Source organism: Mercurialis annua, linkage group LG3 (assembly GCF_937616625.2).
Source record: "Mercurialis annua linkage group LG3, ddMerAnnu1.2, whole genome shotgun sequence".
Classification (NCBI taxonomy): Eukaryota; Viridiplantae; Streptophyta; class Magnoliopsida; order Malpighiales; family Euphorbiaceae; genus Mercurialis; species Mercurialis annua.
Window position 1 is genome coordinate 64,817,734 of NC_065572.1, and position 136,842 is coordinate 64,954,575.

The 136,842-nt window shown below is 31.4% G+C and overlaps 11 protein-coding genes and 3 long non-coding RNA genes across 18 annotated transcripts; 7 read left to right on the forward strand and 7 right to left on the reverse strand.

Annotated features, from left to right (window-relative positions):
• The first annotated feature begins 221 nt into the window (after positions 1–221).
• LOC126672013 (squamosa promoter-binding-like protein 6) lies at positions 222–4,596 on the forward strand. 2 transcript variants are annotated; one of them, XM_050365894.2, is made up of 5 exons: positions 222–635; positions 736–1,286; positions 1,846–1,982; positions 3,029–3,914; positions 4,208–4,596. In XM_050365894.2, exons 2-4 carry the CDS (start codon positions 781–783, stop codon positions 3,895–3,897), a joined length of 1,512 nt encoding a protein of 503 aa, XP_050221851.1. In that variant the 5' UTR covers positions 222–635; positions 736–780; the 3' UTR covers positions 3,898–3,914; positions 4,208–4,596. The 2 variants fall into 2 exon arrangements, with proteins under 2 accessions (XP_050221851.1, XP_050221850.1); XM_050365893.2 differs by having other exon boundaries at positions 222–1,286.
• Positions 4,597–22,175: 17,579 nt separating this feature from the next.
• Positions 22,176–24,500, reverse strand: LOC126674124 (probable UDP-arabinopyranose mutase 1). Its single transcript, XM_050368505.2, has 4 exons — positions 24,049–24,500; positions 23,116–23,366; positions 22,851–23,019; positions 22,176–22,728 (listed from the first exon to the last, which is right to left on the reverse strand). The coding sequence occupies exons 1-4, from the start codon at positions 24,379–24,381 to the stop codon at positions 22,390–22,392; spliced, it is 1,092 nt and encodes a 363-aa protein (XP_050224462.1). The 5' UTR covers positions 24,382–24,500; the 3' UTR covers positions 22,176–22,389.
• Positions 24,501–32,217: 7,717 nt separating this feature from the next.
• Positions 32,218–32,747, reverse strand: LOC126673239 (histone H4). Its single transcript, XM_050367313.2, has one exon. It carries the CDS (start codon positions 32,666–32,668, stop codon positions 32,357–32,359), a length of 312 nt encoding a protein of 103 aa, XP_050223270.1. The 5' UTR covers positions 32,669–32,747; the 3' UTR covers positions 32,218–32,356.
• Positions 32,748–40,780: 8,033 nt separating this feature from the next.
• LOC126673238 (uncharacterized) lies at positions 40,781–45,148 on the reverse strand. Its single transcript, XM_056104980.1, has 2 exons — positions 41,678–45,148; positions 40,781–41,599 (listed from the first exon to the last, which is right to left on the reverse strand). The coding sequence occupies exons 1-2, from the start codon at positions 42,557–42,559 to the stop codon at positions 40,934–40,936; spliced, it is 1,548 nt and encodes a 515-aa protein (XP_055960955.1). The 5' UTR covers positions 42,560–45,148; the 3' UTR covers positions 40,781–40,933.
• Positions 45,149–46,774: 1,626 nt separating this feature from the next.
• LOC126675317 (COBRA-like protein 4) lies at positions 46,775–48,974 on the forward strand. Of its 2 annotated transcripts, none has more exons than XM_050369939.2 (4): positions 46,775–46,853; positions 47,047–47,126; positions 47,308–47,764; positions 48,306–48,974. In XM_050369939.2, exons 1-4 carry the CDS (start codon positions 46,802–46,804, stop codon positions 48,335–48,337), a joined length of 621 nt encoding a protein of 206 aa, XP_050225896.1. In that variant the 5' UTR covers positions 46,775–46,801; the 3' UTR covers positions 48,338–48,974. The 2 variants fall into 2 exon arrangements, with proteins under 2 accessions (XP_050225896.1, XP_050225895.1); XM_050369938.2 differs by lacking the exon at positions 46,775–46,853 and adding an exon at positions 46,866–46,960.
• Positions 48,975–50,064: 1,090 nt separating this feature from the next.
• On the forward strand, positions 50,065–52,386 carry LOC126675315 (COBRA-like protein 4). The gene is made up of 6 exons (XM_050369937.1): positions 50,065–50,137; positions 50,439–50,518; positions 50,600–51,056; positions 51,307–51,454; positions 51,673–51,950; positions 52,077–52,386. Exons 1-6 carry the CDS (start codon positions 50,080–50,082, stop codon positions 52,358–52,360), a joined length of 1,305 nt encoding a protein of 434 aa, XP_050225894.1. The 5' UTR covers positions 50,065–50,079; the 3' UTR covers positions 52,361–52,386.
• LOC126675318 (uncharacterized) lies at positions 51,337–56,344 on the reverse strand. Its single transcript, XR_007639730.2, has 3 exons — positions 56,132–56,344; positions 55,565–55,834; positions 51,337–51,427 (listed from the first exon to the last, which is right to left on the reverse strand). It is a non-coding gene; the product is annotated as an uncharacterized LOC126675318 (long non-coding RNA).
• On the forward strand, positions 54,707–57,574 carry LOC126675313 (COBRA-like protein 4). The gene is made up of 6 exons (XM_050369935.2): positions 54,707–54,991; positions 55,094–55,173; positions 55,408–55,864; positions 56,340–56,487; positions 56,569–56,846; positions 57,188–57,574. Exons 1-6 carry the CDS (start codon positions 54,841–54,843, stop codon positions 57,472–57,474), a joined length of 1,401 nt encoding a protein of 466 aa, XP_050225892.1. The 5' UTR covers positions 54,707–54,840; the 3' UTR covers positions 57,475–57,574.
• A 25-nt stretch (positions 57,575–57,599) lies between these two features.
• LOC126675314 (protein COBRA-like) lies at positions 57,600–60,766 on the reverse strand. Its single transcript, XM_050369936.2, has 6 exons — positions 60,582–60,766; positions 60,173–60,252; positions 59,393–59,849; positions 58,851–59,010; positions 58,445–58,719; positions 57,600–58,334 (listed from the first exon to the last, which is right to left on the reverse strand). The coding sequence occupies exons 1-6, from the start codon at positions 60,664–60,666 to the stop codon at positions 58,042–58,044; spliced, it is 1,350 nt and encodes a 449-aa protein (XP_050225893.1). The 5' UTR covers positions 60,667–60,766; the 3' UTR covers positions 57,600–58,041.
• A 5,467-nt stretch (positions 60,767–66,233) lies between these two features.
• Positions 66,234–70,809, forward strand: LOC126673780 (cleavage stimulation factor subunit 50). 3 transcript variants are annotated; one of them, XM_050368041.1, is made up of 14 exons: positions 66,234–66,375; positions 66,611–66,694; positions 66,804–66,931; positions 67,117–67,189; positions 67,309–67,392; positions 67,482–67,568; positions 67,935–68,005; positions 68,245–68,296; positions 68,415–68,472; positions 68,922–69,022; positions 69,113–69,267; positions 69,844–69,952; positions 70,205–70,261; positions 70,341–70,809. In XM_050368041.1, the coding sequence occupies exons 1-14, from the start codon at positions 66,268–66,270 to the stop codon at positions 70,494–70,496; spliced, it is 1,323 nt and encodes a 440-aa protein (XP_050223998.1). In that variant the 5' UTR covers positions 66,234–66,267; the 3' UTR covers positions 70,497–70,809. The 3 variants fall into 3 exon arrangements, with proteins under 3 accessions (XP_050223998.1, XP_050224000.1, XP_050224001.1); XM_050368043.2 differs by having other exon boundaries at positions 66,360–66,375; positions 66,817–66,931; XM_050368044.1 differs by lacking the exon at positions 66,234–66,375 and having other exon boundaries at positions 66,605–66,694; positions 66,794–66,931.
• Positions 70,810–82,950: 12,141 nt separating this feature from the next.
• Positions 82,951–84,851, reverse strand: LOC126672860 (pentatricopeptide repeat-containing protein PNM1, mitochondrial; the record flags this gene model as incomplete). The annotated part of the gene is made up of 1 exon (XM_050366812.2): positions 82,951–84,851. A coding segment is annotated over one exon (1,551 nt), but the record flags the coding sequence as incomplete, so codon positions are not given.
• Positions 84,852–90,704: 5,853 nt separating this feature from the next.
• On the forward strand, positions 90,705–92,232 carry LOC126671599 (uncharacterized). Its single transcript, XR_007639058.2, has 2 exons — positions 90,705–91,089; positions 91,800–92,232. It is a non-coding gene; the product is annotated as an uncharacterized LOC126671599 (long non-coding RNA).
• Positions 92,233–97,614: 5,382 nt separating this feature from the next.
• Positions 97,615–99,142, forward strand: LOC126671600 (uncharacterized). Its single transcript, XR_007639059.2, has 2 exons — positions 97,615–97,999; positions 98,710–99,142. It is a non-coding gene; the product is annotated as an uncharacterized LOC126671600 (long non-coding RNA).
• Positions 99,143–112,845: 13,703 nt separating this feature from the next.
• Positions 112,846–115,560, reverse strand: LOC126674328 (cytochrome P450 78A5). The gene is made up of 2 exons (XM_050368767.2): positions 114,307–115,560; positions 112,846–113,769 (listed from the first exon to the last, which is right to left on the reverse strand). The coding sequence occupies exons 1-2, from the start codon at positions 115,318–115,320 to the stop codon at positions 113,161–113,163; spliced, it is 1,623 nt and encodes a 540-aa protein (XP_050224724.1). The 5' UTR covers positions 115,321–115,560; the 3' UTR covers positions 112,846–113,160.
• Between the last annotated feature and the right edge of the window lie 21,282 nt (positions 115,561–136,842).

A 136,842-nucleotide genomic window follows, 5' to 3' on the forward strand; every position in this document is an offset into this window, starting at 1 on the left:
TGGCATGTGACAATCTTCTGATTTAAATAAGATTACAGGTTCAAACCGTCATTATAATTTATACAACTCATTAGAATTTGAGTTTAAAATTAACCTTCCGCAAAAGATTTTTAGTGTTTGTGCTGAGACTAATTTGAATATAAAAAAATTTAAAAGTGACGTTTTATAGTTGCATTCTATCGTCACACCAAATTATTTATCTTCCATGACGTATTTTTGGACACCTAAATCACTTTCAGTGAGTTGGTTCTGTCTCATTTTTCATTACTACAACTCCACTATACACTCCATATCAAACCCAAAAGAAAAAAAAAACTTAAAACATTCCTATTTTTTTTCTATGCAATTAAACATTGCTATTAAATATATGAATATCATTGAGGAAACTTTTAGCTTTCTTTTTCCAGGAATTGCACTGTCCATATCCTTTTCCTGTTCATCTTTCTTGCACTGAGCCTTCTTGATTACATACATACACGTGTACCCTTTCTCTTTCATTTTGTATGATCATTTCAGTGCTTAAATCTTCTAAAGTTTTGAGCTTTCTTTAATGGGTGCTCTTGTTTTGCTTCATTTAGTATCTTCTTGAATTTAATGGTGTGGATTACTTTTTTGTGGGTTTAGTTGGGGAAAAAGTAAGAAAGATCAGTTCTTTTTTGTTTTTTAGTTGTATTCATAAGTTGGTTAATTTGCATTTAATATCTTGAAGTTTGACTCTATAGTATTGCAATGCAGTCTTGGAATGAAAAAAACTTATCCTGCAGTTTTGGTAACAATGATATGGCTGTTGAGAATCAGTACTTTGGAGATTTGAATTATCAAGAATTAATGGTGAAGCAATTGCCTGATAATTCAGCAAGAATTAATGCATTAAGTAGTGGAATTGATGGTGGAAAAATTATGAATCCATTTATGGTTAACAACATGAATGGTTTTTCTTTAGAAGATGAGTCCACATCAAAACTTTCTAGCTCAATTGTGGAGTCAAATAGTAGGGATTCTTCACTTATTGATTTGAAACTTGGAAGATTTGCTGATCCTATTACAGAGGTTCAGAATTCAAGAATTAATTGTATGTCTTCATGTGAATCATGCACTCCTCCTAAGAGAGTGAGAATTGGAGTGAAATCTCAGAGTTCAGCTTATTGCCAAGTTTATGGATGTAATAAAGATTTGAGTGACTCAAAAGAATATCATAAGAGACATAAAGTTTGTGAAGCTCACTCCAAGACTTCTAAAGTTATAGTCAATGGAAATGAGCAGAGGTTTTGCCAGCAATGCAGCAGGTATATATGGTACTTGCTTATGAAGAATTCACTTTGAAATCACTGATATGTAGAGTTTTTAGTTCATTTTTTTTGTCTATTATCAAGATTAGGTAGTTGAAGTGATTGAAGTCTTCCTTGTGTTCTCCTATGTTGTATGGAAACGAAAATGCTGAAAAGTGAAATGGCGAAACCTTACCTTTACAAAAATATTGTTAAAAATATAAAGTTTTGGAGTTTCAGAAGCCTTTTCGCCTTTCGGTAATGGAAATGAAATGCCAAAAGGTTGGAATCAATAAGTTTTTGTGCAACATAGGCGTCCTGTTGTTTAGAATGTCCAATGGATAAATGAGATTTGCTTTTTTTTTAGATAGCCATTTTAAGTTTTGTTGATTCAAAACTGCAAATTTGCTTGATGTATGTTTCTTTAATAGGCTTGTTGGGTCTTTCGTTTTGATTCGGGAAACTAGATAAGTGTTATGTTAAAATTTTGATTCAATTAGGTTTTGTAATGAATTAGATACTCGACCCAAGAGTTCTATTCCTGCTATAATGTGCACTAGTTATTTGGACTGTACAGGTTTCATTTGCTGGCTGAATTTGATGATGGTAAGCGCAGCTGTCGTAAACGCCTTGCAGGACACAATGAACGTCGGAGAAAGCCGCAAGTTGGTATGCATTCTGGAAGGACTGGAAGGCTACTTCAGCCATACAATGGTACACATCTACACTACTGAAAGTTGTTTGATAGGACAAACAATTTAAACCCTTTATCTTTTGCAGCTATCTAAGATGCCTACAACTTTCGATTATGCTCTTTTAAGCTTATAAGCTGATAGAAAAATAATTATAAGTTCTTCAGTTTACTTTCAAATGAAACATAAAAATCTTGGAAGCTAGAAAGTAATCCTTGTTTCTGATACCGGAGAGGCTATATATGCTATTTATGTGCACCGTGTTGTGCAGATAATTCTTGTTTCCCGCAATGTGCCTAAAAGTTGTAGGATTGGAGTTTGGTTACTTGTTTTGGATTCAATGAGTTTGGTTACTTGTTTTTAAGTGATTTTTCTAGTAAAAATTCATGCTCAAAGCAAAATACGTAAATTAGTTAAAATGCAGCTCCTTGTGTCTAACTTGGCTAATTTAAGTAACTACGATAGAATCGTGCTCTAGATAATGCAGGATGATCAATAGACTAAGTTCTGATGCTTACTTTCAACATTACCCCAATGTTGAATCTCATGGTGAATGCTAATCTATTCTTTGAGTAAGCATCCGTTTTCCGGCTCTCACAAGCGTTTTTGAAAGTCCTTCCCTCCCCACTATTGTAGATAGGCAAAACATAAGTTCTTTTATAGTCATAGTAGTCTGAGACTCTCTCCTACACAATTGTAGTATAGCACTTTGTATCCTTGAGTCCAACATAATTATTCAAATTGTTTCTCATTTACATTATGTTTTCCTGAGAAATGGGCAGGATATCATTTTAGCTGTTTTGAAGGATCTAAAAGCTGTAACTTGAAGCAGGAACGGCAAGAAAGTTGCATTCCTAATTTACTATAATAAGTTTAGGAAATTGTCACAAGAATATCTTTGACATGATTGACCAGAATTTAGGACTTCGATTGGTGCTAACTAATTTTTGTATATTTGAAACTTGCACCGAGTAAATCTTGTTTTTTCATTGTAGATTGTCACATATTCTGTTTGCTTTTACAGCTTTATTGAAGTTTATGATATATTTCGTTTTCTAATTTGCACAGGCTATGCAACCAACAGATTTCAAGGGACTGCTTTAACATCTTTTATCTGTCAAGACATACTTCCTGCTGAACCGTTACATCCTGAGAAATATGGAACCAGTAATTGGTGCAGGACGATAAAAGCCGAAGATGGGTCGAATTTTACTCCACTATCGTCTATTCCATTGACAAGTGGGCATCCACATTCAAAATCCCTTTTCTCTTCAAACAACTTGGATAAAGTTTTTCTTACATTTCAAGGCATTGAAGGTACTAATGCAACAGCGAGCACCTTTAGCGAGAGCAATATCCGGTATCAACATGATCTAGGAGGCTCTAATTCCGGTTCACGTTCATTGATCCAGGACGCCTCATTAGGAAATGAAGACTTTGCTGCTTTTGATGCAGCATCAAATATTCAAGAACTATCAGGGATCACAAATGCTGGTTGTGCTCTCTCTCTTCTGTCATCTCAATCAAATAACTTCCCAAACCATTCATCGGGAGGTTCCGTGGCTTGCTCATCAGTTATTCCTGGAAGAAATACTCATTACAGTGTGAGCCAAGTCTCTGAAAAGCTGGTTCGAGTCGGTTCACAGGCTTCTGCTGGCAGGGTTCCTAACAAATTTGGTTCACCAGGAACTAGTTCGGCAGAAGGAAGCCGGTTGGGTTCAATACTGTTATCCGATGATGCCATCAATTTCGATATCACTGATGGGATATATCAAGGATCAAATTTTTTGAATTCCAAAGATAGCATGTCTGATGAAGATGGTACTACCATTGACTTGCTGCAACTGTCATCACAGCTTGAGCGAGTGGAACAACAGAGGCAATCCATGCATGTGAAGCAGGAAAATGATGTTTTCTGCTGGCCTCACATCACTTAAAATTCTCAATGAACAAGGTACTTGCATAGATCATTGAATACTATCAATTTTATCTTCTAATATGAGGTCATGTTGCACGAAAATGAAAATGCTGAAACAGAAAATACTGAAATAGAAACAATGAAAAACAGATTTTAGAAAAACAAGTTATAAATATAAAGTTTCAGAGTTCCGGAAGAGTTTTCAGAAACAAAAATGAAATATCCAAATATAGAACTCGACAAATTTCCATGCAACATAGGAGATCATGATTCATAATAATTCTTTGTGTAGAGATAAAGATGAAGATTTTCATTTTAAATTGGCACAGGGAGCAGGTCGAAGCTTCGAAAAGTTATATGCAGCTTCAGAAAGTTATATGCAAGATCTTCTAATGCAGCATGCATGGAAAAAAAAGTTGGAATGCAAAATATAAGCGTCTAATCTGTCCCTTCTCATCCGGTGATACTATCAGAAGATCAAAAGAGATAATTCATTTTCTAAGAACAAATATTCAATGTGCAATTCGCACTTGCGCAATCGGTGATTCCTAATTCCGCTCCTCTAAACGAAAAATCCATCAGCAAAAACAACTCCTATTGCTGCTTGACATTATTTAATATGATGATGCAGTTTATGAATTGTAGATTAAATGAATTTAATCTTCATTTACAAGCAAAAGCATGCTTGAATTATAATAAAAGCATAATTTCCTTTTAATTGCTGAAAATGTGTAATGTTTTGCAAGCTACAAAGCTGTTCAGGTTACATAGGATAATGCAGATTTTGATAATAAACATAAAATCAGAAGAGCATTTGCAGATTTACAATGGACAAGTACATAAACAGGGTTATTAGCTAAAATGGTACCAAAACTTTGTACCATGTATCAAAATGGTATCTTTTCTTTAATTTGTATCTTTTTGGTACCATTGTTTCATATCAGTTTTTTTTACAAATTCCGTCCATTTTTAATGACGTGGTAACCGGAGCAAGAATGTTGTTTTAATTTCTTCTGCATTTTTAACGACATGGCAACCGGAGCAATTTCATTTTTTGAAACGACATTATATGATGTGTCGATCTGATGTGGAAGAAATTAAAACAACATTCTTACTTTGGTTGCCACGTAATTAAAAATGGCCTGAATTTGTAAAAAAAGAAACTAATATGAAAAAAAGATGAAACCAACATTAAAACTTTCCTACTGATCATTTGAACTTGCAAACAAATGTTAAATATTAGGCCTAATTACTTAAAAAAACCCCACCTTATAATATTTTTTCGTTTATACCCCGACCTAGGAAAAAATTCATTTGTACCCTTTTTTTGATTTTTCGTTTTCAACTGTACCCCAAAATTTTATTTTTTGACAATTTATTTAATTTAAGGATGCAAACATTAAAAATAATTAAATAGAAGGATTATATCATCTTTTTTCTGTTTGAAAAAATACAAATAAGTCCTTCAACTTTAAAAATGTTTAAATAAATCCAACAAATCAATTATATTTAAATTTTTATTAAAAAACTAAATAAATTAAAAAACGTTTCCGACAAATCACCGTACTCTTTCAATTTATACACCGCTACGGATTTTTTTTTTAAATTATTTTTTTTTATTTTTTTCCGGGTCGCTCGAAAGGAGGAACGACCCGCTCTTCCTCCATGGAGGAGGAGCACAGATCTGCTCCTCCTTCATGGAAGGAGAAGCAGATCGCTCCTCCTTCCATGTCAGGGAGGAGGAGCGGGTCGCTCCTCCTTGGCAGGGAAGGAGGAGCGATCTGTCAAGGAGGAGCAGCTCTTCCTCCATGGAGGAGCCGCGGGCTCTTCCATGGAGGAGGAGCCGCGGGCTCCTCCTCCTCCGGACGGAAATTCGATTTTTTTTTAAAGAATTATATAATTTTACGGTTTTGTGTTTAAAAATTATTTATAGATAATACAAATTCAATAATTATTATAATTTTAATTTTATAAAGAAGAAGGTATTTTTGTATTAATAATAACATTAAAGTCTAACTAGAATATAGGTTAAAAAATGAAGGACTATTTTAAATTTTTTTTTAAAGAAAAAAAGTTCAATTTAGTACTTTAGGGTAGAGTTGAAAACGAAAAATTAAAAAAAGGATACAAATGAATTTTTTCTTAGGTCGGGGTATAAACGAAAAAATGTTATAAGGTGGTTTTTTAAACAATTAGGCCTAAATATTAAAAGAACACCCTTAAATTCAGAAGAGCATTTGCAGTCAGTTGTTGTATTACAATGGACAAGTACATAAACCATCTACACAAGTGCTCTTCTCCCACATACATTTGTTCTTGCAATCCTCATCAGTTTTGCATTGAATTGGTAAAAATCCTCTCTTTTTCTCACCAAATTCAATTGCGCTCGAAGACGGTAAACCTGTCGAAAGAAGTTCCGTTAATTTCCTTCAAAAAGATATTATATGTGTTAATAATTAATTCCCGTCGACACCGCAAACAATTAGAGTAGGTCTATTTTTGATAAAAAAAAATGTATTTTCTCTGGACCAATTAGGTTAATTTAGGCTGAGATAATTTGACTAAATGTAAATACTAATATTTTTTAAAATTAGTTAGGAAAAAGAGGATAAAATTATTGTATGAATTTCTAAGTATAAGAAAAAATAAGAAAAAAATTATTATAAACCCTTTCTCGTTTGAAAAAAGTAAAGTATGAAGTTACAAAATTATTTGAAAACAAATTTTTATTTTTCCAAATTTTTTTCAATACTCCAATTTGATGGGTTGAAATATGAGGATTTTAAATGATTTTCTATCCTTTGAAACTTATACGTAGACCTGTTTATGGGCTTGGGTATCCATCCAATCCCGGTCATTACGGCCGGATTTGGACAGTAATTTTCTGTCTCAAGTCCGGCCCGAACTCGAAAAAAGCCCAGTGTTTTATTGGCGGGCTCGGGTTTTTTTTTTTTATAGATTTTGCATGTAAGCCTATCCAAGTTCGGTCCTGCAAAAATATAGTGTTAGGGACGGGTTTGGGTAGAAATACAAAGCCTAAGCCATGCTCGGACCGGGCTTAGACTTATATAAAAAAATTAAAAAAGTCTGACAGGCCCGACCCAAGCCCGGCCCATGAACAGGCCTCATATGTTAAGTTTCATGTATAATTGATTAGCCGATCAAATCAAATTAAATATTTTTGGTTTGATTTTTAGTTAATTTATTTGGATGATAATTGGATTTGTTTTTTGAAATCTTGATTAATTTTGTTCGTTAATTTATTTGGATAATCATTGGATTCTTTTTTTGAAAATCTAGATTAACTTGGTTGACTCGATTCGAGGTATGAAATTTTGAATTGATCAAACTAATTGGATTATAAATATATAATGTAAAACTGTCTTTTTTTCTTTCTAAAAATCATACAAAAAATATTACGGTTTTCGACCGAACCAAAATATTACGGTTTGGTTAATTCGGTTTTGGCATAATTTTGATTAATAAGGTTCGATGACCGAAATTTTTGAAAAACCGAACAGTTTTAAAGTTTTAGGCGGTTCGATGACCGAACCGACCGTTGCTCACCCCTAATTTGTAGTACTCTTCCGTCCCAAAACTATAGAAAATATTTCTAATTTTAACTGTCTCAAAATATGAAATATTTCTATTTTTTTATGTTTTAAATGTACTTTTTTTATTTTGTTGTAAAAACTTCCTTAGTTATTATTATGGGTATTTTCAATTGAAACTTACTCATATAAACCATACATTTAATATCATAAGAGTTTCAATAAAAATGTAATTTTAATACACTAAAATGGTTTAGCATGTTTAGATTAATGTAATTGTATTATTGGAATAATAAATGAGATTAATCCAATTTTTCATAAAAAAATATTTTAGGGACTTTTATAAATGTTTTGATTTTTTTTTTATAATTTTGAGATAGAGGGAATATATAATTAAATATATTTCTTAATTCATATGTAAGTTAAAATAAACTTAAATTTTTCTATATTTTTAGGACGGAAAGAGTAATTTTCTATAATATTTTTTATTATTAGTTTTCTATAGGATTTAATATCAATTTTCCCCTAAATTTATATTTAATGAAGAATTAACATCAAAATTATTTTTTTATTTATTAATAATTAAATAAATTTTGGATATTCAGTTAATCTAGATAACTGAATGTACAAAACAGCCATTTTAGTATAGTTTGGTTTGTACATATTTTGGTTAAAGTTCAGTCAATTTGTTTTAAAAAATATCAACTTAAATTAATTTGTTTAGATGTATGAATCGACTGTTGCTTTTTTTTCAAAATTAAACGTTTTTTCCCATAAATGGGCTGAACAAATTATCAATCTCTTCCAACTCCCAATCTAAGGCCTCGCTTAGTTCGTTTTATAGCAATCCCCGGAAAGTTAACTTCCCGGGAAGTATAGTTCCTGGGAAGTTAACTTCTCAGCAAGTTAATAAATATTGCTTGTTTTGATTTTTACTTCCCGGAAAGTATGAAACTAATTTTTAATTAAAACACAAAAATGTCCTATGATAATTTTTATATAAATTTAAAAAAAAAAAAAAGTTAAGGTTAAATTAGAAAAATACAATAAAAATGCTAGGGAAGTTCTACTTCCTTGGGTTTTGATAGGGAAGTTACTTCCCTAGTCAAAGGGAAGTCAAACATCCAACTTCCCGAAAAGTAGAATGTATAAATTGAACCAAGTAAAAAATATTTGCTACTTTCCGGAAAGTACAACTTCCCTAACCTATTTACCCCCAACCAAGCGAGGCCTAAACAAACTGGCCGGTTCAAATTCATAATTTTTTTTTGAGAGAAAATAGATTTCAATAAATCAATCGCAAGCAGATACATTAGTGAGAAACTCAAAGAAGTGACAAAACCACTCCTGATGACCTGAAATGGATAATAATAAATTTTGAAAAAAAATAAACATTATCTTTTTCGATATTAGGTTAAAATTACTGTTTTTCTATATTTAATTTTTTTTAATATTTTAATTTCACATGAGATTTCAATTATCTGATATTTAAATAACAGTAATTATTTAAGAAAACATAAAGATAATTTTAATTTTACTCTAGCTGGAGTTGATAAGAATAATTATTTAAAAGTTATAATAATTTTCGTGTCATGAGAAAAACAAAAGTAATCACAAACCTGATGCAGTGACTAGTAGAAGTATGACCAGAAAGGCCAGCTTGAATGAAACATTCTCCATATTATGTGAAAACTCACCGTAGTTTTTGTTATAATAAGATGCTTTTATTTATTTATTATGTGAAAACTCACCGTAGCAAAGATTTATATATGGGAGATGAAGAAGATTTAGTAATTAATGAAGATTTTACTAAATTCATAATTTATTTTCAAATAAGGTTAGTAAATCTCATTCTGAGCTAGATTGCCCATATTTATACGTGAAAATTGGCAAGTAAATCCAAGAAAATACCTTAGTTCTTTTTTTAGGAAAAGAAATACCTTAGTTAATAAGAAAGACTCAATACTAGGGTAGCGGTCCATGTAGGTAATTTGTACACCGTTCATAGTAGTACGGTTTTTAAAATTAAAAATATAAACCTAAAATTTCAAACGGTTAACCATTTAAAATAGTTTGGTTTTTCGGTTTTGTGGTTTTTAACCATGTAACCATTAGAAAAATTAGAGACGAAAAAGTTGAAATTTATAGATAAAATTTTAAATATAGTCTAATAATTAAACTTTAATTTTCATTCTAGGTAAATATTTTATTAAAGAAAATAAATTTTTTTCAAAATATTATATATATATATATATATATATATTCTCCTAAAATAAAAATATATATCTACATAAAATATTTATGAATATGTTTCTGTGTTTAGATTTTATGTGTGTAGATTATAAAATGTATTTTATTTTAATTATTAAAAATGTATATGTATATACATAAAAAAAATTATAAAATTGTATATTATTTATGAACCTGTTAACCGGCTAACCGCGGTTTTTAAATCTCTAAAGCCTAAACCTAAACCACTAACTATAAAAATTAAAAATCAAAACCTAAACCTAAATTTTTGGACCGGTTAACCACATTTTCCGGTTCGATTTTACGGTTTCGGTTCGGTTAATCGGTTTGACATGTTTTTTTGCCCACCCCTACTCAATACGAGTGTTTTCTGACTGTATAGTGTAATAAAATCTAGAGGTGGGCATGGACCGGTTAACCGGTCCATAAAGATAATTTGTAAATCGGTTCATATAAAAATCTAAATCTAAAATTTTAAACAGTTAACCATTAAATCGGTTAACCATTTAAAACGGTTTGCTTTTTTAGTTTTGCAGGTTTGAACCATGTAACCATTAAAAAAATTAGATATAAAAAAATTAAAATTTATAGACAAAATTTTAAATAGAGTCTAATAATTAAATTTTAATTTTCGTTCTAGCTATTTAATTATAAATATATACATTTTATATATTTCTAATTCAACTAGAAAAATATTTTATTAAGCAAAATGAAGTCCTTTCAAATTTATATATATTTTTGTGTTTAGAATTTATTGAATATATTTTCGTATTTAGAATTTTTATATGTGTAGATTATAAAATGTATTTGAATCACTAAAAACATACATAAGTACATATATATAATATATGTATATATATATATATATATATATATATATATATATATATATATATATATATATATATATATATATATATTGTGTGTGTGTGTGTGTGTGTGTGTGTCTAAACTGGTTAATCGCGATTTTTAAAACTCTAAAATTTAAACCATTAACCATAAAAATTAAAAACCTAAATCTAAATTTTTATCCAAGTTAACCACATTTTTCAGTTTAGTTTTACGGTTTTAATTCGATTAATCAATTTGATCGGGGTTTTTTGCCCACCCCTACAAAGCTGTTCAGATTACATAGGATAATACAGATTTTAATAATAAACTTTAAATCGGAAGAACATTCGCAGGTTGTTGTATTACAGTGGACAAGTACATAAACATGGCTATTAGTTAAAATGGTACCAAAGCTTTGTACCATGTATCAAAATTGTACCTTTTCTTTGATTTTTATCTTTTTAGTACTATTATTTCACTCAGTTTTGTTATTTTTAATGATGTGGCAACCGGAGCAAGAATGTTGTTTAAATTTCTTCCGCATTTTCAACGACATGGCAACTGGAGCAATTGCATTTTTTGAAATGATATTATATGATGTGTCGATCTGATGTGGAAGAAATTAAAATAGAATAAGAATTCCCTCAAGTTCAAATGAACTTGAGGGGGTCATGTTAACAATTTACAATGAACGGTGAAGATTAATTTGATTAAACTTGTATTTTTTTAATATATGCCGTTCATTTTTTAATATTAGTGATTTTAATATTTTTATTTTTAATTATTTTTATATAATATAATATAGAATATACGAGGGAATCAATACCCGCCCGTACCCAATCCCTGGACTAGACATGTTCATGGACTGGATTGAGTTTGGCGGTCTTTACTAATGTTTATATAAATCAAGACTTAGCCCAAGCTCGGTTCAGGCTTTATATTCTATTCAAATCTTGCCATTATACTCTATAAATGCAGGCTCGGGCTGAGTTTTACAGGCTTACATGAGAAATTTCAAAACAAAAAAGCCTGAGCCCGACCATAAACTTGCTAGCTTTTTTCAGACTCGGGCTTAAATTTAAAACACAAAATAAGTGTCCGACAGACCGGATAATCAGACCCATGAACATGTCTACCTTGAACCAGTGATTTATTTGTTCTCTTTCTCAAAAAATTACTTAATTTAAGCTTGCACATTAATCCTTTTGGACTAACTAATACATTTATTTAATGTTAAGACTGAACCCAATTTGCATATATTATGCATTTGTTTACAAATAAAATGTCATTTTCTTCAATCGATCATGTAAGTAAATTTTTTATAATTTTTTTTATTTACATCAAATTTAATTTTTAACTTTTTTAAATAGTATAAAATTTATATATTAGTTTTAAATATGTTTTTAGAATTTAAATAATTCATATATAATATTTATTATATTTAATGTTAAAATAATAAATAAAATGTATTGTTGTGTCACAATACGAGTCACGTTTGAAGTACGTAAAGCGATACTAACTATATTAAAAAGAGAGCAAACACCATTAAAAAATAAAGTCAACATTGTATTAAATAAGGGCAAATGTGTAATGTTTTTATAAAATTACTCATTTTACATAAATTTACTAAATTTCTTAATATTTGTCTTTGTCCTAAACTGTTTGTGTCATATTTTATTTTATTTTTTGAGATTCAAGTATAAAAAGGAAAGAGTTTGAGAAAGAGTCTACAAATGGCTTTATGGATTCATATTTTCATCTTACTTCTAATTTGTCCAGTTAAATAATTTTTTACGAATTCATTATAATTTTAATATATAGAAAAATTAAAGCTAAAATAAAAAATATTACTTATAACAAATATAGTAGTACTTTTTATTTATGAAAAAAATCTAATGATATTAAAAAAAATTTAAAATTTCTATATCCATTTGTTGTGTGTAGAATATATTTATTTTCATTTTCATTATTTCTATACCCAACTAATATATTATCTATAATAATAAATTTTAATAGTATAGTGTTAGTGACTTGAAATGTTAGTGATTTTAATATTTCTAATTTTCATTATTTTTATATAATATAATATAGATTGTAGAAGGGAATCATATCCGGCCCAAAACGGGTACCCAGACCTTGGACTAGACATGTTCATGGGCTGAGTCGGGCTCAGAGGCCTTTACTAATATTAATATAAATAAAGATTCGGCCCAAATTCGGTTTGAGCTTTATATTTTCTATTCAAATTCGCCCATACACTCTACAAATACGGCCTCGGGCTGATTTTTACGGGCTTACGTGAGAAATTTCAAAACAAAAAAGCCTAAACATGTCCATAAACTAGGTGACTTTTTTTAGGCTCGGGCTCGGGTTTGAGACACAAAATTATAGTACAATTCCAGCCCTAGAGGGACGGGCCTGGGTGGGCAGGTTAGGTACTCAGGCCCATGAATATGTCCACCTTGGACCACAGATTTCTTTAGCCGCTCTACATAAAAACTAGCATAAGAGACATAACTTAAAAATTTATATTATAAATAAACATAATTAGTTATTTTTATTACATGATAAAATTTATTTGTATTAAAATTATATTTATACAAACTCTAATTCTTAATAAAATTATCATAAAGTTAGTTTCAGAATAAAGAAAAGGAAAAATTTTATATTTTAAATGTTGTTTTTTGCAGTTACATCCTTTGAAGTTGAAGATAACCAATGTGAAAAAGATTTCTATCAAGTAGGATGAACCTCTAAATAATTGCTGAAAGAAATGCTCTAAAATATTGTATACAATTAACTTATGTTTCTAAAATCATATTACTCTAAATATATACAGGTCCTCTCATATATATTGAAAATAGAATAAGAATCATTAAACTATGTTGGCACTAAAATAAATGACTAATATTAAGATACTTTTATATAATAAATTTTGTGAAAATAAACAATGTTACATGCTAATACTATCATAAGCACATCTCATTGTCACGTTTATATGAGTTTAAGTGAGATTTTTTAGTATTTGTTTGTGTAACATTTTGCTTTTTTAGATTCAAATCTAAAAAGAAAAGAGTTTGAGAAAGAGTATAGAAATGGCTTCATGTATCCACATTTTCATCTTAATTCTCATTTGTTCAGTTAAATAATTTTCTACGAATTCATTATAATTTTAATATATAGAAAAATTAAAAGTAAAATAAAAAATATAGTACCTTTTTATTTATAAAAAAATCTAATAATGTTATAATTTTTTTTTTAAATTTCCATATCCATTTGTTGTGTGTGAAATATATTTATTTTTATTTCATACTTTCTATACCCAACTAATATATTATTTACAACAATAAATCTTAATATTATAGTGTTGGTGATTAAAAATGTTAGTGATTTTAATATTTTTAATTTTAATTATTATTATATAATATAATATAGAACGTAAAAGGGAATCATACCCGGCCCAAAATGGGTACCCAGCTCTTGGACTAGACATGTTTATGGGCTGGGCCGGGCTTGAAGGTCTTTACTAATATTAATATAAATAAAGACCAGGCCCAAATTCGGTTTGGGCTTTATATTTTCTAATCAAATTCGCCATACACTTTACAAATACGGCCTCGGGCTGACTTTTACGGGCTTACATGAGAAATTTCAAAACAAAAAAAGCATGAACACGCTCATAAATTAAGTGGCATTTTTTAGGCTCGGGCTCGGGTTTGAGACACAAAATTAGAGTACAATCCCAACCTTAGAGGGACGGACCTGGGTGGGCAGGTTAGGTACCCAGGCCCATGAATATGTCAACCTTGGACCACAAATTTTTTTAGCCGCTTTATATAAAAACTAACATAAGAGACATAACTTAAAAATTTATATTATAAATAAACGTAATTGGTTATTTTTATTACATGATAAAATTTATTTGTATTAAAATTGTATTTATACAAACTCTAGTTGTTAATAAAATGATCATAAAATTAGTTTAAGAATAAAAAAAGGAAATTTTTTATATTTTGAATGTTGTTTTTTGCAGTTACATCATTAGAGGTTGAAGATAACCAATGTGAAAAAGATTTCTATCAAGTAGGATGAACCTCTAAATAACTGCTGGAAGAAGTGCTCTAAAGTATTGTATACGACTAACTAATGTTTCTAAAATCATATTACTCTAAATATATACAGTTCCTCTCATATATATTGAAAATTGAACAAGAATCATTAAAATACGTTGGCATTAAAATAAATGACTAATATATTATTAACATACTTTTATATAATAAATCTTGTGAAAATAAACAATGTTACATGCTAACACTATTATAAGCACATCTCAATGTCACATTTACATAAGTTTAAGTGATACTCTTTAGTATTTGTTTGTGTGATATTTTGCTTTTTCAGATTCAAGTCAAAAACAAAAGAGTTTGAGAAAGTGTCTATAAAAAGCTTCATGAATCCACATTTTCATCTTAATTTTCATTTGTTCAGTTAAATAATTTCTACGGATTCATTAAAATTTTAATATATAGAAAAACTAAAACTAAAATAAAAAATATAGTACCTTTTTATTTATAAAAAAAATCTAATAATGTTATAAATTTCTTTTAAAATTTCCATATCCATTTATTGTGTGTAGAATTTATGTATTTCATTTTCATACTTTCTGTACCCAACTAATATATTATCTACAACAATAAATCTTAATATTATAGTGTTGGTGACTTAAAATGTTAGTGATTTTAATATTTTTAATTTTAATTATTTTTATATAATATAATATAGAACGTAGAAGGGAACCATACCCGGCCCAACACGGGTACCCAACCTTTTGACTAGAAATATTCATGGGCTGGGCCGGGCTTGGAGGTCTTTACTAATATTAATATAAATAAAGGCCCGGCCAAGCTCGGTTTGGAATTTATATGTTCTATTCAAATTCGCCCCTACACTCTACAAATACGGTCTCGTGCTGACTTTTACGGGCTTACATGAGAAATTTCAAAATAAAAAAGCCTGAACACGCCCATAAACTAGGTGGCTTTTTTTAGGTTCGGGCTCAGGCTCGGGTTTGAGACACAAAATTAGTGTACAATCCCAGCCCTAGAGGGACGGGTCTCGGTGGGCAGGTTGGGTATCCAGGCCCATGAATATGTCCACCTTGGACCAAAGATTTTTTTAGCCGCTCTATATAAAAACTAGCATAAGAGATATAACTTAGAAATTTATATTATAAATAGACGTAATTTGTTATTTTTATTACATGATAAAATTTATTTGTATTAAAATTATATTTATATAAACTCTAATTTTTAATAAAATGATCATAAAGTTAGTTTAAGAATAAAGAAAAATAAACTTTTTATATTTTGAATGTTATTTTTTGCAGTTACGTCATTAGAAGTTGAAGATAACCAATGTGAAAAAGAATTGTATCAAGTAGGATAAACCTCTAAATAAATGCTGGAAGAAGTGTTCTAAATTATTGTATAAAACTAACTAATGTTTCTAAAATCATATCACTCTAAATATATACAAGTCCTCTCATATATATTGAAAATAAAATAAGAATCATTAAAATACGTTGGCACCAAAATAAATAATTAATATATTAATAAGATACTTTTGTATAATAAATCTTGTAAAAATAAATAAAGTTACATGCTAACACTATTATAAGCACATCTCAATGTCACTTTTACATAGTTTAAGTGAGACTCTTTAGTATTTGTGTAATATTTTGCTTTTTTAGATTCAAGTCTAAAAAAGAAAAGAGTTTGAGAAAGAGTCTAGAGATGGCTTTATGGTTCTACATTTTCATTTAAATTCTCATTTGTTCAGCTAAATAATTTTCTACAGATTCATTATAATTTTAATATATAGAAAAACTAAAAGTAAAATAAAAATATATAGTACCTTTTTATTTATGAAAAAATCTAATGATATTATAAATTTGTTTTAAAAAAATTCATATCCATTCATTGTGTGTAGAATTTATTTATTTTCATTTTCATCATTTCTATACCAAACTAAAATATTATCTACAATAATAAATCTTAATATTATAATATTTGTGACTTAAAATACTAGTGATTTTAATTATTTTGATTTTAATTATTTTAATATAATATAATATAGAATATACGAGGAAATCATACCTGGCCCGAAGCGGTTACCTAACCCCTGGACTAGACATGCTCTGGGGATGGGTCGGGCTTGGCGGCTTTACTAATTATTATATTAATCAAGGTTCGGCCCTAATTCGGTTCGGACTTTATATTTTCTATCCAAATCTGGACCTTACAGTTTATAAATGCGAGCTCAGGCTAGCTTTTTCGAGTTTATATGAGAAATTTCAAAACATAAAATCTGAAGTCGTCCATTAAATAGCGGGTTTTTTTGGGATCATGCTCGGATAAAATTATTGCTAACCCAAGCCCTAGAGAGACAGGTCTGGGTAGGCAGGCTAGGTAGACAAGCCAATGAAAACATGTCTACCTTATACCAAAGTTTTTTTAGCCGCTCTATATAAAAACTAGCATAAAAAATATGGCTTAGAGATTTATATTAATAGAATAGACGTAATTGGTTATTTTATTATATTATAAAATTTATTTGTATTAAATTTATATGTATATAAATTCTAATTCTTAATAAAAGGATCTTAAAGTTAGTTTAGGAATAAAGGAAAGAATTTTATATTTTGAATATTGTGTTTTGCAATTACATCATTAGAAGTTGAAGGTAATTAATGGGAGAGAGAATTGTATAAAGTAGGATTAACCTCCAAATGATTGTTATAAATGCTCTAAAATATTGTATAGAACTAATTAATGTTTCTAGAATTGTATTACTCTAAATAATACTGGTCACTTTCCTATATATTGAAAATAGAACAGAACAAGAATCATTAAAATACGTCGACACCAAAATAAATGACTTCTATATTATTAAGATATTTGTATATATTAAATCTTGTAAAAACAAACAATCTTACATGCTAACATTGTATAAGCACATCTTGTCACATTTATATAAGTTTAAGTGAGATTTTTTAGTATTTGTTTATGTAATATTTTTTTTAAGATACAAATCTAAAAAGAAAAGATACTACGAAAAATCGGTGATTTAGCGACGGATTCAATTTCCGTCGCTAAATCACTTTTTACCGAAGGATTTAGCGACGGATTTAAAATTTGTCGCTAAATCGTCAGTAAATTGGCGGGAGCACTCCCGCCAATTATTTTGACAGATGTAGCGACGGATTTTAAATCCATCGTTAAATCCATCTTCAAATAGTGACAGATCAAAATCCGTCGCCAATGTCTGTCTTTAGCGACGGAATTTAGTGATGGATTTAAATCTGCCGCTAAATCTTTGGCGGCAAATTTTAAATTCGTCGCCAAAGGCAACTTCTAGCGACGAATTTTTAATCTGTCGCTAAAATCCGTCTTTGGCGACGGATTTTAGCAACGGATTCAAAATCCGTCGCTAAAAGCCGGTTGAGTAAAAAATTAAAAAAATATTTTATAAAAAAAATATAATTTTTAAGAAAAAAATTATTTTTTTTAATTAAATATAATTTTATTTAAATATAATATTATTTGAATATAATATAATTATTTATAAAATTTAAAATCATTGTTATTTATTTGTTTATAAAATAATTATTTAAAATAACTATTAATTATAAAAAAATAATTATCTTAAAATGTGAGAACAAGTATTTGTTATTCTTAATTACATTTAAATATAATATACATAGATATATAACAAGAATCTGAGTAGATACATCATACATGTGGAGTTACGCGCAGGAGATTATATGTTATGAAGAGTATCATATATAGGTTTTAATATATATGCCGTATTTATGAAAAAAGGAAAATAGAAAAGGATTATTTTCCAAATACTTGTTTTTGGCAAAGTATTTACAGTATTTTGGCCCATCTTTCTACGCTACCTATTTTTCTAACTTATTTACAAAAGTACCCATTATATATAGAAGATTTATCTCATTTTTTGTTAAAATTTTACGTAGCCACTCTCTCTTCTCTCTCTTTTCTCTCTTATTTCTCAAATTTCTATCTTATTTTCTTCTTCTTTTTGGTTTGATTTTCAGTTTGTCTACTTCGATTACTTTTCCGTTCGTCTAATTTTCCATTCGCATTTCCGTTCGTCTACTTGCGATGGATTTCTCGTCGTTTCCAGTCGTTTTTCCGTTCGTGTTTTCCGTTCGCGCTAGTCCGTTCGTCTCTTCCGTTCGCACTATGGATTTCTCGACTCATTTTTAGATTTGTGTAATTTTTTAGATTTTTGTAATGATTTAAACATTTTGTAAATAAATTATTATAGATCTATAATTTTTTGTTTATAAAATTGTTCTATTATTCATATAATTATTATTTTTTCCTTCTCTTATCATAGATTTGTTTATTGATATTGATTTTGTAAAAAAACAAATTGATTTATGGTGCATTTGTAGTAATTTTATAATATATTTATATTTTAGTGTATTTTTGGTGTCTTTATAGTGTATTTCTGGTGTTTTTCGGGATATCTATGTTTTTTTGTGTATTTCTGCCGTTTTTTAGTATATCTATGGTGCATTTATAAAATTTATGGTGTATTTGCAGTGTTTAATGGTATAGACCATAAAAACACTACAAAATGTCATAAATACACTATATATCTATATTATATATAAAAGTACGGATGGGGGGGGAGACAGACAAATTTACTGAATAATCCTTTTCAGTTTACTATTAAATAAAGGTTTAATAGTCATTAACTAATTAGTTATTTAATTAATCATTATTATAATTAAAGTCCTAATTAAAATAGGTAGCTAAATTATCTCCAATTTAATTTTTAGTATGTAAAAAATAGCTAAACTGTCTCCAAATTAGTAGGAATACCTATCTTTTAGTTTTATTGAACTACAAAATTAAAATACTGTATTTGGTCAATATATTATTATTTAAATTTTCATCTTATTTATTCTTACAAATATTATTAATAAAATTAAGTTAATTATTTGATTATAGTTATTATAAAACCAAAAAAAAGAAACTTTAATAATCGAATATATTATATTTACTTTTACAAAAATTCTTAACTAATTTAATATTAATTATAAATAAAAAATTGATATAATTATAATAAATTTACTAATATATTCATTGAGAAGTTACATTACGAGCTACGTGCATAGCACGTAATGCGAAACTAGTACACTATAAAAATACCATAAAAACACTATATATACACTATTGTTATACTATAAAAAAATTCCAGATACAAAAAATCCAGAAGAAAAATCTATATAAAAAAAGAATAAATTATTAAAAACTGAAAAATAGGGCTGTGCAATCGGTCGGTTCGGTCGACCGAAAAAATTGAAAATCGAAAAAGGTATTTGTGAAATTAAAAAAAAATTCATAAATAAAAAAGTCAGAAAAAAAGTCAAAACTTGATAGGTAAAAATGTAAATAAGTTACCGAAACATGTATTTCAGAAAATTACCACAATAAAAAATGAAGAGAAAAAAGATCCAACCGTAATTTTGTAAACTTTTTTTTTTTTCCAAAGATAGAATTCATTGATGAAGAGTAAATTACATTGGAAAGTCATATAACAAAGTTAATATATGATCTTTCAATTTTGATCTAAAATACTAACAAACAACCCAAGATACAAGCAAAAAATAAATCGAAATTAAGCAAATCTAAACATCGATTCCGCATAAAAGGACCGAACAAGAACTTAAGAGTGAAGTTCCGTTGGAGCGGGTCTTCGATTTGTCCTTCCGATTTGACCGGCAAACCGCTTGATCCGTTGAAGCTAAGTATTTCCGATCCTCATCTTCAATGAAGTTCTAAAAAGTTAGAATAATACCCATCCAAAAATTTTAGATCTACAAAAAATTGACTATGAAGCTTGAACAATCACTTGAGATTCTTGATAGATCTAAAAACACACACCATAAAAATATAAAAACATAAACTTTCAAGCAAAAAAACACTAAAATCCATACCGAAAAAGCTATTAAACGGATAAATTTATTGAAATAAGGCTTAAGTTTATAAAAGATTAAACTTTTATGGGCGGAGAGGAGGCGATTTCCGATTGAGATCGGAAAATCACCTCCTCCCACCCTTTAAGAGATGAAGTAGAGAGGAAGTTGTTTAGAGAGAAGGGAGAGAAAATTTTTTTTAGAGAGAGAGTGAAAGTTAAATGGTTAATTTTTTTTTCCTTCTTTGTAAACTGAAACTATACACCATATTATTGAAAATAATTTCCTCTTTTAGCTTGTATTTTATAATTAAGTCAAGGTTTGATGGGAACGGTAGGAAGATTTGATGAAGAAATAAAATGTTGTACTAAGGAAACATGGGTTTGGTGGAGTTGGGTGTGTCCTGTGTGTAGCTCATTGCTGGATTACAGGAATCAGAATGAGGACATTCACATGGAAACACAGCAATTACAGCTACATGACTTTATATTCAATCTTTTAAAATGTGAACAACAAACGGCTATGTTTCTTATTCTGTTTGGTTTCTTTTGTAGTATTTGTTTTCATTTGAATAAAATTGATGAAAAAATCAATATGACGGACAGCAAGCATTGTATACTCAAAATAAAAAAACAATTACACACGAAAATAGAAATATTTAAGTGATAAATATTAAAAATAAAAAGATAAAACAATGCTTGAGCAATGTTTAATCAGATCTCCAAATTTATAATCTGGGGTTCAAGTAACTCCCTCTCAATCATTTAAGATCAATTAAGTACGATATTTTCTATTTTAAAGTCAATTAAGGATAAAATTTGATCATCTCGGTCCTTAAATTTGAGGCTTCATCACTCAAAAACCCTCCACCTTTAAACTTTTTTTCAATTGCACTCTGACATTGGAAATTCTCTCAAAACCCTCCCACCTTTAAATTCCATTCTAATTGCACCCTGACGTAGAAAAATCCCCCCACCTTTATTTTTTTTTCAATTGCACCCTAAATTGAAAATTTTTATGGTTTTAATTTTAAAAAGTTATTGGATATAATTTTAGGAAGAATAATTTTTTACATTATTAATAATATTAGTGTTTAATTAGAATATAGATTAAAAATGAAAGATTATTTTAAAAAAAATTCATGTGAAAAAAGGTCAATTTAATATTTTGGGGTACAATTGAAAAAGAATCTAAAGGTGGGGGAGTTCTGAGAGAATTTTCCTATGTCAGGGTGTAATTGAAAAAAAAAATTAAAGGTGGGGGGGTTTTGAGTGATTAAGCCTAAATTTGATCATATTATATCATTTTGTCCTTAATTGACCTAAATATAAAGAGTATTATCTTTAATTGATTAAAATAGCTAAAAGTAAATTATTGATCCCGAGTCACTAGTTCACAGATCGGATTGACCTTTTTTTCAATAATATTTCTAAAGAAACATATAATTATAAATATCAAATTTTAGAAATATTTTTGAAAATGAAAATAAAATGCCATAAGTTTTTTCCAGCTTGCATCATTACAAAAGCCATCACCAATCAATCAATAAAATCTTTTTAATTCTTTAAAGGGAAAATGACTACTTGGTCAAATTTATTAGATTCGAGTCCCTTTCAATTCTCAAATCATTCACCAAAATAATTTGACTAACGATCACAAGAAGGATAATATAATTAATTTAAAAAATAACAATCAAAACTAGTTGAATAATATAGAATCCATCACTTGTTATTGTTCTAAACTCAAAAAATAATAATAATACAAATAAAAAGTTGCTCCTCCACCTGCAAAATAATTAACCCAAGCTTCAAAGCAAACATCTTGGGTAAATGGGATAAATGTTACAGCCTCTCTGCAATCAAGAAATCTATTTCGTAGCACCGTTAGCCAGTTCGCCGGAGTTTCCAGATGGGTTCAGCTCATCCCACGCTTCGATCCATGTGACCATGGCGTCTGCTAGCTTGATAAAGTATTCATCTACTTTACCGAGTTTCGCCTTAACTTGCTTGGAGAGTTCAATGTAGCATTTCTGAACGGTGGTGCATTCCTTCGGAAGGACTGCGGATTGGAAAAATGGAATCAGCTCTTCTTGCCAGTAGATTCCTTTGTATTCCTTCTTGAGGTTCACGAATGGATTGCTTGCTTTGCTGTGGTAGATGTAAGGCAATCCAGTCTTGACTCCGTAACCCAAGTGGTCGCATATAACCTAGACGAAATCATGAAATAATTAGCTTCAGTTCCGTAGACACAAAAAATGCTTATAAGCAGCTTAAGGCTTCAGAAGCAAACGGAATTATATCATGTGAAAGAAACCAGATAGGTACGAACCTTGGTGCACCAGCCAGCCCACATATCGTCGTAGCGTCCAATTGGTTGACCATCTCCCATGAGACCAAAGTACATTGCTGGGCCAATCAATTCACGGTTGAATCCCAGATTCATACCACACATGGGGTACAAGGTTCCCTTTGGTATGCTCATTACAGCATCAACATACCTGATAAAAGATTTATAAAAAAGAGTTAGAATCTTCCACTTAATTATGCATCACGTATATGACCTGGAGCTGACAGTGAGTCGAGGATCTTCCTACCTAGTGTTCCTCTCGAGTGGCTTGACAAGCTGGGTGGGGGCATCGTAATCAGGAATGTTGAGCCAGAGACCATGCGAAATAGCTGTAGGGACACCCTCACGGAGGCTAAATGGATACCCACGAACAAAATCAGCGCCAGTGCGGTACGGGTCGTACAAGGTGTTGAAGAAAAACGGAGTCGATGGACTCAGAAGATTCTTAATGTGCTGCTCAAGTGCGTTAATATCTTTGCCAGTAGGATCTTTGGCAACCTGCAATTACACAAAGGGTGCTTTACATTAGCCTAGACTCCCAGATCGAGTATGCTTAAATCTAATGCATATCCAACAAGTTTTTTTTCAGAATCAATCACGCAAATGTGAACGCGCATTCACAGAATGCTTATCCTACTGCATGACTCAAGAAATTAGCAGCACATTTTAATGCTATGCAAATAACAAACAAGAGACACTGAGAGTCTTAGATAGATAACTTGACATCTACATAGCACGGAAACAGAACGCTAAAACAAAAAATGGCAAAACTATATGTTGTATAAGAATAAGTTGTAAATATCAAGTTTTAGAGTTTCCGAAGCATAATTGGAATGTAAAACTCGATAAATTTCCGTAATTTCGTGCAATATAGTTTGATGTCAAAGGAAAGTGATAAAATACATCAATAAAAACTTGATCTTTGATTATTCCCAACTAAATCAGACCCACGTAACAACAAATCAAACAAATTAACCACCGCAACTAAATCAGATCCAAGCAACAATTACAAGATAACCAAATCAACATTCCCACTAAAAACAACAGATCATAAACCCTAAACAAAAACAGATCTTCAAACCCCACAAGCTAAAAAACAACAAAGATTCAAACTTTCACCCAAAAACACAAAACCCAAATCAAAAAAACAACAATAATTCAATAAAAAAAGCCAACTTACAAAGCAGTCATCATCAATGGTATAAATATATTTCTTCTTAGAAACCATATAACCAAAGCATCTACAAGCAGAGTCCTTGAAGGAAATACAAGAAGCTTTAGGACCCAAAATCCTATTAATATCATTCCTATTATAGAGCTCATAATCAAACCCTTCAGGAACTTTAATGGTCTTTGAAGGGTCACCATCTTGGACAATGATGAGATGATAATTCTGAAAAAAGGGCCTCCACATCTCTAGGAAATCTAAGTTTCTAATGGTGGGGATCACTATGTCTAGCTCATCTTTGAGAATTGGTGTTGGGGAGGCTGAGATTGCTGATAAATCTGCCATTTTGGGGGGTGTTTGATGGGAGATTTGGAGGGTTTAATTGGGTTTGAGAGTGTTTTGTTTTGTTGAAGGTATGTGAGTTTGGTATTTGTAGACAAGGGAGACTGTTTTTTGTTTAGGACTGAGTTAGCAAAGGAAGCCGCGTAGATCTAACAAGTGGGGACATGGGTTCGTTTCATTTTTTTAAGTCAATTTTGTTTTTATTTAGCCTTTTATTTCACTTATTTTTTTTAAAAAAATCAAAAAAAAATATTTTTTTTAATATAACTATGAGGTGTCCTGAACGGGTTCCAACTATAAAACGGCGTTTTTAAATCTCTCGCATTCAGACTAATCTCTACTCGAGCTGCGTAGATTTTTTGTGGGAGGTAAAGCTCTAGTGCAAAAATTTAAACGGTTATTTATCTGAGTACGATTCGAAACCACAAGCTCACTTAAGTCAGGAGAATTTCACGTATTTTTCAATTTTGAATTACAGTATAGATTAAAGTTTTGGGTTATTTGCATATTTAAACGTTGTTCTTAACGATCTATATATTCTCATATACTATAACGTTCCATTGCACATTTTCAATTTTTAGTATCGTGTAACATATTTTCATTTTACAACGTTGTATATACAAAACGATGATGTTTTGTACACATTTCTTAGCTGTATTTTTAATGAAAAAAGACCATAGACTCAATAACGTAGCCGGGAAATTAAAATAAAAAGACAAAATGTAACATTTTTCATATAATATATAAAATTAAATGGAGCAAAGTGTGATAATTATAGATTTTCTAAAATCTAAAAAAAATTCTGATAATTGAATTTTTTTTTATTAACTTTCTCTTGTGGTATATATGGCTCCACCGCAGTTCAGTACGAAAACGCAAAAAATTAAACTGTGCAGTGCGATGTTAGATCGCTGAAAAGGTGAAATGTTAGGAGTCAATATGCAAATGACCCTAAATTTTTTAATATGTTTGATTAATTTAATTAAGGTTAATTTTCAAAATCAATTGTAGGTGTAACACATCTAATTAGTATAGATGATACTTAAAAAATATTTAGTCTTGACTTAATTGATAATATAACTATTAGAGGATATTTTAGTTCATTAAGAATTGAGATTAGCAACCAATTAAAAAAAAAAGAGTTCATTTTGTAAGTCATGAAAAGTATGTGTTCATAATGTTCCTCTCTTTGAAAATAAATTTCTCTTTTCCTCAGCTTTTCATAAAAATAAACGCTAGTTTGGAGAGGGGTGATTTTTGACCTATTGATAAAAAAATATCTCGTATACTCCATATATAAAGTGGACTACTATTCGCCGTCCCAAATTACCACCCACCGCCCAACTTTTGACTGAAATGCCCCTAACATAATTTCAATTCAAAAACAAAAAAACAAAAATTCTTTGACTCAAAAATCTCTCAAACTCAACCTAAAATTCCGACAATAACTGGAGCCGATTTATATCGCAATCGACGAGAGATAAAAAACGGAAATCTCCAGTAATTAATTTTGTTTTATTTTTAATTGTTTTAATAAAAAATATTTTTTTTTCAAGGGCCATCGCCGGGCGATGGCGATGGCCCTGTGCACCACCGCCTGGCGATGACGATGGTGCAGAGGAACAATCGTCCCCGAGAACGATTGTACCAGTAGTCCATCGCCATCGAGGGACGATTGTCCCAGTGGTCCATCGCCAAACTATGGAGATGGCGCCTATGGGCCATCGTCATCGTCTGGCGATGGCCCATAGGCGCCATCGCCATAGTTTGGCGATGGACCACTGGGACAATCGTCCCCGAGGGACGATTGTCCCTCTGCACCATCGCCATTGCCGGGCGATGGCCCTTAAAAAAAGTAAAAAAAAAAATTCTTTTTTATTAAAACAATTAAAAACGAAATAAAATTAATTATCGGAGGTCTCCGTTTTTTATCTTTCGTCGATTCTGACTCTGGTTATCATCAGAATTTTAGGTTGACTTTGAGAGATTTTTGAGTTGAGAGGATTTTTGTTTTTTTGTTTTTGAATTAAAATTATGTTAGGGGCATTTCAGTCAAAAGTTGGACGGTGGGTAGTAATTTGGGGCGGCGAATAGTAAACCCCTATATAAATTTAAGGCTTAATCACCAAAAAATGTCAAACCTATACATTTTGTGTCAATTATAGCCAAACCTTTAAAAATCACCAGATTTAGCCAAACCTTATATGTTCTGTTTCTTTTTTAGCCATTTTTGAATCGAACCGGTTTTTCTGACACCGTGTCGTCCACGTCACCGCCAACTAAGCAATTGGCTGGCATGTCATCTGAAATATTTAAATAAGGTTATTTAAATATACAAACCTTATTTAAATATTTCAGCTGTCATGCCAGCCAATTGCTTAGTTGGCGGTGACGTGGACTACACGGTGTCAAAAGATTCAAAAATGGCTAAAAAAAAAAATAGAACATATAAGGTTTGGCTAAATTTGGTGATTTTTAAAAGTTTGGTTATAATTGACACAAAACATATAGGTTTGGCATTTTTTGGTGATTAAACCTAAATTTAATTGTTAATAAAAAAAACTTTAATTAATTGACTAGTTTTCCCCTTTTTATTCATTCATTTTGTACATATTAAAGAATTTAGCTTGATTAAGATTTTTTTTATTCTATATGTAAAGGGTTTCTACTTTTTAGTTTGGTAAAAAAAAAAGTTTTTCAAAATTATTTTTTTTATTGTTAATTTGAAAAAGTTCCTAAAGTAAATTGAACAATAAAAATTATTGGATAATTAAATATGTATTTGATTGTTATTTTGTCCATAGAAATTTACGAGATTTTCGAACCAATTCATCTCATATTGATGATTTGTTTTTTGTATTTTTTACAGTTTTATAAATTAAAGTTGAATTAAAATTTGAAAATTAATATTCTAAAATTAATAATAAAATTTTCATGTTTATATATTTTCATCCTTAATGAATTTTATTTAATTCATCTTCAATTGTAATTTTATTAATTAAATTAAACAGGTTGAATTAATTAAATTAGTTTAACAAATTAACGGAAAACTAACATTTTAATCGGATTTTCGATCTACCGTACACGTAATGGAAGAATTTTCTTTAAAAAAGTTTAGGAAAAAAGTGTTGCCAGGTGCCAGGTGGGAGAACCTAATTGCACGTAAGAAAGTATGGAACCGGCGTGGCCGGCAGAAGCCACGTGGCCAAATGAAAAGTATCTTAGCCGGGCGACGCTTTCAAAGTCACCTCTGGCTTTGATTATTTGGATCATATATACTTGGCACGTTAAACTTTAAAGGATAATCAACATTTTATTGAATTTTATAAATTAATCTATTTTTTTAAAAACAATATCTATTTACTTCGAACATATCATATTTAACTGTAAAAAAATAATTGTAGTAATTATAAAAAAAAATCTAATAAATCTAATACTTATTTTTCAACGTTAAAATTTTAAAATATTTTTTATAGGTTCAATAAATAATTATTTGAGCAATGAAAATGAAAATTGCCAATTAAAAGTTTGGCTTTTCTTCACTTACTTTTATATGAAATGTCAAGCAAAGTTGGTCTTCAAAGTTCAAAGTGTTGAACAACGTATCCGCGATGTGTTAGTTTCTCTAAAGGGTCTTAAGGGTGTTTTGATAATTTCAATTTGTGCTATTTAAATTAATATTATGTTCGATCATCATTCATGATTGTTTAATATTTATTTAAATTTTTATTTTTTTGACAAATCAACCAACAAATTATAGTTTATATTATATAAGTATTAAACAGTAAACTGTTAAAGTAGTGGCTTCAATATTTCTCATAAACGCTCTTTCTTTCCCAGTTAAAAAAATATCACAAATCAAAATTATGGTCTAATTATTAAAGTATATTTAGAATAGGTTAAAGATTGAATTAATGAGAGTGTAAATGGTGCACATAAATTCTTAACACTTTAATTTTTTTTATATTCCACCTTAAAATTTCATTTTTTTTACTTCTATTTTCTAATTCATTCCGATTTAAGTTGATCAGCTGTTTGAGTTTATTTTAATTTTATTTATTCGATATTATATAATAGTTAATTTACGATATACTTCGATGTTTATTTTAATATAATTTTTTTTAATTAATTGCGTTAGACAAGTTTGTTCACATGCGTGTACCTAGCCTAGTCAGTTCAATTTAGTATTTCGAACATTTATTTTTATCACCAAAATCATAATATGTTCCAATTAGTTTTACTTATATTCAAAATTTAATAGACATAAATTTTTAAAATTTGGAAGTTTACATAATATTGTTAGACCCATATTTAAATTTTTGACAAATCCTACAAATATAGGTTCACCTCCACACAAGGCCAATTTAGTGGTTCTTGAAGCCAATAGTCCAGTCTAAACCTATTACCGCAACTATGAACAAGAACATGGAAAATACATGTGCAACGTGCATCAAAGTTTAAAAGACGCAGAAATAGAGAAGAAAAGAAAAATTATATACTTCAAGAGGTTAAGAGGCAATAGACAACTTTTATCCATGCCAATTTAGGACTCACTCGCCCAAAACATACCCCGCTCTCGACGAGCAGGCTGTGATTTGCAATCCTTGTTGTTTGCACTCGTCGAGCATATCATGAAATATTTTCGTGCTTGGCGAGTATGAAATAAGCAAATAATCGACATTTTCCCCCTTTGGAACAATGAATGTTCGCTCGAATTATTTTATCTTAGGTCCTTATGATTTTATATAAGTCTTTAGTCTTGTATCCATGAAAGTATACGAGCGGTCGAAAAATGTACAAGAGGTTGAAGCTAAAAAAAACCATAAAACATACCTAACATATAGCATATAACTTAAAATATATGAAATGCAACTTCTTGAGATTGGAAAATGATATAGACATAGGAGAAGCTTCCATAACATGCATGGAAAGTTATGGTGCGGGTTATTGAATTCATGCAACATGGCTTACGGTTTCTCTAGAAGTTGAAGCATAAATGACAAGCAGTAGACGTGAAAAGTTAGAAATCTAATTGTAGAAGGCCATTTCTTGAGGTTAGAGAGGTAACCGGTAGAGGTTTTAACCGCCAACATAGCTGTTATAAATAGCAGTGTTTTGACTGGCCAGTCGAATCGGGATAGCTGTTATAAATAGCTGTTAAATTCCACTCTTTGAAATAAAATAAATGTGATTCGAATTTAAAACTTTTGAAGTATGTAGCATAGTGAAATGGAATGATAATTTATGAAATTGCACAAGATGAATGTGATGCTTCACAATCTCATAGAGTTTTTTGACATCATCACATGTTTATGAATTAGGAATTTTTGGTGGTCACCGACACAGCAGCATCCACACAATTGGAACTTCGTAGCTGCAATTTACTACTCATTGCTGTACAAAAGGTCGGCGGTGATTAATTTAATAATTTTACAAAACCATATTACAAAAACAGTGAAATGAGCCTTGTGAGTTAATATTTTCTATTTATCAATTTTAATTAAATATTAACATTTTTATTTAACGACTATGCACAAATACAAAAATATTTAACGAATATGTACAAATACAAACTATAAATATTTAACGAATATATACAAGCACAAACTATCAACTTAAAAATTAATTACATATCAACTATAAATTAATAACATATAAACAAAATATAAATTGGTTGAACCGGTTCTCCAGTTCTAAGGTAGAATTTAACCAAAAATTGGATTTTGAATGTTTTTTTCCTGGTCCGAAGAGTTTGAACCAAAAACTCAAATTTTAGGGTAGAAAGGAATCAGATTGGTCTACGGTTCACATGCGAACCAATTGAACCGACCAATCCACCCCAACTTTAAAACCATGATATTTAATTATTTATACAAATAATCCTATATTTTGTGAAGTCCTAACTCTTCCTCAGGTAAGATAATTTATTCAAGTTTTAGAGGATTAACAATTGACCTTTTAAAGTCATCAAAAAATATTAATTATGAGATACAGTTAAGGGTGTAAATGAACCGAGCCGAATCGAATATTGTAATGTTCATGTTCGGCTCGTTTAGCGAAAAAGGTGTTCATATTTGGTTCATGTTCAGTCGAACTTTAAACGAAGTGCTCATGTTCGGGTCGTTTAGATTTTATAGTGTCAGCTCGTGTTCGTTCGTTTAGCCGCTAAACGAACAAGATCGCGAAGGAGCTCGATAAGTACTAAACGAGACCGTTCATTTAGCGGCTAAACGAACAAACACGTACTAAACGCGACTGAACATGAACACAATAAAATCTAAACGAACGAACATGAATACGAGCTGAATAAACTATAAAAAATAATACCTAGAAATTTAGTATATCATTTTTCATTAGATTTAAAGTTACTGGTTTTACTTGTACACTTATATATTTTAGTATATCATTTTTACTTTTAAGGTTATAAATTTTTTTATATAAAAACTATGTATTTTTATAGAATATAACAAATATATGTAGTTTTGTTTACTCTATATAATTTTTGAATTATTTAAGCTAATTATATAAATTAATTTAAATATAAGTTAGTTCACGTACAACTAATTGAATATCTAAACGAGCTTGTTCGCGAATTGTATACGAGCTCGTTCACGAACTACTAATCGAGCTGTTCGTGAACGTAAACGAGCCGAACACTACTATGTTCATGTTCAGCTTGTTTATATTAACAAACAGAAAATCAAGTTTGAACTCGGTTCGTTTAGAATAGGAACAAACACGAACCAAGCTCTTATCGAGCCGCGAGCAGCTCGGTTCATTTACAGCCTTAGCTACAGTACCAAAATTATCTACAGTACCAAAAATATACTCCTCTAGTCTGAAAAAATAGGTCAAATTGAATTTGTACGGAAATTAAGAAATATAGTTAAATTAATTAGTTTTAATTAAATTTTTATTATATCCTTAATATAATTATTTAGATATTTTAAATAGTTTTAATTATATATTTTAAAAACACCAATTGTTTTTTGAGATTACAAAATTGAAAATTAAATTTATTATTAATTTTTATATTAAATTAAATGATTATTAACAATGACTAAAAAAATACACCTCCTCTGTTCCAAATTGATAGGCACTACATTTTAATTTTATTTGTCTCTAATTATATGCACTAGATATTTATCTCACTAAGTAATTATCAAACATACCCTCGTTAATTATAGATTTATCTTGAAAAAATAACAAAAATTATTAAGAGACAAAAGTTGTCACTATGTATATTAAATGAGGGTAGGTATAGTATTTTTTTTTTATGTATTAACTCATTTTATCTAAAGAACCTATATTTTGTAATGTTCGTATTTATTTTAAACTGTAATTTGGCAAGGGGGTAATAATATGAGCGGCTGAATTGGAGAAAGTCAAAGTTGAAATCTCAACTTACCTAACAAAACTATGAAAAAAAATTGATCTATATTTTACAACATACAAAACTGAAACTTGCTTATTTTTTTGTAAGACATAATATATCTTGTGAGAAAAATTATTATCATATAATGTTTAGACCAGACTCAAGCTGGGCCAAGCTACAAAAGGCTTTCAAAAGCCAAACAGGGTCTACCTGAAAACCCCAGAACCCGAAAGTCCAATAGGATAATTAAGCATAACAGTGTGATACAAATTCACAAAATTTCAGCCTATCTAAGCCTTTCACACTTGTCGTTCAGCTTTACTACAATGTCGTTTGCATTTCCAAACCAAAACAACACAATATTAGAGTCAAAATTACTGTCATCGTTATTGCATCCGATGAAAAGTTCCGGTCAATCTCAATCAGAATTTACCAAACCATTTTCTCACCATCCAAACAATTAATTAACAAAAGTAGAGTTTAATTTGATAAAACTTGTTCATTCATTAACACAACAATGTAAAAAACATTCTAAACATTACATAAACAAAAGCAACCTAATCATAATTCCCAATTCTACAATCACAAACCCTAACCCTAATTTTAACCGCCGAATCCATAAAGAGTCCGACCCTGCCTCTTCAAAGCATAAACAACATCCATAGCAGTAACAGTCTTCCTCCTAGCATGCTCCGTGTAAGTCACGGCGTCACGAATCACATTCTCGAGAAATATCTTCAGAACACCGCGAGTCTCCTCGTAGATCAAGCCGCTGATACGCTTAACGCCGCCACGTCTAGCCAGACGGCGGATTGCAGGCTTGGTGATGCCTTGGATGTTATCTCTGAGCACCTTACGGTGACGTTTTGCTCCTCCCTTTCCTAATCCCTTGCCTCCCTTTCCTCTTCCTGACATTTTTGCCCTTCTGATTTGCTAAGTTTTGATTATTTTTTTTCTTTGTTTGTTGCTGTTTGAATGTGTGATGATGACGATGTGGATTATCCTGTGGTGCTTTTATAAACGGAGAGGTGGATGTATTAGACGTTGGATTATGCGGTGATCCGTGTGAGGTGATTGTATGCCGTTGGATTGGAATTTATTGGATTTGATTGGTGGACTGTTTGTAAAACTGGATTGCGGGTTGATAACGTAGCACATCTTGTAGGGGCGAAGCAACCTCACCAGGAACGAACATCGCTAAGTCAAGCAGTTCACCGACCTGGTAACAATTTCCGACCTTCTTGAAACCATAGAACGCATGACCTGGGGGGTCACCGGATCGATGGGAATTCAAACATCATCCGAGACAATCATGCCTGATAAGGTCGGACCAAGAATCTTACCCGAGCTCTGAAGTGTGTTCGACTTAGACCTAAGCCGAGCTCCGAGCTCCTGAGCCCGAAACACTGGACCACCTAGTCCGAGATCTGAGCTACTCCCAGCTACGGGAACCATGATAACTTGACCCCCAAGTTATCCGGGCTCCGAGGTCCCGTACAAAGAACGCTCACTCGTGTACCAGATCCTGGGACCACAGAAGATCTTCTGACAGGTACGTGAGGAATGTTCCCTCTGACACACCTAACAACCCGTGCCTCCCGCAGGGATATTCTACCACGTCAGCATAACTGATTTCTGGGACCACTGGGCTCACAGCCTGCCAGCAAGGCAGGTTTGTCCTTAAACCCTAACTATAAATAGAGGGTTTAAGGACAAACCCTAGGTAATTTTCTTTCTCTCTACTCTAAGCACTCTCTTTTCTCTTCTTCTTCTTCCTTTACCTCAAATCTTACTTGAGCGTCGGAGTGAACGTCCGGTGACCCCCACCGGAGTTCTTTCTGACCTCTGTCTGTTTGTGGTGTGCAGGTCGTTATAGCTCGGATCCTGTTTGGTGATTTATCACTTGGCGCCGTCTGTGGGAATCCGTTTTGTATTCCCCTGTTCTACTCTGGTTCTCTTGACGTTGCTGATCAGATCTTGACAAGAAACAATGGCTGATGATCCTGTTTTGGACAGGGTAGATCCTCTGGGAACTACGGTTACCGATGCTAACTTGGTTGGTGGAGTCTCTGCTAGTGGTCGGACCTCTGTGATCACTGGCTTAACTCCTCCGGCGAATGCTCAGGTGGGAGGATCCAGGGCTTCCGGCAGTGGAGCTGGATTTGTGCCTTTATATGGGTTGGAAAACTACCCAAGGGCGAACCCTTTTGCTTCAGATGCAAGTCACACCCACTTATCAACCCCAGGAACCACCGTGCCTCAAAGTTTCCTCCACAATACCTTGTCTCCCACTCAACTCAACTTCCCGGTAGACGCTACACTGGTGGCTACAGGAACAGGAACAACTTCTGGGCAAGATATACCTCCGGCGGTCTTACAAGCTCAAGAATATTTAGAATACATGGCTCGCCAGCTGCACCAGGCCCAGCAGATGCACTTTGCAGTCATGTCCCAGTATTACCCAAGTTACAATCCCTCGGCCACCCCTGGGGTCCCTCCATCCCAAGCTGCTGAGTTTCAGGATGGTCGTCCTCCGAGAGAAGAAGGTCGGAGCGACCACCCACGACCCAGACCTAGGGGTCCCACAGAGCATCAAGCACCAAGAGGCGAGGATCATCGTGACACTAATTTGCCGAGAGACGAAGGTCGGCATGATCGCCCTCTGCCGAGAGACGAAGGTCGGCATGATCGCCCTCTGCCGAGAGACGAAGGTCGGCATGATCGCCCTTTTCCGAGAGACGAAGGTCGGAATGATCCTCCTCCTCCTCGAAGGGAGGGGGTGCAAGACGAGAATCTACCACCGGGGACACAGCGCGGAGACGCTGGCTTGGGGAGGGGAGACCCAGACCCGGAGGCAGATCCTCTGCGGACCGCGAGAGCAGGAGCTCCACCGGTCAGGAGAAACGGGGCAGAAAGTGTTCATAGCTCGGGTGCAGCGTCACAGCATCAGAAAACTTTGCATGACGAGGTTACTCGTCTGGTCCAGGCCGAGCTAGATAGGCACAAAGGGCACAAGGCAGAGTCTCGACCTTTTACTACCTGTGGCATTGCTAGCCCTTTGTCAAAGGCTATATGGGATGACCCATTTCCAGATAAGTTTAAATATCCGCCCATTGACAGATATAACGGTAAATCCGACCCGATGACTCATTTAAGTTGCTTTCAGGTTGCCATGGGAGTTCAAAGTGTCTCGGACGCCACAGTGTGCAAAGTGTTCCCCTCGACGTTGAGTGATGCGGCGCAAAAGTGGTACCAGAACCTCAAGGAGGGCTCTATTACTAGTTTCAGGGAGCTTGCTATGGCTTTCAAAACTCATTTTGCCCCGAGCATCGAACGAAAGAAAAGATCCAGTGATTTGAAGAAGTGCTTTCAAAAACCGGGAGAAAGTTTAAAAGCTTACATTGCTCGGTTCAATGCCGAGGCGATCATGATAGAAGATTTGAATGATGATACCGCCATCGATGCTATGAAAGATAACACCAGCATGCAAGTCTTCCGAGACAGCCTGATCACCAACCCGGTTGACACTTACACCGAGTTGATGGACAGGGCTTGGAATTATATCAATCTTGACGAGGAAAGGCAGAGGAAGTCTTATGGGACGGCTAGCCCGGTTCCCAGTAAAACACAGAACACTCAGGGATCTAACCGTAACCAAGATCGGTACCGACCTCTGAACGAGACTTCGGGGTACAGAGGTAACAAGCCATTCAATGCTCAGACCAGTCCGTCAAGCACGGGGCCTGGACCTAAGCCAAGTTTCAGTATTGGAGGAGGAACGGAAGGATATGTGGATCGAGCAGGAGTACCGAGACAATACGTGCCACTTAACACGCCAAGGGAGCAGATTCTATCCTGGATCAAGCACAACAACGAAGAGATTCGTTATCCACCAAGGCTAGTGAAAGATGGAGACCGATCCAAGTTCTGTGATTTTCATGATGGTTATGGCCATGAAACGGAGGAATGTGGACGTTTGCGAAGCGAGATAGACAAATTAGTCTGCCAGGGGCGATTACAACATTTTGTTGTGGCCAAGGAGGGCCAAAGCCGAGGAAATACGAGGGTCAACTCGGTCAGGTCGGAGCCCGGGGGGAGTAGGGAAGCCCAATCCCCATCAAAGAAAACACAAGTCACGGGGGTAATTAACACAATCTCGGGAGGAACCTCAGAATCCGAATATGGTCGCAAGCGCAGAAAGAAAAAGCAAAAGATGGTCATGTCGGTATCTACTGGGACGCCATGGCCTAACATTGTTTTCGGGCCAGAGGATGCGAAAGGAGTAGATTTTCCTCATGAAGACGCCTTGATCGTATCCGCCATCATTGGATCGAAATGGGTAAAACGATTGCTGGTAGACGATGGAAGCTCGGTTAACTTGTTGACTCTGTCAGTCTTTTTGACAATGGGAGGATCCAAGACTGACCTCAGGCCTGTGAGTATTCCTCTCCTGGGGCTGGGGGGAGCTCCAGTTACCCCAGAGGGCATGGTCGAGCTGGATCTGGAGCTCGGCATCGAAATACCCCAGGAGGACGGAACAGAGGGAATCCTGGCGGAACCAACACGGAAGGTACGTTCACTGTTCATGATAGTTGACATGCCTCTTGCTTATAATGGTATTCTTGGTAGACCTATGCTGTATAGCACAGGTGCAGTGACTAGTATTCGTTACTTGATGATGAAAATCCCAGTGGAAAACGAGGTCATAACTATCAGGGGAAACCAAACCCTATCTAGGCAATGTTACATGGCCACTATGGGCAGCACGGTGGAAACGATGAACATCGATACACCCGAGCTGCTCATCAGAGAGAAAAAAGCTCAGAAACCCCGAGAAAACTTAGAAACGATTGAACTTACAGAGGGATCCGAGATGTATGTAAAGCTGGGGGTAGATTGGCCAGACGAGCACCGGGAGGCTATCATAGCTCGGATAAAACAGTACGTGGAGGAGTTCACCAACAAGCCAGAGGATATTGGGGGGGTAGACCCTAAGATCATCTCGCACAAGTTAAATGTGGATGCGAAATGCAAACCTGTCAAGCAAAAGAAAAGAACTTTCTCTCTAGAGAAACAGATTGCCATCCGAGATGAAGTGGAGAAGCTCTTGAAAGCCGGGTTCATCAGGAAAGTAGACTACCCTGAATGGCTGGCTAACGTAGTCTTGATCAAAAAGTCCAACGGTAGATGGAGGCTTTGTATAGATTTCACTGACCTAAACAACGCCTGCCCAAAGGACAGTTTTCCTCTGCCAAACATTGACCAACTGGTGGACGCAACGTGCGGATTTGCGGTCTATGCATTTTTAGATGCTTCTCAGGGATATCACCAGATCCCGATGAGTAAAGATGACGAAGAAAAAACAGCTTTCACAACGGATCTGGGGACCTATTGTTACAAAAAAATGCCTTTTGGTTTGAAAAATGCTGGGGCAACTTATCAAAGACTCATGAATCATGTCTTTAAAGATCAACTGGGCAAAAATGTCGAGGTTTATGTGGATGACATAGTCGTGAAATCTAAAGGGATCGAGGAACATGCAGAAGATCTGGCAGAAACTTTTGAAAAGCTGAAAGGTTTTAACCTTAAGCTGAACCCGGAAAAGTGCGTTTTCGCGGTACGCTCGGGGAAATTCCTAGGGCACCTCATCTCGGAGAAGGGCATTGAAGCCAACCCGGAGAAAATCGAGGCAGTAATGAGCATGAAAGCACCCAGCTCAGTGAAAGAGGTACAAAAGTTGAACGGGAGAGTAACGGCGTTGGGCAGATTCATGAGTTGCTCGGCCAAACGATGTTTGCCATTTTTCAAAATCCTGAAGAATACAAAGAATTTCAAGTGGACAGAGGAGTGTAACGCAGCTTTTGAAGAGCTGAAGGTTTACCTCAGCACACCCCCGGTGCTGGGTAGACCTGAGCCTGGGGAAATCTTATACTTGTATCTCTCGGTGAATGACGAGACAGCAGCGGCAGTCCTGGTGAAGGAGGAAAAGGGTCTGCAAACCCCAGTTTACTATCTCAGCAGGGTCTTGAAAGGCCCAGAGGTCAGATACCCAAAAATCGAGAAATTTGCTTTGGCATTGAAGGTGGCGGCTGAAAAGCTAAGGAGATATTTTGAGGCTCACATCATTGTAGTACGTACGAACCAACCTCTGAGAAAATCATTGCAGAGGCCAGAGATGTCGGGACGGCTGGTCAGCTGGTCGGTCCAGCTGGGAGGATATGACATCCGGTATGAACCAAGACCGGCTCTGAAAGCACAAGTATTGGCAGATTTCATAGCTGAGACCACTGCAAGCGACCAACCCGAAGAACCTGATGAACAACTTCTACGGTGGGTCTTAGAAGTTGACGGGGCATCAAATCTAGATGGATCGGGGGCAGGCGTAGTCTTGAAAGGCCCTCACGGAGTCACACTCCGAAGCTCGGTAAAATTCGATTTCCCGGCTTCCAATAATGCCGCGGAGTATGAGGCTCTGTTGATCGGATTGAGAATGGTAAACGTGGTCAAGGCCGAGCACGTAACAATAAGAAGTGATTCTCAGTTAGTTGTTTGTCAAACTCTGGGTACTTTTGAAGCTCGGGATTCGGAAATGAGGAGATACGTTGACAGAGTCAAATTCTTCTTAAACAAAATTCAGGAGCTCGGAGGAAAATGGGTAATAGAGCAAGTTCCTCGTTTGGAAAACCAAGAGGCCGATGTATTGGCCAAAGCAGCAACAGTGAACGAAAAGATACCAGGAGTCCATTTCTCTGTCCAAAAGCATTCCAGTATTGACAACTATGAAACCATTTTTCTAACTCAGCCTTTGGAAAACTGGATGCAAGGTATAGCCCACTACCTGATGGATGGAACTCTGCCAGAAAACAGAGATAAAGCCTACAAAATCTTGCGACAAGCTCCGTACTACGCGTTCCTCGACGGAGTCTTGTACAGAAAGTCATTCACCCACCCGTGGTCGAGATGCTTGACAGCTGAGGAAGGAGAGTATGTGTTGAGAGAGATACATGAGGGTATTTGCGGGGCACACATAGCTCCCCGCATGTTGGCCAAGAAAGCAGTGTTGCAGGGCTACTACTGGCCCCTGATGGTTAAGCAAGCAGAGGAGATAGTAAAGAAGTGTGAAAACTGCCAGAGACACCAGAATATCCGACATGCTCCTACTACAGAGCAGTGTCCTATTACAAGTCCTTGGCCATTTGCAACATGGGGAATTGATATCCTGGGACCTTTCACGCCGACCACGGGGCAGAAAAAGTTCTTGATAGTGGCAGTAGATCATTTTACTAAGTGGCTTGAGGTAGAAGCAGTGAGCACCATCACAGAAGCTCGGATCCGGGATTTCTTCTGGAGGCAAATTGTGTGTCGTTTTGGTATACCCAGAGCGTTGGTAACTGATAACGGAAAGCAGTTCAACTGCCGAGCCTTCAAGGAATTTTGCAATGACTTGCACATTGACCTGCGCTTCACGTCAGTAGTTCACCCGCAGAGCAATGGGATGACTGAAGTAACCAACCGAACGATCCTAAAAGGGCTCAAGGCCAGGCTAGGGGAGTTCGATAGACAGTGGCTGGAAGAGCTGCCGAAGGTCATTTGGGCTTACAGAACCACGCCAAGGGCAGGCACAGGAGACACCCCGTTTTCTCTGACATATGGGTGTGAGGCAATGATACCGGTGGAAATCGGGATGCCAACTCTAAGGGTCCAATTCTTCGATGAGGCTAAGAACGAGGAAGAGCAGAAACTATGCCTAGACCTGTTGGAGGAGCGAAGAGAGCAAGCAGCGCTAAGAATCGAAGCGTACAAGCAAAGAATGGCTAAGTATCACAACAAGAGAGTTAAACCCTTGAGTTTCCAAGTCGGCGATCTGGTCCTGCGACGGGCAGACATCGCTAAGGGAAATGCTGGAGTGGGAAAGCTCGAACCCAACTGGGAAGGCCCCTATCGAGTCACAGAGGTCGGACGAGCAGGAGCTTATAAAATAGCACACATGTCGGGCAGAGTGCTCCCGAGAACTTGGAACTCCCAGGTTCTTCGGAAATACTACCAGTAATTACTTATTTTCATTTTCGAGGTACCTAGGGGTTTTTTCACTTATGTTTGAGTTAGGCTTTTGTAAAACTCAAACATAAGTTTTTCCCCTCAATGAATAAAAAAGATTAAAAAGAATTCATGTCTTTTCTAAAACCCGAGCACTCTACTCGGTAAAAATCCACGGGCTATGTGCCATCCACGGGCTATGTGCCATCCACGGGCTATGTGCCATCCACGGGCTATGTGCCATCCACGGGCTATGTGCCATCCACGGGCTATGTGCCATCCACGGGCTATGTGCCATCCACGGGCTATGTGCCACCAGCGGGCTATGTGCCATCCACGGGCTATGTGCCATCCACGGGCTATGTGCCATCCACGGGCTATGTGCCATCCACGGGCTATGTGCCATCCACGGGCTATGTGCCATCCACGGGCTATGTGCCATCCACGGGCTATGTGCCACCAGCGGGCTATGTGCCATCCACGGGCTATGTGCCATCCACGAGCTATGTGCCATCCACGGGCTATGTGCCATCCACGGGCTATGTGCCACCCACGGGCTATGTGCCATCTACGGGCTATGTGCCACCAGCGGGCTATGTGCCATCTACGGGCTATGAGCCACCAACGGGCTGGGTGCCACCCCCGGGCTATGTGCCACCTGCGAGCTATTATCATCCCGGGTCGTCCAGAAAAATAACATGTTATCCACACCAAGCAACTTGACCAAGCTCGATCCACGAACAACCAGGAACCTACCCTAGCATTTTTTATCCCAAGTCTGAGTCAAGAGCCCATACATAAAAACAACATAGAAACTGGAAAATTTGCACTACTGGAACCAGCTCGGAAACTAAGCTAAGGTAGCTATGAAAAACATGTTGTCACGTACTTAGCCAAAATTCTCAAAAGCAAAAACTTCATTCAGAAAGTTAACAGCAAACGTTCAGATAAGAAACACATAGGCACTCAGAACAAACAAAGGTCAGGGTATACACATACAGAAGGAAAGTTCATTCAAGAAAAACAAGTGTATACAAAAGAAAATATTTAAACTTACAAAAGAGAGCTCGAGGCTCAATATTCCAAAAATACAAAAAGAAAACATTGTTTAAAATTTACAAAATAAAACTATCCAAGTTAAAACTATCTAGGGGGGTCGGAGCTCGGACCCTGATCATCAGCAAGGTAGTCCTCGATGTCGGCAGGCACATCATAATCTTCAGGCAGCTCCTTGGCCCGCCGACCCAACTCCTCGATGTCCAGGACGAAGTCGGAAACATCCAGCTCGGCTCCGAATCGACCTCGGATATACTCACCCGCCTGGACCTCGCTGACATAGAGAATGCGGCGGAAGTCGTCATAAATTTTTTCTTCCCGACCGGTGACTTCTTTCACCTCGGCCTCCGCCTTCTCAGCCCGCTGGGTGACCTCCGTAATTTGCTTCTTCTGGTCGGACACCGTCGCCCGAAGCCCTTTCGAAGCAAGCTCGTTTCGGTTGGTCACATCGGCCAGCTGCTTCGCAAAATCATCTCGGGCCGCAGCCTTCTCACTCTCGAGCTGAGTCACCTCGGCTCGCAGCTTCTCTAGCACACCCAGGTCCTCAGCTCGGCGGTCTTCCGAACTCTTCAGTTGAGATTCCAAGGTGGCAACGAGGGCAGCCCCCTCAGAGGCTTTCTTCTCTGCTTCGGAAGCCCGCCTCTCAGCTTCCCGGGCCTTTTTCTTCTCGGTCAGAAGAAGGTCCTTGGCCAGTGTCAGGTCGATCTCCACCTTGCTCTGGTTTTGATCGGCCATGTAGGCCATCTGCGAGGCCTGCAATGAACAAAAAACACAAGTCAGAATAAACACAAAGACAAAACAAGTAATAGGACGAGAATAGAAGACATGTACCTGGAGGCAAAAGGAGGAAACCACAGCCCACAAATTCTCAGGCTTGTGAGACTTGTAGTGCTCCCGGTCAGCAGGAAGAGTGGTCACACGAGCAACGTCACCCGCAATGACCAGGTCATGCAGGGTAGCTGGTCGACCATCGTTATGCCTGCTGACCCACTCGGCAAAGCTGGCTCGAGTGATGGTCTGAGGACCCGGGGCTGTAGTGCTCGACCCCGACGAGATGTCCGGCAGATCAGGCACTCGGGTCGGCGGAGCCCTGGAACTTTGGCCGGCAGGCTCGGTAGTCGCCCCTTGGGGGTTGGTCGGGCCCCGAGCTGGGCCATCCACCGTCTCGGTGGAGTCCAGGTTCACGAACGGGATGTTCCCGACCGGTTCGGCACCCAACGGCACCTCGATCCCCTCCGGTAAGCGAACACGGAGGGGGACAGCATCAGCACCCCGCAGGGGTTCTTCAGGAACACCCGTAGTAGCAGGTGCCCTGGCAGCAGGTGACTTTGGCACCTCGGTAGCTCGGAGAACCGGAGCAGGAGCCGGGGCTACATTTCGGCTCGCCGGCCTCTTTCTTTTCTTCCCGGCTAGCTTGCTCAGATCTAGGCTGTTCACTGCAACAAGAATGTACACAACGAAGTCAGTACTCACACAAGTAACAAAATTCAAGGTAAAAAAAAAAAAAAAAAAAAAAAAAAAAAAAAAAAAAAACAAAAAACAAAAAAAAAAAAAAAAAAAAAAAAAAAAGCAAACAAGACTACAGAGCAAGTCACAAACCCCCATCACCGGGCGCTGAACTCTTCCAATAGTCAAAAGCAAGCTTCGGGCACAAGTCATCAGCTTGAGCCTTTTTCCCCGGGGGGGCATCATCCCGAAGGGCCGCGATGTCATTATCCTCCAGAGGTCCCGGGATGTGGAACCATTTCTCCGGCTTGTAGCACTTGGTTACCCACGAGGTACCCATCCCATCAAAGGCCGAAGGATGGGAAATTTGAAAGTAATCTTCTTTAAAATCTCGGAGTGAATCGATCACTCCAGAGACCAACCCTCCGGGAACAGCCTTCCTTTCGCTTCGGAACCGCAGGTATGCAAAATGGTTCCGGTCTTTGAGGGACATGAGGTACAGGCAGCAGAACAACCTCATGCTAGGCACCACCCCTGTCTTCTCGCAGAGCTTCAAGAAGCAACTATAGTGTCGAACCCCATTGGGGTGAATCTGCGACAAGGGCACCTCGAAGTAGCGGCTCAATTCCTTGTAATGCTCGAGCAGGGGAAACCGAATCCCGGACTGCAAGTGCTCCAGTGTCAGCATGATGGTATTGGCCGGGGGAACATCGTTCAACCTTTTTCCGTCCGGGACCAGAGAGAGCTCGTATTCTACAGGAATACCGAATGTTTCCCGGACCGCTCTCAGATAACCCCGGGTGCATCGTGACGCTTTGATATCACGATCGTCATTCTTCTCGCCGACCTCAGGAGCATTTTTCTTCCTTTTTCCCTTCTCGACTGGTAGAGGTCGGGAAGTCTCTGTCTCTCCTACATCCGGGGTGTTACCTCGGAGAGGGCGGACGACTACGAACTCCGTAGACGGTTCGTCTGTTCCCATGTCTTGATCGTCATACCCCATCCCCTCTTCACGATCTAAGGTTTCACCCGACATACCTAAAAGACACAGAAACTAGCTCGGATGAGACGAGTTCCAAATGGAAAAACTAGACATACGCGTAGAAAAATCAAAATTACAGATCAAAGGCTAAATTCCTAAGGGGTGAAACCATAAGAACGTGAAGAACACCGAAATGAATTTCCAGAATTTCTGGAAACTCATTTCTCAAAACGAAGAACAGAAACAGAGACACAGGCATACAAAGATAAACTAATTTCTGGAAACCAAGCCAAACGCAACAAAAGTCACACAATGAACCATGAACCACAAAGACTCAGTAAAAACGCAAGAACAACACAGGCATACAAAGGGTTTAATTCAAACTCTAACCAGAAACATGAACACAGGTACGAAAAATCAACAACACAGTACAAAAATACATATAACAAGGCAAACACGAACAAGTTCCATCCATTTTAGGGAAATCAAACAGCACAAAACAGAAGAATTAAAGCATCAAAAGATGAGATTACTTACTTGTTACAGAGTAAAAGACCTCAGAAAGCTTGGATGAACTTTGAATGAAAAATCACCAGATCACACCTTCAAACAGCAACTAACGAACGCTTGCGTCGAAGGAAGATAAAAACTGGGAAACTCAAAGCAAGCAAAGAAACAGAGAGTTTTGGTTTTATGATTCAGCAGAAAACGAAGAATATGAAACGAGAGAGAAGGCAAGAGGTTTTGTAAAGTTTGAAAAATAAAACCTATAACTGAAAAGAGAGGGAAAATGAAAAGCCACGCTTTTAATTTTTCTCTCTCATCCCACTCAAAACGTCTCCTTGGAAAGCGCTCACGCCCTAACTGCTAGACACGTGGACACAGCGTAGACAACAAGCAATCGCCACAAAGGACAACGGCTCCAACAGCTGTCAGACAGGACATCTCGACAGTCACGTCCTTTCACATAATCATATCAGCTCACCCATCTTCCTGACAAGCGGCTCGGTGTCAGAGATCACCCAAAAACAAAGTAAGCACGCCCAGAATCACGTGACCTAACAACCCGGATAAAACCACCATCTCGGACATAAATATCCGACGCACTGGGGGGGACTAGTGATAACGTAGCACATCTTGTAGGGGCGAAGCAACCTCACCAGGAACGAACATCGCTAAGTCAAGCAGTTCACCGACCTGGTAACAATTTCCGACCTTCTTGAAACCATAGAACGCATGACCTGGGGGGTCACCGGATCGATGGGAATTCAAACATCATCCGAGACAATCATGCCTGATAAGGTCGGACCAAGAATCTTACCCGAGCTCTGAAGTGTGTTCGACTTAGACCTAAGCCGAGCTCCGAGCTCCTGAGCCCGAAACACTGGACCACCTAGTCCGAGATCTGAGCTACTCCCAGCTACGGGAACCATGATAACTTGACCCCCAAGTTATCCGGGCTCCGAGGTCCCGTACAAAGAACGCTCACTCGTGTACCAGATCCTGGGACCACAGAAGATCTTCTGACAGGTACGTGAGGAATGTTCCCTCTGACACACCTAACAACCCGTGCCTCCCGCAGGGATATTCTACCACGTCAGCATAACTGATTTCTGGGACCACTGGGCTCACAGCCTGCCAGCAAGGCAGGTTTGTCCTTAAACCCTAACTATAAATAGAGGGTTTAAGGACAAACCCTAGGTAATTTTCTTTCTCTCTACTCTAAGCACTCTCTTTTCTCTTCTTCTTCTTCCTTTACCTCAAATCTTACTTGAGCGTCGGAGTGAACGTCCGGTGACCCCCACCGGAGTTCTTTCTGACCTCTGTCTGTTTGTGGTGTGCAGGTCGTTATAGCTCGGATCCTGTTTGGTGATTTATCACGGGTTAATGTTCTTTACTTGAAAAATGGGCGCGCGCTTGAAAAATGGAAAACGAAAAACGCAAGTTTTTGCCGCGTTTTGTTGGCCTCAAAATATTTTTGAGCGGAGGTCTGACTAATGGAATAAACAAACCTACTCATTTAAAAACCTTTCACCTTTATTTTTTTTTTCAATTCCTCCCCAACGTTGAAAAGTTGTCGATTTTACCCATTTTTGAATTTTTCGTTTTCAATTGTATCTCAATTTTTTAATTTTCGTTAATTTTTTTACTTAAATAATAAAATAATTCAATTAACTAAGTTTAAAGATGAACTTAAATTTTTTTTTATTCAAAAAAGTACAAATAAGTCCTTTATTTTTAAATACTAACTAAAAACTATAATTAAATTAATACTAATTTAAATTCTTAATTAATTTAATTAACTTTAAATAAGTTTTAAAAACATAAAATTAATATATGCTAGACATGGAAAATATTTTTAAATTTTTTCCAAATGAAAAAAGACGTTAATTTAATATTTCAGGGTACAATTAAAACACAAAAATACAAAATATGATAAAATTGACACATTTTTAACAACAGGATAGAATTGAATAAGAACTAAAAGATCAGGAGTTTTTAAGATAATAGGCCAATAAAATACTGATGTTGCTATTAAATAATTGTAATATTTTACTATCTATCCCTCTGTCTCAAATTATATTTTATTAGAAAAAACAATTTTATAAAAATAAAATTAATTAGATAAACTGAGTTAAAAATTGTAAAATTATGAAAATAATTTTTCTCTTTTTCTATCTTTTATTCTATTTTTACTATATTTCACTATAGTAAATACGGGCATATATTCACAATTATTAAATTAATAATTGAGTGTTTATAATTTCAAATCGTGTCTATCAATTTGAATGAAAAGAACAGTTGACTCTAATATTTGCAAATAATACTATTTTGACATTGTCCCATTAACTATTCTCTTGTCTCATTTGAAAAAATCTCTTTATTTTATACACACTATAAGAAAATATTAATCATTTGATAAATTATTCATTTTCCATATTTATCCCCAATAATTATATTTTGGAATTATGTTCTAAATAGTCTTTTTTATTTTAAAAATAAATTTCAAAGTTTAAAAATATTTTAAATTTTAAATACAACTTTACATAAAAATTAGACATTTAATGATAAAAAAAAATAAATGAAGCGGAATATATAGTTACATTTGCTTGAATTTATATTTTATATAATTATACTTTCATTACAATCTACACAACAGCTGTCCTTAATTTATGAACAGATTCAATAAACAAATAAATGTATAACCAGTCGGCAAATCTAATTTTTTTATAAGGAGCCACTAAAAATCGTGATAAAAAATGTATTATAAATTAAAGTAATAGGGGAAGCTATACTATTTTCACTAAAATATTGGTCATAAATAATAAAAGAAAAATACATACAATACAAGTAGATAGATCATACAAAAGAGTTGAAACTAAGCTTTGGTTACTCCCTGAATGACAATAATATCCTTATTTGCATTGACTCTCTCAGTTCCTCACAAGGCTATGCTTTGGTTTTCAGGTAATTTCAGGTATACAAGCACTGTCCAAGCAATGAGCTGTTATTTTTGACTAGTCTTCATGAAAATGAAGCTCTCACATATGGATGAACATAAACTGATCACAAACTTTGGTATATAAATAAGTGTTGCATTTTATCTAAATTGGTTCAAGTTATAGCCATGGATTTGTATAAAATTATTTTCCCATTTCTCTTTGTTTTGATTGGTTCTCAAGCAGGTTAGTTTTTAGTTTGAAGTAGTTTATGAATTTTACAATGTTAGATGCTTGTAGTTTTAATGTTGAACTGTTTTTTGCAATTTTAGCTGCGTATGATCATTTGGATCCAACTGGGAACATTACAATCAAATGGGACGTGATGGCATGGACTCCAGATGGTTATGTGGTATGTATCTTATGTGTTTCTTCAATTATTTCAGCAATTTAGATCATGAAATGCAAAGGAAAAACTCGTAATTTTTTTAGAAAAATAGATTGTACATAAAGAAGTTTAGAGTTTTAGAATTCTTTTCGAAAGCGAAATGAATGTGGAAATTTTGAATGTTTTGTATGTATGAATGATGCAGGCAGTGGTGACAATGACAAACTATCAGAAATACAGGGAAATAAAGAAGCCTGGTTGGGAACTAGGCTGGACATGGGCAAGAAAAGAAGTAATCTGGTCAATGGTCGGATCGCAAGCCACCGATCAAGGAGACTGTTCCAAGTTCAGAGGAAACATTCCACACTCCTGTATGAAACAACCCGTAATCGTAGACTTGATGTACGGAGTACCTTATAATCAACAGGTTGCAAATTGCTGCAAAAATGGCGTATTGTCGTCTTGGGGACGAAAACCTTCGAAGGCTGTTGCTGCATTTCAGGTCACTGTTGGTATAGCTGGTACTACTAATAAAACTGTGAGATTGCCGATGAATTTTACTCTGCTTGCTCCTGGTTCGCGCTATACTTGCTGTCCTCCGAAAATTGTTAAGCCTACGGTTTTTGTGACATCGGACGGGCGTCGTAAAACTCAGGCGTTCAGTAAGTTTCTTCTTGATTGCTAAGGAAATTTAGACTTTTTAATGATTACCGATCATTTTTCAACAAAATAATTATATATATCCATTAACTTTGATCCTTTAACATAGTATGATATGTAAATTTTATAAATTAGGACAATTATATACAAAACGTATTTGATCCGATGTGGATTTATTTGATAGGAAGGAACACTTTATAACTTTATTTTTTTTGAGATTTGAATATAGTTGTTTTAACTCATTAAATTGACGGATTAAACTGGCAATTCTTTCATTTATCTTTAAAATGGTCAAAGTTGTAAATATATAAAATTATTTTGGAATATGTTTGATCCGACTTAAAGTGCATGCATAGATTTACTTGATTGATCCAATTAAGATAGTAAACTTATATAACTTTGATCAAATTGAGATTTAAATATAATTATTCTAACTCTTCAAATTGATGGACCATGCTGTTTATTTTTTAATAAAAAATATTTTAGCTTTTTGTTTTTCTTGGGATGTTCATTTTCTTTATCCTTTTTGCCTTTTACTTGCAGTGACTTGGAATGTGACGTGCAAATACATGTAGAGGACTGCTTCTTCTTTGATGCCAGCTTTCTGCAGTGTGCCATCAAGATTCAAGAAAAATCCCCTTCCGATATTATCTAGGCCTAATAGTAAAAAAAAATCAAACTTTTAACGCTATTTAAATCAGACCTTTTAATTTTTATTATAATAGCCAAATTGCATTTCTTTTTATAAGTTTGGCCACCAATTTGTATTATTGCGGAAAAAAAAGAATACAATTTAACTATTATTACAAAAATTAAAAGATTTGGTGGAAATTGCAACAAGTCGTAAAAGTTTGAATTTTTTTCATCATTAGGCTTATTATATACGGTGCACTTGTGGAGTCCTACGATTTTGGCGTTTTGTTTCCAAATTTTAGTAAAAAAATATTTGTTGCGCCATTTTCTATTGCATCGTTGTTCTTTTAATATGTATGGTTCCTGCAACATAGATAAATTGTTTTTAATTGTTTTTCTTTTTTTAGTTTAAACTATAATTTTAAGAATGATTCCTTATTTAAGGAACTTCTATTTAATACTCTATTTTGTTCAATAAGAAGACCAAAAAATATGTGGATGTTTACATGTCAAAGATCAATAATTGTCAATCAAACTAAAAAGAAATGCTATAGCCTATAGATCATTGTTTTTGGTTCATTTCTTAAAAGATGGCATAGCATGAACCAGGTCTTCACTGTATAATATTGTTGATTGACCCATTAAAAGTCAATCACTACTTAAACAAACTTTAACTCCAAGACTGATTACATTGTGATTAAAAAAACATATGAAATTGAACAATACCGAAATTGTAATAAAATTATTGTTAATTTTTAGTGATGAACTAGGGAAAATATATATTTATCTTACTACCTTTTCACTTTTTTTTCATACTTCTGCTGTTCTGCACATATTACTTCCAACAATATTCTTTTTATTGTAGCATGTCACATTCCAATTGAACAATTTTTGAAATTGAGCTAAAATTGCTATCAAACTTCAAAATTAGGCTAAAATTAACTAAATTAAACTTTATTTTTTCATTTAAATGAGGATAAAAGGATTTCACTCCTACCCTCATGGTGACTCGAACCGAAAACCTATCGGTCTTAGATGGAACGCTCATACCACTTACCACTTGAGCTAACTCATCTCGCCAAATTTAAATATTTAATTAGATTTACAAGTCGAAACATTTAATTTTTTTTATCCATTAGGCATATAGTTTGGGGGGTATTTTTCTCTATCAGAAATACAATATGAAGTTAACTAAAGCTGTTAAAATCAAACATACAGTAAACATAACATATCTTTACTGGAAATGCATGCTTTATTTTATTTTCTCTTCTGTTCACAAATCTAATGGTTCTTCCCTAGTTATTACCTCTCCTACATAGCCTTGATAATATCACATCAATATGTAAATGTGCAGTTTGATTCATTCATTAATTAATGAATAATTACTATATTTTCTCTTGCATTTAACACTTAAAATAAATATATTAAATATCTTTTGATCTATATATGGTGAACTAATCAGGCAGGCTGCAAGAAAAATGCAACTACTTAACATGTCAATATCTCAGAAGGAATTGACAAATTCTCTAAATTTTTATTAAAATATTTAGTTGAAGCTTGACAGTTTCTGCTTGCTCTTTGTTGGTATTAATTTAATAGTTTGATTATGTTCTTCATTCCTTGATGGGTTTATTTTAGTTTATTTATAATTTGCATTTTCTGCAAAAAGATTCAAACTTCAGGGATGAATTTACATACATGTACTTACCCGTTTTTGTTTGCTATGCTTTTTCTTTATGCAGGTTAGTCTTTCATTTCATCTATATCAGTTTTATAAACTCGGTTCTGTTCACGCTTGACGCGGAGAAATAATCTTTAACGTGACATAATTTTTGATTTGGTTGGAGTTACGAGACCAGTAATTCATTGAAATCGAAGCTGATACGTATATATCCATAAACAGCTTATTTTCGACTAAATTTAGTCTTTTAAGGCGCCTAATTGGGGCTACCAATTTAGGATTTTGCTTATTCATTTTGGTTTCGTTTTTTATGTCCTTTTTTTTCCAGTATTGTTTATATGTATAATTTGCATTCTATTTAGGAGCATTTGACCCATTGGATCCCAATGGTAACATAACAATTAAATGGGACATTATGTCATGGACTCCAGATGGTTACATGGTTAGTTCCATTCTGTTTCTATAAATTGAAATTTTGATGTAAAATGTGACAGATAGATTAATCAGTGTTATGCAATTCCAGGCAGTAGTGACAGTTGCCAACTTCCAGATGTATCGTCACATAATGAGCCCCGGATGGACAATCGGATGGACATGGGCTAAGAAAGAAGTAATATGGTCTATGGTCGGAGCTGAAGCCACCGATCAAGGAGATTGTTCGAAGTTCAAAGGAAATATTCCACATTGTTGTAAGAGAAATCCTGCAATTGTTGACTTGCTTCCTGGAGCACCCTATAATCAACAGATTTCTAATTGCTGCAAAGGTGGCGTAGTTTCGTCTTTCGGACAAGACCCTTCTACTTCTGCTTCTGCTTTTCAGCTTAGTGTTGGGGTTTCTGGTACTTCTAATAAAACTGTCAGACTGCCTAAGAACTTCACTTTGCTCGGTCCTGGACAAGGGTACACTTGCAGCCAAGCTACTGTTGTTAGGCCCTCCATGTTTCTGTCGTCTGATGGCCGCCGAGAAACTCAGGCCATGAGTAAGTTTGCTAATAATCTATGTTACATCGGAACTTATCGAGTCCTGCATTTCAGCATTTCATCAATGTTAGTGGAAATGTAATTGAAACTTCAAAACTAATATTAATAACTTATTCCTGTAAAAAAATTGTTTTGCTTCAGCTTTCTCTGTTTCAGTGTTTCCGTTTCCGTGCTAAATAATGATGATGATCAACTTCTTGGAAAATCAACTGATATTTCTTGAAATGTTACTTTGCCTGTTATTTGCAGTGACATGGAATGTGACGTGTACTTATTCACAAATGCTAGCTTCTCCAAACCCAACCTGCTGCCTATCAATGTCATCTTTCTATAATTCTACGATAACGCCTTGTCCAGCATGTTCCTGCGGCTGTCAGAACAAGAACAATTGCGTCGCGTAAGTTCACAGCTACTTTATCAGATTTCCCTATGTTTACGCATTTTGTTTCCATTTCCGAAAATGCTTGTGAAACTCAAAAACTTTATATTTATAGCCTATTCTTCTAAAAAAAATATAATTTCATCAGTTTTTCGTTTCAGTGTTTCTCATTTCAGCATTTCTGTTTCCATGCAACATTTTTATGCTAATCCGCCAGATGGATCATTATCTTGCAGGAGTGACTCGAACATTCTAAGCGTTACAGAACTAAACAAACCAACAAATGATAACAACCCATTACTGCTGTGTACACAACATATGTGTCCTGTCAGAGTGCACTGGCATGTAAAACTAAACTACAGGGATTACTGGCGAGTCAAGATTACGATTACCAACTTCAACTTCCTCGTAAATTATACGCAATGGACTCTCGTAGTTCAGCATCCAAATCTCAACAATCTCACTCAAGTTTTCAGCTTCAATTATAAACCCCTCATTCCATATCCATCCACAAGTAAGTCCATAGCAACCTTGCCGTAAAAATCCTGAACAGCTTTTCGAGTTCTTGTTTTCTGCAGCATCATAATAAAATGAAACAGAAATTGTAAACTCCGAACTAAAACGAAACATTTTGGTGCAGATGATTCAGGAATGTTTTACGGGATAAAATTCTACAACGATGTATTGACGGAAGCCGGACCAGACGGAAATGTGCAGACAGAATTGCTTCTGAAGAAGGATTTGAACACTTTCACATATAAACAGGGTTGGGCTTTTCCTAGAAAAGTATACTTCAATGGTGATGAATGCCAAATGCCACTTCCTGATGAATATCCATTTCTGCCTAATTCTGCACCTCTAAATTTGCTTGCATTGTCAAATATGGTGCTGACCCTTTTGCTTGTGGTGATCTTTGGATTATAAAGATAAAATTGAAGGTATAAATTTTATCTAATCAACTGTGTTTTAAAAAAAAATGCACATAAGTAAATATACAGAGAATTAATAAAATTTGTTTTTATTATCCTGAGTTTCTTTCTCAATATTTTTCTTCTTCAGAATTTTTTTGTTCTGTGGAAAATATAATAGATTTATGGTGCACAGTCAAAATCAGATTATTTTTTGTTGGCTTATTTTAATCAGATGTATTTAGTTGGAGTCTGCTTGAAATTTACTATAAAGAGTTTTACTAATCAGTTTGTTTGGTTTAGTTGTTGTTGTTGGTACTTGTAGCTAATTTGAATCCTGATTATGAGCCCCTAGTCAGTTTTTATATTCTTTCTTGAACTATACTCTGCCTACCTTGGGTTAGGAGTGTGCAAAAACCGAATAACAATGACGGATTTTGGATTTTTTTCTCATCCTGGACTTAATTTTGATTCACCTTTGGTTTTCCGGTTATCCGGGCTTAACCTTTTTCTAGTCCTGAATTCGCTAAAATATGCCTCTATTTTTTAAAAAAGAATCCCCAGCTCGGGCTGGAGCCTACCCTACCGATTGTTCTGCCCCTACGTATAACCAAATCGAATAGATAAATTTGATTTAGTTTGGAATTATAAAACATTGGTTTTTTGGTTCGGTTTGATTTTATATAAAAAAATCAGTTACATTTTAGTGCAGATCAAACCAAAAGCATATCAAACTAAAAATCAGACTAGTTCGGTTTGATTTGTAAAATTTTAATTAAACATTCGATTTGGTTTTTAAAAAAAACTAAAATTTTGATTCAGTTCGGTTCAGTTCTGTTCATACCGAATACGAAACCCTAGCTTTATGATAACCTCACCAATGTTTAATGGAAGCAAGTTTCATGATAAGCCATCCTCATCTAAAATTCTAGGATCAAAAAAGGTAAAGCCTCCATTGTTAGTTAAAATATCTCATCCATCATTCCAAACAAGATTATAAATTTTCGATTACATTGTTTTAAAAATCACGAAAGCTATTTAACAAATTAGATATGAATTTTTAATTTTTGCAATGTCGAACACCAACTTTTGAATTTCTGACAATTCAAAAACCGAAATTTTTTTGATTAAAAATTACTGATGTGGACATTGTCCACATTAATATCGCTTAACGAAAAATTATTTGGTGTTTTGAATTGCAAAAATAAACATAAAATAGTTCATATGTTAAATTGCTAAAATTAAAAACTCGTGTTAAAATTGTCTAATATGCTAAATTTCTTGATTTGTCTTCTTGAAATTCAGTTAAAAATGATCAAATTGGAAATACACTTTCAAAATCCAACATGGGAAAGTAAAAAAGTTCATTATTTGCTTAGGTGATTAATAACTTTTTTAAGACAGCAATGATATCCTGGTATCATTAGTTTATTACCCTAAGCCAAATAATCATTAAATTAGCATATAGTCTAGAAGAACTATTATCATTTTCAAAACATGTTCATTATTCAAAATAGATTTAAAAAAAATCCTGATTAGAGATGTGAAGATATTTTCACAATCACCTAATCAATTGGTGATTCATATCCAGCCATATTTTAACTTGGGAGATAATCTTTTTACTAATCCTAATTATCATTACTGCTTAGAAGTCAACAAATGGGATTTGATGTGTAACCAACTAAAAATTCTGCATTGTTATAAAAAAAAAACTAAAACTAAAAATTCTGCATTGAACCAGATAGAGTAATTGGTGTATTACAGGACCTCACCATGGGTCGAATTTGGGTGGATTCTGACCGGATCTAATCAGATCCGACTCTTTTATATATGAACTTAAGTTTGGTCTGGTTTGATTCAAATTTTATTTATGTTATTCAATCTCAGCTCATAAATTTCAGAAATCTGATCGAGTTTTTCAAATGTACATTAAATTTTAATTAAAAATGAAAGTTCAAATCCGTTTGTAAAAGGAAGTGTTCAAATCCGGCCGAAGGTAGGCGGACCGGATGAGCACCCAGCCCATTGCATAGGTCTTGGTCCTAAAGGTCCAAAGCAAAGAGAGCCCAAAAAATTTCTAAATATGTTCTAGTTGGAGCTAACTGGAATTGTAAAAGTTCAGTAAAATATATAGAAAACTTATGTTTAAAGCAGTCCAATATTAGCATTTTTCTTTTATGTCATGCTTATACATGCAGTTGAGCTGTTATGTTCAAAATCTCCCTGCCTGCAGCTACAACTACCTTGTCATCAAGAATTTTGCTTCAAGATTCAGAAACAAAAACTAAATATTTAAAATTTTAAATAAGGTGTGTACAATTCAAGAGTTAGATTGAAAAATATATATATAATTCTCATAATTCATCTAACAACCAGTTGGTGAAACATCTCTAGACAATTTTATTTTCACTTCTCATTTCCTTTTTAACATTATAGCCTACCCTTGCTCTCTTAGTCATTTGTCTGTGAATTTTCGGTCCGAGGAACTTGCATGACATGACGATGGTCGCGAATAAATCTGCGTATCCATCTCATAATATTGAATTCCAGGCAAGAAAGTGTCAACATTTGAAGAAACGGAATATATTTTCGGAAGTAAAATTTATTTTCTTGGTTACTTTAGCTTTCTTGATGTTGCCTTATGCAGGTACGTAAAGGCTTTCATATTCTTTTATTTAGTTTATTGCTTATGAAGAGATAAACATTTGTAAATTGTAATGTTCTTGAATTTGTTTTATGAATATTGTAGATGCATATGATCCACTAGATCCTAATGGGAATATAACCATCAAATGGGATGTAGTGTCTTGGACAGCAGATGGTTATGTGGTGAGTATATAATGGAAACTTCTCGAGTTTTACGTTTCAGAATTTCGTTTCTGTTTCCATAAATACTTTTAAAATTCAGAAACTCTATATAACCTACTACTCTCCATACAATTTGTTGTTTTCAACTTTAGCATTTTCTGTTTTATCGTTTCTGTTTCCGTGCTACTCACTAAACTGAATTAGTCTATTTCGGTATCTCTTAAACTTGTTAATGAACTTCGGAGAATTTTTCAGGCCACGGTGACGATGAACAATTTTCAATTGTACCGACACATAATGAGCCCAGGCTGGACTCTGTCATGGTCATGGGCTAAAAAGGAAGTGATATGGGCAATGAATGGAGCTCAAGCTACAGAGCAAGGAGATTGTTCTAAGTTCAAAGGGAACATACCGCATAGCTGCAAGAAAACTCCGACAGTTGTTGATTTGCTCCCTGGAGTTCCTTACAATCAGCAATTCAGTAATTGTTGTAAAGGTGGTGTAGTGGCAGCCTGGGGACAGGATCCTTCAGCTTCAGTTTCAGCCTTTCAGGTAAGTGTCGGACTTGCCGGAACCACGAATAAAACTGTGAAACTGCCTAAGAATTTCACTCTGCTCGGTCCGGGACCTGGCTACACTTGTGGACCTGCAAAGGTTGTGCCTTCCACCGTATTCCTCACGCCTGATCGTAGGCGAAAAACACAAGCTCTCAGTAAGTTTATATTTTCCTTTTTTAGGTTAGCTACTTACATGTAGTGGCAGAACCATAACTTTTATTTCGGGAGGCAAAATCTTTTTTCCTATTTTTTCCAGACAAATGATATGCCGTTTGATTCATAATTTTTTTAAAAGAATAAAGACCGAACAATATGATAAAAAGAAAAGAAATTAACCGTCCCAGAGATAAATAGGGTGCAGGCCAGGCAGCTGAGCTATCCCCTAGGAGGTCTCTGGCTGGCTGGAGGGGGTGGTCACCTACCTCTACATCCCGTCCTTCCTTCCACGCCCAAATATTGACTTAATCGTCAGAGTAGACTCTCGGAAACCCCCTCTTCCGGTGTTCTTTTGATGTTTGTTTATCGTAGGATATAGATCGATCTTGACCATCCATCTAATACTTGGTGATTTATCAACTAAACTTGGATTGTTTAAGTTCATGAAATAATATTGGATCTATCTTTATGCAGTGACATGGAATGTTACATGTACTTACTCACAGTTTCTAGCCTCGAAAAATCCAACCTGTTGCGTGTCTTTCTCTTCGTTCTACAACGAAACGATCACTCCTTGCCCTTCTTGTGCATGTGGCTGCCAGAACAAAAAAAACTGTATCACGTAAGCCTATAAATTCTGTTTTATTATTGTTCATCTTTATCAGAATATCGAATGCAGTTGTTGAAAACAAAAAAATTGCAGGAGTAACTCGAAAGCAGCACACAGGAAAGGCGTAAACACCCCTAAGAAAGACAATTCACCATTGCTGCAATGTACACATCATATGTGTCCAGTTCGTGTACATTGGCATGTAAAAACCAATTATAAAGACTACTGGCGTTCAAAGGTTGCTGTTACTAATTTTAACTACCGGATGAACTATACACAGTGGACACTCGTCATTCAGCATCCGAATCTCAACAATGTTACCCAAGTCTTCAGCTTTGATTACAAGCCTCTCGTTCCCTATGAATCCATAAGTAAGTTCCTTAAATCCTAACTATCCTAGAACATTTCCATGTCGCTGATTGCCAAAGTTAACATAACACGAAAAACGGACATGCTGAAGCGAAAATACTAAAATTGAAACCAAAAACTGCGAGACTGACAAAATTTTGTAAGAATATTTTGTAAATATAAAGTTTCATAATTTCAGTAATGTTTCCGGAAATGTATAAAGAATGTAAACATAATATTTGAGAAGTAAACATGCAATATAGGAAGAAAGTCACCCACAGACAAAAAGATCCTGAAATATTCTGATACTGAAATTCCAGAAAACAGTATAATGCTTACATATATTACTGGCTTGTTTTTGCAGATGACACAGGTATGTTCTATGGAATGAAGTTCTATAATGACCTGTTAATGGAAGCCGGTCCTTTCGGAAATGTTCAATCCGAAGTGCTTCTACGGAAAGACAAGAATACTTTTACCCTGAAGCAGGGGTGGGCATTTCCCAGAAAAGTATACTTCAATGGTGATGAATGCAAGCTACCGCCACCTGACGCATATCCATACCTGCCAAATTCTGCCTATAGAAGAAGTTCACTTACATATTTAACAGTTGCAGCTTCTTTGTTGCTGATTTTACTGTCAGCTTGGTGATGAAAAGATCAATCGTGAAAATGATACTTCTTTGGATATTTTTGTAACAGATAAGCAGACAATTTTGAAAGTTATAACAGGTACACAGATCATTTTTTAACGCTCGTTCAAAAATTACAAAGACATAGTCACAATGATAGTAGCACATCCATTGACCAGCTATAAGTTTCATGATGTTCCTTATTACAAATTACAGTGATAAGAATCTATAAGCTATAAATACTCTACTACAGAACAAGTAAAAGTATAACATGAATAATCATACAAAATAATTATAGTACAGTTTACGTGTAAATAAATGAACACAGAGAAGAACACCTATAACTCAAGACAAAAAATTGTAGAAGAAATGTTTTAATGCCAACCTATAAACTGAAAGCTAGTGCTGATATCCGTGTAATACGTGGCTATATTGTGCATTAGGCACCTTGTATTGCATTAACTTGCAGAATGCGATGCATTTGAGCCCATAGATCGAATCTCTCTATCGTGTAGGTCACAGCATATCAGGTTTACAGATTGTTAGAATAGCAGGGTGCTCTAGTAGTTTGTATCGGAGACGATTCATCACATGTGATTGGAAAAGAAGACAATATACACCAAGAATGACAGGACTGGAAGAAACAGCGAGAATAAGGGTTTCGAACTGTCGTTTGGCGACCATGGGTAGGCATCGGGAGGTGGCATTACACAATTATCACCATTAAAATAAATCCTTCTTGGGAAAGCCCAACCCTTATCGAAAGTGAAAGTTGATGGGTCCTTTCGGAAAAGCAGCTCTGACTGTACATTCCCAAGAGCGCCAGCTTGTGAGAGCAGATCATTGTAGAACTTAACTCCCCATAACATGGCTGTATCATCTGCAAACACAATTCATTTCCCTAAGTTCATGCAACACATACAAAAGAATGCTAGCATTTGCAAGAAAATAAAACAAAAGTGACAAGAAATGCAGGCAAAATTAACTCACTTAATCCGTCGTAAGGAGTTAAAGACTTGTAGTTGAAGCTGAAAATCTGGGTAAGGTTATCAAAGTTGGGGTGCTGCACAACTAGATTCCATTGTGTGTAGTTCATCCTATAATTGAAATTGGTGATTGAAACCTTAACCCGCCAGTATTCCTTGTAATTGACCTTGACATGCCAATGGATTCGGATTGGGCACATATGGCTCGTACACTGGACCAAAGGTGCATTGTCAGTTTTGGTTGGAGCAACCACAGAGGCTAAATGCGGAGTATCTGGACTGTAAGGTACAATAAAGGGCGAAAGATCAGAAGAAAAGGCTAGGTTAGGATAAACAAACCATGTTTAAAGATTCAATAAAGAAGAAGTAAATCAATACACTGTAAAAAATTAAAAAAAGAGAACACTTACTCCACGCAATGACCTGGTCCTGCCGTCTTATTTTGACAGCCACAAGCACAAGTTGGGCAGCCTACTAGCGTGTCATTGTAGAAAGAAGACAGAGAAACACAACATGTGGGCGTCTTTTGAGCCAGGAATTGTGAATATGTACAAGTAACATTCCAGGTCACTGCCAAATCGAAGTGATGTTAGATAAACTCGGAAGATGTTTTACATTAAAAATGAGAAAATCATCTTAATAGAATAGTAATTGGCAATAACTGTGTCCTAGAATTATTGCTATCACTATAACCACACAAGGTTATTTCTTGTTGAACTACTATATTTAACTATATTCATAAGGCGAACAACAATAACAGAAGTGCAAAACTAAAAGTTCATGGAGATGATGATGATATTATCTAATCAACATTATAGGCTAAAATTCTTTATATCAGATAGAGTGATAGTCTGATAGATCAGTTAGGCAATCCGGTCTAGAAATTTACAAATTTACACTTGTTTAAATGAATATTTCAAAAAAAAATTCAAAGACTCGGCGTATTACTTACTCAAAGCTTGGGTGACTCTCCTCTTATCTGCAGAAATAAATTTGGTTGATTTTACGACCTTTGCTGGTCCACAAGTGTATCCAGGCCCAGGTGCTTTCAAGGTGAAATTCTTTGGCAATCTAACTGTTTTGTTAGAGGTTCCCGCACCACCCACACTAACTTGGAAGGAACTTACTGCATTACCCGGGTCTTGCGCCCATGAGTTTATAACTCCTCCTTTGCAGCAATTAGCAATTTGCTGGTTGTAAGGAGTCCCTGGCAACAAATCGACAACAGTTGGATCCTTCTTACAGCAATGTGGAATATTTCCTTTAAACTTTGAACAATCTCCTTGCTCTGTGGTTTGTCCTCCAACCATGCCCCAGATGACTTCCTTCTTTGTCCATGTCCACCCCAATGTCCAACCCGGTGCCTGAATGTGACGATATTGCTGGAAGTTAAACATCGTAACAACCGCCTGCCAAGCACAAGCACAATAAATTAGAAAATTTTGTAAAGGGTAAGAATATCTACGAGTTGGAAATAGCAATTAAAGAAATGCCAGACCGACCAATTGAATCACGCAGAGAATGGAATCTCTACGGGTTCTTAATTCTATTTACAATACAATTTGCCAAAGTTAGAAAAAGGCCATAACTGAGGCAAGCTGAGGGCGTAACGGCTCGAATCAACTTCAATATTTTACAAGATTACATTACAAAAATGGGAGGATAAATCAACTAAAACACACTTATATCTCATTCATTAAATGGAAACATAATCTAGATTGAAAATACTTACAACATAGCCATCTGGAGTCCAGTTTATGACATCCCATTTGATAGTAATGTTTCCATTGGGATCAAGTGCATCATAAGCTTCTGCAAATATTCCAACCAAAAGATACAAACTTTAATCAGTAATTCCAAAATTCTTAAGTACCCACCAAATCATGCTCAAAAAAGACTAATACTTGAACTTCAAGAAAAGAGTATGCTCCTCGAGAGATCAACACACACCCAAATCCCAAGTATAAAAACATCAAGAACCACAAGATCTCAACTTTGCAATATTAATTAACAGAAACCCAATATTAAAATCCATCAAAATTGCTAAAAAAACTACAAATTTCAGCAACCAAATCTAACCCAGTTCACGAAACAATATAAACAACTCAAAACACAGTGCATTAAAAGCAAATAAAACCAACCTGAAGGAGTGAAAGTGAAAAAAGAAAGAAAAAAAAGAACCAAAATGGAGAGTTTGGTAATGGATCCAGAGAGTGATGAATCCATTTCTGAATGAAATTTGTTAAATTTAGAGTCAAGATCTGCGTATTTGGTTGTGTGGACTTAGTTTGTGACAGACATGGAGGGGGGCTTATGAAGGTGAAGTAGCAGACTTTTTATATAGAGTAGAGCCATTACTGTCTTTTTTTACTGAGATGAATTACGAATCTAGATTGCGCGATTGTTCTGTTAATGTTTCAACTTTCACGTTATTATTGTTAAATTACTATACTATCCTTCTGAATATTATGCCAGCAAATTATTATGAGACTCCTCATATTTAACATAATAGGTCCTTTTTATTTAAAAATTAAACGATATATACTCTCATAGTCACTCCATTCATTTTTAGTACTTGACAATAAAATTAAAAAAATTAAGAGTAAATTAATTTTCGAAATAAATTATTGGTAAAAATAAAAGTGAGGGATCAAATTGTTAAAAAAAATAGAGGACCATATAATTTCATTAACTTCGTTAACTAACATTAAAAATACTAAATTATTAATAAAAAAATAAAAGGTCATATTATTTAATTTTTAAATAAAAAAAATTAACATGTAAATTATGTTAAATTTGAGAAGTGTCATGGCAATTTTCCATTCATGTTACAATGGTGGTGGTCATTTAAATGTTGTTTGAGGAAGAAGGGAAATTACTAGTATATTTTATTATGAAATTATTTGTTGAAAACTTCAAATAATTTTTTTCGTTAGATAATAACTTTCAAAATTCAAATAATATTGATTTTTTTAGAAAAAGTATTTTTTTAATTTTAATCATAAATAAAAAATTATTTAGATAAAATAAATACTTTATAACTAGAACACTCAACCGATGAGCCGTCTATTCCAATATATCAATAATTAATTTTTACGTACTCTTTGAATTGAAAAGTTTTAAATAAATAAATAAAATTTAGGTTAATATCATAAAAATTTACCAATTTTACACGTTTTCTCATTTTAATCAAGCCGTTTAAAAATCGTCATTTTCATACACGAACTACCAATTTTTCTCAAATTCATACATCGTTCAAAAATCCGGTGAAAATTGTTGGTTGGCAACCGGACAATGACATGTCATAACGAATCATATAGTGACACATCAACAATTTTTACCGGATTTTTGAACAGTGTATGAATTTGAGAAAAATTGATAGTTGGTGTATGAAAATTACGATTTTTAAACTACGTGATTAAAATGAGAAAACATGTAAAATTGTTGAATTTTTTTAACATTACCACTAAAAATTATAAACTTAAACAATATAATAGTTTGGTATCCGGTATAAATAAATTGAACTACTCGCAAGTTATATTTACTATCATATAATTTTTTTAAAAATTTATTAAAAAAAATTAATTCGAATTCGGACTATTCGATTTAAATTTGGAGTTAAATTAACATATAAGATAAACAAAATCATGGCATTCGCCAGACTAGATGAGTCTATTACTCATAAAATAATTTTTAAACATTTACATATGATGATTTTTCAATAATTATCTTTAAAAAGAAATTAAGCCGAGTCTACTTGAATCAAATTTGAATAGCTTAAAAACATGAGCTCTAATTTGAAAATTTAAATTTATTTAAACTAAAGCTCAAACTTGTATAACACATTCGAGATCGAGTTCACATTTATGTAACACATCCAGACTCAGCTCGTTTACACCTCTAATTTAATATAATAAAACAATCATGATTATATATGAAAAATAAAAATTCATCATTCTCTAGTATTTTTTATTTTAATTATTTTTAATAGGCTGATAATCACTCATGACCCCTAATTTTAAGTCTCCTTATAATAAACTCCCTAAATTTCAAAAACGGTCGCAAAACTCCTCCCGTCCAAAAAATGACTAATACTGTTAACTTTTTTGAGCTGTCACTCAAAAAAACGCATATAAACAGTTTTTCATTATCTGACATCTCATTAAAACACCTTAAAAAATTAAAATGCTTAAAATATTCCTAAAATTTTAATTAAATAATTAAAAATTTGCAGTGGATAAAAAAATTTAAAAATTACGGTGGATAGGAAAAAATAAGCAGTATGGAATAGCGGTGGATGGGTGACGGCGGTGGTGGATGGTTCAAGTTTAATATAATTTTGAATATAAAAAAGTTTGATTTTCTAATGTAAAAAAGAATCTAAATACTTAAATTGGACTGAAAAATTAACTAAATCAACTAGTTTAACTCAATCTATTTATTTTCATTCTAAAAAAAACTCAATTTATTTTTATAAAGTGATTTGTATTGCCTTACATTTCCTCTAAGTAGGGGTAATATTGGTAGAAGAGAAGAACATTAGGTGATAAAAGATGAGAAATTATAAAGAGAAACTGACTGTAAATGTAATTACAGGCAGCAAAAGTATTGGACCCACAAAGAGCTCGGGCAGTGTCGGTGGAGACGACTTGAAGGACAGCTTGATATTCTTGTAATTTCTTTGCTTGTCTCAATCTTCCACTAACCACCTTATTATTGTTAATCAAGTATTTAATTTTCATTCATTTTTACTCTCTCTAATTATATTTGGACCGACATTCGTTGTCTTTGAGGTAGAAACATCAAATGAAATCAGAATTACATCAAATAGATACATTTGGATTCGATACAATATTTTTTTCACGACCAGTTTGAGTAATAGGACATTAAGTTTCATGCATCATTTATTGAAAATATTAGTGAATTTTGAATGTGTATATAGTTTTTTCATGGTAAAAAGTACAAAAAAATCCTTTAAATTTATCTAAAAGTATAAAATAGCCTTTTATTTTTTTTTAGCTCAGAAAAACCCTCACAGTTTCTAAATTCGAACAAAAAACCCCTCCGTCCCTAACTTAAACTAACAGACGCTAAATGGGTGACGTGGCAGTAGGAAAAAAAAATCAAAAACACCCTTAATTTTTAAAATACTTACCAAATTCATAATTTCAAACTTTTTATATCATTTAACCTTTTAATGGATATGTGTTTAAATATTAGTTGGGCACCTCCACTTAACACTAAATTTTCCTTCTTTGATGGTCGGAGACCTGCCCCGTAGGATAGGAGACTATTGATGTTAAGATGAAATCTAATATGATATCAGAGCTATTATCCATTCACACAATTTGAAATGTGGCCCAGCCCACGTGAGTTGCGCGTGAGGAGGATTGTTTGCTCGGCCAGGACACGCTATGCGCGAGGGGGAGTGTTGAAGTGGAAAATCCCACATTGGTTGTGTGTGTGAATGGATATAAGTTTAAATATTAATTGGGCACCTCCACTTAACACTAATTGGTTTTAAGATGAAATCTAATAAAAAAAGGTTCAAAAATACCCTTAATTTTTAAAACATTTACCAATTTTATAATTATATTTTTTTTTTATTTTTTTTCACCCTATTTTTCCTAATTATCTATAATTTTTTAAAATCAATTTAAAATTATACCACTATAACCCAACACTCTCGGAACAAATGACCGCCGGTATACCGGATTAACTTTTTTCAATAATTTCTAAATTGAACAATTTAAATTTTTAAATTAGAGACCTAAATACATTTTTACCTTTAAAACCATTTAAAAATTAAATAATAATAAAATTAATTTTTTTGTCAGAGAACCACCGACCCACCGCAGGTGGGTCCATTCTCTCAGGCCCACCGACAGTGGATCTGTTCTAATGGCTTAATCTCATCTCATTAGTTAGCCAATGATTGGTGTCATATTTTTGTATACTTAAGTTCGTGGGTGATGATGTGCGGATCAATTCCAATTATTTCTGAAGTCTTTAAGGCGAACTTCTCCATGTTTTTCTTCAGGCTATCAATAATTTCTTCTTTAATTTTAGGGGTTATTTTGGCCTTTTAAGTCCACTTTCGTTTTTTAATTCAGCTCCAACTCCAGCATTCAACTCTTAGGGTTATAGTGCTTTTCCCTAATGTCATGGTTTAATATTCCCTCGATTAGGAAAGTTTAAAATGATTCGGCTACTAATCAATTATAGCATTGTTGGGCGATCACCTGGTTTCCACGTATGGTGATGATCCCTTTTGCTTATTGGTATTTTCATGGTGAGTGCTTTTACGGTGGTTACAGTTGCCGAATGATGAAAAAAAGGTCTCTCCAAGATGGCATTATATGGAAGATCAACATTCACTATGTTGAATAATGTTGCTAATTCTTGATCTTTTTTCCCTCTCCCAATTTTCACCATTAGGAATTTTGCTCTTAGTGGAAAAATGGGTGGTCCTCCGAATTCTGTTAGCGGGATTTTGATCTTGTTTAATTTTGTTGTTTTCCTTTCTAGGCACTCGTAAGCTTTTTTCGTCATCAAATTTATTGCACTTCCTTTGTCTACTAGAATTTGTTCCATATTCCAATTGTCTACGATCACTGTAACCACTAGCGCATCGTTGTGTGAGTTTTTTGTGTTTTGAATATCTTTCGTGCTAAAAGTCACCGCTGGCAACGTTATTAGTTCAAATTCCTCCGTCTTTTGTTATGATAATTTTTATAAAAATAAATTATGATAATAGTATGATAAGTTTACGATAATAGCATGATAAAATACGAAAAATAACTTTTACAGAAAATTATTGATACAGAGATGATAATGTCACTGATACCTATGCGATTACAGAGTAAAGTCATAACTATTTTAGTATCGATAGTAAACACATAAATCTTAGAAAAACTTGAGGTACTTTTTATAATTTTTCAGTGTTCGAGATAAAAAAATGCAAATATTTTTATTTTTTAGATAAATACGTAAATTTCCAATAAATTAATATTTATATTCTTTTAGAAAATGAATTAATTCTTTTTATTTTCATCTCTTGAAAAAAAACCCTTCTTTTTCCTATAAATAATGCTTTTAGAAATAACTATAATAATTTTTTAATCATCTAAATATATTTTATCTTTTTTTGACTGTCCAAACTTTTAGAATTGTCCATTTTAATCAATTTTTTTAATTTTCGTTTTTTTTTTCAAATTAGAGTAAAAAAATCAAATATATATTCTTAATATTATTTTAATTTATTTTTCTATCATCATAAATTTTAGGGTTAATGTCATAAAAATTCACCAACTTTACACGTTTTCTCATTTTAATCACGTAGTTTATATTTTCTTATTTTCATGTACGAACTACCACTATTTCTCAAATTCATGCACGATGTTAAGGTGTCACGGTTTTATTGGTGTAATTCGCTGAGGTGGAGGTCATTTTACACCAATGAATGAGTGCCACCTCAGCACCGTGCATGAATTTGAGAAAACGTAGTAGTTCGTGCATGAAAATGAGAAAATTTAAACTACGTGATTAAAATGAGAAAACGTGTAAAATTCGTGATTTTTTTTTACATTAACCCTAAACTTTAAGATATTTAATATTTTTTCAATTTTAATTTAAATAAATGGTTAAAATTAGAATTAAAAATAAAAAATAAATTAAAATTGATAATCTTACAATTCAAAACTATGAATAAAAAAATTGAAAAAATAAAACATTTTTCGAAATAAAACTTTAGTAAAGGGCTTTTTATTAGGACTTTAGGATTATATTTAGAGAAAAACATAAACAAGAGAAAAAAACAGAAGAAAAATGGAGAACAAGAGCAGCAGCTTGGAGCAGACACTGCAAGATGGGAAGCTTCATAGGCACCTTAACTCCCTCATTGTTTCCCATCTTCGTCACAGTAATCTCACTCAGGCAATCCCCTTCTCTTTAATTTTCCACAAAAACGCTAAAACAGAGACAAAATCACATCAATTCAGTTCTTTTTTTCTCAATTTTTAATGTCGTTATACCATTTTTTAATGTCTTAATTTTTTCAAATCTAATCAAAGTTGCTTCCTTTTCCCCTAGAACTCATAAGGGTTTACATTAAAATGAAGTATTAGCTAAATTTTAGATTAGTAGTTCATAAAATTTAGTTTTATTGTAGGCTGCAAGTGTAGTTGCATCAGCTACAATGACACCTTTGAATGTTGAATTCCCTCCCAATAAACTTCTTGAGTTGGTTGCTAAGGTAATTGTTTTCGTTTTCTTTCTTTTCGATTCGTCGTGTTTTTTCGGTTTTATGATTGTTGTTGGATAAACAACCAGAAGATTTGTCTTTGGTACTAAGGTGACAACAGGGTCTTGCTGCAGAAAAAGATGAGATGTTAAGAGGGGTTAATTCTACTGCAATGTATGATTCAGGAACGTTGCAGCCTGCAGCATATGGCTCGACCCCAGCTCCTCGTGTTACGTCTGTTGATTTTGGGTAATGTTTGTTTTTACCTGTTTGACATGTCTCTAGTGTGATGCATACTCATTCTCAAGCTTCGGTCCCTTTTTCTCATAACTGCGGATCCTAAGATTCACGGCTTTGTTGATTAAAAACTTGGGTTTTGCTACAATTGATTGTTTATTCTGACTCTATCATGCATATCGCTTTTGTCAAATCAGTGCTGCACATGACACAAAAGGCTCTTCAAAGAATTTTCCAAAGCATGAGACCCGACATCTTTCTGAACACAAGGTATGAACAAAGATGGAGGAATAGTAATCATGTATATTCTCTACTGCAGGCTCACTGTGGCTGTCTGGCTTAGAATAATTCATCCTATGATTCATGAACTGATGGTTTGAGTTTTCTAGAATATTGCCAGATGTGCTAAATTTAGTCCTGATGGAAGGTTTGTTGCCACTGGAAGTGCGGACACATCAATTAAGCTCTTCGAGGTGTGGGCTACTTGACCTTTATTTTCAGTAATTGCTTTACTATCTCTTTAAAGATAACTTGAAAACACACTTTTTTTTGCTGTGTTCAGACCTCAAAAATCAAGCAGATGATACTATCAGATGCCAGGGATGGCCCCGTTCGACCAGTCATACGAACATTTTATGACCATATACAAGTATCTTCACTATAATTACCCTTCTGGTGAATTACTGTCAATTTCTGCATGAATGTAGAATAATTTTTAATTACATTAAACCAAGTTTCATGACTTTGACTCTCTCTCTCTCCCTTCATCTTTGTATTCTGTATGTACACCTATATCCGAGATAGCATTTTCGTGTTTCTTTTGGCGTTTATAATTGCATTCTTGAGTTTAAGGTTTTTCTCCAAACATCCTAGCATATTTAGCATCATAGAGTTCAAAAATATAAACTCAAATAATATTTTAATTATGTTTTTTCGTTTAATTTATACTTTAAAAATAAAAAATTACTCCTGTACATAAATGCATAAATCTAATATCTTGTTAATCTATCTACAGCCGGTAAATGATATAGACTTCCATCCTCAAAACACCGTTCTTATATCTGGAGCCAAGGATCACACGATAAAGTATGATAACTTTACTCCCTAAGGCCCAACCAGAAGTTCACATCTTTTATGAATCTGTATTTATTTACATGTATTGCTATCATATTTATCGAGTAGATAAAATCAGCTCATAACTTAGTGGAAACATAAGGGCACAAATATGTATACAAAATTAAAAGTTAGTGACCACTGCCAATTTGAGCACTTAGTGGTAATGGATGGAGTTGCATGCTTACACATTTCTTATTAATTCTTTCCAGATTCTTTGATTTTTCCAAAGCTACCGCAAAGAAAGCATTCAGGGTTATCCAGGTTCTTTACTCTTTCCTTTTAGTTATTACCTGAGCATGGTTCTTGAGTTTCCTGGTGGAGTTTAGTTGTCTCAATAACATGATTTATCACTGTAAATTTCCTATCTGTAATGAAACAGGATACTCACAACGTCCGTTCAGTGTCCTTTCATCCTTCTGGTGATTTCGTTCTTGCAGGTAATTATTCCTTTAATATTTCATCTTTCAGACATTTGATAAAACATGTAATAATTCGTTTTCCATATGACTAGACAACTGATATTTGTCGGTAACCTTTTAAAGCCCAATTGTTTCGAACAGCTTTCAAGCCATTTATTCCTTAAAAACTTTCAAATGTAATCTCAGTTTTTATTGCTGAGAGTTCTTTTATGCTATTTCATAACAATTATGAAAAATACTAGTGAAAAAAGATAAATTTTATGCATTACTAATCAAGATTGTTACTCCACGAATCGTTAGTACACGGATTATGCTACCAGACAGTTACTTTTTTGTGTGGTTGTTCTAATTTGTCTATTGTTCATTCAAGAGTTGAACAATCAAGTAATTTCATTGCTATCTTACGCATAACACATCACTATTGCTATGATTTTCCAATTGACATAGTTGGAACTACAAATTGACAGGAACTGATCATCAACTTCCACATTTGTATGATATCAATACATTTCAGTGCTATCTATCTGCTAATGCCCCAGAAATCAAAATTAATGGAGCCATTAATCAGGCATGACAATCATTGTACTATTTTTACATGTAACAAATGAAGTCGGGAAAGAAAGTTGATCGACGACATCTGATCTATTTAATTATGCAGGTGAGATATTCATCTACGGGTGGCATGTATGTGACAGCATCTAAAGATGGTGCTATTCGGTTGTGGGACGGGGTGACTGCTGATTGTGTGCGATCCATAGTTGGTGCACATGGAACAGCAGAGGCCACAAGTGCAACATTTACAAAGGATCAACGGTACTAATGCCACAATTGTACAAATGCATGCATTTTTGTGCATTGAAAATCTTGGTTGTGTTCACAAGGGCTTGCAGGCTTTTTCTTATCATAAACAATCTAAAACAAATTCTAAGAATCAACCGCTAATCTGAATGGGGTAAAAGGAGAGAAGGAAAAATCTGAACTGGATGCAAATGAGTATTATTGAAAGGGTGACGGTATTGTCAGAGCAAGAGTTGGCAGTGATAGATCGCTATTCTTTTATTAAAAAGGAAGAAAAGGACAGATCAAAAGAAGAATAAAAACTGATATTTTTGCTATGATTTAATTATTCTTGCTCTGAAAATAACATAAGTCATATTTAATATTATATTCCAACTTTACGAAACACTCCTGTGTATTCTATTTATAGTTTTCTCCATTAAATTCGAACACACGCACAAGTATTTTTTAAAAACTGTCAACTTTCTTTTGTTTTTATGTCAATGTTGGTTTTGCTTTCTTGCTTCCCAATTTAGATATTTAAACACGAGCTATACAGAATGGCACCTTTACAAGGGTATTCAAACATTGCTGAAATTTTGACACGTCTAGGTTTGTCCTCACTTGTGGCAAGGACTCTTCAGTTAAGCTGTGGGAGGTTGGCAGTGGAAGATTGGTCAAACAATACGTCGGAGCTACTCATACACAATTAAGGTGTCAGGTATGCAGGAATTTTTTTTCTCTACAAATTTCAGGATTTAACGTCAAAATAATTGAAGAACAGGGATCCGATTTGTGTTATGCAAACGTTTTTTGTTATAGTATCTGATTAAATTACATTCTAAAACTACCTTCTTTTGTTCCGCTGGAAAATGGAAACCCTCTCTTTCGAAGTATAAAGTTCCGAAATTTAAAATCTTTTTAAGTATGCAAATTCTTGCAAAAAAATGAATGCTCAAGTTGTATTTTGCAGGCTGTTTTCAATGACACTGAAGAGTTTGTACTATCCATAGACGAACCAAGCAACGAGGTTTGATTTTGCTGCTTTAACTTGCACCGGTATCTTTTCACTTATTTTTCAATTCTTAATGAATGGTTGGTGTATACAGGTTGTTGTTTGGGATGCTCTAACAGCGGAGAAAGTTGCAAGGTTGCCGTCCAACCATAATGGTGCACCCCGGTGGATCGAGCACTCACCGACAGAGGCAGCATTTGTATCTTGTGGGACTGACAGGTCAGTCCGATTCTGGAAAGAAACTATTTAAGTGAATTGAAGCAGATCAATACATTCCGAAAAATACGTTATGTAAAATTCGTTTCATAAATCCGAGGTTAGTTTTGCAAATTTTCTTATCCGGCTATTCCTTTTCACATATATCAAGGAATTCAAGGCTTAACTATAAATGGTTTGCCGTTTTTCTTGAAATGTGATTAGATCTGCTTTATTACACTATGATTTGAATCAATTGTTCTACGAGGCAACAATTGTATCATTCTTATCTGTAAACTTCATATACCAGGATTGCATAATATATATAGGGTATTACATAATAAAATGTAGGGCGTATTCAGTATTTGGTTTGATAGTGGGAAGGATAAAACTAGTATGTTTTTAAAGGAATTAAAAACCAAGAAGAATTAGAGTAATAAATTTGGTTTGATTGAGTTTAATTTTTGACTTTTAAGAATTTCTTTTCCAATTTTTTTAAAGAATAATAATAAAAAATTAACAGATTAAGTTTAAGAATCAATTTTAGGATAAGTTATACTCCTACAATTTAGGAGTAATATTTAGGAGTAACTTAATTATTAGAACCAATGTACAATGCATCTTTTCGACCATTTTTTATTTTATTTATTCTTGGGATAATGGTCATATACGCCTTTAACGTTTGACTCTAGATCATTTATAACCCCATAGTTCGGAAAGGTGTAAATATATCTCTAACGTTTTTAAATAGACCCATTTAGGCCCTTACCCTTAACATGGTTAGGAGGATATATGACCCTTTTTTTTAAATGTAATTGGCCTAAATAAATTCATTAAAAAACTTTAAAGGCATAATTGCACCTTTTCGAACCATAAGGGCATAAATGATTCTGAGCCAAACGTTATAAGCATATATGACCATTTTTCCTTTATTCTAACCACACGAATATATGTAAATTGAATTTATGTACCGTTAAAGACATGTTAAACGAATTAGATCTGAGCATGTATCCTAGTTTTTCAATATGAGCTGAATACTCAATATGAAAATATTTAATTGTGTAAATATCTATTTCATTTTCTAATTTCTTCGAAACTGATTATATTCATAGATTATTTTAATTGGATTCTGAATATTAATTGTTATCTATATGGAGATCAGGCTAAAATGTGATGTATTAAGCCGAACCAAAAAACTTAAATTATATAAATATATTATAAATTTAATTTATACATTTACGGTGGTTTGTTATATATTAGTATTACTATAAGATAAAAGTTACCAATAACTACTCAATGTAAATATATAAGCAACTTGGTATGTTAATTTTTCTTTTGGACAATAAATTTTAGTTAAAATATATTTATTTATTTGTTGAATTTAACTTGTATATTTTTATTCATTTAGTAATAGACATGTTATTATTCATTTGATAACAAATAGTATGTTTTTTTTAAATAGGATCAATATAACATATTAAGAAGTATCAAAATTTCACTTATATGATATATAGATGATAGGGTTAATGTCATAACAATTCACAAACTTTACAAGTTTTCTCATTTTAATCACGCAATTTAAATTTTCTCATTTTCATACACGAACTACCACTTTTTCTCAAATTCATGCACGGTGCTGAGGTGTCACAGCTCCATTGGTGTAATTCGCTGAGGTAGATGTCATTTTACACTAATGAATGAGTGTCACCTCAGCACCATGCATGAATTTGAGAAAAAGTGGTAGTTCGTGCATGAAAATGAAAAAAATTAAACTGTGTGATTAAAATGAGACAACGTTCAAAGTTTGTGGTTTTTTCTGACATTAACCCTAGATGATATAAGTAAACTATTTGTTGATTAATTAATATTTGTTATGAGTATTTTGTGCTTACATTAACAAACATTCAATAAATTTTTTGTTATTGAAAATTAAAGCTACCAACATAAATATAATTTATTCAAATCAAATATCAACTTCACTTTAAAAATATAATATATTTATATTAGATTTAGATATCATGTCAAAACTCATATATTTTGGAATTGATTAGAACTCCAAAAATATAATAAAATGACAATACATTTAGCAGACATACATATAAACAAAATAAAACCCCCACATTATTTATTATTAATATAACATACAAATTACTATCTTTTTTAATAAGTAGCTAATCATAAAGGTGCCACTGTTAATTAGATGGAGGCTCTATAATCTTTTTTAGGATCGATCAAATTTAAACATCAATGCCAAGGTCGATGTTGCATCCCGCTTCGAGGAGGTCGATCACCACGCTAATTGGCAGTTCTGTTGTAATAGTAATACCAAAAGTTTGAAGAACAGTGGTTAGGCAGTTAATTGTAGCAGTTGTACCAATTTGTGCATTGGTCCGTATGAGCAATGGCAAGGTATTGCAGCAAACTGGTGATGGCGACGGCGATGGAGCATTGCCGATGCCAACTGTGATGTTAGCCTTAATAATATTTACAACATCGACGCAAGCACCCATAACAATAGCCGAATTTACGCAGCTCAAAATGTTACCTACAATGTTATGCTTAGTATCTCTTATTCCGGCAGCACTATTGCTATTGATAATTAATCCTAAGAGAAGGAAGGGGACAAGCATTTTCATTGGCTTGTTCAAACAACTCATTTTTTAATGCTTTTATTTATTTAATGATTTATGTATTTTATTTGTACTTAAAATTAAGGTACCGATGTGGTATATATAAGACAGATTTTGTTCAACAATTTGCATATTCACTTGCAAAATTGTTAATGTTGACTTTTTACAAATTTAATTAAAAGATAAGAGTTAGGTAACTTGTCCACTTGATTTTAATGTTTCTGACTAAATTTAAGAATTTAGACTATCCCTAAACTAGACAAATAGAAAGAAAATACATTCACATATGGTGCGTGTATCACAATTAAGCTATAGCTATCCATTTTAAGAAAGTTTTTTAAAATATTTCTTTTTTGAAATATAATTAGCTCAATATATTTTTTAACTTATTTATATGTCATATCTTTTTTTACCTGATATATCTATTTTGGGGTTTTAATATCAAAAATACATTTTTTAGTTTTTTTTGTTTTATGTATTTTTTATAGATTTTTTTTTTGTATTTTCTAGTGGTGTTTTTATAGTATTTTTCCTATGGTGTTTATATAGGATATTTAAGGTGTATTTGTATGTTATATTTAGTATAAATACACTATAAATTTGGTTTGATTCGGTTTAATTTTTTGTTTTATCAAAATATAAGAATATTTTTTTCCCAAAGTTTTTAAAGAATAATAATAATAATAATAATAAAATTAACATGATTAAGATTAAGAATTAATTTTAGGAGAAGCTATACTCCTACAACTTAGGAGTAATATATTATGTATTTTAACCATACCAACATTTAAAAATATAATTTAATTTTAGAACCAATGCACAATGCATATTTTCGACCATTTCTTATTTTATTTATTCTAGGAATAATGGTCATATGTGCCCTTTATGTTTTGCTCAAGACCATTTATGCCTCCATAGTTTTGAATGGTGCATATAATGCCCCTAACATTTTTAAGTTGACTCATTCAAACTATTATACATAACATGGTTAGAGGTATATATGATTCTTTTTTGAAAAATAATCTAAATGAACCTATTTAAAAACGTTAGAAGCATATTTGCATCTTTTTGAACCATGAGGCATAAATAATCCTGCATCAAAATCAAACGTTAGGGACATATATAACCATTTTCCCTTTATTCTAACCACATGAATATATCGAATTTATATACTGTTGGGATATATGTTAAAACGAATTAGATCTGAGCATGTATCCTATTTGTTTTCAATATGAGTTGAATACTCAATATAATAATATTTAATTGTGCAAATATCGATTCATTTTTTTATTTCTTTGAAACTGATTATATCCATCGATTATTTTAATTGGATTCTGAATATTAGTTGTTATCTATATGGAGACCAGGCTATATAAAATGTAATATATTAAACCGAACAAAAAACTTAAACTGTATAAATATATAGAAGAATACATTACCGTGTTTTGTTATAATTTAATCTTACTATAAGATAAAATTATCAAAAAAATACTCGATGTAAATATATAAGCAACTTGATATGTAAATTTTTATTTAAACAATAAATTTTAGTTTAAATATATTTATTTATTTGTTGAATTTGTTAATAATTTATATATTTTTATTCATTTAGTAATAGACGTGTTACTATTATTCATTTGATAACAAATGTGTGTTTTTAAATGAATCAAATTAACATATTAAAAAGTATTAAATTTCACCTATATCAAATATAGATGATATAAATAAATAAATTATGTGTTGATTAATTAATATATGCTATGAGTATTTTGTGCTTACATTAGCAAACATTTAATAAATTTTTTGTTATTGAAAATTAAATCTACCTGCTATCTTTGAAGTATTAGGTCTTTTCTTTTATTATGCTTTCGTGTTTCGGTATAGTATGTAAGTTATAATACATTCAACTAAATATGAACTTTACTTTAGAAGTATAATATATTTATATTAGATATCATGTCAAAACTCATATATTTTAGAATTGATCAGAACTCCAAAAATATAATAAAATGACAATACATTTAGCAGACTTACAGATAAACAAAATAAAGCCCCCACATTATTTATTATTAATATAACATACAAATTACTAATTTTTTAATAAGTAGCTAATCATAAAGGTGCTACTGCTTAATTAGGTGGAGGCTCTGTAATTTTTTTTAGGATCGATCAAATTTAAACATCAATGCCAAGGTCGATGTTGCATCCTTCTTCGAGGAGGTCGATCACCACGCTAATTGGCAGTTCTGCTTTAATAGTAATACCAAAAGTTTGAAGAATAGTGGTTAGGCAGTTAACTGTAGCAGCTGTACCAATTTGTGCATTGGTTCGTATGAGTAATGGCAAGGTACTGCAGCAAATTGGCGATGGCGATGGCGATGGAGCATTGCCGATGCCAACTGTGATGTTAGCCTTAACAATATTTACAACATCGACGCAAGCACCCATAACAATAGCCGGATTTACGCAGCTCAAAATGTTACCTACAATGTTATGCTTAGTGTCTTATTCCGGCAGCACTATTGCTATTGATAATTAGTCCTAAAAGAAGGAAGGGGACAAGCATTTTCATTGCCATGTTCAAACAACTCATTTTTTTAATGCTTTTATTTATTTGATGATCTATGTATTTTGTGTGTATTTAAAATTAAGGTATCGATGTGGTATTTATAGAGAGAGATTTTGTTCTACAATTTTCTTTATCACTTGCAAATTGTAAATGTTTTGACCTTTTACAAATTTAATTAAAGATAAGAGTTAGGTAATATGTCCACTTGATTTTAATGCTTCTGACTAAATTTAAGAATTTAGACATCCCTAAACTAGACATATAGAAAGAAAAAAAACATTCACAGATGGTGCATGTATCACAATTACGCTATATTAGAAAGTTTTTTAAAATATTTCTTTTTTGAAATATAATTAGCTCAATATATTTTTTAACTTATTTATATGTCATATTTTTTTTACCTGATATATATATTTTGGGGTTTTAATTTCAAAAATACATTTTTTAGTTTTTTTTTTTTTTATGTATTTTTTTATAGATTTGTTTTTGTATTTTCTGGTGCTGCTTTTTTATAGTATTTTTCCTATGGTGTTTATATAGTATATTTATGGTGTATTTGTATGTTTTATTTATTATAAATACACTATAAATTTGGTTTGATTCAGTTTAATTTTTTATTTTATCAAAATATAAAAATATTTTTTTCCAAATTTTTTAAAGAATAATAATAATAAAATTAACATGATTAAGATTAAGAATTAATTTTAGGAGAAGTTATACCCCTACAACTTAGGAGTAATATATTATGTATTTTAACCATTCCATCATTTAAAAAAATAATTTAATTTTTGAACCAATGCACAATGCATATTTTCGACAATTTATATTTTATTTATTCTAGGAATAATGGTCATATGTGCCCTTTACGTTTTGCTCAAGACCATTTATGCCTCCATAGTTTGGAATGGTGCAAATAATGCCCCTAATATTTTTAAGTTGACTCGTCCAAACTCTTATACATAACATGGTTAGAGGTATATATGATCCTTTTTTAAAAAAATAATCTAAATGAACCTATTTCAAAATGTTAGGAGCATATTTGCATCTTTTTGAACCATGAGGTAAAAATAATCCTGCATCAAAATCAAACGTTAGGGATATATATAACCATTTTCCCTTTATTCTAACCACATTATTTATATCGAATTTATATACTGTTGGGATATATGTTAAAATGAATTAGATATGAGCATGTATCCTAATTTTTCAATATGAGCTGAATACTCAATATAAAAATATTTAATTGTGCAAATATCTATTCATTTTTTATTTCTTTGAAACTGATTATATCCATCGATTATTTTAATAGGATTCTGAATATTAGTTGTTATCTATATGGAGATCGGGCTAAAATGTAATATATTGAACCGAACAAAAAACGTAAACTGTATAAATATATAGAAGAATACATTATAAATTTAATTTATACATCTACCGTGTTTTGTTATAATTTAATCTTACTATAAGATAAAATTATCAAAAAGACACTCTATGTAAATATATAAGCAACTTGATATGTAATTTTTTTCTTTAAACAATAAATTTTAGTTTAAATATATTTATTTATTTGTTGAATTTGTTAATAATTTATACATTTTTATTTATTTAGTAATAGACATGTTACTATTATTCATTTGATAACAAATGTGTTTTTTTAAATGAATCAAAATAACATATTAAAAAGTATCAAATTACACATATATCATATATAGATGATATAAATAAATTATGTGTTAATTAATTAATATATGCTATGAGTATTTTGTGCTTAAATTAACAAACATTTAATAAATTTTTTGTTATTAAAAATTAAATCTACTTGCTATCTTTGGAGCATTAGGTCTTTTCTGTCACTATACTTTCGTGTTTCCGTATGGTATGTAAGTTATAATTCATTCAATTAAGTATGAATTTTACTTTACAAGTACAATATATTTATATTAGATATTATGTCAAGACTCAATACATTCCAAAATTGATTAAAACTCCAAAATATAAGAAAATGACAATACATTTAAGGGATTATTTTTCAAATACTTGTTTTGGGTAAATTATTTACACCATTTTGACCCATCTTTTTTTCTTATTATACGTTACCTAATAAATTAACTTATTTACTAAAGATACCCACTATATAAAGAAGTATTATCTATTTTAGGTTAAATTTTTACATAGCCACCTTTTTCTCTCTCTCGTCTCTCTCTTTTTCTCTCTTCTTTTCTTCTTATTTTTTTCTTTTTTTTTCATTTGATTTTCAGTTTATTTTCTCCGATTATTTTTCCGTTCGTCTTTCCGGTCGCGCTTTTGTTCGTCTACTTCCGATGGATTTCTCGTTGTTTCTGGCCGTCTTTCCGTTCGTCTTTTTCGTTCGCGCTAGTTCGTTCGTCTCTTCCGTTCGCGCTATGGATTTCTCTACTCGTTTTTAGATTTGTGTAATTTTTTAGGTTTTTTATAATGATTTAAATATTTTGTAATTAAATTATTGTAGATTTATAATTTTTTGTTTATAAAATTGTTCTATTATTCATATAATTATTTATTTTGTCTTCTCTTATTCATAGATTTGTTTATTGCTACTGATTTTGTAAAGAAAAAACTGATTTATGGTGTATTTATAGTAATTTTATAATATATTTACATTTTAGTGTATTTTTGGTGTATTTATAGTGTATTTTTGCCGTTTTTAGTATATTTATGGTGCATTTACAGTGTTTATGGTGTATTTGCAGTGTTTATGGTGTATTTGCAGTGTTTCATGGTGTAAACCACAAAAAACACTATAAAATGCGATAAATACACTACTTATACACTAATCTTACACTATATAAACACCATAAAAACAATATATATACACTACTGTTACACTATAAAAAATAAAAAAATTGCAGAAAAAAATCTATAAAAAATAAAAATTAACACTATATATACACTATATATACACTAATCTTAAACTATATAAGAAAACTGTCGGTCGATTCTGTCGAACGAACCGAAAAAACCGAAAATCAAAATTAGAAACCGAAAAAAAGGTATTTTTGAAAATTAAAAAACAATAAGATATTTTTCGTAAATAAAAAAAGGTTAAAAAGAAAAATCAAAACTTGACAGGTAAAGGTGTAAATAAGTTTGCAAAACATGTATTTCAGGAAATTATCACTACATTTAACAAACATATAGATAAACAAAATAAAGCCCTCGTATTATTTATCATTAATATAACATATAAATTACTAATTTTTTAATAAGTAGCTAATCATAAAGGTGCCACTGTTAATTAGGTGGAGGCTCTGTAATTTTTTTTAGGATCGATCAAATTTAAATATCAATGGCAAGGTCGATGTTGCATCCCGCTTCGAGGAGGTCGATCACCACGCTAATTGTTAGTTCGTCTGTAATGGTACCAAAAGTTTGAAGAATAGTGGTTAGGCAGTTAACTGTAGCAGCTGTACCAATTTGTGCATTGGTTCGTATGAGCAATGGCAAGGTATTGCAGCAAATTGGCGATGGCGATGGTTATGGAGCATTGCCGATGCCAACTGTGATGTTAGCCTTAACAATATTTACAACATCGACGCAAGCACCCATAACAATAGTCGAATTTACGCAGTTCAAAATGTTACCTATAATGTTATGCTTAGTATCTCTTATTCCGGTAGCACCATTATTATTGATAATTAGTCCTAAAGGAGGATGTTACTTGTTTAGCGAAGCAGTTTAGTAATTTATCTTTTTTATTCGTAAGGCGATCTGCGAATCAGGCGGCGCATATGTTAGCGCAAAACGCCTGTTCCATTTCAAGTCATCAGGAATGGTTTTTCCATTTTCCTGAATTTCTTACATCTGTAATTGTTTCTGATCTTCATTAATATCATTATTGATTTTCAAAAAAAAAGTTGATTAGAAGTAAAAAAAAAAGGAAACTGAAATAATAAGGCAAAAAATAAAAAAATTAATTCAAATTGCAAATACTCGCAAATGTCGGGATCTTTCTATACAATTAGGCCATGTTTGGTTCATGGAATAGGTGCGGAATGGAATAGCTATTCCGTATAGAATGAAAATTCTTTGCTTTGGTTCATGGAATAGGTATTCCACGGAATTGTTATTCCATGATTTTGTGGAATAAGTACTCCTCTCAAAAACTAAAGAATGGCTATTTCATTCCTTATGGAATAGCTATTCTATTACATGCTATTCCATTCCATGAACCAAACATGACCTTAGTTCTATATTATTAGAGATTTAGAAGTAGATAGGCAACAAATAAACCAATAAAGCTAACACATAACCAATGTGCAGTACTTTTTTTGGAACATTTCTTTTTTCACAGATAAAATACACCCTTTAAATTAGGGGTGGGCATGGACCGGTTAACCGATTCACGGGGTAAATTGTAAACCGGTACACAATAGTGCGGTTTTTAAAATTAAAAATTTAAACTTAAAATTTTAAACGGTTAACTATTTAAAATAGTTTGGTTTTTCGGTTTTGCGGTTTTTAACCATGTAACCATTAAAAAAATTAGATACAAAAAAAATAAAATCTATAAATAAAATTTTAAATATAGTCTAAAATTAAACTTTAATTTCCATTCCATTTAATTATTAAAATATAAATTTTATATATTCCTACTTTAATTAGGTAAATATTTTATAAAGAAAAATTAAATTCTTTCAATATATATTAATAATTATATATATATATATATATTCTCCTAAAATAAAAATATATTTCCAATGAACTCTCCAATTTAAAACTCTTCAATTTTATAAATATTAGGTTATTCTGTTATATAGTTTTTTAATTTATTTTCTATTGATTTTTATGTTGAAAAAGAAGAAGAATGATATCATATTTAAAAGAAAAGATATTTATTTTTATAATTTTGAAATTGTATGGATAAAAAAGAAATAGAGAATGAGTTTGACTCTCTATATATGGAAAACCAAATTCACTTTCTATTTTATATTTAAAGGCTTAAGAGCATTCTCAATGGTGTTCTTTATAATAAAGAGCATTTTAAATTTAAAGATTAGTTTTTTAATTTTTACTCAAATAGACTCTCTAATTTCAACTCTTTATTTTACCTTTTTTCAATAAATATTAATCAAATAATCTTTTATTTTTATTTTTATATCAGATTAGTAAAAATTATATATATTAAAAAAAATATATATTTAATTTAATTTAAAAATTAAATATAATTGATGAAATATAAAATAGAGAGTGAAAATTGACTCTCCACATGTAGAGAGCCAAACTCACTCTCTTCTCTAAATGTAATATCCCGTGTTTTCCGATGATCATTTCGACAATTGATTGATCATTTTCATGTTTCGTTGGGCTCGGTTTAGTCCATGTTTTACTTTGGATTTGGTATGTCGTTGCTATTGGGCTTTGTGCAAATTTTTGCACTTTTTAGTGCCTTGTGCAGGGAGGCGTGTTGGGTCCATAACACCTCTCATCGCGCCCTAGGCAAATTTTCTCTTTTTGTTGAGGAAGGCGCGATGGACCTATAACGGCTCGCATTGCACCTCCCATCGCGCCCCTCAACTAGAATTGCTGATTTGGCATTTAGATAGACCCCTAATATGATTAAAACCATCCTCTTTCATTTTTATAAACCCTAGCCGACCTAGAATCATAAAAATACTCTGAGATTGATCAATCTCCCACCTTTTCCTCTCTTTTTGGATTTCGGTAAGTAATTTGCTCATATTTCTTCTCGTGTATTTATATGTTCTCGATTCAACTCGTGTTGTGGCTTATGTACTCATGTTTTCCAGTATTGTGGGATGTCTTGCACATTCTTTCCCTAATTTGTTTTGTTCTTGGATTCGTTTGGTGTTCTCATCAGCTTAATTCTCCTTGGTAAGTGTTCAATCTTGTGCTATAGCTTTTTATATTTTGGGTATTGTGATGATTTAGTTACTAATTTGCCATGTATGTTTAATTTTAACATAGCTTACTTGTTGTTGGATTTACCTTGGGTGTTATGAATTAATTATTAGATTATTTGCTAGATTGTTTTGTATGATTATGTATTACCTAATGTTTTGCTATGATGTCAGTGGTTGGAGATACATGTTATAGGACTGTAATTATACTTAGGAATCAATGCTTTGAGTATTCGTTTGTTTGGTGAACCAAATGTTGGTTTTTGGACATGTAATGCATATATATGTTTCGGTTTGGGTTGAATGTTGTTTGATATTTTAGTTGCTAGCCATGGATGGTATAGGGCTGTTTGTAACGCCTAAAACATGTTGACATTGTTTAAGATCGTTGGCTAATGTTTCATGTTGGTTGTATCTAAGTTGGCAATGTTATGCGGTGTTTTTATTGTCAGTGCAACTCTTGTTTCATATGTGAATTGGTGGATTTAAATGCATGTTTAAATCCTTATTAAACCTATTAAAGTGTTTTGGCATGCTTGTGCCTACTTTGGGTGATTTAGCTAATTGTGGCTAATTTTCAGCAATGTCGTATGAATAAATCATTGTTGTTAAGCTATGATTGAGTTCCATGTTTTCAAATGAATATTGATTTGATTTAAAGGCTTTTCGAATGTTGAACTTTGATCTATACTTTGATAAAACGCTGATTCGGGTTAGACTTGTATCACCCGACATGTGAGGTTAAACTTGAAAGTTATGATAACTTGGCTGACTCGTCACTTTGGATTTTACTTGGTTTTAAAGAGTAAACTAAGTTATATAAGCTTTCCGAGTTATATTTTCCTAGTTGAAAATCAAATTGTATTAATTTATTAATAAATTCATATTAAATAAATAAAGTCAATAACTTTTGCTTGATATAGCTTGAGATTTCGACCAATCAGTTGATTTGGCGTACTACATGTGGTGTTGCATCTGGAAATACCAATATGCAATACTCTGTCCATTATCGACCTGCTCGCTCGATGGATTGTCATTGAGGAATAGGAGGGTGAAAGATGAAATTTAGTGGCACGGATATGGAAAAATGGAATACTTGGACATGCACACTGCGAACAATATTATATTAAGGTTTAGTTGTACCTAAAACGCTAAATTTCTGACAGGTTTCCAAAATTTAAAAAAAAAACAGTTATAGAATGAAGTGTTTGTGCTAGCTATGGGAAACAACTATAGATATGATCTAAGGTAAAAAGAAATATATGAATCACTTCAAAAGATCCATGGCATTTTTTGTGTGTCCCGCCCACATAAGTAACCTCAGTAGCCGATTCGCTGGCCTTGAATGCTAATAATGGTCATCATACGAAACGAAAACATAAATGCCAAAATAAAGAACAGCAGAAGTACGACTTTACAAGAACACGTTATAATATAAAGTTTTTCAGAAGTATTTCTATTAGGAATTCCAAAAGAGTTCCCGTCACCGGAAATGAAACCTCGAAATGTAAGACTCAAAAAGTTTGTGTGCACATGTCGTACCCTGCGAACCACTTGTATGTTGAAAACATTCATTTTCAGTTTATCAGGTAAAACCCTCATGTAGTTTAAAATAATTTAACAACGAACAGAAATCTTATTCCTAGTGATGCTACTGACCAACTTTAAACGAAAGAAAACCTGAAACAGCAACAAATTACTACATTTCATAAGCCATCATCGACATACTCGTTAAATTCTTACTTGTTAGAAAGAAACAATGATCAGCGATGAGCCATTTTCTTTGGCTTCTTCACAAAACTCAGTCTAATCTGCTTTAGCCGCCTCCTCTTCCTCGCAGTTTTCTCAGGCAATGTCTCCCTCTTTTTTTCTTTTTTCACAGCCTTAGGCTTCTTCAGAAACTTCTCATCCACCTTATATTCCTTAGGTGTCACCGCCACTCCATTACTCAAAGCCTCATTAAACAGAGCATTTCCCTTATCGATACGATTATGAGCACACCATTTCCCTATCAATAAATCGTAACTCTTTATCCCAGGTTTACATCCATCCGCCTTCATCATCTCAAACACACTCATCGCGTGCTCAACCCTCTCAATACCGCACAGAATTTTCAAAAATCCATAATAAGCCTTTCTATCAAGCTTATTAGCATACCCTGCACTCTTCATTCTATCAATCATCTCATCCCCCTCACCAACCCTAGCAGCCTGATATAAACTCCGAATCAAAACAAGAAACGTAGTCTCATCAGGATCACATCCGAATTCCCTCATCCTATTAAACAAATTCAGCGCATCTTGAGTTTTCCTCATTTTGCATAAATGAGTAATTAACACATTAAAAGTCTCCACATTTCTCGGAACGCCACGAGTATCCATTTCCACCAAAACATTCTCAACCTCAGACCCAATTCTAAAAGGATCCTTCTCCCTACAAAGCTTATAAACACAATCAAGAATCGCATTGTAAGCCACCGTACCAATCTCAAACCCACCTCTAAACATCTCCCCAGCTAATCTTTTAGCCTCATCAAGTTTCCCATCAACACACCAACCTTTAATCAACAAATCACAAATAATCTCATCAGGAAATATCTCATTTGCCAAGCTTTTCACAAGCTTCTCAGCATAACTAGCATACCCATTTTCACACAACAATTTAACTACCAGCCTCAGATTATCCCTATCTCTCTTAAACCCATAGTCCCTCTCCATCCTATCGAAAAACCCGACCACCTTACTCGCCCGACCGGCACGAACAAGGCGATTAACCATTGATTCAAAGCTTTTAGAACCAATGACATCTCTGTTATCAAAAAGTAACTCATGGGTAGTTTGAAAATCCTTCCTTCTACCAAAATAATCAATAAAAAACGACACAGTTTCATCAGTGTGATTAAAATTTGCAGTTTTAGCAAGCCAGTGATGAAACCCTAAAACTGTACGGCCAGCATCAGGGGAGAGATCGAGTGTTTGATGGATTAAAGATGGGGTAATTGAATTGGTGATGTGAGAGAAGTGAAGGTTTAGGGTTTGAGAAATTGAGAGGGAATCTGAATCTGGGTTTCGGGTTAATTCGGTTGATATTGATTGGGCGACCGGATTGGGTTGTGGGTCGTTTGTGTTGGTGGTTAGGGTTTGGGTGGAATAGGAGAAGGGTTTAGAGAGTGACGGTGGTAAAAATGGCAATTTGCGGAGGAGGGTAGGGGCAAAGAAGGGAGAGAAATATGACGGCGGCGGCGGCGGTGGATAGAGGTGGTAATGGTGGAGGAGACGGCGGAGATGGAGAGAGGTTAACGGTGGCATTTTTATGTTTTAGAGAGAGAGAGAGTGAGAGCTCAAAAACCCTGAAAATGGAGAAACTCAGCTGTCTGGGTAGTAGGAGGAGTGATCTTGAGTGGGAGAGTGCACTGTAGAATGGTTCTGATTATTTGAGCCCAAGTCCATATGAGTTATAACCTACAGACTGGGCCTGGCATATTATTTGGGCCTAAAGCCTTTCTATGATAATACATTCTCTTTTTGTGAGAAGAGGAATTTACACCTTATATACTTTTTGCTAAGCTAGTTATGGATTCTTTTGTAATGATAATTGATTTCTATAAATTTGATTATCTTGAATTGTAGGTGGTGAAAAAATCTAATTTTTAGCTTAATCTATTGAAATTTTAGAAGAAACTTGTTTTGTTCGACAATGGAGGTTAGACCAAACTGTTTTAGTTTTATTAGAAGAAGCATTGTATGTTCGGAATATAAAATTCAAAAGAAGTGTATTTTTTACCAAAAAAATAAAAAATTATCTAGTAACGTATAAATACAAATACCTAACTAAAATCATGTATATGTGAAATAACACTTAGGAGAAAGCATCATTAATAGGCCGGATTCATTTGATTCAAAATGAATATTTAGCTTTTTAAAATTAGTAAGTTTTTTTAAGTGTGAATTTGAATTTTTATTTTAAATTAAAATTGTATGCAAGTGTGGAAAATCGATTCAAGTTCATATTGATCTAAATCGTGAAGTGAATTTAATGAGAATTAAAGGTATTAAAGGTACATTTAACCTTAAATAAATATTACAACCAAACTAACTCTAAAACAAACCATTAGTTTAAGATTAGATAATTAAATATTAAACATAACATATAAAGTTTAACACTTTATACCAATAATGTATAATTCAAATGTTGTATGCACTTGTCAATTTCTCTTACAAACGCTAAAACCTAAACCTGTCAATTTAAAAGAAATTGTATGCAATTCATTAATTAACCATTTTGAATAAAATATACAAAACTTTTTGGGGGGGGGGGGGGGGGGGGGCATCGGTCACCCAAAAGTATATAGCCTTGCAAGATACTTGCTGATTCACACGGGATTCCATGTGCTCCATACTAACAGTTGGCAAACGCAAATTACTATAAATTATATATAAAAAAAAGAATACATTCCATACAATTTTTTTATTATAATAATACACTTTTTAATTTTTATTTACAATAGATATATACTCTCTCCATCCCATAAAAATAAAATAAAATATTTTTTATTAATATTAAAAAACTCATTAATTATAGTTAATTATAGAGCGACTATATTTGATACTCATATAATAAAATTTTGAGAGTTGGTTTATAGTTTTTTATTTAATTAATATTAGATGATATAATTTTTTTCTATTTTTATGGAATGAAAACAAATAGTTATTTTTTGATCATTACGGGTTGGAAAAATACTTTTAATCTATCAAATATTATAGCGGCTACTGCATAGCTATTAAAGAGCGAAATTTTTATATGAAAAATGACCTATTTATGTTAAAAAATGTATTTATGAACAGTTTCACAAATAGAGTTATTTCTGTCAAAAAAAATACCTAAATTATACCCTATATATTCACAATGGATTGAATACAATGGAATTCAAGATTTATTCATCTCTTGGGCTTAAAATAGCCTAAGTTCTGCTCTTCTTCTTCCTCTTAAATTGAGTTCAGACTAGGGGTACCGGTCCATGAGGGTAATTTATAAACCGGTTCATTGCAATACGGTTTTTAAAATTTAAAACCTAAACCTAAAATTTTAAATGGTTAACCGGTAAATCGGTTCATCGTAAAAAAAACGGTTCGATTTTTCGGTTTTGCGGTTTTTAACCATATAACCATTAGAAAAATAAAAGACAAAAAAAGATAAAATTTTAATTCTATTTGATTTTTTAGCAAACAAAAAAAAACTATAGAAATTCAAATTATATTAAAAATATAAATCTAAACTATCTTATGAATAGTTAAGTCAATGCAAATATTTAAAACTATTATTATTTACAAATAATTTATAAGTAATATTAAAGTTAGATTTGTATTTTTTGAATTGTTTGTGGTGTTGTTCACGTCCACTTTCTACTATTTATATACTTTAAATATTCTTATTTCTGTTAAGTAAATATTTTAGTAAGAAAAACAAATTTCTTTTAAAATATTTTCATATATAAATTCTCCTAAAATATATAAATATTTCTAAATAAAATATGAGTCAATATATTTTTATATTTAGATATTATTGTGTATATTATAAAATCCATATTATTTTATAGATCATAAAATATATCTTATTAATTATTAAAAATATATGAATATATATATAAACCGGTTAACCGATTAACCACGGTTTTTAGAAATCCAAAACCTAAACTTAAACCATAAACCATAAAAACTAAAAATTAAAACCTAAACCTAAACTATTGAACCGGTTAATAATATTTTCCGGTTCGGTTTTCGGTTTCGGTTCGATTAATCGGTTTGGCCGGTTTTTTTGCCCACCTCTAGTTCAGATTAGACAAATGGACTATATATACAGCCCATCCACACGATCCTACAAACTTTGATAATTGCCTTGAACATTTTAATCACTCGTCTGAATATTGTAAAAACAAAAACAGAGAATTTATTACTTTAAAATTACATGCTCCTTTTTAAGAAAAAAATGTAGGAAAAGAAATTATCAAACAACTTTGGTGTACCCTAGTATACATACACGTGATGGGCAAGCTCTTTTCCGAGTGAAGTTGAGCGACTCGATATGAAAGAATATCACACTTGAGTGAAATATTTTTTATAAATAAGTTTGATGAAAATTTACTGTGAAAAAATATAAATAGAATGTGAAGCATACAAATATAATAAACTGACTAATTTATTATTTTAAGATTTCAGATTTGATGTGATGTCCGGTCTACAACTATAGTTAGCAGCCTGAACTTTATATATTTCAATCGGTTGCGCTTCTTTAGTATCAACATTTAAAATAAAAAAATCCAATATATAATATAGTATAATTAATATTAGTGGTTAGAATTAAAACATTGTTTAGAACTCCAACATCAATGAATTAAATTATACATGTCGTGCTCTCAATTTTTTGTTGTAGTATTAAAAATATAATTTATACTATTTTCTTGCTTCCAAAAATGTGCCACATATATAGTTAAGGTATTGCACATCATGTGATTGTAGTTATCATTTGATTAATCAAGGATTATGAACAAATTATATACTCATACTATGTTATTCAGTTGTGAAAAGGAAATTTAGGAGTCAAATTCAAAGTAATTAATTTGACATAAATTTGCAAGGCTAATTTTTCAACATTTTTGTCGCCTGCCATTGAGATATCAAACTCAAAATCTCATAATACTGTACATATGAACACAACACTAGTACTTAATTAGAGTTAAATTGGTATGGTTTCTTACTCTATTGAACAAATTTGATTGTAAAGCAATTCTGGCAAGGCGTATAAATATTTATAGTATAAAAAATATGTTTTTGTATTGTAGTTTTCATTTTGTGTCAATTGTATCGAAACATCATATAAAAAAGACGAATAGTCTAATTGATAAAAGTAATATAATTAAATAACTTAAGTGTAATACCCCGTATTAGTTAAAGTGGTTATTTTTGCGCGTGCCCAATTTTTTTTATAAATTAGGACCTCGAAAATAGTTATTAAATTCACGAGGTGAATTTATAAATATGAAAATGTGATTTAGAATGTGTTTGGCCATAAGTTTGACTTTTAGCAATTTTACGTGGTAAATGTGAATTTTGAGATTTTACGCTAAAAATCGTCAAAATAATTATTTTAATTATTTTTAAAACGCCCAAAAATATTTTATTCAGCCCATATATTTATGATTTAATGTTTTGAAGTATTTGAGAAAATTTAGTTCGTTTTTCCCCTAAAGATTGAATTATTTACGAAAATGGCCTAGTGGCAAACTTGTAAATAAATAAAACATGGAATAAATATCTAGATATTTTGATGAGTCTTCTTCTTCCCCAAGTAACTCATTCTCTTATTCATTTTAGTGTGGGTGCCAAATTCTCTCAAAAATAAAAACACAACTTTATTTTCTTTCAAAATTTCACAAAAATTCCTTAACCAAAAACGTAGCAAATTTCGCGTAGATCGTTAATCTACCATTGCATGTAGGATCAAGGTATACCTTCAACCTCAAATTTTAATTTTAGTTTTCTGATGTTGTTTGAGTTTTAGATACATGCTTAGGTTGTTAAAAAATGTGGTTTGATGCTTAAATAATTGGTTTGAATTGTTGTTTTGTTGGGTTTTGGATATAATTCATTTTTATATGTGAAATTAAATTATTATTTTAAATTTCTGGGCTGATGTTAAAAATGAATTTAATATATATGTTAAAGGTTGATTTTCATAGACTAAAGTTGATCAAAATGTTGGGTATGATTTATAAATAATGGGTTTCGATTTTTAGAGTTTAATTTCTTTAAAAATCGCTAAAATAAGGGTAAATGAGTTGATTTTAAATTTCTGAAAATAATCCTAATTATGTTTGATCTATATGTTGGGTTGATGATGAATAAGTGTTTAATTGTGAATTTTTGATAGTTTATTAACCGGGTTCGGTTTTGATAATTTTATTAGTTAAAATTGTTAAAATAAGGGTATTAATGTCATTTTAAATTTCTGGACAGAAATTATTTATAAAAATTTATAAACTTTATTTGTTGATTATTTATAGAATTAAAGTTATTAAAGTGATGTGTTTTGATGGATTAATAATCGGTTTTGTTTATAAATTGTTTATTCGGTTTTCAAGGGTGTTTAATATGGAAAATAATTTGTTTTAAATTTTTGGGTTAGAAATATTGTTAAATAAATTATATATTGAATATTTAAGGAATTAAAAGATTTAATGGGTGATTTTTGAGTGTTGATAAAATCGGGTTCGGATTTAGCAATTTATACGGTTTTAAATTGTTAAAATTAAGAAAAATAATTTATTTTAATTTTGAGGCTGCTGTTTTAGTATGATAATTAAAATAAATATGCTTTGGTTAATTTGATAGGATTATCCATAATTGACGAATAGTTAAAAAATTAAAAGTTACGATTTTGATCTAAATTGTGTTGCATGTCTATGAAATAAATGTTAGATCATAAAATTGAGTTGATGAGTAATTTTAGATTATTTAAAGAATTGATTGATGTGATTTTCAATTGATTTGGAGTTGATTCTCAAAATTGAAAGTTTTGGGGCTAAAATGTAACTTTCGTAAAAATGAAAGACCAAGCAGTATTTTAACCAAAATTCAAGATTATAAATGTACATAATCTGATGTAGAATGATTTTAAATGATTTTGGTAATTTTTGGAAAGATTTGAATGTTTTTGCCGAAAACTAGAGTTTTGGGGTTAAATTGTAGTTTTCCAAATTATGAGGGGCTACATGGTATGTTAGCCAAAGTTTCCAGATTATATTTGTTAATAATCTGAAGTAGAATGATTTTGGATATTTTAAGTAATTTTCTCGATTTTAAAATCGATTAGTTTACGAAAGGACCTAAATGGTCAATTTTGAAAAGTTTGAGGATATTTTAGTATTTTAACCAAAAGAAGAATTTAAGCCAATAAGGGGCTGTTTTAATTATCTTATGGAATGGTTAGATCCAATATTGAAAATAAATCCGAATTTTAATAATTAAAATATTATTAATTAGTTCGGTAATTAATGGAATAAGGGTAATGTGATAAAAGGGAAATATGGTAATTTGATTAGTCTAATGAAACTAATTAGAGAGATAAAAGAAAAATAATTATTTGTGAATAATTATGAAAAGCCATAGATGTGGAATGAACCTTGAATTTATTTCAAGTGTTTTTCTAAATCGAACCCGAGAGAGTAGGTTCGTAATCCTCGAAGAGTCGAGAATGAGAAGGAATTGTGAATCGGTTACGTTGAAATAACGACCGAAAAGGATGGTGTTTTGTGAAAAGTTTTAATGTGATGATTGTTTGTATACGATATGATATCGTATTTATGTGGCTACGTGTTTAGAGGTCGGTAATAGATTTAGAATTCTATTTTTGAGATCGACTTAACACGATTCCTGAATATAGATGTGACGGAAAGTCAACTATTGACGGATCAATTGAAGGAGCACCGGTTGGATAGACCGAGTGGATAATAGTGGATCATCGTGGCGTATTTAATTATTTATGAAGCGACAGTCTGTGAGTTTGCATTATTACATGCATACATTAAAGTAATAAAATTACTATTATTACTTTAATGTGGAAATTAATGTCATAAATCATTTTAAATATATCGTATATTTATTTTGAGTAAATAAAATTATTATGGAATGAGTCTATGAAACGTGCCATCCTATTGGGCTATAATAGGACTATGTGATCACTAGTTATTGCATGCATATTTATTTTATGTAAAGTGGAATGAACTGTGTGAATCTAGACGACGGTCTAGAAGTCTGAGACGACGGTCCAGACATAGCGGGAGAGCTTCTAAGACGACGGTCTAGAACCCCGAACAAGTTAACGGCGATGGAACGATAGAGTTCGGCCGATTGATTTAAGAACTAACGACGTCATGGAACATCAAATGTTATCGGTCGTTGAGTTCATGAGAAAAGTTGGAAACAGTCTAAAGAAAGGTTTAGAACTGTAAAGGATAGTGGAAAATAAACTAAAGTCGAGCGAATGTACGGGTTCAGCCGACTAGTTTATAAATCTCAGTCTGAAAGAAGACTTAGAGGAAAATGGATTAGAAATGGCATTTCATTTAAAGCATTACGTTTCTGTGATTGAACCAGTACTAAATATTTTAATATGACTATTTTATAACGGGTTAAATTATTTAATGTGTGTTTGTAAGTTGTAAACTCACCAGTATATCTGACCCACGTTGTGGAACTATTTTTCAGGAATATTGCCTGTGTTTGGACGAGACTTCATCTTTTTGATTCTTGAAGTCTTCGTTTTGCGTATATGGTAATTGGTCTTATTTTGATCTGTAGAGCTGCAGTAGAATAGATAGACAGACGCCTTAGCATGTCAGTATCTGCGATGTGTGCCACGCATGAACTCTGTTTTGTTTTCATCGCACGATTATAATATATTTTAACGACATGCATTAAGGTATTGGAAAATAGTTGCAACCCGGGTACACGGTAGTACCAGAAGTTTTGAGATACAGTGTAAAGAAAACTGTACGCAACTATGTTATGTGTATAATGTGGGGCCCAGCGTGGCTATATGCATGATTGCATGTTATCGGTTTTGTAAAAGACGGTATTCGAGGAATACGCGTTAAAACGATAACTAGTAATTGAAAAGTAACGGTTTTAATTTAATGAATGTGTTTGCATAATGAAATGCATTTAAATCCATAATGAAATGGTCTGCATAGTAAAATGCAGTTATCACCATAATGAGATGGTGTGTGCATAATGAGATGCATTATAAACCCCAGTGAAGTGGGTATGAAACTTGAATACATTAATTAAATAGGAAATTAATTGTAAAGTTTCATTATGATTTTATCGGAACGTTTTTAAACGGAGATTTTAAAATGTTCGAAAATGTGTTTTGAATTCCGCGAAAAATTTGAAGTGATTTTTAAAGTGTTTTTAAGGCTTGCTACGGGTTTCGGAGCAACCACTCCCATTCCCTAGCGCCGGTCTCGATGCCGAGAATCGGGTCGTGACAAAGGTGGTATCAGAGCAATGGTCGATGAGTTGGGCCATTGCGTGATAATGTGTGAGCAATATTCGAAAAAGTCGAATGATTGCATAGTGATAAAGTGTAAGGGCTTAGAAATGTCTATCGTGTTCCTAGGAATTTATTAGTATTCATAGGAATCTACTGCAGCATATAAGAATTCGAATCATGTCTTTGTTACGTCATCGTTTCTAAAATCCTAGATCTCCAGCTTTCCCTTAGGAAGTGAGTCTGTGATTATGTGATTATGTGCTTATTTGCAATTCTATGATTCGTTGATTAAAGTTGATTTGGGTTAATGAAAACCGAATATGATTGCATGGTTTTTAGTATTTAAAACGTGCAAAATGTGATGTGTGGAAAGTATGAAAATTAATTGTTTAAATTTTATGTGAAAAGTTATGTGGTTTATGTTTGGCTATTCGGTGATTATATGTTTAAAGGATGATATGCGATTTGTTTGCGCATTTGAATTTGATTGGTTGCTAAGTGAGCAACGTGATTTGATTAGAATGAGTGACTAAAATAAGTGGGAACTCATGTTGTAGAAGTAGAACATGATAAAGAGGAGACTCATGATGAGACCTCTGTTAAGGGTAAAGGAATGACCCATTACCTATAGTAGGTAAAAAAAATTGCGAACGATAGATAATAATAGATATAGAAGCGTTGTCGTTGACATCGAATTTATCAACGAAAGAAGAAAGCGAAGAATGATTTCTACAGAGTTGGAAATGTCTAAAGCAACTTATTTAAAGGAGTGGAAAATTATTTTCAAAAGAGTTTTACTATAAACTCGTGATCACAAGAAAATAAAATTTTAAATGAGATTTTCTTTGATTTCAAAAAGTGAAAATTCCGAAAGGATATTGAAAAGAAAAAGGGGGCGCCCTATGTTTTAAAGTGAATTTGAGTTTTAAATAAGTTTTGCTGGACATAACTCTGTAGTATCAAAAGAAGTTTGAGATAATCAGCATTGTTCGTGGGACAAAGAATTCAAGTACGTTCCGATATTCAAGTATAAGGAGAAATTCTTATCGAATATCCGGATTTCTACCCGAGTAGAAATTCGATAACGGTAGAGTAGAATTATCAGGTATCTTAAGTTATAATACCGATAATGTAAGCTAGGTATATCCTTTGAGATATAAGGATTACGCGGCGGATCGAGCGAATAGATCGATTAAGAGTACGCTAGCGAGATGTTGCACTAAAGATAGAGTAGCATAGTACGAAATGTAGAAAGACATTGAGTAAGTGGAAACAATTGGATGTGTAGAACCATCCTATTATAATAAGTAAATGTATTTGTGGTTAAAGACGATGTTAATACCAAAGTATAATTTCATCTTTTACGAGATATGATGAAATGGAAAAGGCGCAATCTTGAAATAAAGAGTAGAGGTGAGTAAAGGATTAATAGAAAAGAGTATAGAAAGTGTCTATGATTAAAGATAATCTGGTAAATCCCGTGTATTGATCATGAACGGGATTCATGAATTATTTAAAGAAAAATAAGTATAAATGGAAGAACGGATAAGTGAAAGTTAGCATTGAAGCTATATAAAGTGATGAACAAGAATTTAAAGATTGTCGTAGTGAGAATGAAAATCAAATAAAAAAGGTGATTAAGAGTCAAAGTGATAGGAACAAGGATGTGTGTTCTCTGAATAATAAAGTCATGAGTATAAAGTGATGCGATAAGGAGACAAGACAATTGGGTACCAGAAATATATTTTCTGACGCCTAGAAAGGTAGTAGAAGGTTGTATGCGTGTGCTCAAGATAGAGACACGAGTTGTATGATGTAATTGGTGAGATTTTCACGAATCAAAGTGAATGGAATCTCAAGCTGAGAAATTGATTTAGAAAATTTCGAAGCTACGATTACACTGCAAAAATATTACAGAATAGGAAATGTTATGGCAAATGTGTTGAGTACAAAATCTTCGGATAATCTCACTCGTGATGCAAAAGCATTGTCTAAATTTTTAACTCGAAAATATTATAATTTCCTAGAGAAAGAATTCTGTGGTAGAAGGAGGTAAGTTCCGGTGTAGAAAATTGACTATTGGCATATGAATTAAGGAGTTGTGAAGTAATGAAATGTATTTGGCGAAAGAATCGTCACAAGTTAATTCTGGAATTGGTTCAGATTAAAGAAAAAAAAGGGGATAGAATCTAAGGACGTTACAAAATAGAAAGTACAGTGATGTAATGGTGTAAGAGGTAAAAGAAAATGATAAAAGAAGTTTAAGAATATAGTAAGTAGAATGTTCGAGAATACGATCGTTATGTTATAAAAAAATATGAATGAATATCGAATGGTGAGTCGATATCAAATGGGATGGTAAAATGAAAGTTGGTATCAAAATTTGGAAATTCCAAGAATTAAGAGAATAAGATTTGATATAAAAAAGTGGTAAGTACGAGTTTGACATGTGAAACTCGGAAAACATAAAAAAGAGTGAAGGAGTTGTAAAGATGCAGTTAATATAAAAACTGTGAAAGAAATGGGAATAAGAAAAGATAGTGATATTTGGATGTGAACACAGTGGAAATAATAAATGGAGTCGGTAAACATTAACGACAAAGTGAAAGTAGTTAATGAGATAAGAGCGAATGAAGAAATTTATATGTTGGAAAAGCGAAAAGATAAAGTATCAGAGTAGCGCAGTGAAAGCGTGAAGGACCCATAGACAACATTAAAAAGAGTAACTGATACGCAAATACGAATTTTAAGCAATTCGAGGACGAATTGTTTTTAAGTGGGGGAGAATGTAATACCCCGTATTAGTTAAAGTGGTTATTTTTGCGCGTGCCCAATTTTTTTTATAAATTAGGACCTCGAAAATAGTTATTAAATTCACGAGGTGAATTTATAAATATGAAAATGTGATTTAGAATGTGTTTGGCCATAAGTTTGACTTTTAGCAATTTTACGTGGTAAATGTGAATTTTGAGATTTTACGCTAAAAATCGTCAAAATAATTATTTTAATTATTTTTAAAACGCCCAAAAATATTTTATTCAGCCCATATATTTATGATTTAATGTTTTGAAGTATTTGAGAAAATTTAGTTCGTTTTTCCCCTAAAGATTGAATTATTTACGAAAATGGCCTAGTGGCAAACTTGTAAATAAATAAAACATGGAATAAATATCTAGATATTTTGATGAGTCTTCTTCTTCCCCAAGTAACTCATTCTCTTATTCATTTTAGTGTGGGTGCCAAATTCTCTCAAAAATAAAAACACAACTTTATTTTCTTTCAAAATTTCACAAAAATTCCTTAACCAAAAACGTAGCAAATTTCGCGTAGATCGTTAATCTACCATTGCATGTAGGATCAAGGTATACCTTCAACCTCAAATTTTAATTTTAGTTTTCTGATGTTGTTTGAGTTTTAGATACATGCTTAGGTTGTTAAAAAATGTGGTTTGATGCTTAAATAATTGGTTTGAATTGTTGTTTTGTTGGGTTTTGGATATAATTCATTTTTATATGTGAAATTAAATTATTATTTTAAATTTCTGGGCTGATGTTAAAAATGAATTTAATATATATGTTAAAGGTTGATTTTCATAGACTAAAGTTGATCAAAATGTTGGGTATGATTTATAAATAATGGGTTTCGATTTTTAGAGTTTAATTTCTTTAAAAATCGCTAAAATAAGGGTAAATGAGTTGATTTTAAATTTCTGAAAATAATCCTAATTATGTTTGATCTATATGTTGGGTTGATGATGAATAAGTGTTTAATTGTGAATTTTTGATAGTTTATTAACCGGGTTCGGTTTTGATAATTTTATTAGTTAAAATTGTTAAAATAAGGGTATTAATGTCATTTTAAATTTCTGGACAGAAATTATTTATAAAAATTTATAAACTTTATTTGTTGATTATTTATAGAATTAAAGTTATTAAAGTGATGTGTTTTGATGGATTAATAATCGGTTTTGTTTATAAATTGTTTATTCGGTTTTCAAGGGTGTTTAATATGGAAAATAATTTGTTTTAAATTTTTGGGTTAGAAATATTGTTAAATAAATTATATATTGAATATTTAAGGAATTAAAAGATTTAATGGGTGATTTTTGAGTGTTGATAAAATCGGGTTCGGATTTAGCAATTTATACGGTTTTAAATTGTTAAAATTAAGAAAAATAATTTATTTTAATTTTGAGGCTGCTGTTTTAGTATGATAATTAAAATAAATATGTTTTGGTTAATTTGATAGGATTATCCATAATTGACGAATAGTTAAAAAATTAAAAGTTACGATTTTGATCTAAATTGTGTTGCATGTCTATGAAATAAATGTTAGATCATAAAATTGAGTTGATGAGTAATTTTAGATTATTTAAAGAATTGATTGATGTGATTTTCAATTGATTTGGAGTTGATTCTCAAAATTGAAAGTTTTGGGGCTAAAATGTAACTTTCGTAAAAATGAAAGACCAAGCAGTATTTTAACCAAAATTCAAGATTATAAATGTACATAATCTGATGTAGAATGATTTTAAATGATTTTGGTAATTTTTGGAAAGATTTGAATGTTTTTGCCGAAAACTAGAGTTTTGGGGTTAAATTGTAGTTTTCCAAATTATGAGGGGCTACATGGTATGTTAGCCAAAGTTTCCAGATTATATTTGTTAATAATCTGAAGTAGAATGATTTTGGATATTTTAAGTAATTTTCTCGATTTTAAAATCGATTAGTTTACGAAAGGACCTAAATGGTCAATTTTGAAAAGTTTGAGGATATTTTAGTATTTTAACCAAAAGAAGAATTTAAGCCAATAAGGGGCTGTTTTAATTATCTTATGGAATGGTTAGATCCAATATTGAAAATAAATCCGAATTTTAATAATTAAAATATTATTAATTAGTTCGGTAATTAATGGAATAAGGGTAATGTGATAAAAGGGAAATATGGTAATTTGATTAGTCTAATGAAACTAATTAGAGAGATAAAAGAAAAATAATTATTTGTGAATAATTATGAAAAGCCATAGATGTGGAATGAACCTTGAATTTATTTCAAGTGTTTTTCTAAATCGAACCCGAGAGAGTAGGTTCGTAATCCTCGAAGAGTCGAGAATGAGAAGGAATTGTGAATCGGTTACGTTGAAATAACGACCGAAAAGGATGGTGTTTTGTGAAAAGTTTTAATGTGATGATTGTTTGTATACGATATGATATCGTATTTATGTGGCTACGTGTTTAGAGGTCGGTAATAGATTTAGAATTCTATTTTTGAGATCGACTTAACACGATTCCTGAATATAGATGTGACGGAAAGTCAACTATTGACGGATCAATTGAAGGAGCACCGGTTGGATAGACCGAGTGGATAATAGTGGATCATCGTGGCGTATTTAATTATTTATGAAGCGACAGTCTGTGAGTTTGCATTATTACATGCATACATTAAAGTAATAAAATTACTATTATTACTTTAATGTGGAAATTAATGTCATAAATCATTTTAAATATATCGTATATTTATTTTGAGTAAATAAAATTATTATGGAATGAGTCTATGAAACGTGCCATCCTATTGGGCTATAATAGGACTATGTGATCACTAGTTATTGCATGCATATTTATTTTATGTAAAGTGGAATGAACTGTGTGAATCTAGACGACGGTCTAGAAGTCTGAGACGACGGTCCAGACATAGCGGGAGAGCTTCTAAGACGACGGTCTAGAACCCCGAACAAGTTAACGGCGATGGAACGATAGAGTTCGGCCGATTGATTTAAGAACTAACGACGTCATGGAACATTAAATGTTATCGGTCGTTGAGTTCATGAGAAAAGTTGGAAACAGTCTAAAGAAAGGTTTAGAACTGTAAAGGATAGTGGAAAATAAACTAAAGTCGAGCGAATGTACGGGTTCAGCCGACTAGTTTATAAATCTCAGTCTGAAAGAAGACTTAGAGGAAAATGGATTAGAAATGGCATTTCATTTAAAGCATTACGTTTCTGTGATTGAACCAGTACTAAATATTTTAATATGACTATTTTATAACGGGTTAAATTATTTAATGTGTGTTTGTAAGTTGTAAACTCACCAGTATATCTGACCCACGTTGTGGAACTATTTTTCAGGAATATTGCCTGTGTTTGGACGAGACTTCATCTTTTTGATTCTTGAAGTCTTCGTTTTGCGTATATGGTAATTGGTCTTATTTTGATCTGTAGAGCTGCAGTAGAATAGATAGACAGACGCCTTAGCATGTCAGTATCTGCGATGTGTGCCACGCATGAACTCTGTTTTGTTTTCATCGCACGATTATAATATATTTTAACGACATGCATTAAGGTATTGGAAAATAGTTGCAACCCGGGTACACGGTAGTACCAGAAGTTTTGAGATACAGTGTAAAGAAAACTGTACGCAACTATGTTATGTGTATAATGTGGGGCCCAGCGTGGCTATATGCATGATTGCATGTTATCGGTTTTGTAAAAGACGGTATTCGAGGAATACGCGTTAAAACGATAACTAGTAATTGAAAAGTAACGGTTTTAATTTAATGAATGTGTTTGCATAATGAAATGCATTTAAATCCATAATGAAATGGTCTGCATAGTAAAATGCAGTTATCACCATAATGAGATGGTGTGTGCATAATAAGATGCATTATAAACCCCAGTGAAGTGGGTATGAAACTTGAATACATTAATTAAATAGGAAATTAATTGTAAAGTTTCATTATGATTTTATCGGAACGTTTTTAAACGGAGATTTTAAAATGTTCGAAAATGTGTTTTGAATTCCGCGAAAAATTTGAAGTGATTTTTAAAGTGTTTTTAAGGCTTGCTACGGGTTTCGGAGCAACCACTCCCATTCCCTAGCGCCGGTCTCGATGCCGAGAATCGGGTCGTGACATTAAGTTATTTCTGTGACAATTTAGTCCATACGTGGAAAAATGTTTTATAACTAAATTGATAATAACATAAAAGTTCATAATTTTTTTGATAATATATAACATTTTAATAAAATTAGATAGAGAATTTTTCAAAAGTTTTATGAATATTTCTCTAATTAAGACAAATTTGTAAGAAGGATCTCCTTTTTGAATGAAATTCTGTAATTTGTTCCCCTTTCACAGAAAATGGTTGATGCTTTTTTATTTTGGATCCTTCGGGACTAACGGGGCTCGAACCCGCAGCTTCCGCCTTAACAGGACGATACTCTGACCAATTGAACTACGATCCCATGAAAATTAAGCGTGCAGCCTAAAACGTCTTAAATTCTCTTTAGAATTGAATTTCATTCGAACTATGCTACCTGCGACTCATCATGGTAGAAGGGGGCGGAACTGAACACTTTTGTGTTTAGAGCATTGTCTGAGTGAGTAGGCAGCGCCTACAAAACTTTACTTTTTTGAAGAGGCTGGGTTGTTTCCTCTTTGGCGCCCGCCTTTTTTAGGTGTTGGGGCAAGGCAAGCCCCAGAAGAAAAAAAAATTAAAGGAATTAAAATATATTTTATTAATTAGATTTGTCATCATTTTTATTTATTGGATATAATTGATGCAAATGAGAAATATTATAAAATTATTGGACAAACCCCACACAATATATTGTTCATGGTAAATTTGTTAATTTTGTCATAATTTTGAAGTTATTACTTCATTTTGCCTTTTGATAATTGTATTTAGTAATGCATATTGTGTGGCTAATAATTCACCGAATAGACTTGCATATTTAAAGGACGGCTCAAAAGATCAACCACACTAACCCTAATTAGGGTAAGACCTACCTCATAGAGAAGAATCAAATTTCAATAGTTTTTAGCTTTTAAAAATAAAATATTTGTAATTGTTGAAGTCCAAGTACATGTTAGATTGCACTTGCCTATCAATTAATAAAAACACTACATTACATAGTATGAACTTATGATGATATTCTCAAAAAAAAAAAAACTTATGATGATTTGCCTTCCAATATAGTTCTCATTTTGACCCATAAAGGAAATGTGTGAAAAACAATATTTTTCGACAAAATTTTATTTTGGTTTCTCATTAATTAGGTTTTGATTTTAATAATTGACAAAGTACATAAGGGGTGAGCATTGGTTCAGTTAAACACCGACCGAATTAACTAAAATTAAATTAGTCTAATCGATTTATCTTTTTAATTGAACCAACTAAATTGATCACTTTTTCAAAATTAAATTAACAAAAATTTTAAAATACCAAACGAACCAACTAAATTTATCGGTTAATTTGGTTAAACTGGTAAAATATAAATAAAAAATAAAATTAAATAGTCGGTTAATTCTGTTAATCAAAATTTTAAAGCTCTTTATTGTATCCAAACTAACTGTTTAATTAATCGAACCGAACCAATCAAACTAACTGAATTAATAAAAATCTTTAACCAATAACCGAGATAACTTATTTAATTTAGTTAATTCAATTAATCGATAGTTTGTATATATAAGTCTCCTTTATAGCAAGGTAACTAGTTGGACTTGCTCTATATGGATATTATATGGTGTACAAAAACTCATATCATATTCAAATTAATTCTATCATAAAGTTCACTTTTCACTTTAGATGGTCCAAGTTTCCTGTTTTTGATACTAATAAATTACACTAGTATATATAAAAACAATCATAACTAGAAATCCTTTTACTAGGAAACATGTCTTTGTAGTTTGGATTGGAAGCTCAACTTTTTTAGAAAAGTTTGAAACTTTGAACATTTAATTGCTATTAATTATGTAGTAGGTGTGTATCAAAATCCAAGCCCTCATTTCTGACTACAAGAACTTTGAAAAGTTCGAATTCTAAATATTGTATATGAATGTATAATAATGTCTCGGCTACGTATGTATTTTATGTTTCTTTTTTCACTATTTGCTAGTAAAAAGGTTTTAATATGATCTCACATATAAGTGTATCAAGAGTTCATGTTCGGTTCAAAGTTAAGGTACAAATAAAAACAGAAATTGGAACGAAAGGGATTGGATGAAAATAATAATCTTTTCATGTAGTTCAATTAATTTTGTAAATGCATTTATTTGCTAATACTATTTATTTATTTATTAATTATTGTTTTTTTTCCACAAAAATTAAAGTTTATTTTTAAGGTAAGGACGTAAATGAGTGATTCGCATTATGGAGATAATTTCATTCTCATTTTAAAGTAATTTTTGATAAAATCAATCGACAAAAAAACTTATTCATTTTCATTTTCTTACTGTTTTCTAGTTCAATAAGTTTAAACATTAAATTTGCTTTTTTTTAGATTTTCTTTGTGAATTCTATGTTTACTTTATAAATCTTATTTTTCTCTTTATGAAATATTTTATATCATACATTATGAATTTTACTATTTTATTTCATGGAAACACTGATAAAACGGAAATTTAAATTAATATTAATGAAAAGACCTAATCACTCAAAACCCTTCGACCTTTATTTTTTTTTTCAATTTCATCCCGACATTGAAAAACTCTCTCAAAACTCTCTCACCTTTAAATTTCATTCCAATTGCACCCTGACGTAGGAAAATCCTCTCAAAATTCCCTCACCTTTAGATTTTTTTTCAATTGTACCCTAAATTGAAAATTTTTATGGTTTTGATTTTAAAAAGTTATTGGATATAATTTTAGAAAGAATGATTTATTATATTATTAATAATATTAGTGTTTAATTAGAATATAGATTAAAAATAAAAAAATATTTTGAATTTTTTTTTCAGGTGAAAAGAGGTCAATTGAATACTTTAGGGTACAATTGAAAAGGAATCTAAAGATGAGGAGGTTTTGAGAGAATTTTTTTACGTAAGGATGCAATTGAAAAAAATTTAAAGGTGGGGGACTTTTGAGTGATTAAGCCTAATGAAAATTATATTTTGACATGCTTTCAATCACACTCATTCAAAAATCAAGTAGTTAATATATATTTTAAAATACTAATTAAATAGAGCAGATTAAATAGTCAACTTGTAGTTTAATTTAACTATTTAAATAAAAGTAATAATTTGCTATTGTTTATTATGTTCAAAATAATAATTTTATGTGTCTTTGTAGAAGAAAAGCAGTATTTTTTTTATAGTTGGAGAGAAGTAACGTTTGTGGAAGGAATCACGTTCACGGTCTAACAGTTTAACGCTTATACCGTTTGAATTCTAATTCATCGGTATCATACGATGTTACTTTAGTGGCAAACGTTCAATTTTTCCAAACCAAGAAACCAATAATAAAACCTATAATCTTGCTAGCTAACTTAATGATGAAAACAACATTTGCATATAATCAATAAAAGATCTGAAAAAATACATCACATGTGCCACACCCAAACACATAATCAACATTATTTTATAATTTCTAATCGCTATAGACATCTATGGCCACAACTCAATATCCACAATTAACAAAAAAGTTCGAAACCATTAATTTGTTAGAATTATAAATATCTCTATAATTTAACTTGAATTACAAGGGTCTGATATCATTTGATAGAATTAACTTGATGTAATTAAATAAATAAAACCAGTCACTAAGGTTCATGTTTAACGAAATAGAAGCATATTTAAATCCGTCATCAAAATAAAATATGAATTAAAAGAGCAATACAAGATATGAATTAATTTTTAGCAGCTTTTTATTTGTATCTGGTGATGAAGTATCGGAAAAAATAGCAACAATTTGTGATTTGAAGATGATAACTCTAACATATTAGCTACTATAACTACATGATGAATAAAATTAAAAATAACACTAGACAAATGGTGGAGGCTGTTTTTGGCCGTCTCCTTCACCAAGGAACAGCCATCCGGAAAAAAATTCTCTCCGTGGTGGTGGGTGTGCAGACGGCCGGAGAATGGTGGTGGTGGTGACCTGGTGGGTGACCGTTAGAGGTGGAGTAATTTGGTTGGATTAGATTTCTTTTAATTACATTTTACGGTGTTTTGTGTATTTTAGATTTTTGGTGAGATGTCACCTGACACGTCTAACACATGTCTGACCCTGACATGAGCAAATCATTGCCATGTCATCATTTTTGCAAAAAAAATCGCCGATTTTTAGATTCAGAGAGTTTGGTGAGCGCCGCCAAAAAGATCATAAGGTTTAGTGGTCGTTTTTAAATATAAAGTGATCTAGTGATCACAAACCTAAAAATTAGTCGTGGGTGATTATTAGTCAAAATAATTATGAATTCAAATGATTATAAAAATATTATTAATGGTAAATTTATTTAGCATAATTACACTGATAAAATTTATTTCAAATTAATAAATTATAATAATAAGAAATTTTCTTTAATAAAAATATTATTTTATTATTAAATATAAATTAAATAACAAAATAATAAAAATCGTATTGATACAATAATTTTTTTATAAAAATTAAGTTATGAAAAAAATAAATCATTACTATTATAATAATAATTCAAATAATTATTTAATAGCATTAAAAACATTTTATTTTTATTATTGATTTTAATTACTGGATACGGTAATGAGGATGTGGATATATATATGGATCATTTATATGTGCATCATCAACAAAACACTTTATGTTTTAAAAGAAAAAGATTCTGCAACTCAACAACTTCAATTGACGGTCCCAGATATGGTGATAAGTGTTGGGGTTCTGCGTCTTTTTCTTCTTCCATTTTGCTCTAATTAAATTGATGTTTCATCAGGATAGTAAGGAATTGGGAGCAATGGAGAATATTAAATGCCAAAAGATAACAAAAACTTTTTATGAATTTGTTTTTATTTAGAGGGTGATTTTTCAGGTTGACATTGTGAGCAAAAATAATGAAATTACTCTTCTTACATTAAGGTTTTCATGATAAAAACTTTGACAATATTAGAATTATAGCAAATCTAATTTATTTATCTGCATGAAATTAGTGGCAGAATGCATAAACTATGTTGATCATGTTTTCGTAATTAAATAATAGCTAATTCATGAATAATATGGTGGGCAAAGTTTATATAAAAAAAAAATTCTTTGACATATTAAATATTTTAATTTTAATGGCGCCAAAAAATCAAATTTTTTTAACTTTTTTAAAAACTATAAAAATTTGTTAAAAATTGTAAATTTATCTCAAGTTGATAAATTAGCTGAAAATTTGTTCAATTTTCTAAATTAATTTAATTGTTATATTGTATGTCAAGTTGATATAAAATATGAAATTATAATATATTCGAACTATGCAACATCGACAATTTTTAAAATTTTAAAAAAAAATTATACATTCAATTGTTATATAAGCACAATTAATTAAATTTTTAAAAAATGAATAGATTTTCAGTAAATTAGTTAAATCGGTATATATTTATAAGTTTTAATAGTTTTTTAAAAAATCAAGATAGATTTTTAAAAAATAAAAAAATATACTTTTTAAAACTATTAAACTAACATTTTATAATTATGCATAAGTTAAGCACTATTTGCACAATGATCATTATTATCACTCATCATTGTCATCATATAATGGTGGAGATCAATAATTATTCGCAATGAAGAAGATCCATATATTTGGTATGCTTTTTAGGGCATGCGGAACCGATTGATATCTTTGCACAACATTAATACTGAGTTTACAGCAAACTGCTACTTAAATAAAGTTGGATTATCATAAAATAACAATTAAAACGATATACACAAATAAAAAAAATTAATATATTATAATAAATAAATTATTGCTTTATGTGTGTAAAATATTTATTTAAGCTATCGAGTCTTATGAGTTTTTTTGGATACACAGATTCAGTACGCGATAAAATTTAAATAGCTCGAGTTTTAGCTCCATTCAAAGAAAAATTCAATTCAATCTCGCATTGCTTTGAACCATTTTTAGTAGTAATTCATGAGTGGCCAACATGGTTTGTTTCTGGTGCATGCGATTTTTCATCAAAAATATTAAAATCATTCTACTTGGAGGTATTACAAACATCATAAGTTTTAGGATATCGTGTAATTTCAACATCAATTTTCATTTTAATAACTTTAACAATGCACTTTAATATTTTTGTTATTTAAACTCTAAATAATTTTTTGATAAAAAATATTGCGTTAGACACCAAAACAATATACATATTACTATTAATTATTATCAAAAAGTTACTCGTATTTCAAAATAAAAAAAAAATATCAAAACTATAAAAAAATATATATTAAAACTACAACACACACTAATATTAAATGATTTATTCTACAATCAACTCTCATAATTGATTATTCCATCAAACGGGGCCTAGCAATACAAGTGGTGGTGTATGATTAATTAAATGTAATTTTGATTAAGCACTATTCTATGACTTAATTAGTTTTGTGGTCCATTAAGAGCATTTAAATACATGTATATAGTAATTAAGAGTATAAATAAAATTAGCATTTCATAGAAAAATGTTTCTTTAACATGTGAAAGCAAATGTTGGAGAAGCATCAAACAAGAGCATAAGTGATGATCATATACACATCATTATTATTACAAAAAATAGGCACTATAGACTTCCTAGGCATGCAATCTAAAAGCAAGATCATTTCTTTAAACTTTTCATTTTTCCCCCTCTCTAGGACAATATTTCCCTTCTTTAGTACAATTTTTAGTAATTTCTTGAAATAAATTGTCAATTTTTCATGCTTTAATTTACTCGCTTACATCTAAGTGGATGTGCAAATCAATATAAAATCGGTAAAGATGAAATTTCTAATATTATAATTAATATTTCTTTTCAATATATATATAGATTTACTCGCAGTAAATAATGCAAAACCATCCAAATCTAATATTTTTATAAAGTGGATCTCACTCAAAAAAAGATATAATTTTTGTACTATATTAATCAATATTTTCTAACATTCTTATTATTCAATCGACAAAATGAAAAAAAAAAATAAGTGGTGAAATCTGAGATATGCATGATATCGATAATGTGACAAGAGAATTATGTCAATTCATAAAATGATCAACGTGTTCACTAACATATATTGCATGGAATATATTTGTATATATGTGTAAAGCAAATACGTACGGATATGCCAATTGCAAATTACTGTATTTTATATCTGTAAGGTATATATTTTGCAATTTAAAGCACTTCAATTATTTCTGCGTAATCAGAAAATATTCTTGCACCACATAAAATTTGATGGTGAAACTTAGAGCAACGAAAGGAATATATAGGGATAGGTGTGACGATCCAAAGAGAGAATCAAGGAAAAGATATTAAAGCAACTTTAGTGTGGATAAAAATTAAGTAATCAAAATACTTATATACTCACATTAGAGAATTGTTTTTATTTATTTGTACGCTTATATTTTAGATTGTGAAGTTTACTTATAATTAATCTTATATGTTTTTACTACAAGTTAGATCAACTCTACTCATATGAGAGTTTTTTTATGGAGTATTTCATAAAACAATTTTCATCTTTCATGTTTTTTCTTTATTTAAGCACATTTTATCAATATGTGACACCTCACATCTAACCTTTTATTTTTTGGCATCAAAAATTCAACTTTTCATTTTTAGCATTTTAAAAATAAATGTCCTAGCCGATGTCGTGTTAGTCATTCAAAACGGTCAAAACCACGTTACTTTTTGTAAAAACAAAGTCCTAAAAGATCACTAGGCTATATAATGAAAAGATTGAAATGTGAGATCCACGTTTGGTAAAATATGCTTAAGTCGGAAAAAACACAAAAAGTAGGATTTTTTTTATGACACTATCCTTTTTTTTATTATAAACTAAATCTAAATAAAAACAATGTGAGATTAATGAATAATAAGATCATATCACTTTCTTATTTGTGAAATGTAAAATATAAACCATCCTTATATATTTTTACTTATTTATCGGGAAAGTATAATAAATTTGATATAATTATCAAAAATAATAAATTTGATGTAAATAACTAAAAAAACTAAATGACAAATTGAATTAGTGTGTGGTATTATTCGATACTCCCTCCGTCCCACTCTAATTGACAAAATATAGAGTTTTTGGTGTCCCATTCTAATTGACAAAACTAACATAACTATAATTTTTTCCTTTAACTTTCCATCTTTACCCTCATTTAAATTTAAACTTTTTATGGAAAAATGGTGAATATTTAATGAGAATTTGACTAATATACTAATAGCATTAATTAGCTCCATTATCAATAGAGGGGTATAGAAGTAACTATCTATGTCATTTATTAGTTTGTATTGGTTATTGTAATTTAGTTATTTTGTCAATTAGAGTGGGACGGAGGGAGTATTCAATTCAAATATGCATTTTTTTTTACATGTGGGAGAAAGGAAACAAACTTTTTTTTCTTCAAAAAGATAATATTCTTGGGAAGGATTTGGATCCTTATAAAAGAGATGAACCATATCATTTGCTATTTGGCTTAGATTCTTATTCTTCAATCATTTTTAAATTTATTAGTCATCAAATGAGAAAATAGAAATTCAAGAACCAAACACATATTTATGCATAAAGGTTTTAGAACCCTTAATTGAGGAATCTTAGTTTTGTTTATTATAGGCAACCCATTTCTTTTCATTTTCTTTCCTTTAACTTCACATTCAAAAAGGCTATATGCAAGGGATAAAGATGCAAGAATCATGCAGGAATAAAGATAGTGAAGAAAATGATACTATACAAGTTTAATCTGGTCTTATCCTCTTAAAAATCTTCCACCTTTTAGCCTCTATTTATTTGCACTCTTACATTGTAAAATCGTCAATTTTATCCAAATTATAATCTTTCGGTTTCAATTGCACTCTCAAATATCAAATTGATCTCTTTTTACTTAAAAGAACTCAAATCAATATTTTATATTTTAACATACATTTTAAATAGGGTTTAATGTTATATTAAAAATAAAAAAACACCTTTTTTCAAAAATTAAAAAAATTTATAATAACCTATTATTTAATATAAATAAATATTTTTTAAATTAATGATATTCCAATATTTGAACGACTCTGTCGCCGTCATCCGACCCGTTAAAGAAATATATCATTAAATAATTTTATAAATTTAAAAATAATTTTTATTTTTAAGAAAAATAAAACTCACTCGTCTTCCTCATGGCGAACCCGGTCCCGGAGCGGGTTTGCCACGAAGAAGACGAGCATATTTTTTTAATTTAAAAAAAATGTTTAATATTTAAAAAATTGTTTATTTATTTTTTATTTTTTAACTCATTTATAAATTTAATTGATTTATATTTAATAAAAATTATTATTAATTTTTAAAATTTTTGGGAAGATGGTTTTTTTAATTATAATATTGAGTACTATTTAGAATATTTGTTAAAATTTAAAGTACTAAAATAAATTGATGTTTGAGGGTGTAATTGAAACTAAAAGGTGTGGCTTTTAATGATTGAGGGTGCAATTGAAACCGAAAGGTCATAATTTGGATAAAATTAACGATTTTGTAACGGGAGGGTGCAAACAAATTGGGGCTAAAAAGTGGGGTTTTATTCCAAAATATTAGCCTTTAATCTATTTATTTTCTTAATTTGTTGTAGTTTTTTCTGAATTTGTTCAGTTTTGGAGATTTTAATAGGATTACATGTAAATAAAATACACCATGTATTATAAAAAGATAAAACATTTATAAGAATATTATATCAATTTTGTCTTTACAAAAATACCAACACATTTTTTCATAATTATAAAAAAAATTATCTCTTCTTCATGTTTTTCATCTCTTTGTTTTTTAAATTCTAATTTTATTATCTTCATCCATTATTATCCACCACAACCATCAATTTTCACCTTGCAAAATTTGCCGCCACGTCGCCATTTGCTGCAGTTGCCCTCTATCCTCAATTTTCTACCGTTGTTGCCGGCTCGCCAGCTCTCTATGCAGCTGCCGCCGCTTGTCAGCCATGTTTGAAATTTTCACATAAAATTCATCTTAAGATCTGATCTGAAATATTACATCTGAAATTTCAAATTTGCTATTCTTATATGTGATATTTTTTAAAAATTACATATGATTTGTATTATATACGGAATTTGTACTATGTGTACAAAATTACAAATTAATGAATTATAATACGTATATTATTCAGACTATAAACCGAATTTGTACGAAACATATCCAAAATTATATTTTCTTAATAAAAAAAGTATTTTTATATCAAAAGCCGTATTTTTATACATATATTTTTTTAAATCAAATTTTTATATAAAAAAAGAGTTAAATAGTATATTTTGTAAATATTTATTATTTTCCTAGTATTTATATAAACACTCCTTATTTTTATTATCTTTTTCTAAATAATACTCTCCCCGTCCCAAATTGATACTCCCTCCGGTCCATAATATTTGTCACATTTGGCTTTGACACAAGAACTAAGAAAACAATTAATATGTCTTAATTTGTAAACACTTTTACTAAGTTAACCCTATATTGAAACTTGTTTACATTTATGACTACCATTTTTATTTGTTTATTGTATTCTTTCAATAAATTAATGGGGGCACACATGTAAAAATAACAATTATTGCTCTCTTGATATCGTAACATGACAAATATTATGGACCAAATTTTTTTTTCAAATGTGACAAATATTATGGACCGGAGGGAGTAAGTAATTTAGGACAAATACAAGAATTAAGAAATTTAGTAAATCTGTACAAAATGAGTAATTTTATAAAAATATTTCACACTTATCCTATTTAATGCAATGTTGACTTTATTTTTTAGTGGATTTTTCTCTCTCTTTTAATGTAATATGTTACAATTAATGAAGGTATATATGTCATTTAAATATTAAAGCAATAAATTACCGCCTATAATTTGAGATAAAAAATTATGCCTATCAATTTGGAACGGAGAGAGTATTTTTATTATAATGAGGGGAGGGACTGGAGGACATGAGATTCTTAAATTGATTACGATATCCCTTTCATTAGACTATGTTTGTGTGGAGTTTTTGTTACATGTTGTATTTGTATCAATATACTGCTAAGAAATAGGCCTTTTAAATTTGTTGATTTGTTTTTCTCAATTTTTTATTAATTTGTTCAGAAATAATATTATTAAAATTTTATTTATAAACAAAGTTAAAAATGTAGCATATTCCTAATCATGTGGATACTTCAAATAAAATTCCTAACATTCTTATTTTGAATTTTTCTTATATCTTTTAATCAACAAAATTTATAATAGAAACTTATAAATAGTTCTCCTGAATAAAATATTTTCCAAATAATAAAATTAAATCAATTATTTGATAATATTAAAATAATAATTATTTTATCTAATTATCTTTTCGCATCAAAAAGTATATCAACATTTTAATATCTATTTTAATAATTAAAAACTAAAATTAATATTTATAATTATTAAATCTAAAAATCAGTTATATAATTATAAAATATGCTGAAATCTGTAAATCATTTGCTATTAATTCATTTTAATAAATTGATGGAATGGTGTAATTGTTTATAAGTAAAGAGAACAATATAGCAGTCCTCGATTTGTGATTTGAAATAATCATTGAGTGGAGCGAATAGATGGCGAGTTGCACAAGAAACATAAAGATATTTTTTTATTATTTGATTGAAATTTTTATTTCATATATCTTAAATATATATATTTTTACATAATCAATGATAAAATTGTAAATTTGTTATTATAATTAATAATAAAAATATTATTAAGATATATGAAATAAAAATATATAATTGATGTTCTGAAAAATATAATAACTTAAGGAATAGAATTATATAAAAAAAATAGCGTTATATCATGTTTAAAAGCACAATTTGTAAGTTTAGTGTATGAATTTTCTCATTCATAAAAAAAAAATATTATTAATATATATATATATATATATATATAATCAAAATTTAGTTTACTGTATGAATTTTTTCTCCTAGCAAGGCAGTTCCATTCTCTTGTCGATAAATGAATACAAGTATTTTAAGAGATATTTATAGCCATTTTTTTTTCAAAATAAAATTTAAATCATTTACTTTTCACCATTAAATGAGTTTTAACACTTTTATCTAATGAGAAATCGACAAAATAATCTAACAACAAAGTGTCCCTAGAAAAAGCCTATATACTTTAATAGTCTATTATTCCCTTTTCATAATGTGTAAACATATAGCTAGATGAATAAACAAAATTTCCACATTCACCTTAATTTCCATTTTCTAATGAATTATTTAATTTCTTCCAACTAATTCTTGAAATACCCATTAAACATTAGATTGGTTATAACAACAAATGATGATGGCAAATGGCAAGTCTCTTAGAGTTGCCATTCTCATGTGGAAACAATGATTTTGTCAATATTTTGTGAAGAAAAATGATTAACAATAACAAATCTAATAATTATGTGATAAATGGCCAATTAGTGTTTTAATTTAGCCAATAACCTCCAAAAGATTTGGTTTGTTATGGATTACTATTATTACTTTCTTGAAAGCTGGATGGATTAGCTTGCCACTTATGGTTATAAATCAAACGTGTTTATTGCATAACTCATGGATAGATTAGTCAAATAATTTCACATTTAAGTAATTAAAACATCACAACATTTTTATTAGCAACCAAACTCTTAACGGCATTAAGTTAAATTCTTTGCCTAACTATCGTTTCATGAAATTCACATGATTACTTAAAATATGTCAGTTTATTTTTGCCCATTCATTTATCTATTCATGAGACAAACATGATTACTATTTTCTATTGTTTTTTAAACTAAAGCAAGTAAAAATTTAAGGATTAGCATACTATTAAATTCATTTCAAATCAAGTTCAGTTAATCTACACCGCAAATAAAATGTATAAATTAATTGAAATTATTTTAATCTACACCTTTTATTTGTAATAAATAGTGTAGATTTCCCGAACTTGATATTTCATATTCAAGTGAACTAGAATTCTAATCTTAAACATAAATCAGTTTTACTTTTAACTACTTTACGTACAAATCTTTATTGATAAAAAAATATTAATATTAATAATTAGAATAAAAATGATCATTTAAATAGTAATAAACTAAAAATACATAACCTATTCATACATAATCATATCTAGTATAAATTTCAACAAAAAAATATATCTAGTATAAAGATGTTTGTTCTTATTATTACGTTACAGATATATCAATTTCTTTCAACATCTTTAAAACAATTTAATCCTATTTGCTCATAAACTAATGATAAAAAAAATCTATCTACATTGTTGTCCAAATCGTATCTAATAAAACAATGCTCTAACTTAGAAATTTAAACACAAGAAAAAAGCTAATATAAAGCATTCATATATGGGAATCTTGTACACAAGAGCACAAAGAAGTTTTTTTTGCTTACATAATTGGGATTTAGGATATTAAACATAAGCAAATACCTAATATTGGTTAAAACTTTCTTTTTTTACACAAGAACACCCACAAACCTGCAAAATAGTAGCTAAAACTAATAACCCCATAGAAGCAAAAACCTAACATCACAATCTAAAAGTAATTAATAAACTTAATAATACTCTAATCAACTCAACACAAGTTGGGTCCAAAAATCTTGATCAAAACATCAAACCAAACCAAACTTTTTGATCATCAAGCACAAACCCTAGCCACAGCTTTGCATACCAAAGAGTTCTTCATCTCCATAGAAAGCTTCAGGTTTTCAGACAAATTTACTTCAAAATCATCACTAGGCACCCACTTGAAGCTTTGAAGAAGCTGAGCCAGCCAAAGCTCGACAGTAGCCAAGCCCATAGCTTTACCAGGACAAACCCTACGTCCTGAACCGAAAGGAGCCAACCTAAGATCGGACCCCATAATCGGAACATCTTCTTCCAAAAACCTTTCTGGTTTGAACATCTCCGGTTCTGACCAGAACTGTTGGTCATGAGTTATAGACCACATATTAACCATAGCTGTGGTGCCTGCCGGGACAAAATGATGGCCTATTTGGGTGTCATGAATGGCTAGCCTCGCCCAGGAAAGAAGTGGACCGGGTGGGTGCACTCTCAAAGTTTCTTTGACAATGGCATGAAGGTACGGCAGGTTAGGCAGATCAGAATCGCTGACTAGTCGGTTAGAGCCAACAACAGCATCGATTTCAGATTGGGCTTTCGCTTGTACGTCGGGATGCAAAACCATTCTCGCAAGAATCCATTCAAGGAGAATGGCAACTGTATCAGTACCTCTAAAGATCATTTCCTGAAAACAAAATTATTGAGAAATTACCATCAGAATATGTAACACAGATACGGAACCTCAGAAACGCAAAATGATAAACCGATAGAAGAAAAATAACAAACCTAATTAAAAACAGTGTGGAAATTATATAACTCCATAAATTTCCAACGTACATACTAGACAGTTACACAATAAGATAAAGATACAAGATCAATAAAAGTAAGAAATGGCATATCATATATGTAAAGAAAACAGAAACAAGACAAGAAATGAGAATATTGTCAAGGAAGAACAAATATAAAAAGAAAACTATTCAGATTCTCAACTTCTTTGGATACCAAGGAACCATATTCTACCACATTGCAAAGTTACATGGAACTATCAATATTATTGTAAAAGCTATCAACAAAAATTTCATAAACTACACATATAACATCATCACTAAGAGGAATCACAAAACATATGATAACAGACTCAGCATATAAAATTATAACATTTTAAAGATTAGATTAGAGTAAAGATATGAAACTAAATGCAATATTGAGACAAAAATCATACCCATAAAATAGCAATCATATCAGAATCACTCAGCTTATTCTCCTGCAAATCAAGCAAAACATCAACAAAATCACCACAACTTTCATCAACTCCTCCACCAATATTCTCAGCCCTTCTAACTCTATGTTCATCAATAATCTTCCCCACAAAAACATTAACCCTACCAACAAGATTCCTACACCTTTTCCTCACACCTTGCAAATCCAACCAACCCAACAATGGAAAATGATCACTCCAGTTGAAAATCCCAAGCAACTCATACCCTTCATTAACCAAATCCTCAAGCTCATAAGCTTCTCTATTACCACCATCCTTGTTAAAATCATAACTCTTACCAAAAACACTCTTCATAACATTGTTTAAGGATCCAAAGTGCATTATTTTCTTAACTTCAACAACACCATTTTTCTCCATTACACCCTTAATCTCAGCCACCATCTTTTGCCCTATTTCACCTCTAAACCCGCCAAAATAAGCGATTCTCTTAGGGCTAAACAAATGGGTGGCAGAAATTCTCCTTAAATTCCTCCAATACTCGCCAAATGGAGCAAACCCCATTGCTCTATGAAATAAAAGTTCGTAAGCTGACTCTTTCACAGGCCTATCAGCAAAAGCTGAACTGTTTAGAATCTCCTTAGCTGTATCAGGGTGGCTAGAGATTATAAAACGAGTAAAACCAATGGAAAAAGCCATTAAAGTCTTGGCTTTGAAAAGCTCAGAAGTTTTAGCAAGAACTCTATGAGTTAAAGAGCTAGTAAAAGCTAAAACCATACCAACCACTGGCCAACCAGACGGCCCAGGAATTGGAACAGTAGGTTTGGATGAGACCCCATTGGTCTGATTAAACAGAGCTTTGTAAACAGACCAAGCCAGACCACCGGGTGACAAAAAGAAGGAAAAAACGGAGATCAGCAGAATAAGAACAACACACAAAATGCATTCGAATCCAAAAAATGGTGAATACCCAGTTAGAGAAACGAACGGGAAATACTGAAAGCTGAAATCTTTTGACATTTTTGGTTGATGGGTAGTGGAAAAACTTGAAGTAACAGTGGAGAGTGGGTGGTTTTTTCAGTTGACAGACGTATGAAAACAGTTGGTTTTGTGCTGTGGTGTACGTTTTTGTTACTGGTTATGTGTTGGGTATTTATAATACTCCAGCGAAGAGAGAAATGGCAGAAATGGAAGGTGAAAAGACACTGAAACTGAAGGGATTTTGAAAGTTTTGGGGAGGTTGCAGGTGAAGAAGAATGTGAGAGAGAGTGTGCGGTTTTTATAGGAAACGCTTTGGCCTTGGGGACCAAGTTAACCATGGTTAAAATTTAATTCATTCCTGTAAAATTTGTAAGTTTTTGTGTAGAGCAAGTATAATTTGTTAAAAAAATTTAAAGGATATATACTAAAACAGCAATTTAAAATTAAGAAACTGTATAAGATTTATTTAGAGTGATATTTAAATGGTTTTATGAACTGTGAAGTTTTAATCTGCAGTAGTTACTGAGAGACAGAAAGGAAAAAAACTTTTTAGTTATTTTGTTTCTTTATTTTATTACATCTTTGGGCAAAATTTGTGTTCAATTTACAATTCTGCCATGGAGGTTCTTGTTTGGGGTAGTGCGTCTCATTAGTCATTAGCGAGGTCGGTCGAAAAAACTAAATAACAATTTATATATAAATTAAATTCGAAAAAACTGGGGCCCATTATAATTAAATTAAATTCGAAAAAAATAAATAACAATTATTTATAAAACATTAAAGATTATTAAGTAATCTATTATTAAAATTATATAGTATTATTTTAAATTCATGAATTTTAAATACAATTATAAAAAAGTAATAATTTATAAATTTATGTGATTATTTTCAAATTTATATATAAATTTCAGAATTAAAAGTTTCATGACATGCACATATAATGTGGTATCATGTAACCTATTGTTAATTTTATTTTTATTTTTAGGATTGTAACCTATGGATATTAAAATAACATAAATGATAATCTTTAACTGTGGATCATCATGATACAGCATTACCCAACTCTTTATGAGATAATAATTGTGCAATAATAAATTTGTAAATTACGTTGATCTTTAAAATTAGTAACGCTTAATGGAGAATTATGCATGTTTATGTGAATCTCATATTAGAACATGATTATGCATCATGTGAATCTAGTCATGAAGTTTTCAAGGACCTAATATCATTCCTAATCAAAGTGCTAATTAAAGTCCATAGTACAATAATGGTCAGTTAAATCTGAATTTAAAAAGAAAAATAATAGAGCCAAGTAAATTAGTATGGTTTAAAACTGAAAGAAAATAAAAAATTTGCATATCCTAAATTTGACGATTATTAATTAGTTAAAAATGTACAAGCAGTTTTATATATCTTACGTATTTTTTTCTCATTAAACTAATGATCATAAATAAATTATAAACGATCATATTGTAGTCATTTATAAAATAGGTATAAATATAAAACATATATTAAATATAGAAGTTAGAATATAAAATACTAAATTAAATAAATTACTATTATCAGTTCAATATAATAATATATAAGAAATGTAATTACTCCACTAATAAACTACTAGTACTAAGTACTACTCCCTCCATCCCAATAGAGTTGTCTACTTTGCCTTTATCACACAGTTTAAGAAAAACAATTACTTAGTTGTCACTTTAGACAAATATATTTTTCCATCAATAGTTGTCTTTTTAGAAATTTAAGGTAATGTTAGTTAGTATCTTCCAAATTTATCCCTCACTTAATAAATGACTCTATGACTCAATATAAAAAAACATTTATTAAATGGTAGGGTTATTTGAGTATTTACTTTCATAATTTAAGACAAAAATCCCACTTTCTTAATATGTACAATTTTAGCTAAATGGACAACTAAAAAAAATAGAGGGAGTATTGTTTGTAGGTTTTATAAATTTTTCTTTGTTTTTCTTGTCATACCCCTATTTAATATAGGATCCACTTACAATTTATTTTTAATTTACTCATTAGTGAATTTTAGAAAAATTGAGTGTAAAAGTTAGTTACTTTTTGAAAGTGGACAAGTATTTTGGGACAAAAAAATTTCTCAAAGTGGACAACTCTATTGAGACGGAGGGAGTATTATTTAATATTATTTAAATGAATTATTAAATAAAACATAAATTATTGTTGTAGTTACTTGATAAAGTAAATTACCGTTATTATTTGAAAAAATAAATTATTACTATTATTATTTTGATTTAATAATTAGAGATATAATTAATTTATGGCTATTGAAAAAACAAACCGTTCACCTTTTAACCCCTTTACACGTTGTAATTTTGTCAATTGCACGCAAATTCACATCTTTGAGTTTCAATTTCACCATCAAGTATTAAATTGATTTTTTTTCATTCGAAAAAAAGTTCAAATGTGTTATTCATTTTATTTTTTTAAGTGAAAAAGAGTTCAAATAAGTATTTTACAAGGATTTTTATGAATTTTTTTTCAAGTGGAATAAAGTACAATTTGATTTTAAGAGGGGAATTGAAATCCAAAAGTGTGAATATGGGTGCAATTGACGAAATTATAACATCAGGATAAAATTAAAAAGAGATTAAAGGTGGGTGATTTATTTGGTCATTAGACCATAGTTTATTGATAAACTATTCTAATTCAACATTACTTCAAATATTAATCACTAAAAATTATATTATTATTGACATCATATATTACGAGTCATGTGTGAAGCATGTAGCACAATAACTAAATAAAATATTATATGACATAAAAAAGTTTAAAGAATGAGCAAAATAATGTATTTTCACTTAAAAATTATCAACCGAATTAACTAAAAAGAATTCAATTTGTTAGCCGTAATCAAACCGGGTTAACCAAACACAAAATCAAATTAAAATGCCAGTTTAATCAGATCGATTAATTCAGTTATATCCAATTAATGTACATCTACCCACATCAATAAATTAAAATTGAACAACTTTTGAATATGCAAATTTTGTTATTGAGAAAAGATAGACAGAACTTCACAGAGATTGATTTTGTGAACCGTGAAAACGATTCTGTTGCTCCCTCACCGTCACCCCTACTGTCTGAATTGTGTACTATAACTAGTATTCTACTAGCTCAGTTTCTGACACGGCATGCACTAAAACGGTGCCGCTTCTGTTTTCCTACGTACTGCTCTCTACATTAGGGTAAGGTAGGCCTGATTTAATGCATCACATGCTATCTTTTGCTCTTCTCTGCAATATTTTCCTAAAGAGGAGCTTTCGTTAGAAATCAAAAACCAAACATTAATTTTTCTGAACATCTAGGTTACACTGGATAAAGGTTCATATCTCCCCTCCAATTTATCATGAGTGGCTAATAATGTGGTATTATAGGGGCGAAGCAATCTCGACTAGATAAAAGGTCGGTGTGTCCATAAAAAACGTAGGTTCACCAAGGACACAATCCTTGACACCTAGGATGACCGAGATGCGCTCGGACAAGATACAAACAAATCTATCTTATAAGGATCCGTGATAACCGAGATACCAATACCAAATTACGGTCTACGTACACATATCTAGTAACATTGTTATGACAAATACGACTTGCTCTCCCGCGTTTGCTATGAGATTCCAAGATACAAATACTAAGGTACAACCTGCATGTATTTGTATCTCTATCACGGAAGGACTTACCTTTTAATACCAAAAATGAAACCAACTTTTATTTTATTTTATTTATAAAATATATCTATTTTATTTTGTCATTTTTAGTTATAATAAAAATATAATTTTATTAATATCATACTGGAAATTTAAATATTTTTACAAATCAAACTATTAAAAAATAAATTTTTTATTTTAACATGTAGACAATATTTAAAATTATATTAAATTAATAGATAAAAAATTATATACCACTATTTTTATTAATCTTATGTAGAAAGACAAAAAATATATTTATTTTATAATATATAAAAAGATATGTATGTCCTTTAATTAAAAAAATTACTAATACATTAGAATTAATTAGTACACTTCTTGAGAAATAAAAAACAAAACAAGCAATTTACATTTGAACTTTCTGGGAAGTTAATTTTCAGGAAGTATACTTCCCGGGAAGTAAGTTCTCGGAAAGTACTTCCTTTTCGAAGTTCAATCTTATGGATTTGATCTTATATTAACATCGTTTTCTAATTAAATTTTGATTATGTCAACATTGATTGTCACTTTTTTATCCGAGCAACTGTCCATTTTTTTTATAAATCACAATCTTTAAAAATATTTTGTCTATATTGTTCTTTTTAAAATTTAGTATATACTAAAATTATATCGAAGAGGTGAATTATTTATAATATTTCATAAGAGTACAATAAAAAAAAGAAATAAGTTTTAATTATACTAATAGTGTTTTTAAAATTATATAAAATAATAAAATGAGTAATTATTTTAGAACGGATGGAATAAAATATAATATTAATGATATTTTTTAATTTATGTACTAGTTATGATATATTTATAAAAATTGAAAAGAAAAAAGCATTAAATTTATGAAAAAGGGAGTAATAAGTAATTATTTAATCGAAGAAGATTCTGATGAATCAAAGTCTCTCTCCTATCGTATTCTCTGCAATATCCGCCGCCTGCAAGGCGTTGGTCAGCATCCAATAATTAATAAATAAACCCGCAACACAAAATTAAAATACTTAAAAAAATAAAAAAAAAGGAGTAGTAGTAAGTAACCTCAAATCATAAATATTATTGTCAGATTTGATTTAAGTGAGTAGTATAGGACACAGAGAGCTAGGTAGCTCTGTAAGTGCATAATTAAGAATATAGGCAGTGGTAGGAAATGATTGATCATCAGTTAACAACGTGCTTTCCCATTATTTCTGCTCTGTAACTCATCACCTTCCATCACCTTTCAATCTAATCTTATGATTATTGGTTCAATCCCCTGTAATATAACTGTGTTTAAGTAATCTATTAGTGATTTCTTCATGTTTAATTAATGTGATTAACAATCATTTGTTGATCAAGATTTGCCTTTTTAATAACTTTTCCTCTCTACATTGGAATGTAGAGCATAAACAAGAAAATAATGAAATAATTTAATTTATATGTAAAAAATAAAAGTGTCATCAACACTTAATTTTATTATTTACTATGTGTATTTTTAAAGCATGTAATATTGTGTGCTTTAAGTGCCAATGTACCATTAAATTTAATATCAGAATGATATACTACAACACAATACAAACACTTACTCATAATCAAATTTGCAGAAAATTCATCAACAATATACTCATAATGATCTTATATTTTTTATCTTATTACAATATGCTTTCTCTTGTTTTCCACTGGATTATTTTCAGTCCCAGTTGCGTCCTTCTACTGTTGCTGAGGGAGCTCAAATGAGCCCTCACCAGCAACAACATGTTGCTGCTTAGAGGATAGGGATGACTCAAGCAGGCCATCACTTGCATTAGAAGCAGCAACTTGTTGTTGTCACAATTAGACATATGCACAACAAATACTATAATACCCTGTATTTTTCGACTTGATTTTACGGTGTGATTATCAGACTCTGGTTGCATTGTTGGCATACATACCTTGTGTCTTGTGGCTCAGCATGTCCATGTTTTTTTTTGTGTTGATAGACTCAAGTTGGGTGTATAGTTATCGGGTTTGAATCGTTGCTTTCGGGTTGTGTTCGGGTTGATTTTAGGTCGGGTTTTCAGGTGTTGACTGGACCTAGAACCGGACCTCTGGGCAAAGTCTGGTTGGAGGTCCAGATTGCTCTTAGTGAGCAACCAGGGAGTAAACCGGACCTATAACCAATCTACCTAGTAGAACTGGCCATAGGTTTGGCTAACTACATTGTTTGGGTCTATAAGTATACTCAAAGTGGTTTTAGCCGAGCCTTTCATCTTAAACACCCAAATACTTCCCTTATCTTCCCCAAATCCTAAAATCTACCCAAGCCCTTATCAATTGAAGTTCCTAAACCCTAAATCCTTGTGATTCAAGTGTGATTTTTCATTTTCAAAGTTTCATCTTCTTGATTTGAAGCTTCCATAACATCCATTATTGACTTGAGCTAGCATTGGGGAGTTTGTCTTTGATTTCATCCACTTGGAGCTTGATTGTCTACTAGTGTAAAGGGTTATAAGTTTTATTTGATGATCTGATAGGTTAATTTGTAGAGATTATGCGTAGATAGGGTTTATGCCATGAGTTTAGAATTAGGGATTTCGCTTGAATTGTATAGATTATGGGTTGTATGCCTTGATTGAACTAAATTTCCATGCTAGATGTTTGATTCATGCTTGAATGATGATTTGAGACTTAGGGATTATGCAATTAGACTATGGCTTGGTTAACTATTAGACTATATGAATGAATTGAGTTGTTAATCATTGATTGCATGATTCTCACATACTAATTGCTAATGTTCAATCCTTTAGCTTTGTTGGTTGGTATTTGAATATGATCGTTGGCTTGAGTTGAGTAGGGGTTTAGCCCCCTCACATTTTCAAATATGGGGATTATGAGTTGTATCCCTTAATTACCATTCCAATGCCATGGTTAGTGTTTACTGCCTAGTATGTTTAATTGAACCTTTGATTGGATTATTTGGTTATTGCCTTAATGGGTTAGTAACTTGATTTCTTGAATTGAGTTGTTATGGATGATTACTATGTTCTCACATGATAGATTGTAGTGTTGAGTATGTTGGCATGGTTCTTGATTCTCACATATTTGATCGATTATTATGAGGAGTCTATTAATATGAATGTTGGTTTAAAATATGAGTTGTTTGAGTTAGTATTAAGTAAGAGTTTAGCTCCTTTGAATTGAAAGTGTGAGATTGTGTTTTAAACATGTTTTCCGGATTTATGTGATGTTAAATTATATTTTAATTTGTGGTTATTACAAGATGGATCTGGGTCTCTTGTTTTGTGAGTTAGGCTTAGTAGTTGTTATAACTTGGCCAACTTAAGGATATTATGTTTTCAAAATGTTTTGAGTTAATAAAATTTGATTATAAAAATAGGAGATTTTTTGAAAATTGCTTTCATTGGTTATTTGTGTCTCGATTTGGTCCTTGATTTGATATGTGTTATATGGCTTGTTTGATGTTTATGTACCGGTATGGTTGAGTCGAGTCTAGATATCTTTAGAGTTATAAGGTGTCATCCATACGGTTGTTGATTTATGTTTTGTTTCGTAGACTCCTTTACTACACTAGCCATAAAGTCATACCTTGACTTTTGGAGCATGGAGGAGTTCGGGATTAGTAATCCCGTTTTTGTGAGTTTATAATATTATTTACTTTTATTAAGTAAATTTATAAATTTTGTAAAATATATTATATAAACGTTTTAGAACTATTTTACATACTATTATGGATTAAATTGGAACGTGCTGCCTAATGGGAATCATTAGGACTGGGTGCACATCGATTGTGATTTGAATAAAGATATAAGTATAGTATTGGATCCATATGTGTTGATAGGGTAACTCAGTTAGAGCTCAGCTCTCGGGACCCATATCGGTAGTAACTCGGTTGGAGCTCAACTCTCGGGACTTTCATCTGAGGTCTAAGTACGGTCGACTGGTAGCTCGGTTGGAGCCTAGCTCTCGGGACCACAACCATTTGGACTATTGAGTGATTTGAGTATTATATATATATATATATATATATATATATATGTATATAAATGTTACGTGGATTTATGGTTTAGGGTTCTATTTATAATCCGTAACAGTAACTGTTTATCAAATGTTTTAATGCTTTTAACTTATCAATGTTTATAATGATGATTCACTCAGTTTCATCTAACCCCCGTTATTTACCCACTTGCAGGTTTATCATTTGTGGGTGTGCGTTACTTCTGAACTCTTTTACTCAGAATTTATTTTATTTATATGTACCTCAAATAAATATTTTACTCTAGACAACAGCAGTCATAAAAGTATAGTATGTCAGTTTGTATATAATTGTACGTTGTTTTGAGTGGATCAAATGATATTATTGTTATTGTTGTGTGACATTATACATGTTGATGTAGTATTGGTTGCCCCGAGCATTGCATTTATTGTATGTTTGTTGTAAGATGTATGAGTAGTTAGCTTGTTACGGATTTCAAAACTCACACTTCCATTTCCTAGCGTCCGTCATGGTTCCCAACTTTGGATCGTGACTAATACACCAAACAAAATAAAAATGAACTACTCTTTCCTATATGATAAAATGATTAAAAAATAATAAAAAGAAACGAACTAAAGTTAAGAATCTTATAAATCGAGATGAATGCAATAGATTGCCAAATTGAAAGCAGATTAACAGATCAAAGCAGGTGAAGAAATCAGACTAAGTGAGGGCTTTAAAAAACGATTCACAAAGTATTTGAATCTTCTTCCAGACCGATAATTTAGCAGAAAAAGAAAAGAGAATAGTAAAAAGATCATAAATAGCCTATGTTTACCTTTAGTAATGTTAAGGGTTCAGGGCTTCCACTAAACCTTTTTTTTTTCAAAAAAGAAAAATCCAAAGACAGAAAAAATAAATTATCAAACATGGAAGACATAATAACCTCAGAAATAAGAAGAAAATATAGATCAAAGAGCTCTCTTATCTTAGTTTAGAAGATTAAAAAAAATCAATTTAGAATTTTAGTTTGGCTTTTGTGAGTTGTAACCCAACCTTTAAACTAACTAGAATTTTTGAATCAATTTTAGTTTGTGAATTAAGACATGTTAATTATTTATAAAGATATATAAATTTTATAATAATATAATAAATTAATTTAATTTTACTAAATTTGATTTATGTTTGGTTATCATGTGGTTTGGTTGAATGAGAGATGTTGCCATGTCAGCACATTCACTGAGTTGACAGTGACGTGACAAACAATTTAAAAAAATTAGGTTTGATTTTAAAAATTGGCTATAAAAGACAACGACTATGTTAAAACGGGCTAATCTCAGCTATAAATGAAAAAAGCAACAACACTTGATGTTTTATTGAGATTAATGTTTTTTATTTTTTTTAAAAGTAAAGTAACCTTAAACCTACTTTTGATGATATGATAATTTAGGGCCTTTAACACTCTCAGATATGATATAAATTTAGTTTCGTTTATATTATACTAGTATCGTTTTACGTGTTTCACACGTGACTCGTAGTGTGACTTGTCAATTTATCAAATAAAATTTGAAAAAATAGTTAATTTAGAATATTTGTCTTATTACATATATGGTACTCAAATTTTATAATTATAGGAAAATTTAATAAAAAATATAAAGTAAAAATTAAAATAGTATGTCATTGAAATAGTTTGCCTTATTTAGAATTCTATACGATTATAAAATAATTAAAATAGTAATCATTAAATAGTAAAAGTAGTAGTATATTTTAATTTGTACTCAAAACAATTATTTCAATATAATAGTTTATTTTAGTTAGTACTCTAACTTGTCTTAGCATAGTAGTTTATTTTAATTAGAAATCTAATTTTAATGATTATATTAATATTTTTTAAATTGAAAATTAAATTTTATAAGTGAAAAAGGACAATAACGTAAAAGTGCATGTCCCCCCTTCCCCCTCCGTACTTTTATATATAGTATAGATAAATATTACACGATGTTATTTTTTATTTTTATTTTCGTTAATATATTTATTTTTTTGTTATATGAAAAACATGCAGTTTAATCCTCATTTAATTTTGAAATAAATGTAAATTTAAATTGTACTTCTATAGGATTTAATGAATTTTATTTATATTTTACTTACTTTTACTAATTTATAATTTATTTTTAACTTTATTTGTTAATTGTTTTACGTTTCTGACTCCTCTTAAGTTTAAAATTGAAAAAAAATACAATACTAAAAAATGTATCTTAATGTAAAAATAAAATATGATTAAATATATGTAAAAATATATTGAATTTATTAAGTCATTTAATTTCATAAAAATATAATTTTTATTTATACTTATATAAATTTAAAAGCAAAATTAAATTTTAATTATATGAATTAAGTTTTTTTTTAACTTAGTTGCTTAAATTAAAAATAAACAAATTGACTAAAATATAAATATAAATAAAAATAGAGGACTGTATCATTTGATTTCAAACATAACAAATAAAATTATAAATTATAATAAATATTAAGAGTTGGGAATAATTTGCTCACAATATATCTTAGCTAGTGTGTGATGTTTTTGTAAAAACATAAAGACTACGTTAACTGATAAAAAAAACTATTATTTCATATATTATCGCTATTTAATATTTAATTCCACCTTTTCGGATGATAGTAATATTGGAATGATAATTATTTTTGGCATAATATTTTTATTTTTGGAAAATTAATTTCAAATTATACTCTATATATAACTGAGTGACTCATTTACCAGATAAAAATTTATGAGAATGACTACTTTTATAGTTATTATTTGATTTTAAAATGACCCATTTGGTATTTTCAGAAAGTCATTCTTTTTTGTATTATTCATATCTATTAATGAAGATATCATTTTGATAAAAAAAAGTTAATCTTCACAAAAAAATTATTTGGTTAACTAAAATAAAACAAACTATATTTTGCTTAAATTTTAGTCATTTTACATATATTCTGATTACACTTCATTTAAGAAAAATCAGGAAAATTTAATTTCGATAGAGTTTGCTGAACGAATTTAGCATGCACATCCCCTGTTATATGTATAAAACTTAATTAACCATGCAAAATATTCCAACAACATATATAAAGTAATATCACTTAGAATTGGTAGAATTGATTCCCAATCTTTAATAAGTGTGATATAAAAATCATGGTTAGATTAGATTAGATTAGATTCCGACTGATTTTGTTTAATTATATTTTATGTGCCATAACATCAGCAGCCTTCTCCTTAATTGACCATAAATTTATATTCTTACCAAAATATCCATAAATCAAACTTTAGTAGTACAAAATATAGAATAATGTTTGAACAATTAATAAAATATTATTAACTACTACACTGTAATTGAATAAATAATTACGTTGAAGAGTCTTGTACACATTCATAGAGACAGTACTGGTCTATGTATAAATAGTAAAATTCACATAATAAAACCACTTTATAGACTATAGTTAAATTTATTAAATTTTGTCTATATAGCTAATTTTTTTTATTTTATCAAATATATTGACTATTCGTTTAAAACTGATTTCATGCAATATGTTATAACAATGTACATATATAAAATCTATTTTATTTAATATTTATAACATCCACATTAGCTCCAACTAAATATAAATATATACAGCAACAAATATAAAATGGTTGAATAAAACTGATGATACTTAAAAATCATAATATATAGATATATAAGCTGGTGCAGAACTATTTTCATAGTAGAATAAGCTTCAGCCTACGCTGATGTCATATGTTTTTTAAAAATAAAAATAAAATTTAGGAGAAGAGAAAAATTAAGTTCGAACTTTCTAGAAGTTAAAGATGAATGAAAATTCGGACTGAAAGAATTACAGAACCTTTGGTTCAGATTATATATGTAATATGGATAGTTTATGTAGTTATATGCATATAGACTATAATTATGGATAAACACTAGGAGGAATATTAGAATTAGCAGCAAATATTTTTACTGTTAATAATATTAAAATTGTTATTATTAACATATAGCAATAAAAAAATTATGTCATATTACTGCTAATAAAACATTGTTTAAGTAATTGACAATAAAATTTAATATAAAATGCTGCTGATAACTAACTAACGGCAATAATATTTTTAAAATTATTGCTGCCAAATGTTTTTTAGCAGCAAAAAAAAAACTAACTGTAAAATTATTGTTGCCAAATACTATATTTCTTGTAAGGAGATTATATAATCATATGTACATAGGCTACAATTATAGATGGATTATGAATATATTTGTTAATTAAAAAATGGCTTAATACATCATTTGACTCCTAAACAATACACTTTTATTCTCTGAGACTCTTAAACTAATTTGATATTCTATTGGACCTCTTAACTTTATTTTTTGTTCTATTTAACCCGTCAACTGCAACTTTTTTTCCGATCTGACCTTTTTCCTCCAACGTGGCAAAAGCGCGTGTTTTCAAACGCTTTAAAACGCGTGAAGGATAATTAAAATACATAAATTGTTCTATTGAACCACCGAACTACACTATTTTGTTCTATTTGACCCCTAAACTTATTTTATTTTCCTATTCCACCTTCAAACTTTTAAGTTTTATCCATTTAACTGTCACGACCCAAATTATTGAGCCGAGACCGGCGCTAGGGAATGGGAGTGGTAGCTCCGAAACCCGTAGCAAGCCTAAAACCACTAATAATTTTTCGCAATTAAAAGTATAATATATGATATATATTAAAACATTTTCGGAGGAACTCTTTTTAAATAATACACTTATAGATATTAAAGTATTATATCAGAGTCTACAATATAAAATATCATTTGAAGTTAAAGCGTCTATCTAATACTAACAACTACTGACTACTGCAGCTCTAAGAACTCATACTTGTGCAAGTCCAATGACTTCTGGCACAGTGGAGCTGGTTTGTCTGATCCGACTCTGTCTACCTGCAAACATCAGAGTGAGGGGTCAGTATTTGGGAAAATACTGAGTGAGTTTGCAAGTTACTTATAGTATTATCAAAATATAGCGTCACACACTTAATACATATAAAATTTTATGATATAAGCAAACATTATTAATTTCAAAAGTGTGAGTACAACTCACTAGATACGGGGACTTCCAGACTACACCGTAGCCGAGTTCTCACTCGTATCGAAATCATAAAATGTGAGTCCAACTCACTGGTGGCCCAGCCACTGGTGGGCCCAGCCCACTAGATACGGGGACTTCCAGGCTACACCGTAGCCGAGTTCACTCTCGTATCAAATTCATAATATATTATGCATAGACATATATTAATTCTTAATCATAAAGTCAAGTACTCTAGACTGACTCACCAATGATCATGTAGCCTATTGACACCCAATAGGTAGTTGGTCTCTTCGGACCGCACATTAGACACTTATCTCCAAAACAATGAATACAACAACATTCATATAATCAAATCTATCAAACAAAACAGTTTATACGAGCAAATCATATAGATACGAGATATTTAATATCAATACTCATAATATAAGAAAATAACTTTTATAATAATACGCAAAAGTAAATTGCCACTCACAGTGACCGCTATCCCTTATATCCAAACGTAAGCTCCAGGAGACTGGTCCGTCAATCCTCGTCGAGCTTCTTGGTTCGTCATACTCGTAGCTCGATAGCCCGTCACATCTACCATAGGATTCTATCGTTAAAACTTATACTTAAAGAATCCTATTCTTAAAACCTGCACTAGATACTTAACACGACAAAAGCACGAAACATAACCGCAGTGCTCCAAACGTATCTTTCTCTGTAGATATCTATTCATATCTTGATTACTTATCATGCTAATGTTCATTGCTATAATGTCTTATTGATATTCATTTTAAGACATTAGTCAGAGTTCTACACCCGTATCATGTCATCGGAAGCCAATTTTTGCTCCCGGAAGTCCTCCGGAGGTTCCGGTCAAGGTGGGGCACGTCGTGCTAGCTTGGCACGTCGTGCCCTTCAATTTTCATGAAGGGCACGTCGTGCCCTTCCTTGTGCACGTCGTGCACCCCTGGTGGTGCACGTCGTGCACCCTTGTGGTGCACGTCGTGCACTTCTGGTAGTGCACGTCGTGCCCACTTCGGGTACGATGTTTCCGACGTGCTCTAGACCATTTCTGAGGCCCTAAATCATCCAAAACTCATACCAAGTCGCATCTAACTCATATAAACACTTAACTTATCACTTTACACCTCAAACGTATCAAGAGTAACTCGATTTATATCCGAACGATTCAAACGTAACTTTTCAAACGAAACAGCCACTAACTCAGCAAATTTCACCATCAAAACGAAACTCTTACCTTGATTTGAGGCTGTAAAATGATAGAGGATCCTTTCCTCATTCTGTGGCCGCGAGAATCGCTCAATTCCGAGTCCGAACGAAGGAGTTATGTCGATTTTAAGTTTGATCGCGTCGCGAAACTATGTCGCACGTCGTGAGACATAGTCGCACGTCGTGCGACACCCCTAAACAGGTCCAAACATCTTCTCGACATGCTCCCGACATCCCTAACTCATTCCGACATGTTTCTACATCAATATAACACAATATTCAACTCAATAATCATCAAAAACGTCAAAAATAACGTGACTACGGTTGATACGATTCGATCTCGACATGGCAGCCCTATATTCTTCAATTTCAGCAACTAAAACGTCAAGCTTAACTCGATTTGAAGCTCAAAGATGATAGAGAATCGAATTCTGAACGAATCGATATAAAGAACTCGCGATTTGGACGAGAAACGGTGAAACGGCGACGGATCGAAGTCGATCGCCACATTTCTCTCGTCTGTTCTTTCTTTCCTCTTCTGATCTTAACCTTTCCTTATTCTTAAGGAATTCATATATATATATGTTGGCTAATTAACCACTTTCGTCCTTAATTTCTTTAACTTAAACCAATTCTCTTTTAAACTTTCTAATTTAACCAAATGGTTAATTATTCACTTTAACTCAATTACTTACGTATTATTTATATTCCAATAAATAATACTAACACGAGATTATTACTTTCCGTCAATAATATTTCAATTGCTATTCTCGAGGCTTAATTGGCTAATTTACACTTTAGCCCTTCAAACTTTTCAAAAGTTACAATTTAGCCCAAACGCATCCGCGTCCAAATTTTAAAAGGTCTCCAATTGACCCGAAACTTTTACCACATATACTATAAAACATTTCGCGGATCTTGGCGAAATAATTTCCATTTTAAGTCGTAGTTGCTAAATTACCACTTTAGTCCCTGTACCTTATTTCGAGCTTTTCTTGACATTTTTCCTTCTAATTCCAATTCTAACTTTAGAATTGAAATATAATATTAAGTTTCTCGAAAATTATTTCCAATATCGCCACCCTGGCGAAACAGGACTGGACACGTAGTCCAATTAAATGCTTCAATATTTTGGGGTATTACATTAACCTTCTCGAAAATACAATTATTTAATTTTTATCCATTTAATCTTCTAGAAAAATAAATTTTTTTTTGAAATTTAGTTAAATAATTACATAATATAACTTCTTATACATGTAAATGTTTGTTTAAATTTCAATAATGATAATTGAAGTTTGTCTATTTTTAACGATATTATAAAATATATAAATTTACTATACTGTTTCACGAATTTTCAATTTTAAAATTTTTAATACACCAGCTTTTAATTTTTTGCAATTTCAAACTTTTCAAATCAATTCTGAATTTTTAAAATTTGTATTAAAATTGGAAAACACGTTAAATTTCATGATTTTTAAAGCCTTAAATGATTTTTTCAAATAATATGTAAAGTACATCACTTTTTATTTTAAATTAAAAAAAAATATTTAGGCTTAATATATTTTTTGACCCCTAAACCTTACCCTTTTAGTCCCTATGACCTCTAAACTATTTTAGTGTTCTATTGGACCTCTTAACTATTTTTTTTATTCTATTTAACCCCATGTCAGCAAAGCCATGTCAGCAATTTTATCCACGTCATCCCGCGTGGTGTGCACATTTCCAATGAGGGGGTTAAATAGAACAAAAAAAAAGAGTTAAGAGGTCCAAAAGAACATGAAATTAGTTTAGAGGTCGCAAAGAATAAAATGGTATAGTTTGGGGGTCAAATGATGTATTAAGCCATTAAAAAATTATGATCCTGAGTTTGATTTCTAAGCTATAATTTTATGTAGTATGGACTATCCATCTTTAATTAATAACAAAATTGACATATTCTTGGCACCACAAACTCTCGACACCATTCTTTTGGCTGGTGAAAGACGTTATCAAATAAGTACATTGTTTTACATAAATGTTGTAGTTCCACTTCCAATAAGGTTTTTTTTTCAAAGTCGCATGTTTTTCTAATATTAAAAATATTTTGATTTTATTTATTGTAATTTTATTTGAATATTTTTATTGTAACTATAATTAGATATACTATATTAAATCTAATTTTGTACGTAGCAATCAATGAAGGACCGTCTATTATCTCTCATTGATTCAATTAAACGGATTTTAGTTTAATATATAATCGTTTAATGGCCATCCCATAAATTAAAATTAGAGTAAAGTGATTCAATTTAATTATGTTATCCGTAATTGAAATAAAATTCTGAAATAAAATAATATTTAATCTATATCTATATATTATATAATTGAGAGGACCAACGGAGGTCTCTCATTCATTCTCACCAAATAGAGCATTTTGGTGAGTTCCCACCTTTTTAAAAAGGCCTATTTAAATTTATTTTTAAATAACTATTTAACTTATACTAAACTTCTTAATTTGTATAAATACTTATTTAAATTTAATTTTTAGCTAACTATTTAACTTAAACTAAACTTCTCACTTTAATTGGCTACTCTTTTCAATTACTACTATATGCTAATAAATTATTATATTTCTTCGTCTTTTTTTAAAGTTGTCTAAGCAAATTGCATGTCTAATTAATTCAAAGTTAAGAACCAGTAGGTGAGTTTCATGCGTCTTCTTTGAACCAGTAGGTGATGAATATGACTGTTCATTTCTTTTATTCTATTTTCCAAAATCATATTATATTTCTTTTATAATATTATAAGCACATCAATATTAAGTTTAATATAATAAATTTTTAACTACAATAAGAAAGTAATTCAACTTTTTGACTTTTACCCAACTGTATCTTTTCGAACTACAGTTTGTAATATGAGTCAATTTCTTTTGTCTTGAATGAATTTCAATATTATTATTTTTTTATTTATTTTATATTAATTAATTAATTTTCATTAAATAAATTATTCTCATAGTTTTCAATTTTTTTAAACCGCATGTGTTTCAAATTTATATAAACTACTTATTTATTTTTGATAAAAAAATTATTTAGATAAATATCATTAGATTTCAATTTTATTCATCCAAAACACTTAACCTATTAGTTCTCATTTTCAATAAACTACTTATTTATGTACTCATAAAAAAATATTATTAATAAATCATTATCATCAGCTTTCAATTCAATAGATAGCATATTTAATAAATTAGAGATAGCGAATTGTGTATTAGAAAAACAAATAATTCAATCGGAGTACATAGTTACTGAACCATACCACATAGTTCCAGCAAAAAAAAGTCTATTGACAAAAAAAAGTGACTTTGATTAGGGCAACATATTTTGTAAACAACAAATTGTCTATTGGAATAAAAAAAACGGGTGTACATTGTGGATATATTGATGATTCTTAGATATTTTGTAGAGGTTCATCGTTTTCCCTAATCACAATCAAATTCCAGTTTGAAAGGGTTGCACCACAATCAATTTAGATTTGGTTTCTAGAGAAATTCTTAGGTAGATGGACTAAGTCTATCACATAATGATACATCATTAAAATGATGACAATCTTATAATATTACTATTCAAATGTGTAAATAAGTAATAAACAAATTTACAAGATCGCCATTATTTTAATGACGTGTCATTATGTGATATGTTTAGTACATGGAACCGAGTCTACCTAACAATCTCTCTTGGTTTCTATGTATACCATAAATTCAAGTCATGGTTGAATCATTTATTGAGTAATTTATTGAGTGAAAGTGCTTCTAATTTTGAAGATCAATGACTTGATTTTTTTCTGGTGAGATTATTGTATGTTTCTTTATTTACATTTTATTTATAATACTTAGACATATTATGATAATGAACTTATAAATAAAAAAAATTAAATTTAAAATGAATTTTAAATAGGTCTAAATTTAGAATATTAAATTCTAAGGTTTTTAAATAGAAAATTATCCCCAGATTTTAGTATTCAAACTGTCGATGATGATATTTGTTTTTGTCCTTCTGCAAATATAATGAAGTTAATTATAATTATCAAAAATATATAGTGAAGTTATAATTATCAAAAAAGATATAGTGAGGTTATGTTGTTTATATCAGTTTTTTGTTATTATTTAGTAATATGTTTTCAATTTAACATTACAGTCATATATAATAATTAATTTTTTTGAGAAATACTGGCTAGCTAGATGGCAATTAAAAAACAATCTATATTCCTACATGTAAACACCACATGTTGTATTTATGTTTTTTTTATAATCCTTGATATTTATAATTTTGGTAATTTTTAATTGTGTAAATTGATAACGTATATGATCATTACTTAGTAGATTTATTTGAATAATATAAAATTATCAATTATTAAATTAATTTAAACTAAAACCAAATAGAATAAAATAATTTTAATAAATTTAACTTTTTATTATATAGTTTTATAAATAATAAAATGAATAATTTATTATTTAATATTAAATTTTAATTTTTTTCTACTAAATTTAATATACTAAAATAATTAACATTATGCATGATATGCAATTCAAAATAATCTGTAATATTATATATTTTAATTTTAATAAAATTAATGTAATATAAATTTTATCATGCAAAAATAAATAAATTAACAATACTATATTGATCCCGCGCAATTGCGCGGGTTTACGACTAGTAAGTTAAAATTTTCCGTTAGAATTGTTAGAATTTTAAATATTTAATATTCTTAGTTTATTATATCAATCAATCAATAAATAGATAAACAAATATATATATATATATATACACACACACATACACACTTAAAGTAATTTTTCAAACTAGATACATGGTATAAGCATTTGTTATTTTAAAATTAGATAAGATGGCATTTCAATTAAACGTAATTACTTTTGAAGTGACAAAATTCTAACTATTGAGTGCAAAACTCTAATTATGGAATGTAACACGTTGATGCAAGATTTTTTTATGTTTTACCAAGGCCAAATCCATCTTAAGGTCCTTGAATTATATGGTTTTTGTTTATCTAGTCCATAATCTTCATTTTTCCTCTCTATGATCCCCAACTTTGTTTTTTTTTTCTTCAGCTAAGTCATTGTTTATGTTCGTCACTATCGTGGCTTCGCACTCTGTTAATTAACAAAAAGACAGTGTGAATTTCCACATGGAAATTTATTGATGATATGGCAAGGCTAAATTTATCTTTGAGTCCTTCTACTATGTGTGTTCGGTTATTTCATCCTTGACATCTATATTTTGTTTCCGATCCATACACATTTATTCTTTTTACAATTTTCAGATGTCCGTCAGGAGGGTAAATTCACATATTGTTGACCGTTAAAAAAGGATTTAATTGTAAAAAAATAAGAGATACAATAAATAAAATATGTATAGTGCAAAGACTTTGAGATGGATGTTAGGTGGCAATCTTTACACAAGCAGGAATATTATTGATTATTTCTTGATTTAAAGAACTATTCCATCTTAATTAAAAATATAAATATCATTTTAGAAAGAAATCTTCGCCAATTAGAAAATATGATTTTACACTCTTGACAGACATATAAAGAAGAATTCAGTTAAAGAAAAAGATGAAGTTCATGAACAAGAAAAAAAAATTAATAATTAAACATCCAATAAATAAAAACCGCATAGTTTAAGGACGTTAAAATGTTTTTCGCCTTTTATTTAATGGGGGTGGAATAATATAATGGAAAATCGTAGTGTATGTCGATGATCTTAGGCAGACTATAGACAGTCAAACAACAAATATATAGATGTTAAGTGGAAGAACCCACGAATTGTTTCCACCACAAAATATAAATTTGGTGGCCAACTTGTTTTTTAAATAAGTTTGTGTCTTCTTGTTTTGATTAACTTGACATTGACCTAAAGTATAAAGTTAGATTTTCCTTTAAGAAATAATGTTAAAGTTTTAAAAAAATTGACCTTAAACCATTTGAATATATTTAAAGGTAGATTTGTAGGAAATTCAAAGATATCTTTTGAGGGTTTTATTTAGATTAAAAGGTCCATTTCAATTTTTATACTTATGGAATGAGCTCATGTAAATCATACTAGGCATAATTTGATAATCGGACTCCTCAAAATAATATAAATTACATCAACTTATTCAAAACGCGTAAAAAACAATTAAAGATATTAAATACAAATATTTTCAAATTATAACATTCAATAAAATACAAACATGTTGAAATCATTAGGCCTAATGTTTTAAAAATATTCGACCTTTTAGCTTCCTCTTAATTTCAATCTGACGTTGAATACTGATCAATTTTACATTGTTTTGTATTTTTTCGTTTTAATTGTACCCTTAAGAATTAAATTGACCTTTTTTTTATTTAAAAAGGGCTGAAAATATTCTCCAAAAGATCAATCTAATGCTAAAAGGGTCAATTTGAAGAATTTTTTTAAACTTTTTACAAATAAAAAAAGGTCAATTTAATGCTTAAGAGTACAATTGAAACGAAAAAATGCAAAATAAAAAAAAAATTAACCCATTTTTAACGTCAGAATAAGATTGGAAAAAGGCTAAAAGTAATAGAAAGAAAGAAGAAGCTTTATTGATTATAGAAAATTTCAAGATTACAAGCTAATGGCATTTCAATCTTCCTTTTATAGACACAAGGAGAGAATGCACATTAGTAACTGCTATCTCTAACTAACTCTCACACACATAGCTCATGACTAATGACAGCTCATCAATCCGTGTGATTCTTCAAATGACAGCTCATGACAGCTCATTACAGGCTGTGCATATGGATCTTGTGTTGCAGCTGCTGATGAGAACAAACACAGAAATGTGTTTGTTGTTACTTGAAGTTGAAGGAAGCTTGTGAGCTCACTATCAGAAGCTTGAGTTTGATCATGGAGCAATGCAGCAGTAGCTGTAATACCCCCCCTCAAGCTGGATCATATACATCATATAGAGACAGCTTGGAAATGGCAGTATCAAAAGTTGCAGGAGGTAATGGCTTAGTAAAGCAATCTGCAACTTGATTGCTAGTAGAAACTGGAAGTAAGTGAATAAGACCTGAAGAAATCTTTTCTCTGACAATGTGACAATCTATCTCAATGTGTTTTGATCTCTCATGAAACACAGGATTGTGTGCTAGTTGAATGGCAGAATTACTATCACAGAAAATTTGAGCAGGAAGAGTGAAAATTTGATGCAAATCATGCAACAAATAAGATAACCACTGAATCTCACAGGTTAAGCTTGCCAATGCTCTGTATTCAGCCTCAGAGCTAGAACGAGAAACTGTGGTTTGCTTCTTTGCTTTCCATGAAACAAGAGATTTTCCAATGAAAACACAGAAACCAGAAACAGATTTTCTGGTATCAACACAAGAGGCCCAGTCTGAATCTGAAAAAGATGTGAGTGTGATAGTAGTGGAAGAAGAGAAGAAAAGACCTTTGCCTGGAGCTCCTTTAATGTATTTAAGCACTCTATGAACAGCTTGCAAATGAGCAGAAGTTGGACAATCCAGAAATTGTGACAACTGTTGAATGG

Coding starts and splice junctions, on each gene's coding strand:
- LOC126672013 (XM_050365893.2), top strand. CDS start 730: ATGCAGTCTTGGAATGAAAAAAACTTATCCTGCAGTTTTGGTAACAAT. Junction 1,287..1,845: donor TTTTGCCAGCAATGCAGCAG/GTATATATGGTA, acceptor TGGACTGTACAG/GTTTCATTTGCTGGCTGAAT. Junction 1,983..3,028: donor GCTACTTCAGCCATACAATG/GTACACATCTAC, acceptor TAATTTGCACAG/GCTATGCAACCAACAGATTT.
- LOC126674124 (XM_050368505.2), bottom strand. CDS start 24,381: ATGGCAGATTTATCAGCAATCTCAGCCTCCCCAACACCAATTCTCAAA. Junction 23,367..24,048: donor CCATTGATGATGACTGCTTT/GTAAGTTGGCTT, acceptor GTGTAATTGCAG/GTTGCCAAAGATCCTACTGG. Junction 22,729..22,850: donor GGGCTGGCTGGTGCACCAAG/GTTCGTACCTAT, acceptor GATTTCGTCTAG/GTTATATGCGACCACTTGGG.
- LOC126673239 (XM_050367313.2), bottom strand. CDS start 32,668: ATGTCAGGAAGAGGAAAGGGAGGCAAGGGATTAGGAAAGGGAGGAGCA.
- LOC126673238 (XM_056104980.1), bottom strand. CDS start 42,559: ATGACATCGCGGCCCTTCGGGATGATGCCCCCCCGGGGAAAAAGGCTC. Junction 41,600..41,677: donor TTTCCTCCTTTTGCCTCCAG/GTACATGTCTTC, acceptor TGTTCATTGCAG/GCCTCGCAGATGGCCTACAT.
- LOC126675317 (XM_050369938.2), top strand. CDS start 46,903: ATGGATTTGTATAAAATTATTTTCCCATTTCTCTTTGTTTTGATTGGT. Junction 47,127..47,307: donor GGACTCCAGATGGTTATGTG/GTATGTATCTTA, acceptor TGAATGATGCAG/GCAGTGGTGACAATGACAAA. Junction 47,765..48,305: donor TCGTAAAACTCAGGCGTTCA/GTAAGTTTCTTC, acceptor TTTTACTTGCAG/TGACTTGGAATGTGACGTGC.
- LOC126675315 (XM_050369937.1), top strand. CDS start 50,080: ATGAATTTACATACATGTACTTACCCGTTTTTGTTTGCTATGCTTTTT. Junction 50,138..50,438: donor TATGCTTTTTCTTTATGCAG/GTTAGTCTTTCA, acceptor CATTCTATTTAG/GAGCATTTGACCCATTGGAT. Junction 51,057..51,306: donor CCGAGAAACTCAGGCCATGA/GTAAGTTTGCTA, acceptor TGTTATTTGCAG/TGACATGGAATGTGACGTGT.
- LOC126675313 (XM_050369935.2), top strand. CDS start 54,841: ATGACGATGGTCGCGAATAAATCTGCGTATCCATCTCATAATATTGAA. Junction 54,992..55,093: donor CTTGATGTTGCCTTATGCAG/GTACGTAAAGGC, acceptor TGAATATTGTAG/ATGCATATGATCCACTAGAT. Junction 55,174..55,407: donor GGACAGCAGATGGTTATGTG/GTGAGTATATAA, acceptor AGAATTTTTCAG/GCCACGGTGACGATGAACAA.
- LOC126675314 (XM_050369936.2), bottom strand. CDS start 60,666: ATGGATTCATCACTCTCTGGATCCATTACCAAACTCTCCATTTTGGTT. Junction 60,253..60,581: donor TTTCACTTTCACTCCTTCAG/GTTGGTTTTATT, acceptor GAATATTTGCAG/AAGCTTATGATGCACTTGAT. Junction 58,720..58,850: donor GGACCAGGTCATTGCGTGGA/GTAAGTGTTCTC, acceptor TGTACCTTACAG/TCCAGATACTCCGCATTTAG.
- LOC126673780 (XM_050368041.1), top strand. CDS start 66,268: ATGGAGAACAAGAGCAGCAGCTTGGAGCAGACACTGCAAGATGGGAAG. Junction 67,190..67,308: donor GACATCTTTCTGAACACAAG/GTATGAACAAAG, acceptor TGAGTTTTCTAG/AATATTGCCAGATGTGCTAA. Junction 68,473..68,921: donor TGGTGATTTCGTTCTTGCAG/GTAATTATTCCT, acceptor ACAAATTGACAG/GAACTGATCATCAACTTCCA.
- LOC126674328 (XM_050368767.2), bottom strand. CDS start 115,320: ATGTCAAAAGATTTCAGCTTTCAGTATTTCCCGTTCGTTTCTCTAACT. Junction 113,770..114,306: donor ATATGATTGCTATTTTATGG/GTATGATTTTTG, acceptor TTTTGTTTTCAG/GAAATGATCTTTAGAGGTAC.